The sequence below is a fragment of the Brachyistius frenatus genome, unplaced genomic scaffold, assembly GCF_029030835.1.
Source record: "Brachyistius frenatus isolate BFR_SWC_R1_liver_20210118 unplaced genomic scaffold, ASM2903083v1 Contig_40, whole genome shotgun sequence".
Lineage (NCBI taxonomy): Eukaryota > Metazoa > Chordata > Actinopteri > Embiotocidae > Brachyistius > Brachyistius frenatus.
This window is the reverse complement of record NW_027210639.1, coordinates 3,217,608-3,361,786: the sequence shown is the minus strand read 5'-3', so window position 1 is coordinate 3,361,786 and position 144,179 is coordinate 3,217,608. Positions and strand designations below refer to the sequence as shown.

The 144,179-nt window shown below is 42.7% G+C and overlaps 5 protein-coding genes across 6 annotated transcripts; 4 read left to right on the top strand and 1 right to left on the bottom strand.

Annotated features, from left to right (window-relative positions):
• The first annotated feature begins 58,892 nt into the window (after positions 1-58,892).
• Positions 58,893-59,500, top strand: LOC138622921 (hepcidin-like). Its single transcript, XM_069702071.1, has 3 exons — positions 58,893-59,037; positions 59,137-59,214; positions 59,379-59,500. Exons 1-3 carry the CDS (start codon positions 58,951-58,953, stop codon positions 59,472-59,474), a joined length of 261 nt encoding a protein of 86 aa, XP_069558172.1. The 5' UTR covers positions 58,893-58,950; the 3' UTR covers positions 59,475-59,500.
• Positions 59,501-62,681: 3,181 nt separating this feature from the next.
• LOC138622922 (hepcidin-like) lies at positions 62,682-63,255 on the top strand. Its single transcript, XM_069702072.1, has 3 exons — positions 62,682-62,826; positions 62,915-62,995; positions 63,160-63,255. Exons 1-3 carry the CDS (start codon positions 62,740-62,742, stop codon positions 63,253-63,255), a joined length of 264 nt encoding a protein of 87 aa, XP_069558173.1. The 5' UTR covers positions 62,682-62,739.
• A 2,627-nt stretch (positions 63,256-65,882) lies between these two features.
• On the top strand, positions 65,883-66,672 carry LOC138622920 (hepcidin-like). The gene is made up of 3 exons (XM_069702069.1): positions 65,883-66,027; positions 66,127-66,204; positions 66,369-66,672. The coding sequence occupies exons 1-3, from the start codon at positions 65,941-65,943 to the stop codon at positions 66,462-66,464; spliced, it is 261 nt and encodes an 86-aa protein (XP_069558170.1). The 5' UTR covers positions 65,883-65,940; the 3' UTR covers positions 66,465-66,672.
• Positions 66,673-68,782: 2,110 nt separating this feature from the next.
• LOC138622919 (hepcidin-like) lies at positions 68,783-69,364 on the top strand. Its single transcript, XM_069702068.1, has 3 exons — positions 68,783-68,927; positions 69,027-69,104; positions 69,269-69,364. The coding sequence occupies exons 1-3, from the start codon at positions 68,841-68,843 to the stop codon at positions 69,362-69,364; spliced, it is 261 nt and encodes an 86-aa protein (XP_069558169.1). The 5' UTR covers positions 68,783-68,840.
• An 11,838-nt stretch (positions 69,365-81,202) lies between these two features.
• rspo2 (R-spondin 2) lies at positions 81,203-141,408 on the bottom strand. Of its 2 annotated transcripts, none has more exons than XM_069702196.1 (7): positions 141,332-141,408; positions 140,217-140,406; positions 139,639-139,954; positions 115,808-115,996; positions 106,212-106,355; positions 105,742-105,930; positions 81,203-82,697 (listed from the first exon to the last, which is right to left on the bottom strand). In XM_069702196.1, exons 3-7 carry the CDS (start codon positions 139,736-139,738, stop codon positions 82,582-82,584), a joined length of 738 nt encoding a protein of 245 aa, XP_069558297.1. In that variant the 5' UTR covers positions 139,739-139,954; positions 140,217-140,406; positions 141,332-141,408; the 3' UTR covers positions 81,203-82,581. The 2 variants fall into 2 exon arrangements, with proteins under 2 accessions (XP_069558297.1, XP_069558296.1); XM_069702195.1 differs by lacking the exon at positions 141,332-141,408 and adding an exon at positions 140,501-140,692.
• Positions 141,409-144,179: the final 2,771 nt, after the last annotated feature.

Here is a 144,179-nt window from a genome sequence, read left to right as displayed (position 1 = left end):
GCATTTTGTTTGAATTTACAGATGGGCCCAGCTGTGTGTGTTTTGTGTGTTAAGTGTCGTGACTGCTTGTGTTGGCTGACATTAGTGGCCCTCTGGACCTGCTCCTGTCTAACTCTTCCCATGCCTGACTCTTGTCACTGTGAAGGGTTCCTTTAAGGACAGCCAGGCAAGACAACAAAATTATTTTTATAAGTTAGTTATTAACAATTGACCATAAAAGTACTTCCTTTAGTACATAGATAGACGACTGTGTGTGTGTGTGTGTGTGTGTGTGTGTGTGTGTGTGTGTGTGTGTGTGTGTGTGTGTGTGTGTGTGTGTGTGTGTGTGTGTGTGTGTGTGTGTGTGTGTGTAACAATGCAATTCAAAGTGCTTCACATAAAACCATTACAAGCATCAAAACATAAGGCAAAAGAAAAGGGCATTTAAAAACAATTATGGAATGTATGTGTGGAGGTAAGCAGAAATTGCTAAAGTATACCTTATGTGGAAACTACACAACATTTCATTAACAGTGATACAAATTTAAATATTTTAATCACTGAAAAAAATGTACCATATGAAAGAGCCAGTGTGGTCAGGTCATGATTGAAGGTCGTCTCATTAAACAACCTGCATGGATCTGTAGAATTACCTATTGCATGTTCCTCACTGGATAAACTGTTAGTTGTTGCACTAATAAGCAGCATTCAATGTCTCTGCAAGTAATGTCAGCGAACGGGAAGGGCGACGGTAACACATTCAGGGACTAATTCTGCATTTGCCCTCAAAAGTAACAAGAAAAAAACTGCTTGGGAAAATTAGAAAAACATGCAATGACATTTATAAAAAGATAAGCTAATGTTACCATGACATTAATGAGGAATACTCATCAAAAAGTAATTTAACTATCTATAGTTTCTGCTAGACTGAAACTAACCTTTATAACTGATGACTATACGTTAACAACTTTCATCAAAAGACTAAAATTAAATTTAAAAAAAAATGCCAAAGTAAACTTTGTCTGGATAGCTGTTTGAAAAGAATAGAGAAAAACAAAGGAACAGGCATCTTTTAATGAGCAAGACTGTGGAATTAAAGAATTAGTTTAACATTCTGGGAAACAGCCTTTTTCACTCTTTTGCCTTAAGTTAGATTTGAAGAATAAAACCACCCTCATATCTGTCTATTCAATATAAAGATGCAGCAGACAGCTGAAGGCGGGAAAACAGGGGAGAAGTAATAGAAGCAGAATAAAAATGACACCGTGTAGTTATAGAGAGGTGAGCAGGTGTGCCGGGCTATGTCTTGGTTGTTGACAGGCCACCAGCTGATGAAGCCTGGCTGGCTGTTTTCCCATAATTACAGTCGCTGGGCTAACGTTGGCTAACAGCTGCTAATGATAGCCTCATATTTGTTCAACAAACCCAAGAGTGGTAACAATCTTCTCTTCTGACTCTTAACATAGAAGTAAATGAGCATATTTTTCACTGCCAAACGTGTCCATAAAGACAGACATCTCTCATGCTACTTGTTTTTAAAGCTATGAAGCCAAGTTATTGTGTCAACACCAGGAAAGAGGAAAAGTCTTCTCTTATCAAATCAGGAAATGAGAAATGTATATTTGTGTGTTTTAGTTGCCAGCATGATGTGTATTTTTGCTTAGTAATTAACTGATCCTGTTGTGCCGCCACAGATTTACCAACCCTGCCTGCAGCTGGATAGTCAATCATAGACAATGATTCTCAATTCCTCAGCTGGAGGGAAGAATGGAAACCAAATACTCGGCTGTGGGTTAACTGTATCTGATGTAAAGGGGAAGGAGGTTGTGTTGCAGACTTTGGGCATATTTGATTATAAAATACTAAAGAAATAACTGTTTTTGGCTGAAACTAAACAAGCCAAATCTACAGCTACCATGGCCACATAAAGTACGGTTGAGGGTTTAAATCCCTCTTCAACGTCTACCTTGTGCCTGACATTTGGAATGTACAGATGCTCTCTTCTGGGATCCTTTTCAAATGTTTTACGGAGGTGTAAAACAAACCATAGGCCTGCAGCTGCTCATATGGTTACACACTGCAACAAAAAGAGCCCACAATGTCAAACACCAACTCTTCAGCCGCTCAAGGTTACACCGATGAATCTTTCAGCCACCAGCCGGGTTTCATAACTGGGTCTTGGGAGGATTGAGAGTTATGAGCAGCAGGGCTTTTGTCATGCTTGCGCTGGCTGAGCTGGAGTTATTTGCCTCTGTGCAGTTTGTAAGTCCAGCGCAGACTTATAGCAGGATCCTGCCAATCTACACAAGAGTTTATTAGTCGCTGGGCAGCCTGTAAATTGCTGAGGTTTATTTGTTAAGGCCTGCTAAGGGAATCGTCTCTCAACCTCCCGCTAACAGTCAAAGTTGTTTTTTGCTGCATCCATGACGAGTTCATCACTGCAGAGCATAACGGACGGATTACTTCTCCTGCTCGAAGCCTTCCTTCACTTTATTACCTTTTTCAGGAGAGTCAGAGAAATACATCAAAATGTGTGGAATCTGTCATGGAGTAGGAAGTTTAACCATGTTTAAGCAACCACGTGGAAACAAATACTACACCCACAGACCACTCTTTCTAAAAAATATATATAGAAATACATATGTTCGACAACTACATCATGTTTACGCCTTACAATGTAAAACCTTTAAGGTGCATTGACACCAAATATAGCAATACTAATTAGGGTTAATAAAATACATATTAAATATGACACTATTCAACCAACCATCCATTATCTATAGCCGCTTTATCCTGAACAGGGCCTGCTATTTGATGTAGGGAGGTTAGACTCTGGACAGGTCGCCTGTCAATCACAGTGCCAACACAAAACGAAAAACAGAACCTGAAAATGTATTCTGACATTTACACTCACAGGCAATTTAGAATCACCTCTGGGTGGTGGGAGGATGCCGGAGTACCTGGAGAAAACCCACGCAGGCGCAGGGAGAACCAACAGACTCCATGCAGAAAGGCCCTAGAAACACTGCTCACTACTGCACCACTGTGTTCGCCCTATTCAAATACTACAAATCAAAGTTTTTAGCTGTCACTGAGTAGCTGAAAATTCAAGTACATTTGTTCAATGTTGGAGGTCTATTCAAATTCAAATTGGTTATGACTAGATTGCGACACTTTTAACAGTCTAATATCACCGTCTCTGGTAAGTAAGTGCTGAGTCACAGTTACTGGTCAAAAAACAGTGATGCACTTTCAAAATCTTTCTGGCGGCTGTGAGCTTCATGAGCATTCCACGAGTGACCATGTCTAATAGCAAAAATGTGCATACCTGCTCAGAACGGCCATCACGCTGCCTGCAGACTTTTGGTTGATATTTCCTTGAAAACATTCCTGTCTTCCGACAAAGACAGGCGAAAGGTGATGGAAGTAGTTGTGGGAACACTGGAACACTTGCGGGAAGAAGTTCAAACTCTACGACTTTACACCTCTGCACACCTGAACAATCACTACATAAAATGGTTGTCGGACTGTCTGATACGAAAACTTCTGAAAAGTTTCCATCGCTGCTTCCATCATTTTTTGTCCACCTCGTAGCTTTCAACAGTGCAGTTGAAAATTCACCGCTGATCAAGGTAAACAATCGCTTGCATGCCTTGTTTTGCTGAAGCAGCTGTGTGGACACAAAGTGGCAAATGGTCAGCTCGCTAAAAGGGTCGAAACTCGTAATGCTACGATTCCAAAGACACCATTTTGCCAGTTTCTTTCTCTGTGACCTTTTATTATTCTGCACAAAACTGCGACACTGAAAATAATTTCTGACACTCTTCACCTGAGAGTGTTTCCTAACGTAGCCCTGCTGGCTCGCAGCCCCTCTGCTCCATCGACACCCAACTGGGATCCCTGCTGTGAACATCCAGACAAAACATTCCTTCTGTCTGAGGTCACCCAGCCACTCAAATCTCCGGCCCAATGTACCGGCTTAGAGCCCGGGGCAGCAGTCAGCGGGAGACCGGCCTCCCCGTCAAGAGAGGCGGTCTGTGATAAAATAGTTAAGTCAATGGACTGAATATGGCTGATCACAGCCTGTCAAAAAGGGAAACCATCTGAGAGACCATGCCGGTGTGATCTCAGCAGGATTTTTTTTTAAAAGTTTATCTCAATTATATAAATGTTTTAAATCGAATTATACAGTACTAGGTGTTGTACAAGACATAGAAGAGATTTTGGGGGGTTTCCATGTTGACAGAAAAAACATGCAGCTATTGAATTCTCCATATGGAGGCTTATTTTCCTACCATACCACTTTCTGCTAGACTAGTGAGCAATTCTGTGAACTGAGAAAGAGAGAAAACAAGTCATAGAGCAAATTACCCCCACAGGTTTCCTCCCCTGCCCCACCCTTCAAGACCAGAGACCAGATCCCGTGTGGGCCTTCAAGTGGTGTGAGGTCGTTCGCTAATAAAGTGCCGAATGACAGCAGAGAGGCGGAAACTGGAAGGTTATGCTCCGAGTCACATCCTATTTGCAGAAGGGAGGAAAAGAGGGCGTGATTTCAATGAAAAAAACTTTGGAGCAAAAATTGGGACCCCAAAAAGGTCCCCCACCCACGCTCTGACTCACTGGCTTCAAGTCTGATTCAGCTTGCTGGAGCCGGACCAACACTATCACCGGAGAGATGCTGTCATTTCAGCTTTATTTAGACTCAAACAGCAGCTACTGGGAGAGAGGAGGCTAATCCACGCTTTGATTAAATGATGATCTTGGAAACCGCACGTCGACCTCAAAGATATCCACTCTGAAACAGAACATAACCGTCATCTCTTTCAGCTACCGTTCCTGATGTCCTGGAAATCAGCTCAAAGCTTTTTAGCCCTCAGGGATTTCCTTAAAAGTCCATCCGTCTGGCTTTTTGATCGTCAGCCCTGTTGTTATGAGGACAATGATCCACTAGGGGCTGTGCTTACCCTGTCCAGTCCAAATAAAGTCAGCCAGCATTAGGAGAAGTGAGAGGAGTTAAGCAAACTAAATATTATGATCCTTTTGGTACTAGAACACACAGAGAAGAAGAATCATGAACTATTTATGAAAATAAAATATGAAATCATGTCTCATTCAAATCACTCAACTCTCAAGAGCACTGACAAATGTTACAGTGATTTATTAGATAATTCATTAATTGTGAATGGTACACTTAGTTTATTCATACTTCATAGATGTAAAACACTTATTTTCCCACGATACCCACTAAGCCTGGTTTCTCTACGGACAGGCAGAAACCTTCAGGGAGCCATAAGCTAGATGCTCATATTTTATTGTTTTTTTAATGCTCTCCAAAAAAAATTTGTTTTAAAATTAATGAGTATTTCGGCAGAAAATGTCAATATATTGCAAAGCAGTGTTATGCTTATGAGTGTCATGAGATGATACAGATCAGTGGTTCCCAACCTCTGGGTCGCAACCCAAAGGTGGGTCGCAGAGGTCATTTTGGGTGGGTTGTGGAAGTGTGCGTGAGAAAATGCCAAACATTTATTTTGAATACTACAAAGCATCTTGTGCTTTTAATTTGGAGGACATGCATGTTACGACGGTAACAACCAAAACCAACATTGTCACGAGTAGTTCGCAAACATTAGTGAACGGATTTAAGATTAGTTTTATTTAAATCAAGAAAGGTCTGTTTTTTTACTGAATTCAAGATAAGTTTGCCTTCTTTCTTATTTCATACAGTTCAGTTTAGATTCTTGAAACTTAATCAGCATCAGTTTAAACTTGAAAAGCATATTTACCTGTAGTTCTGCCTTTCATTACATTCAGTTTTCATCCTTTGTTTCTTTTTTGTTTCACTGTGGTTTTTGTTTACGTCATGTGCATGAAGGCCTTGTGTATTACTGCATTTGTTTTGTATTTAATACATTTTTGGGTTGCAACTTAATGACTAAAGAAGGATGTGGGTCACTGTGGATTCTGTAAGATTGTGATGATTAGTGTGTCATTTGACTAATTGATTATTAGAGAAAATAACTGGCAGATAATGATAATAATTCCCCGCTGCACACCTAGTAGTTTACTACCGAAGAAGACTTTTTCAAATCTTTCAATTATATATTTCACTCTAGTGTATACATACTGTGCCATATCATGTATATTTTTAACAGAATGAGTACAAAGTGGCTTGTATTGTGTGTTGTGTCTGGGTCTGGGTCTCAAGTCATTGAACGGGCAGAAACAGCAGTTCTATCACGTCTCCAGCAGGACTCCTGAGGCCCACCGTGACAACAGGCCGTCTCATCTTACACACGTCGCTTCATCGAAAACAAACTGCTGCCGAGCGTGAAATCAATGAACGTGAGAGGGAGACTACACAGCTCCTTTCCTTCATTCTCTGCTTTTTCTTCCTTTTGATTTCTGCTTACAACGTCTTACTTGTCTCGGTTTTATTTCAGCACTTTGCCTTACTGCTTCCTGTCTTCCTCCTCTCCCACACTCTCGGAGTGCCTCATCATCTTTTTCTGTCTCTGCTGTGCATGACAGGGAGTTTCTGCCTGAGGCGCCACTCTGGCTCCTGGCCGTACTGCTCTGCTCCCAGAACGGGTGGTGGGACTCGGCCCGCGTGTCTGACAGATTTACATCGATTCTTCCAGAGACCTTTCAGCCTTCCCAAAATTGACACCAATGTGTCTGTCTCTGTTTCACGACAGATACTAGCAGCCCACTGCCTGCTGCTGCAAGTCACAGGGAATCCATTACTTTGGACACTAACTACATTTCAGTTATCTTCATTCATTATGGGGAAAATGCAGAGTACTTCTGTCTCATGACTGGAGAAGGGAAAGCGTCCTACTGTCACTCAGTCGGTGAAATCCGTGTGGGGATGAAAGCTTAGCTGATCTGGTACAAACCAGAAAAACATCTGAACTACTGTTCAAATATTTGAATTAAAAATTGTTTGTCTATAAGAGCAACAGGCTGTGTGTTCTTAAATACATTGTTCATCAGACCTAAGGCCTGCAGCAGCTGCACTTGTTATATATTCTTGCTGTGTCACATGACGCACACTTGTAACACAAACCCCCAAAATAACATATTTTAGTTTCACAATTGTATCTGTCTGGTCTTACAACATTTGAAAGTCTACTCATGTGTGCTTGGAGAAAACAGGAAGCCAGCTGACTTCATCACTGAGAGTCTCTAATTGACCAATTAGGCTTGAGGACTGTAGGATAAGAAAAAAAATAGAAGCCTGTTATTGAGTCTTTATCAACATAATGCAGCAGGTGTGCATCTTTCAGAAATGAATGGGGCCCCATTTTTGAATATGGTATCCTGATCCTCCATGTTCTGACCCACTGCGTGCTCTGATTGCCCATCAGTAAATTACTCTGGTTTTGTCAGTAACACAAAATAAAAAAAATAAATAAACAACACAAAACTAGCCACTCATGCTGACCAGATAATTAATACATGAAAGTGTGGCAAGGCTGTTGGTTGCCTTAGTGAAACGGTGCTGTCATTAACATTACCCTGTCACAGACGTGAGGTAGCAGAGGAACAGCAACGTACAGGACAATGTTAACTCTACAAAGGATTTTAGGATTAGACTTTGTGGGTTGGGTTAAAATGAATCTGAATGAATCACACATTAGTTCCAATTTGATTTGGCACAGCTACTTGGAATACAGGACAACAATTCTGATTGTGTCTATAATAAGGATGGGTCATGATTTTCATAAACAAAAGGAAAATAGAATGTGACAACCGCTTTATCTAATTTCCCTTGTTTTTATCAGTGCCTGATAGTAATGAGTTATTACTTCCAGAAGGTGACAGGAATGCACTCAAAGCTGTTTGCAAAAGGAGCAGACAAAGAACAGGATGATAACATGCGTCGGTGAAATCCGTGTGGGGATGAAAGCTTAGCTGATCTGGTACAAACCAGAAAAACATCCAACGACAACTACAATAGTCAAAAAGTTCTGACTGCAACTACTTAAAAAAAATTAAATAACAATGAGGGGTAGTAAAAACTCTGCCAGGTAAAGCTGTTAAGCCCTCTGTGAACTATATATTATTAGAAACTCCCAGTGTGATACTGTATAGCTGGAAGTCAGTTTAGGAGAAGTTCATTATCATATGGGCTGTAGCATACCTTTAAGTCACGTCATGTCAACAAAGTGCATGTCCCATCATATCATGTTCAGGATCATCTCTCTTGGCCTTCAGCTGTGAATTTGTGGAGTGAATGTAAAGGCCAGAGATGAACAATGTCTACAGGAGGTCATGGCATTCCCCCGCATTTACCCACCGTAACCTTTATGGCTCTGTAACACATCAACTGTAGTCCTGCCTCCACTACGACAACAGCTGTAACAACTTTGTGAAGGATAAAATATTACACAGAGGGTTCATTCCACACAGAGGTATTTTCCAAACATTTCAAAAGTAACTTTGACCAGGCGTAAAGTTGCTCAAGAGCCACCGGGGCCCGACAGCAGAGTTCAGCTGAGTCAAAGTGCGGCTCCGGCATCACAGGAAGGTCAGAATTACCAGCAATTACAGCTCTGAGATAAGAAAACAAACAACAGGCAGTTTTTTTTCCCCAGAGTTTGACCTGTGGGCCAATGCAGAGCGGACCCACCCCTCAGAGACCCGGACACCCAACAGACACACCAAAGCACGAGAGAGGCCCCGTTTAATTTTACGGCAGCCTATCTATCCGAGAAGCCCATTTATCTATGAAACAAATCGTGCCTTTTATGTAACTCCAGTTTGTGTAACCCCTCTTTGGTGAAGAGTCGGGCTTGCCTTGTAGGGTAGTTTTTAACTAACTGCATCTTCTGTCAAAGCCGAAAAGAATGTGACGGTGGAAGGCATTCGGTGCTGCTAACAAGATTCATTCCCCCATCTTTGGTATCTTGGACCAAAGGAGATTAAGTGATCTGCTAACAGAGTAGAATGTAACAAGTTACTCCTTGTGGCATATTTGCAGTCCCGGAGGGACTGTGTGTGTGTGTGTGTGCGTGCGTGCGTGCGTGTGTGTGTGTGTGTGTGTGTGTGTGTGTGTGTGTGTGTGTGTGTGTGTGTGTGTGTGTGTGTGTGTGTGTGTGTGTGTGCTTGTGGAAAGACCAATACAGAACTTAAATGTTAGTGTGTGCGCACGTTGGGCCCATTCCTCCCGCTGTCAGCTGTGTGGGGTGACCTGCTGAGACATTCCTGGTCTGCGTGATGGCTGTCATACCGACCGGCTCCAGTTGCTCCGAATACCACTGACCAGCAATAAACTCTTTGCCTTTGAGTGTCAGGAAATGACAGAGCTGACAGAGAAATGGATGGACACACTCATGAATGCCTTGCTCACGCACATCATTACCTGGCAATACACATTACCAGGCGTCACATCATGGGTGAGAGGGTATTTCTATTATTAGTCACTACAAACGTAACATCCCTGAAGTCTCTTTGGTAATAAAGTGGAAATGTTTCCACTTGCTTCCAGAAGAATCTGGACAGTGTTCAGCGTGAATAAAATGACTCTGGCTATCAAAAAGTTCTTGTCTTCTCCCAACAGAGTGCTCCTTCACAGTGGACACAGACATTTCTATTAATTCCAGACACAGTGAAACAGATGGTACTTCAATTACTGTAAAACTATGTCAAATGGCAATTACACTGCCTGCTTTCACTTCATTTTGCCCTTATTTGTCTTCTTTCTATCAGTCAGTCTATGAAAATTGGTCAGTGTTTACAGTAACAAGGTGGATTCGGGGCCTTCTATCGGAAAAAAAAAAAAAAAAAAGTGTTACTGTAACTCTGGGTCACCATTTCCAAAATAAAAAGACACACAATAGTAATTAATTCAAGGTCAATCTGAAGACTTGAAGAGAGAAAAAAGTTGCTAAAACAGCTTCTGTTGAAGATCAAACATACCATTTCACCTCCTAATTCCAAAACTCTGCAGCAGCGCTGGCAGGTAAAATGTCAAATACCTGTCAAAGTGTGGTTAAAACAATCCAATAGTGTAATTTAGAAAGACACTTGGAAAAGAACTTGTCCAAACTCAATGCTAGAGGACAGACAATGGAAACATGTTGATAAGTGAGTTTAAAAGTGCCCATTGATAGTTTTACTGACATAGAGAGGATAGCCGTTTCTCCCTGCTTAAAGTTTTTTATAGGCCAATGACCCACTGGCACTAGCTTCCTATTTAGCATAAACACATATCAGTGGTATCAAAAGTTCAAGAACACATTTATTTTCTTTTTTTTAGCTGACCCGCATAGTATACAAGGTGCGATACAAAAGTTCTGAGACAGTTCCTGATGTGTGCGATCACAGCACACAAAGCAAAGGGAAGCAACAACTTTTGTGAGTAAGTATTCCAAGTTGCATCTCCTGATAAACATTCGTACCTGTGTTGCATGCATTTTTGTGACCACTGGTTGAGCTGAGAGCGCACATTAAATTTAGTGTCAAACTTGGGAAATTGACAACAGAGTCAAGCTTCATAAAGCCTACGGCAATGAACTAATGAACGGCGTGAGGTGTTTTGAGTGGCAGTCACGTTTCAAGAGGGGCAGAACATCACTGTCCAAAACTGAAGAGGTCAGAACCGGCAACCAAGAGCAGGCTGGTGTTTTTTTCAGGGAACTTTCAAAGAGTGGCGGGAGCAATGGGAGTAGTGTATCCCTCTAAAAGGGGACTACTTTGACAGGGATGGTGGCCAAATTTAAATCGGGTGCAGTTTTTAGATGTCTAAACCTTTTCATCACACTTGATATATCTGTCTCTCTCACAGACCTACACAATCGTATCCATGCCGACACACTCAGTACAGTTTTACAGAAGACTTCAGAGGGGAGGGCTGGGAAATGAAGGGGAGGGATTGTTCTCTTTGTTTTGGAGGGAGACTTTCGCATCTACAGAACGGTTGCAGAAATGGTATGCATGCACTGTGCTGAGCTGTAGTACGGCACTTCAGGATGTTTTTGTTTTCCCCATTAACTTTTTCATAGCTCATTGGAGCCTCGAAGCTACAATGCCAGATTAACACCGGACTTAATAAAGCATCAGAACCCTGCCATGCAGAAACAAAGAAGTGGACACACAGAAAGTCTTTGTGTCGACCCAGGTGTTACAACCTCAGGATTTTCCACACAAATGTGTTTTCCACTACCCTTTCTTCCCCCCTCTCAAACCACAAAACCATGTGTTTCAGCCCTTGCAAAAAAAAATCAGGGAGAAACTATAAACGCTGAAATACCACAGGGCTCCTCGTTTGTGTAAAAAGAGCAGCAGTAAGGCTGCTGTGCTGTCCAACCCTGGTAAGCCATGGACTGAGGGTGTATGAGCTGACAGCCGCCACTCAACATGCTGGTTAAGCAGATCTAATGCAGTCTGAAAGCAAACAAGATGTCAGATTAAATAGGATCATCAGTACAGTTAGAAGCAAACATCTTCTACAGGACTGCTGAGCAGAAACACATCCATCTGACTCAGCAGTGTCATACTCTCAGACAGGAGAAGGACTTTCAAAGGTGAACTCTGTTTAAATGAGTCATGACATACTAATCCAGTGTCATCATTTTAGGTGGTGCAGCTTGAAGAGAAAGGTATATCTACGTAAGTGGGTCTGAGTTTGAGTTTGTACAAAATGTGAGCAGTAAAAAAAATGGAATGTGATACGCTCGACACTTTCTACATCTTGGCTAAGTAGCAGAAAAAGAGGGGCCGCAGATGTAAAGATTTTCAAAGTAGGGCGTCTGAAGAAGCTGCAGCGGTTGCAGGACACCAAAAAGTGTTTATTTTTCACAAATTACCACCATACTGCTGTTGGACAGATACCAGAAACCTGACTTCACCCCGGTTATGTCAATCAAACCAGACACGCCCCCAAGCCTACTACTTTTTGAGGTCTAATATCTAATTAATTATGGAATAATTTTCAGAAGCACCACCAGAACACTGACCATAAGGGGGAATTTACTTATAGCTAAAGACACAACAACTCATGATGCCATAATGACATGAAAAAATATATGGACTTCTGACAATTTTTAAATGGGAGTCTATTGGAGCAAAAGTGTTTTTGGAGCCAGCCCCTAGCGGCACTCAGTGGTATTGCACTTAAGAGTACTTTGACATTGGCCTAATTGTTTAGACGTCCGTTGTTATCTTCAGTCTATGGTTAAGCACGAAGGTTTTATATAAAACAAACAAGTAACATTTCCAATTTACTATAACTTGACTATAGTTTTAGTCATCATTTTCTCATGTAATAATACTCACAAAAGTAAAGAAATACTATAATAGCAGTTCAACAAAAGAGGAAACAAAAGCAAAGAAGTTGAACATTATGTGCACAAAAATGGAGTTGGTGCCAGATGCAGCACAAAAAACTACATATCAAAGAAAAAAAGAGACAGTTTGTCAGAACAGTGATATTTTCAAGTTCCTACAAGGTCATTGTGGCTGCTTTCTCTCCTTCCTCTTCCAAGACAGAAAAGTGGTCAAATGTTCAGACTGTTTATTCTGAATGTTCAAGCCACTTTTTTGAAAGTAAAACTTTAAATGGACAGATCTACAATGTTAGTAATAAACCCTTATTGATTATCCTTTATAATCATCTTAATGCTCAGGTTTTTTCCTCATCTGACTTCTTTTTACATATTTTTTTGTGATCCAGTTCTCATCAATAGAGCCGAATGTGAAGATGTACTCGTAGGAGGGATTGCCGAAAGGGGTTACCATGGTAATTGATTATTTACGTCCAGCAGGCAAAAAACAACAAACAACGCCCGAAAACCAAGTGTCCCTGCAGCAGTCATTAATGTCAATCGACATGGAATAAGAATCGGGTGTACTGACATCTGACCTCTGTATACATTGTTTTATTAGTTTCAGTATGTATGTACTGAGCAGTGTACACCTCAGTATCTAACTTTCCTCACTTCCTCTTGTAAACATTCCTTCCTTTTATTCACCTCCGTTCCGTCTTCTCTTCCACGTTCCTCCACTCGCAAACTAAGTCATAAAACACCAGAGATTCGGGCATAAAAGAACGGCAGCTTCTGTTCTGCAAAATCGTTGCGTGTTTGACAGGAAGGCCGACAGATTGGGGGGGGAAACATCCCTCCAGAGCTTCTCTCTCTGCTGGGATTCCTTTAGGGCCTTTTAAGGGAGAGTCGTGCTTATCAAGCCCTGCCCCAGAGTAACCTCTGACCTGAGCTGTGTGTCATTGCTGATCTATCCCAGGCAGCAGGATGCTGACATACATAAAAAAATAATAATAAAATAACCAAAGAAGAAGAGGAACCACCCTCTGTCTTTTTGGTTACACAAATGTAGCAGTTCTCCCGGTGCAGCAGACTGGCTAAAGGGACTTTCTGACCCACATGCTACACAGAGACACACCCTACATGAGTTGAGTGTGGTACTTCATGTCAGTGTATCTGACAGAATTACGTTAACAGAAAAGTTCCATTACCTAGATTTTCCTTTTTGGTTTGCAGCTTTAGAGGCTCTGGAAGGGCACAAAGAAAAGTCCTAAAATATCATGAGTGTACACACACACACTACCAACGGTCTATTTTCCATGAGCATTTCACCTGGCACTGGCATCTGTGTATGGCTGACCTCAATATGAATTCAGCACCTTGTGTTTAGAGTAGTAACGGTCACAAAGGGTTCTGACCAAAGGACAGCTCACTGCAGAGGGAAAATGAAACAAAATACACACGTTTAAATGATTTTACTGGCAGTAAAGGCAATAAATAAAGACTGGTACTGTTGTGCACGAACGGCGCTCAGCACCATGATGTGCACAATGCAGAGGGAAGCAAAACTCCTCGTGAGAAAGTATTTCAAGTAACATCGTTTGATCAACATCAGCACCTGTGTTACACACATTTTTATGTCCTGAGCACTTGAACAGAGAGCACACGTCAAATTATGCGTCAAATTTTGGGGGAATAGAAAAAGGTAAGGGGGAGCTAAACGCAGCGAGTAGGAAAAGTAGGGAGCAATGATTGTGGGATCCAACTGCCATCATGCCACAGTTCTGGTGTATTTTCACCGAATGTGTTTTCCTCAAAACAGAACTCGGTGTTGACAGTCTGAACCTGGGAGATGAATTCACAATGCGATACCTCACGAATGTCAAAGAAAACCATCAGCATGTTCTTGTTGCACTCCTGACCTGATATGGCGTCCTCAATCTTGGAAAGTGACGTTCTGCCCATATTTAAATGTTAATGCCACTCAAACGCCTCGCCCAGTTCATTTCTTCATTGCTGTAGGCTTTCTGAAGCACTTTACAGGTCTCCATTGGCGATTTTGACCACATTTGATGTGCACTCTCAGTTCAATTCCAGAGTGTAATTGCAAATGTGCACATGCCAGTGGTCGCAAAAACATGTGTAACTCAGGTGCTGATGTTGATCAGGCAACATGACTTGGAACTTACTTACAAACGTTATAGCTTCCACCTGCTCTCTGCACAATACTGTGCTGCACTCCTTTCATGTGCAACAGTAGCAGTCTCTACTCTTTTTGATCGCCCCTCACAGCTGTCATCACAGTCATTTAAAAAAAAAAATTCCCCTCGGGGATTAATAAAGTAAATACCTACCTACCTACCTACCATTTAGTTTTCTCAAAATTGTGTCAGTAGTTGATTTTTAAATCGTGATGTAGCAGTGTAGATTAAGCGATGGCAATGTTGGGTTGTGGTTGGGTCTAAATGAACAAACATTAGTATAACAAGCAAATGTTTAGCATGCCATAAAATCAAACATAAAAGAGGCAGAGATAACACTCAGTACTCTTAAAGTGGAGAGAGTAGCAATCAAATGCTGTAAAGCCACAAGTCAGGTTGGATGTGAGATGGCGCTCACTTTTCTGTCATTTTTTTTACTGCTATTAATGTCCAACTGCTGTTTCATATTAGTGCTGTACAATCAAAGGAGTGCTGATAAATCTCATCATGACATGATGAGAAGCTTCTGTATAAACCACTGGGCGGTAAAGGCGTACCTATTTGCTTAATGAAAAGACCCTCCCATATCTGTTTGACAACACACTAAAACAGAAACCTGATAAGAAAGCAGCTCAAGAACACAACCTTGGCCTCACACAGCAACACAAAGTAAGTACATGCACATCTAGTTGTTGCAGGTTAAGTGCTTTTCTCAGGGCCACTCCAACACCAATTGTTCTCTTATCGTAACCTGTGGCAGCCGGCCAACATGAGACAAGGAATAGATTGGTGGTGGTGGTGGTGGAGGGGGGAGGGGGGTTCAGTAATGATGTCATCCACAACTCTGAAGATATCTGTCAGCGCTCAGGAAGTCGACACAACTTCTCTAATGGATAACATTTTTCACAGCAGCTACAGCACAGAAAACAAAAAGACCTCATTGGCATCAAGTTCGGACCGATCACAAGTCAGTGCGTGTGTGATGAGAACACCACGCCTATACTTTAAACAGACACACACCCAACAGTCATACACACACACACATACACACACACACACACGCTGAGTCGGCACTTGGCTTTTTAAAGAGTTCATTCATCATGAATGTGACAAACCACTTCCCAAACTACTTCTCACCTCACACAGTAACACGTCCTGGAAATAGAATCCACTGCAGTTATTCATAAAGATAGCTGAGCTGTATGTCTGTATCGGGCTTAAAGGTATGGTGAGGATAGAGACCTTCGTGTTCATTCATCATGACTCAAAGATTGATGATGACTTTCTATTCTTGTCACACACTATAATTTCTTCTACACACATCAAAGCTAGACTTGCCTTAATAATTCACAAAAGTTTGATTTTATTTCAGCCAAGAAGAAACTGGAATTTAAATTACCCTGACCAGACAATCAAGCCTTCCAAAAATAGGCCATTTAATTGGCTGACTGAACGTTGCTGCAGTTATATTTAGGGGTTATTTTAAGCCCCGCGGAGCACAGGACAGGGCCTCGCAGGACACACACTGGGGCAGAATATGGATGCTAGTCGTGGCTGCGCACTCTCAGCAGTCCACCCAGCAAGAACAGGGCAATCCCCCACTCAGGCGGCCCAGTGACATCGGCATCAGCTGCTAGCAACAAATTGCATTAGAGGACAGCGGGAAGACAGCCAGGCCTTTATCAAACAGGCGGCTGCAATTTAGAGCAGGCAGTGAGACAGCAGTGAGTAACTTTAAAAAGACCAGACCGACCGATTGACTATAATTGTATTGTAACCTGTTTGGAAAATATTCTTGATATGAAATGCAACATGATATTTATGTCCTAGTTTTTGTTGTTCTTTTAAGTCTCAAAGTGTTATTAGAATGAGGAAATTAGCACCACTTGAATACTTACTTCTACAATGTGGTGGATAAATGAGAGAGGAGTCGTAGCTTCTGGCCTTTACACTGCTTTTGTCAGCTATCAGACTAAACTTAGCAAAATAACCTACCACAAACATGTCAAGTGTTCAAAGCTTACTTATGAGACACAGTTCACCGATCCACTGGACACACTGACTACAACGGCAGCTCATTGTCTCCAGCAGCTGTTTCAGAGCTGGAAAATAATGTCGCAGGTTGCTGTGAACATTGCAACTAAGAACCTACACAAAGCTATACAAGACTCTCTAGCATGTTGTACGGAGGCCTGGATGCACATTGAGCTACAAACTGACATCTGCAGGCATAGCAGTGGCACAGATAACATCAGGGGTGTAGTGCTATATGTTTAAGTGGGGTTAAGTTGCGGCTTCATGGTTGTTTAATCACATCATCATACAGTGGAAAGTGTACATACAATAGTCAGTCATGTATATTTCATTTATTTATTATAAGACTGTAAATCGGCAATATAATCCTGCCATTTTCAACAGTTGTTTTAAGTTACTAATCTAAAGTGTGATTGTCCAGTTTCATTTTACAACATGTTCCTTCAAATGTTTCAGAATAAAAGCCTTGTTTAGAAGTTAAAAGTTCCAGTCTGCTGAAACGGTAGATGTCTTTGAATTTGAAATGGATACATGAAGTGTTGAGTATGGACAATAGCAATGTTAATAGCACAAACAATAGCAGATCAAAAAGAACTGCAAACATTTAATTTTCTCCCTTGGAGAAAAAATTCCATCACATATTTCCCTGCTTTGCCTAAACCTATGGCTACCATGGAAACCATTAGCAGATATAACGTTTCATATGTTCACCATCTTAGTTTGGTGTGTTAGCATGATAGACAAAGTAGTGTAAAGATGCCGCTGACGGGTCTGAAGGCTTCTCATTGCCCATTTTAAAAAGAGGGCACCACACACAGCGACACCACAGAAAGCAGGCAGACACACATCCACACCTGGAAGCTGTGCACCGAATCTAAAAGGCACCAGTGATTACATAGGCAAACTATTTATTTGCATGGAGGCATGTTGAAGAGACAGCTTTCTAACGTCCTGTAAAGGTTTTACAAAATATCAACTTGTAGTTGGTACCTGTGGAGAATCTGTAGCCATTCTCATGTTATGGCAGAAGGTATTAGAGAGTTAATTTAAAATAGATCAGTCCAGTTCTCTCACTGGGAAAAAGAAAATCCACCCCAGCAGGTCTTTTTGGTCCAGTATGTAGGTCTTGACATAAATCTGGAGGCTGGAAAAAGGGAAGTGGTTGGCCTCGGTCTGTGTTTCGAGATTAAACCGGGTCACGATGAGGAAAACATGGACAAGGACAGATATTTAGGACAGTGTGGTTGTATTCTGTGAGGATAAAGATGAGTATCTGAACAACACAGAGATATTAATACTGCTGGGTACCTTGGCAATGTTTACAAACCAAATACTTTCCATTATCAACAATCAGCAGGTTTATCCACACACACAACCTCTACAGCCAAACTGCAAGCACGGCGTAATGACAATTCCTTCAGAGTACCGGCACTAAGAAGGTTCATGCTTTAAATATTCTACAAAAAAAGGTAGCAAATATTATTTCCTGTAGCAAAAATATCTACAGGAAAGATGGGGGGGTGTGACACAGTCAGACGGCTCTCTGATTGGCCATGTCATCAGTGTGCCTTAATAAGGAGAGCAGGACCTCAGTGAAACCCAGACACTGTTGAGGAGGGAACCCAGAGGAACGTCTGGAACATAAACACCTGCCACAAAGCCACCTCCTGCTTCCCATTACCTCCTGGTGCAGTAGGAGCACTGCAGACACACAGATATCCTTGTATATGCATTCTGATGATGTTATCAAATGAATTGTTAAGACCAGTTGTTGCACGTTTTTTCTCACGTTCACTGTACTTTAGAATACATGTTAGAATTCCCGTCACTTTTTCAACAGCACTGAAGCCAAAAGCCCTAAAAACTCTGTTTGACTTGATAACTGTAATTTTGCGTCACACAGCAACCTGCCTTCATCCTGAGAATTTTCTACTAAATACCACCCACTGATACCCGATGAAAAGGCCAGTAGAAGTAGAACTGTCTGGCAACAAATGTCAAAAATGTGGTGATGATTTACAGAAGTCAAAAAAAGCCAAGCCGGACAGCATTATATAAAAAAAAGATATGGGATGTTTGCACAAATAGACCCACAGATGACGGAAAACATGCTGATACACAGAAAATGAGCGACAGTGATTCAGCACAATCAGAGATGCCAGATTCTCACAAGAGGGAGCACAAGAGGGAGAAAAAAAATAACAAACTGGGGCAATATTTATAGAAAAGCTCTTCCTCTTCCTGATGATCTGCTGGAACGGAACAGATGAAACATGCAGGGGGGGGAAACATGCAGCAGAAGGAGGGAAAAGTGGAGAAACACAGGAGTCCTGGGCAGGAGTGAGACCAAAACACAACTCTGAAATGAAAGCATCTGGAGGATGCTGCTGACATCCTCTGACGGGAACACTGTGAAAAGTGAAGGTGGCTGCGGAGAGGTGTTGTTGTGATAGATGACTCTTCTACGGATGTGGATTTTCCCTTCACCTGCCAAAACTAAACTTTACCCTTCACACACCTCCATCTTTCTCTGACTAACTTCCACGGGAGAGATTTCCAAAAAAAGGAAACTATGCAAGATAAACCAGAGAGGGCATGCCGGTTTGCACACTTGAGGAGATAAAAGGATAAAAAGAGATGAAGATTTGAGAAGAAAAGCTCCCTGTGGGGTATTAATGAATTTCACTGTTGGTCAGGAGCACCTGGCTGGATACGGGATAACAATCAGCAGAGCGCTCCGACTTAAACTACCCCGTGTAGGTCAGAGGTCAGCAGAGCGGGCTGATTGTTAGGGTCGCATATCAAAGTGAAGCCCTCCTGTAAATCCACTGGACTCTTTGGACACACACTCAGAGAGGCAGCGTGGAAGAATGACAGCCGACATGTGCGGCAATCAATAAAACACTCAGCAGTCCGGGGATGCAGCATGCACCACTGCTGCTCTGCTCCACTGACACACACACACACACACACACACACACACACACACACACACACACACACACACACACACACACACACACACACACACACACACACACACACACACACACACACACACACACACACACACACAGTCAAAAGCACAGCAAGGTGCATATGCAAACAGTCACGTGTTTGCACCTGCGGAGAGTCAACAATGCCAAAAATAGACAAATGAATTAGACCAACCACCCACAAACACATATGCAAAGACATATCGTCATCATCATCACCATCATGACATGTAATTCACACGGTAGCTGTCATCACTGTCCCACCTTTATACTTCTCTCTGACGTTTTCATAAGCCTGGACGAAGTCCTGCTCTTCGGCATTCGGAGGCAGGTAGGCAGGTTCGTACATGGCCATGCCGGCGTCCTCACCCTCTTCTTCTTTTTAAGGTCGGCTTTTCCCCCCCCTCTGTGAGTTTGGATGTGTGTGAGGCAGCCCGAGCTGTCCTCTGTCTGCTCTCTCAGCTGTGTGTGAACCCCTCCACAGCTCCCAACTTCATTCCACTGCCCAGCGCCACACCCCCACCTCCCCGCCATCCCACTTTTTATTCCATACCCTCCCATCGTCTGGCTCACAAATAGTAATATAAATGTCAGGCCCCTCCTCTTAAAGATACAGAGACTGGAGCAGCAGGCACACACTCGCAGTGTGCTGCTGCTTGCCAAGCACAAATACAGCAGCAAGGGAAGCAGAGCAGCAGCAGACGGCTCTCCGGTAATACTTCAATTGAATTAGACTGTAATGGACGGCAAACAGATTATATCAGATACACACATACAGTTTTCTTACTGCCAGGAAGGTTATGAATTCAGACCTCTAGTGTGTAGCACTTATTATGTTGATCTCTCTGAGAGCTCTGTCATTATGGTTTGTTTTTGTCATGGAAACATGTCTATTGCCTGTTTGTGTTTGTGGATCCTGCGCAGCTGTCATTAACACTTGCATGATGGTAGTTGATGATTTTTACTGGCCTATAGATGTATGATGACTTATGATGCATGTATTTTATGTGCACAAAAGATAGTGTTCAATATCTCCAGAAGGAAGCTGGTACGTGAGCTCAGAGGACAGAATTAGCTGGTCAGAGCTCTGGACTTTCTGTGTGTTCAGGCAGCTGGGAATTGGGAAAGTTCCCATTTTGGATCGTCCCACTTCCGAGATGAAAGCACTCACAAACAGGCAGTATGGCAGCCCCGAGAAAATGTGCTCTAGTTCTCCAGTCAGACGACAGAAACGTGACAAATAACATCATCGTTGTCCATATAAACCAATGCAAGCAGGAAATGGAGCTCAGGAGGTTAATATTTTATGTTCACTACATTTTTACGTGTTCTGTTCTGTTTACCCAGAGTTTTCATAATGTGAGTCAATAGATTAAGTTCCAGCATCTTTAAACCTGAATCAACATGAAGCAGTGCAGAGTTTCTGTCAAAATAAATGATAATAAAGACACTGCAGAACCTGAAGAAACCATCATATGCTGAGCTTCTCTATGTTATTATTTAGTCACATCTGAAAAGGAAGCAGCCAATCGCTACAGGACTTCATCTAACAACAAAGAAGACGTTTGCCCTGTTGGTGCTGTGGTAACACACTCCAGCTGGTTGCTGAAAGGGTCTCTGAGAAAGTTGATGCCTGCGGCGCAATGAATAGATTCAAAGGCAGCAGCAGATATAACCTTGACATCCACCTGGAACCGTTGAATATTCAACAACTGCCCTGACCGGCCGAGCCAGTGACAGTCCAGACAAAAATAAATCACGGTGGGGGACAAAAAAACCTGTCAGCTACTGATGCCAAGACTTCACTGGTCATTTTAATTAAATCTAGCTGTTTGGTTGTTGTGTCAATACATAATAAATTCACAATGTACTCTGATTAATATCAATACAGGTTGTGGCATTAAAGATGATTAATAGCAGTGATGGTGTGATAGGATCATGTCAGCTAACGGTGACATACTGTGCACAGAGAATGGATTAAGCTGCTGGAATCTCAGAACGATGTCTTGTTGAGCAGCTTTATGACAATACGGCTCATAAAAATGATGAGGAAAGTGAAGACGATATCGCCCCAGAACTAGGCTGGCAGGCATAGGAGTCGGTTGTAGCACAATAACAGAGATCTGAGGTAGGAAAAGGGAAAATCCCTGCAGCTAACCCTGACTATCAGTCAGTTCTTTGGCCAAGGCCGGACTGACATCAGCCAGGACACTTTCCTGGGAGGAAACCCGATAAGTCCTCTCCAAACTGCTGCTGCAGAAGTGTGTGTGTGTGTGTGTGTGTGTGTGTGTGTGTGTGTGTGTGTGTGTGTGTGTGTGTGTGTGTGTGTGTGTGTGTGTGTGTGTGTGTGTGTGTGTGTGTGTGTATCTTTACTCTGACTGTAACAGGAAATATTACACAGGAGACAGTTAATCACGTGCTGGGTGACATGTTTTCACTCATGTCGTCACACTATTTTGATTAGATACAATATTCTGTTAGTCATTTAGACAGCATTCTTGCACAAATTCATTATATTCGCAATCATTTTGTCCATTAAATAAGTATCTTGAAATGTAGAAACAGAAGTATTTCAGATTATATTATAGAAATTAAAAATCGACTCGACAGTTGAGTCACGGTGGCAGCAGGTCAAGGAAGTTATCCCAGACTGCCTTATCCACAGCAACACACCCGAACCACCAACAAAAAGAAGCAGTGGCGCTACGCTGAGCTCGCCCCGGATGTCAGAGCTCCTTTTTCTATCTCTAAGGCTGAGCCCGGCCGCCCTGCAAAGGATTTAACAAGCATATTTTGCATGTCCACCATCAACGACTTCCCAAAAAAGCCCAATAAAGAAAGTGCGAGTGACTGCCCTCACACACACACACACACACACACACACACACACACACACACACACACACACACACACACACACACACACACACACACGGAGTAACATGCAGTCAAAATCATCTCCTTCAAAAGCAGAACTAAACAGCTAAAGGTTTACGTATCCTGAGAAAGAAGAGGAGGCAGCAAGAACGATGACATCAGCATGTCGACTCTGGATTCCAACAGATAAAACTGACCAGAGTTGTAAATGGAAGCCAATGAATGAACTACTGAATACAGAAGAGCTAACATCAGTCACACAGTTTATTACATATAAAACCATGACAGGATTAAGTGTAATGTCCACTTTGCGTTTGACAGGGTTCACTAACGAGATGTGCTTGTCACAGATAAGAAGACAGACTCACATTTACCAAGTTAAAGCTGTGACATCAGGACTTTACTGCAGGGAAGTGAGTGGGAACTATAAGGAGGGTTTACAACTAAACCTTTAACACATCACCCACGTTTAACAGTCACTGACACCAGATCTCACAGCCTCCTTTTTACACACACGCACATAGTGGTGTCACTTGGAGGATACTTGAATGTCTCACTGTTGCTGGATCGTTCTAACTTTCTGAAACTGGCTTCGTAACATCGGTTTGTATCGTTAAACTGCAAGTTGAAACAGCTCATGATCTGAATGAAGGATTCAATGAAAGTCTGTGAACATATGTGTGTGTGTGTGTGTGTGTGTGTGTGTGTGTGTGTGTGTGTGTGTGTGTGTGTGTGTGTGTGTGTGTGTGTGTGTGTGGAGCCGAGGGTTTGTTTCCCAGATCTCACTCAACAATACTCAACAGGTGCACGCAGGGGCTGAAGACACGTATTCTTCGGCTTGCACACCCCAAGCTTTCCACATTAGAAGGTCTGAGTGTGGTTGCACGTTCCAATGTGTGAACCACTTAACACGCGTGTATGTGCACATCAGTATCATGTACACATAGTGTTTGTCTGTGCATTTGCACTTCATTCTGCCTTTAAAGGGTCCCAAGTGATGAATGGAAGTCAACAAATAAAGAAATGAAAGATGTCCTCTGTACCCTGTATGTAAAATACAGAATATATAAACCGGTAACAGGATAATATTGTAGTAATTTTGCCATGAAGTCTTGCTGCCGTCAATATGTAATGTACTACATAGATTTGTAAAGGTTGCAAAGTACAAATCCACTTATCTAAATCATATCGTATAAGTAAAAGACAAATATAAATTTCCACGGAGCACAAAGAAGCTGTAATTTCCGTGAGTAAGTAGTCCAAGTTTTGCTGTTTGATTCAAGTCAGCACCGGAGTTACACATGGTTTACTAAGCAGTCATCCAGGTGTGTCCGCAATTTCTTTATGAAACTGAAACTTCAGCAGAGAGCGCACATTAAAGTTTGTAACAAATTATTGGGGAACAGAGAGAAGTAGCAGGGAGCCAAATCTGGTAAGCAGGGGTGGTACGTAGCAACGAATCTGCTGCCTGAGCGAGGAGGTTGTGTGTACCAAATGTTTCCCCTCAGACGCCTCAGAACATCATCGTGGGATAGTGACAGTTCGACCTTGGGGGACAAATTCACGGAGAACGCAAAGATAACCCAGCTGGTTGCGCTCCTGACCTGATGCACCTCTCGGGTTTTGGGTGACGTTCTGCTCCTCGGAAATGCAAATGTCCCTAAAAACACCTCTCCAGGCTCATTGCTTTATTGCCGTGTAGCTTTCTGAAGCATTTCAAGGGTCTCTGCTTTCTAATTTTCAGGGTTTGACACAAAATGTTGTCCCCTGGACCACTGCTCACAAAAGCATGTGAAACTCAGGAGGTGATTTTGATCAAGAGATCAAAATGTCAGTACTTACTCAAGAAGGTTACAGCTTCTTTGTGCTCCATTGCGTGTCGTGGTCCTGCGCGCTGAGAACTTTCTGATCCACCCTTGTAAAGAGGCACATTTTTCAACACTGAGACCATATAGTGCATTCCCCAGTGGTTAAAGAAGCTCCCGAGTAAACAGCCTGCCTCTCTGTGTTTTCCAGGTGTGTTTCCTTTCGTTTGATATTCTAGTGAGGCCGACTCGCAAGACAGGCAAGGCTTTACCATTAACATTTTAATGTTTTTCACACCACTCGGTTCTGAGAATGAGATGCCAGTCACCACAAATCACACGCCATCATTTATACTCAAGGGGATTAAAAACAGCTCGACACTGATGGAAAAAAAAAACATGAAGGAAACAGAGAAAGCCCTCTTCACACACACACACACACACACACACACACACACACACACACACACACACACACACACACACACACACACACACACACACACACACACACACACACACACACACACACACACACACAGGAGTTTAATGCATGACCAACAGCTAGAATGATCGTAGAAGATGGCTCAAGCCTCAATAATATTGTGATTGCTGTTATTAAGGAGAATGAAACAGGACTGATCCTCTGTGAGAGTTTGATGAGTGGAAATGATTTTGTCAGGAGAGACGTGCTTTGAAAGTCAAAGAAATCTCACAGTGCTCGTTGCCTTCATTGTGTTTTCACTTGACACATTTCGAGCTATATATTTGCTTAACATCCCCAAAATTGTATTACCTTTGCATGCAAGTACAGAAATCCCTCCTCTAACGCACACGTATGGTGAAATACATGTTAAAAATGAAATGTGTACACGACCTCACTTCATGTTAAACAAGTATGGAGCGTCTTTTCTGCCTGAGATCGTTCATGCAATGTTCAGTGTTTCTGCCCATGACCTCGCCTCCTTCCTTTTCCAAACTCACACGACCTTTGTGAGCTGATCATCACCAGTCTTGATACATTTCTGTCAATTAGAGCCGAGGCGAGACCGAATCCAGTATGGTGCAATCAGGGTGCAATGTTACTGTAAAACTACGAGTGACAGACGGCCATAGAAACAGGCCTAGCTCCCTCTTCTGGATATCCACAACAGAAACAAATGTAATGCACAAACAGCAGTCACAGTACTCTGCTCTGGATCTTTCCAGTCCCACCATACATGTGTTATGGCTCATTCACAGAATTTGAAACTAGTGGTGATGGTCGGCATTCTTTCACTAACACCAGCGTGTAATGAGGAAGACCACAAAGGTCAGAGCTGTTGAAAAAAAAAAAAAAAAAAAAAAAGAGAAAATTGAGGATATAAAGCTGTTCAGTCGGAAAAGGCTCCCCCAAAGGGCATTCAACTTATTGTCTGGTGAAATAAGGCAGAGCTCCGTGACACCAAGCACACTGTGTAGTCACGGCTTTCTGGGACGGGTGTGGGAAATGAGACACATTTTCCAGAAGCAGAGATGACTCTCCAGGATGAACAAATAACCAGGCCTATTAATACAAAGTGCCCCCTGCTGGGCGAGTGGGTTATTACTGAGTGAGGGAGGGCCTTCAGAATGGAGATAGGTGTGTGATGAGATGACATTTCATGAGCTTTTGCACTGCCTCTCAAACTGCAGCCAACAATAGGTGCGTTTGTAAAGGAAACAGTCATATTTCTCCAACCTGAGTAATATGATTAGAAACACAAAGAGGCTTTCATAAGTGAAGCAGCTCAACAGTACAAAAAGTGCACAGAATAATATGATAAAATGTCAACGCATTTAGCTCTAATGCTTCTATTAAATCTGCTTTACTGGACTATTATGGAAGCTGCTTGAGGGCGAGAGTCTTGGTATGAATCTGTGGAGGAACTGTCATGGCTGCAATGATGTGGATTTATACCTTTAAAGGGTCATCTTGTATCTGGTCCTGCAATGTGCACTGACAACATAAAGAGCAGACTGTGGATGATGCAGATAATTCCCCATACAGTCCGTTATGTAGGCGTTACACAGGACTGCTGGGATATTTAGGGCTCTGTACATCAACACTGCTGTCCACAGTAAAGCTCTGCATTAGATCACAATGCCTGTGTGTGTGTGTGTGGGGGGGGGGGGTGTAATTTGTTACAACAGCATCTAAAATAGTTGATGGATTTGATTAACAAAAATCATCTGAAACTTGTTTTGTTTTTGTCATATTGTCATATATGACATATCGTCATATTTTCCATGCCTTCCCTTCACAACACAGGGACCAAATGGAGCTCAGGAGGTCAGTTTTATGTGCAAACTACATTTCTACGTGTTTACTGAACTCTCAGTTTACTGAACTCTCAAAATCCTCCCGCTTTCTTAGCACCATATTCCCAGTTAGACAGGTGTTCAGGTGTATTCTCACACTCTGAGATTGGAACTTTCCCACTTCACAGTTGCTCATGAGAGAACTACAATTGTCATTGATCGGGATACATTGCACTCTGGATGAAGGAGTTTTCATACTAAACATCATATATTTGGTTCTGTTGCACAGATTTGGATCAATTGTCCATCATGCGGGTGATAATATTAAAGCAGTGCGATCATTACCCTTTAAAAATACATCAAATTAACAATACAGCTATCTGAGCAACCACAGTTATTACGGTTACATGGTGATATTAATGCTGGTTTCTTTAACATGACTGTTTTTTCTACTCAATCCCATTTTAAACAGTAGCACAGCAAAGCTAGGTTATCATCTATCTTAATGAGTAAAAACATTATTAACTAAAAAATGTTGGCCTGCTTTAATTTATGCTAATTCATAAAACCAGGCAACTCAGCAAAAGTGCAGGAGGCTGTGTTAGAATCAATGATAAATCAATACATTGCACTGCCAATATTGATTGATGTGATGGTGGTTGTCAATTGAATCACCTCACTTGCATCACCTCCCTATGTGATTCCCTTTAAAAGATAAGGGAGTCAAACATAATTATGTAGGATAAGTACCAGAAGTCTAACATAGATTTTACAAAATCTACCGAAGACACCATTATGTGACTTTGAAAATGATATTTTCAATGAACTCAATAATATTACAGAATAACCTTTATCAACATACAGTAAACTTACCAAAGAACAACCTCATCGATTTCAGTTCACTTAAATTACTAAAAAACATTTTCTTTCCATAGAAAGCAGAAGATGCAGCCATTCCCAAATCTGAGTAAATTCAACTGTAACAACCTGAACGGGGTTACTATGACTACACCACAACAGATATGTAGGAAATAGTTGATATAAAATGACGAAGAGACTGATTCATTCTACAGTGTCCCGCCCGGCATCAGAGACGACCTTTGACCTCTTCATGTGTTCACGCACAGACATTAAAGCCATACCGTGGACAGTAAATAGTCTCTATAGTCTCTCTGACAGCTGACTGACTAGAGGACTTTCAACTCAATTTTTCCGCAGAAAATAACTCATGTCTCTGCTGAATACTGGTCTGTATTCAGCAGACATTGAGTTATTTGTAAATGAGACTTGTATAGTGTCTTGAGACAAACACATCCCAAAACAGAAGAGTTACTTACTAAAACATGTCATATTCCCAAAGGAGTTTCCTCGTTTCTTTTCTCAACATCCTCATGTCACTAAGTAATAAGATCTAGTAGTATTTAACTGAAGCCTCCACTTAACACCAGGTCAGGACAAGATCTCCATCTCATTCTTAAAGGCCTAATCCCACAGGTGATTAGAAGTGTCAAAGCTGCTCTCATGTGCAATTAGAAAGATAAAAGTATTTCAAAAGCTAATTTAAAGATCTGCAAAGTTGAGCGTACTTGAGACAGCTGATAAGAAACAGAAAAGACCAGCAGTCCCAATTAGCCAAAGTTCACCTGAGCTCCACAACTTTCTGTCAATATTGTCAGAAGGTTTTTTAACAACTTTATGTTCTTACCAATAAAGCTAAACTGCTGATGTTTGCAGATATGTTTACTGTGCAATACCACGTCTATGCTCGAATGTCCTCTGTCAGAAGATTAAACACTTTTATCGCTGCCTCTTTTGTGGTGGATTTGCATCTTCATTAACTGACAAATATTGTCCCATTTGGTTTATATTATACAGCCACAAGAAGCTAACAAGAATTATTTGCTAATTCCAAAGAATTAAAAAAAAAAAAAAAAAAAAAATCACATAAAACTCAGTTAATTATAACACAATTTCTGAGAAAAGCTGCCACAAAATTGCCATTTTTGATTGCAACAATCACCAAAAAAAAATAAAAAATCTAAAATCCTGGAGGGATTATAATGTATATCCTATACCTTTACGAAATTTTAGGGCAATCCACCCAAGAATATTTATGTTCGGAACAATGTGCCCAAATGGCCAACGCTGCCACCATGGTTCAAAAACTGAACTCTTTACTTAAAGAGTTGTTTCGAACACTAATGAGATATCAGCGTATTAGGAACACTGCAGAGCTCCTTCAGCCACACCGCAGGTCGTCACTGACAGGACGCGTGTTCACAGTCTACCTCTGACATCCCTCTGACACAAGTTCATCTATATATAGTCGGGGATTCTGCAGCAGGCAGTTAGTCAATCAGCAGGACCCACAACAGAATCTCAGCCTCGCCCACGGGTGCTGACACAGCCTGACCCGGCCTCCTGATGGACAGAGGAAGAGAAGTACAGGATGTGGACGCAGGACTATTTATTGTAGGTGCTAAAGTTATCCAAACTTCCTCCTGGCCAGGAGCTGCAGTATTCCAAAACAAACTCCATCAAAGACTTATTGTGCTGAAGGGGGCACGCTAAAAAATAGCACATTACAGCGTAGAAGGGGAACAATGTGGACCACATTTCTGTGCCACAATAAACATACAAATTAACATATTTTTATGACGTGTTTTTTTCTGCCTGTCTCACTCTGCCATCGCTTCATCCCTTCAGGGGAGATGTGGGGTTGACCTGACTTCCCACGCTGCCTGGTGAGTCAGTAATGGCAGCAGCACTTCAAAATCACCTCAGACACATTCTTTAAAATGTATGTAACATCATTTCTTTTGCATATCTGCCAACACTGATCCTAATATATGGCACAAGAGCATTTTGGCTGATTACTGCTGAGTTTGGCTCTACTGTGTTAGAAAATCATTAACGCAGACTGGGGTTAATAGATATGACACCATCATACGATTTGTATCACTCAGGAGTGCATTTAGATATGAAATCACTTTTACATGAAGTCTTCTCTGACTATGAACTGTATGAATGCATCTAACACTTGGCCTCAGGCAATCAACACATCCCTGTGATGGTACTGCTGAGCCGCAGTGTAAATAAATCATGTGTTTCCAGTATCCCTACAGATGATTGGACACGATCCCGGACTATTGTTCGAGCAAAAACAACCACACCTCACACTCTGGAAAACTCCTGTGTGTTGCCATGCTCCTCGGCTTCATGTATAATGCATACATCCTTTCCAGCTGAGAGAAAGCATTATCAGTCAGCAGGGAGAAAACCTTACATATGTAGAGTATGTAAAAAAAATAAAAATAAAAAGGCTGCTCAGTTTCCTGTTAACTTGTAGTGCCGCTTACAAGGTTAATTGTTCCTCAGCAGCCCGACATTTAAAACTGGTCGAGGCAGCTTGAAAATAAAGGAGGACTGCAACCAGAAGAGCGTCACATCCTCTCAGTATAATGATTGAAGCTGCCATCGGATACCAGTTCAGCACGAAGGAGCTTTCACATGTCAGTTTTACATGAATTCACAGAACTGACATTAATAATAAATCCACGTATTCTTTACTGCTACTGTATATGTACAAGTACTGAGATGAATTTGTGACTCTGGGAATTCAGTGGTCAATAAATGAAATGGAGCTCTGTGCTGTTTGAGATGATGTCATCTGCCATGCTCGACCAAGAGAGCAAACACGGACATGCCCACAAAGGACAATAGCCCTGACAGAGTTAATTCAACTCTTTTCAATTGCTTTTCATAAGCAAAAAAGTCAACTGGAGCCCGAACGACACTGGATTTTTGGGGCCAATGCTGATACTGATATTAGGGAGGAAAAGAATAAAGATATTCTTTGTGTATTTCCTGTATCTACAGTATGTTTCAACACACATATTTTCAATGATCACTCAAATGTGGTTATCAAACACTTAAGACACTTGTGACAAGGATATGCAAAGGAGGAAGAATATTTACAGTCCATCAGTGCACTGAAGCAGTAAACATTACAGGGATTTTTATAAATTACTATAAAAAAAACACACAAATAGAAAATCTTTTACTTTATGTCAAGCATTTTTTTTCGCATTATGTTCCATTTTTTTCATATCAGTAGATGTGCTTGTGGAGTCAAAGTAAATTAAATTGAGTCAAGTTCAATTGTTAAGAACTTTGAGATGCAGCTTTGCGTTGTTCACCAATAGCAGACTAACTTGACAATGCTAAACTTTTGCAGAATGGACGGTAGAAAACAGACATTTTCATAGTTTATAGTCATCTGAGTTTATCACGAGAGACTTTTTTAAATATGTCATCCATTTGGACAGATAATAAAGAATAAGTGGTAATAATACATCTTTTGGGTAAACTGTGTGGACTTATTTTCATTTTAGCAACCAAGCTAATGAGCTCAATATACTTAAAACACTCTATCGAGTGTGTGAGAGTAACACTGCAGTTGTTCGGCCGTCCTACCTGCGATGCGGATGACAGCCCTCTCTGCTGGATCCAGCACCTCGGCTGAGGCTGACTTGGAGCGTTTGACCCTCTGGTGTTTGGACAGGTTCCAGGGCAGGGTGTCTCCGGGACAGGGGGCGCTGCTCCGCTCCGCGTGCCTTTCCTCCAGCGGGGCTCGATCCCTGCGTCTGTCTTTACGGTTCGCCATCACCTGCTTCACAGAGAGATTAAAGGATTGAGTTTGAGATTGATGACATGAATGAGAGTGCACACCCACACCCACCCACACACACACACACACACACACACCCACACACACACACACACACACACACACACACACACACACACACACACACACACACACACACACACACACACACACACACACACACACACACACACACACACACACACACACAGACATAACCAGAGCAAAACCGCCACACAATGAGAACTGACATCATGAAGAGGTCTTTCAGGTTATGAAGATCAACACAATAATCCACAGCTACGATACACATGTCTATTAGTGGCGATTACTGACATGTAGTGTTATTTCTTTATGCTATAATATCATTTATAAAAGCAGCACATTAGACAAGGAGTAAATTGAAACTGAAAGTACTGAAGGGAGTAGTAGCTGTCATGCTTAGTCATGGACACCATACTGCTCTATAAACAGACACACACTCCACAACTTGAAATTATCCTGCCAGGTAAACAACAAACTGCTTAATCTGATTGCCAAAAACCAAAAAGAGAGAATACCACATTTCAGTAAACCTACCAGGATTTCTGTGCTGAGAGTGACCTCAGTCCTTTAATGTTTACCTGCCTCTGATATGTATGACAAGTTCAAACTGAAAATACTTCATATCAGTGTCATAAAATGCTGACTGCAGGGCCAGAAACACTTTGTACTGTGTGACATATTATCAGTTGTATGTGGAAATGCCTGCAGGGAGAGGCTACATTGGACTTTCACCCACATATCCAAAAGGGAAGCGATAAAGTTTCTAAAAAAGTACTTGTGAAATTGTTCAGTCATCTGTGCAGCAGCCATATGAACTCTAACAAAATCAATACCATGTCATAACGTTATGATTAACAAAAGGCACTTTTGGAAGGTAAGCATGACTGTCCGTTTCTACAAATGTTTAGGAGAGAGGAACTGCTTTACTTTGCTAACAATCACTCAGTCTAGGTTTCTTTTTGACTATTTACTTAGGCACTGACCTTTAATTTAAGGTTAAATATTGACCAGTAAAGTGCAGCACCAATTATAACCAGTGATGGACATGAACAAAAATGATCTGAGTAACTCTGTAAGTGGTGTAAAGTGCTGAGGGAAAGTACATTTTCTCTAATAGTGTCTGATTTGAACTGTATTTCAGGACCAAGGAGCTTGAACAGAAGATATGAATCCAAGTATCAGTAAACAGCTAATAACTCAAATCACCACGATGTGTTGAAATAATGAGGAAATAAAAGTGAAACCTACAATTTAAATATCTCAGGGTAATATACACGCTATGATAAGGATTACTGTCTTAAAGTACATGGTAGAGTGATGAACATGAGCTCAGTCAACACACAGAAGTTACTGTAATGAGTCATCAGCACTCATAAATACTGTCTGTGTATAAGCCAAATAACAATGAAGTGGTGTTTCCTGAAATGACAACTCCTATCACTTTCTCTGCCATCAAATCACTTCACTGTCTGTCAGCAGCAATATTTAAAGAGACCCATGGAACCATGCTTTACTCAACTACAACAACTTTGAATATTATATATATGTATATATAAATACATTTATATGGTAGTGACACCTGCTGGGAGAGATAAGCCTCCGTTCAAAGACCTGCAGCTCTGCGCGCTGTTACAGTAACTGACAGCAATACTGTGACATGCCTTAATGTTGTCACAGCTGACCTGAGTTCAATCCTTTGTTTATACTGTACATGTACATTTTTGGCTGTCCAGCTAGCATTGGATCACGATGTCATCACAGAACAGGCTACAGTAACCAGCTTCCCAGACATAAATAGGCTACAAATGACTAATGTATAGTTAATCAGAACACAGTAAATATTGTTTCTGGAGTTTCTTTTCATCCATAAATTATGTCAGATGTCAATCTTATTACTAGTAGTACTATAGGCCCTCACTCAACCCTCCACGTGATAAAATGCAGTCACAAATTGTTGTTGTTGTTGTTGTTGACATTATTGAACTGTGGAATTGTCTGTGTATGTGGAAACAGGAGCAATAATTGGCACAGGTTATTCTCTAAGTGGCACAATTCATTCAGGGCCACATTGAACGTAAACTATGCCTGGGTCTGAGGGGCACCTTAAGGACTCTAAGGATTTAAAAGTCCTGAATCTACCGACCTGGTGCACCTGCAACAAAATTAGCCCAAACGCAAAGATAGCTCCATAAACCAAGTTAACGCCACACTAATCTGGTGTCACTGGAAGTACCCGTTTTTCTACATGAGGTAACCCAACGCACACACCGGAGCAGTGAGATTATGCATTGTCTTACCTTACTGCGGAGCTGGACCGGTGCGTAAAAAGCCCGTCAAACGGCCATGAATGCCGGTGCTTCACTCTGTGTGCCGCAGGATGTCGCCAACCAAAACAAATCGAGTCGCCGGGAGTCCGCGTGTGTGACAGCGCACTGCATATGTGTGCGGTGCCGGGAAGAGTTGAGATAGCCACTCCTTTCAACGGGAGGCAGGGGGCTGCTGCTGGAGGAGGCTGGAGAGACGACCCGCCGCGCAGAATCCGCAGTCATCTGTGATGTGTCTCTCGCCCTGCTCGCTCCGTCTCATCCCGCATCCCTCCCTGCGTGGCGACACTTCTGAATTCAAAAGGTTGGTGACCATTCGCCAACTGACTCCCGCCAAATCAGCGCAATTACATTTTATAATCTCAGTTACAGTTTCTAAGGTCATGTACTGCAGTAAACAGATGAAGCAGGCGTCCTTCTCTTCCCCCCTCCTCCCACCCCCCAGTCCTCACCGCGGACCTGCTGCGGGGCTTCTGCACCGATCTCAAGCAATTACTGGCGGCTCTCAACTAGCAGGGTCTGGTGCTGCGGTGAAAAGCTGCATGACTCACTGTTCGATTAGTTCGCCTGCTTGTCCCGGGTTGAGCATTGTTGTGTCCGCAGGACAGCAGATCTTTATGAAGGGCTTCATGACGTTTTGAATGAATTGGCAGAAAGCAAGTTAGTTAATTAAACACACAGTATGCAGAAAGTGTTGACAGACATCACAGACATGGTTTTAGTCTATAAGTCTCCAGCAGACATTCTGCAGTCATTTATTAGACTGAGTTTTAGAAACCATGCAAACACAGTGTGACCTCATGCTGGGATCAACACACGTAAAGAGTAACTAATGTGTGAACACAACATGTAAGTCTGCTCAGCAAAAGACCCATAATACATTCTAAAATTCTGATCACAATAATCTCCTTAAGGACTCACCAGGAGGCCAGCATGTACTATGGGTACTGCTTAGTCTGCATTTATTCCTGCCTTATGCTGTGCTGAGTAATGATCACATTTAAGTGCTCACCCAATCAGATTCCTGGTTACATTTTTTTCGGTAAAAATATATATATTTTTTATAAAATCAAGGAGGTGCAAAGTTGGTCATGGAGTTTGAAATTATGATTACCTGTATCAGTGGTTCCTGAGGGTAATGTGTTTTCATGTGAGTGATGGATCACCTTCATGCTCCAAGCATCCTTCACAAAGCAGAACAAGAATAGTTAAACTGTGTACAACTCTAGTCCACTCTAAAGGCCATAACCTGTGATGGGGGTAATGGCAGAGATTGTTGTTTCATAAGCCCAAAAAAAAGTTGTTTTGTTTGAAACACTGTGTTTATCTGGCAAAAAAAAAAATCTGAATTAGTCAACTGATATACTATATACATTTACTAACTAGGTTTCCATCCAAACGTATGTTAGTTTTAACTAAATCTGCAGAAAATAAGAAAAAGAATGCAGAGCTACATCAACAGCAGCAGCTGGTGGCGTGAATATCAATGCAGAAAATGACATTTCTATCATGTTCTTGGTGCTGCTATTACATAAAGCTTTTAAGTCCCATGCTTCATGCGCATCATGATTCCTCTTTCTATTGCACTTTGTTGCAACCTTTCCATCTCAGCCAAGCATAAAAAAAAGAATTCTCACTATTTTCAGGTCTGTTTTTAATTCTCTGCAATTCCACTTTTTCTAAACACAAATTTAAATTACACATGAAACCCATGGGAGGACACACACAGACACATACATAAAACATGATCCCTATCACATATTAAGGCTGATTTCTACACCGTGGAAGCAAACTGTGAATCAGTCCAGTTAATGCAATGCTGCAACCACCAGACATCCTCAGCACCAACAGTATATCATAACAGCACACTGAAGTATGCAGCCTATTAGTGCAGCCTAATGAAAGAGGCACTGAAGAGTCTAGACACAGTCAAACTGCAGAGCAGAGGTCAGGTAGTACATCAGAGCTTGTTTCTATATTTCTACACAATCCAATGAATGAATGCCTGTTTTATAAAATGTGTCTAACCCAAAAGCATCCTGCTGTGATTAACTGTTCGATCTCTGAAAATCAAAGTGCTTTTATCAGTCAGCAACACTCATACTGAAGGGATGCAGTATTTCAAATGCTAAGAAAACTGTCAGACACTTTATTGCTTACATGAAGATTTCAGATGTAGCCATATGAAAATCATACATGAGAAATGGGTACGATTTTGAGCATCCTTAATTCCAGAATTTAAATGAAATGAAATCAAAGAAACAAATAGGGGGGAAAAAAATGGGATGAACAAAGCAGTCTGTCTTTTTCTGCTTTGTGTGACTGTTTACAGCGGCCTGGCCAGAGCTCGTATACGTACAGTCTGCCGTGTTCAAGGACCCGTGCTCTCAGGCAGCGTTGTCAGCGTGGCCGCTAACCTCCGCTCGCCAAGGAGAACTCAATTATCTTGTCAGTGACAAATGTCTCACTCTTCCCTCATAGCCAGATGTGCACTGCAGTGCATGTACCAGACGTTCAGCGAGGTGGAGAGGGCGTGGAGCTGTGGCCTTGAATAACACCAGACGAGGGACGCAACCGTTTGCTCCACCTTTAAAGTGCACTCACATGTGAGTGAACTTCTCTGTCACTCAACCCACCCTTTCATGAGGGCATGAACAGAAGCACCATTTCAAATTATCAGCACAGATTATGTACAAAAAAGATGATGATAATGATGATGATGATGATAATGAGAAGGTGTTGGCAGTTATTGAACAGCTATTTAACAAGTACTTTAACTAGTACACCTGAGTTATTAAAAGAACAGGTATCCAGTTGTCTTTAAAAGACCACCTTGACTTCCTCTCATCTCAAAGACTACAAAGCCCCTGAGCCACTTTCGTTGTTTCACAAAGAGGCCAACCTTGCCTGATGAGCTGAAGTTGGCGTGGTGCCAGTGTACCAGTTATTATGAATGAAATGATGGCCTACTTACTAATGCAGTACCTGCACCTGCTGGTGTCGGCTGTCTGGTTGGATTAGTAGAAATGTGGCCAGCTGACACTCTTTGGTGAGTTACAATGGTAGCATAAAAACAAAGGCAGGTTTGAGGCTCCATGACTTGTTGACAGCTGCTGTTGGGCTCCTCAGACGCAGCTGACCACATTGTCAGGAGCATTTTAACGACTACCATCAGTTGTTTTGGGGAGATTCAGTTTCAAACCTAGATTAAATCACCAGGACCCAATTTATTTGTTTTCAAGATAAAACAAAAACTGCAAATATTGAATTCAATGTAAAAAAAAATATATATATATATTTTTTTTTTAAAGTCTAAGAGGTCCTGCATATCTTAACACTTGAATTATTTCCTGTTTACTATTGTGTTTATTAAGAATTGAACAGTAAATCGCTTAACCTAAGGTTAGCTTGAAAAACTGTTTATAAAGGGTAAGAATTCCATTACACAGTTCATAAAAATTCTACCTTTGCCCATCTCCTGTGTTGGAGGACTTAATTAAATGTGTTAATGTTTTATATCATAAAAATAATTTAGCAAGCTATCATGTTCACTACTTGTAGGCACTGGTGCTAGACTCACATTTGATAGGGAAATTGTAAGGTTCTCAAAGTCAAAAAATAAGTCAGACTATTTTCATTGCATGAGCTGAAGTTGGTTGTTTATAACTCACAGTGCTAACACAACACTTTTCAGCAGTCCAGGACTTCCTCAGCCGACGCTGAGCCGCTCTGCTAACTTGGCCGTTACCACACAGGTCTCCTGGAACCTGGAAGAAACCAACAGCCTCAACAAGAGAGCGGGGTCTCTTTATATCAGTCAGCCTTATATATGAATATAATTCATTTGGAAATGAGCCATTGGGTTTAAAAGTTTATTATCAAAGCTGAATAAAACACTCAGTGAAAATATATATTTAACAATTTCAATAGCCATTCAATCTGAAAGATATCAGTTCTCCCCTCAAACTGAATGAGCACGATAGCTCTGCAAACTACCAACTACTGGTTTTCTTATTTTCGAAAGAAATTTAGGCTTTATGGCTTTAGATTAACGTGTACAACAGATTTACAGACAAAAGTTATATCTCATACTTTGTACATCCCATACCCAGTTCTTGAAGTAGAAAAAATAATTTCACTAGCAAGGACCTCCACCTCAATTGAGTATGAACAGAATTTATCGATTATGATATGATGGAATGCACTGCAGCCTGGGCAAGACATGGGGTTTGGGGAAAGCTCAGCTGAGAATCTACTGCGGCTCTCGGGCCTCGCAGACCCCCAAAAAAGCCTTCAGAGAAACCAGTGATGACGAAGCCATGCGCAGGTCCTAGAGCCGTGGCAGGTGTGGAGCTGTCAGGAGTCCAGTTTTTTCCTCCGTTTTGCCCCCGATCACCTCTCCTCCTGTGTCCCGTCTTTGTCTGTGGCCACGCCCCTCACCTCCCGTGGCCACGCCCCTCACAGGTCCCAGCAGATGCAGCCACTCACCCCCGATCACCACCTGCAGGTGTACTGCATCTCCCTGATCACCTCCCCAGACTATATGTAACCTGCCCCTGCACAACTCTGGTTGTCTGTTCATTTTTGTTTAGTCACCCGTCCGTCCTCCGTCTGCTTTCCGTCTGCTTTCCGTCAGCTCTCCATCAGTCCTGTTCCCGTTCCTCCGGCCTCTGTGCCTCCTGCGGATATTCCCCGTCAAAGTCACCAGTCGGTGGAGTTGCCCTCCCGGCTCGGAGGATTGTTGACGCCGTCCCTTCCGCTGGTCTGCCGGCTGCCCTGTCAGCCGTGTCCCCCTGGAGCTGTCGGTCGAGTTGCCCTCCCGACTGGACGCAAGTGGACACGATCGGTGCCACCTTTTGGTTTGTTGTTTTTGTTTTTTATAATAAAGACTGTACTTTGGAACTTATACCTCGAGTCTGTGAGCTTGCATTTGGGTCCTGGAAAAACACCCACCACATAACAGAATGAACCGACCAAGGAAGGACCCAGCAGCCACAGACTCGAATCCAAGATACATGACTTTATTTCAGTATTTTTCCAGTCAGGCCCACAAGTGCCTGCAGCGTGGCCTACGCGGCAGTAACGCTGCTCCTTCGTTCCCTGTCGCTGGACGGGTCGTCGACGTCCTGCCTCCAGCTCCTGCTGCCTTCGGATGGGTCGACGCCCCGCCTCCGGCTCCATCCTCCGGCGCGTTTGTCGCCCCGGCTCCGTCCTCCAGGGCGGTCGACGCCCCTCCTCCAGCTCCTGCTGCCTCCGGGTGGGTCGACGCCCCGCCCCCGGCTCCGTCCTCCGGCGCGGTCGTCGCCCCGCCTCCGGCTCCTGCTGCCTCTGGTGCGGTCGTCGCCACGCCTCCTGCTCCGTCCTCTGGTGCAGTCGTCGCCACGCCTCCTGCTCCGACCTCCAGCGCGGTCGTCGCCCCGCCTCCGGCTCCTGCTGCCTCCGACATGGTCGTCGCCCCGCCACAGGCCCCTGCTGCCTCAGGCGCGGTCGACGCCCCGCCTCCGTCCTCCAGGGTGGTCGACGCCCCTCCTCCAGCTCCTGCTGCCTCCGGAGCGGTCCTCCGGAGAGGTCCCCCGAGCTCGTCCCGCCCCGTGAGCGTCCTCCGGAGAGGTCCCCCGAACCTGTCCTGCCCCGTGGCCGTCCTCCGGAGCGGTCACCCCAGTCCGTCCTGCCCCGTGGCCGTCCTCCGGAGAGATCCCCTGAATCTGTCCTGCCCCGTGGCCATCCTCCGGAGAGATCCCCTGAACCTGTCCTGCCCCGTGGCCGTCCTCCAGAGCTGTCACCTGAACCTGTCCTGCCCCGTGGCCGTCCTCCAGAGCGGTCACCTGAACCTGTCCTGCCCCGTGGCCGTCCTCCGGAGCGGTCACCTGAACATGTCCTGCCATGGCAGGACATACCTCGAGTCTGTGAGCTTGCATTTGGGTCCTGGAAAAACACCCACCACATAACAGGAGCAGCTTGGAAGCCCATCTGAACATAACCATGACAAGGTGATCTGGGACTCCTCTGTCTAGGGAAGAGATGGCTGGAAGGAGTGGCCAGTAAAAGGGATCGGGAGAAAATCCAACGTGGCGAAAGTGGGAGCGCAAGCAGGAACGAGTGGAGATGTTGCTGCACTTCATGGTGAAGAAGGCGCGACGGGATCCGCAACTGCAGGTTATGCGTCCATATCTGCCAGGGGTCCAGATGCAATTGAACATAGGAACCATGTTGCCGATTAGGCATGTTTGCTTGTCGGAGTGGAGCTTGTAGTCCTTGCAGAGGTCGGATAAGCAGAGGTGACGACCGAGAACGAGTTGATGGGCGAGGGTTAACTCAGCTTTTCACAGGACATAGAAGAAGCAGCAAGAATGTTGGTTCCTGGGCACATGGAAAGCAATTTAAGCGAAGGGTGGTAATGCAGCAGTAGAAGAGATCGAAGGCGTGAAAAAGACGGAGAACACGTTCGACTCAGGCATGAAAAAGTGAGCAAGTGATGGCCACACGAGACATGAAGGTGAGGGAGTCTCCTCTTCTCTGCCATTGATGTCGACGACAGGGAGGTCGCCGGAATGGATCTCCTTGGTCCTTACTCCCATTAAAAAGGGAAGCGATGACCACCGGATGGTTCCATTGGCGGCAAAAAACGATGGAGGGAGTTTTGGATAAACTGTTTTGCTATGATGGCTATTTCGCAGAGAAAATCCACCACCATGAGGACCCCCAAAGATTGGCAGAAGGAACGGCATCCGTTCGGAGCCAAACCCCGGCCGAGTGTTACGGTCAATCACTGAGGAAGGTGACACCGTTCCAGTTTGCAAGGAGATGTTGCCATCCCTTCCCTGGATGAGCCGATGGGTCCAGAGCTGGGGACGTAGATGATACGAATGAGAGCGAGTGGCGGGAAGAAAAAGAAGAAATGCAGCAAGCATCCCGACAGCCACAATGAGAGCAGCAAATCATTGAAAGGGGACAGAAGAACCCGAAACCAACAATCTGGAGAAATGGAAGGACTGGCAAATCTGAAACTGGCCTGCTAGAGCCCAAATGAGATCTGTAGTTGGATGAAATGGGGGATGGCCAACTCTGGAACAGGTATCTCTGTGCCCGAATGGCCTCTGCGGACTGATGAGATGGGGGGGACAGACAAAGCAGAACGGAAACAGGCATCTCGGTGCCCAAACGGAACTCCGCAGTTTGATGAAACGGGGGACGGGCGAAACGGGAACGGGCCTCCCGGTGCCCGAACTGAGCGCTGCAGCCCGAAGAGAATGGGAGGGATGAATCTGAACAGACAGTTGACCTCACCCTCACCAACCTGTTGAACACAGCATGTTTACCCTCCTCCGAATTCCTGGACCTTTGGACAGGTTACAAGTCAACAGGTCCCCATCCTCTCCACATAGGAGCAAGACACCCTGCCTGAAAGAATTGTGGTCGCCTTTTGTCTCTATGCAGTTACTTTGTGTATCTTTCCATCATTTTGCATGCATTTGTGTTCATGTTGTCTCTCTTTTTGTTCTTTTTAGTCTATTTTAATCTATTCATTTTACAGTTGTATTTAATTTCATTATTTTGTGTCTTTTTAGTTGTTCTGCATGGGTTTTTGTTGATTTGGCATGTTTGTTTTAATTTATTTCACAGTTAAAATTCTCCTTCTATTTTATGGTCATTCTGCATTGTTTTGTGTTCATATTGGATCTTGCAGTGTTAATTTTTTTGTCTTTTTACAGTTGTTTTGTGTATCATTTCATCATTTTACATGCATTTGTGTGCATGTTGCGCCCCTTTTTGGTCAATTTTGTGTCTTTTTGGCAGTTATGATCTATTCTTTTTATTTTGTGTATTTTTGCAGTTGTTTTGCATGTGTTTGTGCTTTTTTTCAACAGATCAATTTCGTTGTTCCTTTTCTGCACATTTTGAGGCCAGACTGCAGCACTTTGTGGTCCTTTTGTGTCTCTTTGTAGCTGTTTTACTTTTCTTTGTGGTTTGTGTATTTATTGTCTAATAAGAAATGTCTGTCACGTCAGGCACAGGCCACCACCTGTTGCCGGTAATCCTTCAATGCCTAAACCAACTTCTTGCTGCTTCCTGATAAAGATCTGAAGGTTTTATGAGTCATGTGGGTCCACACTGAGTAGATTAGAGAAAACAAAGGAGACATCATCATCACTGTGACATTGTCTGTGACCTACACACATCCAACACACTCACCTGCAGCAGCCAGGAGTTCACCTGCAGCAGTCCAACACTGCCCTCTAGTGCAATTATAAAAAACAAATGCTCCAGTGTTAAAATTGGGATTGAGTTCAAGGCAGGTCATGGATTATTTCACCAATTCCTCGTGAGAACAGTTTTATTAAACCAATTGGAAGAAACTTTGTTTCATCCACAAAGCCTCAGACATAACATTCACCACATCAATAAAGATCATCTTATTCCACAAACATCCAACATTCTTCAGGCATCTACTTCCTTACCCAACGGAAATACCACCTTAGCCACCGTGAGCCTTTTTCTGTTTAAGGCATCATATGATTTTTATTTTTTATGTGTTTGTGAGATGGAAAGCGCATATTTTCAGAGAGTGATCACGCCAATAAAGCCAAAAAGTAATGACGGAAATCTGGAACTCGATGGCAAACGTTATGTTCAGCCTATATGATTTACATAAACAACAAATGGAAACACTGAAGACTTCTCCGCAATGAGTCACTTTTGGAGCACACTGCATCATGGGAGAGTTTGTGCCGGCAATAAGAGGGCAGCAGAGAGCTTTGAGATATGTTTGCTGTAAGGTAAGACTGTGTATCAACAATATTAAAGTGGATATATAATGTGATTATTACTAACCACCAGACACACTCGCACACACACAGTCACACCACACAGGCATGCAGGATGCAGAGCCGGCCAAAGGCACACAAACACACACAAACATGCATGACCCACTCACACACAGGACTGTACACACCCACGAGTCCATACACACATACACGAGTCGAGTGCGAAACCACATATACACACACAGGAGCACTCGCTCGCCATAAACCACATTCATACACACACGCACACTCCTGCAGCGCATACCTCCCCACTACTGGTCCAGACCCAGACACCGCATGCCAGTGCACCTCGCTCCCTGACCACAGGCCGCAGGAGTAGAAGAAGAAACAGATGGGTACCAGCTGTTTGGATGAGAGCCCCGGGTACACAGCTACTGTATTGCACCACACACACACACACATGCATGAACACTTGAACTCATTCCAGTTGTTTAACTGCAGCCCTGCCTATACAGTTTCTAGTATTTACTCACACAGCATTTACAAGTAATGCATTGTTCGTGCTCTATTAAACAATTCGAAACCTTCCAGTGTTGGCATTAAACAGTCTTTCTGATACATCCAACGTGGTGTGTTTATGTCAATTATAATGACGTTTCAAATTACTACGTATTTACTGATGTTTAAATGCAACACAGTCCCTTTAGACAGGCTATAGTTTGATATTATTTTAGTTCTTTACCCTGGCAAGCACACTTAATACAAGGAATAAGACAGAGGAAAAAAGAACAGACAAAGCTTTGTGTGTGTGTGTATATATATATATATATAAATCAAGCAGAAACAAGAATGAAATCCAAAAAGTCAAGGTTATAATATTAAGAAAAAAAACACAAAAAACAAAAGGGTTTTAAGATGGTTTTGAGTATGGTCACAGATTTTTTTTTTGATACGAGTGCATCACATTTTAAATGAAAGAATAACTATGAGGTTAAAGTGCTGACTTTGAATTTGTTCATGTCCATATTAAACAGTGTAGGAATGATACACAGTATAATGGAGAATGCCTTGTGTTTCGCTTGCTCAAGAAAAGACCCTTAAAACAAGCAGAGAAACTACAGACTTCAGGCAATCTGTATTTGCAACCAAATATTGAAGCTGCGTTGATTAGTATTTCTTTTCTTTATATAATATAAGAGGTGTTGCTTGTACATAGAATCCCAGAGAGAATTATGACCCAACTTTGCTGTTCTCCTCCTTTATGTAGCATTTTAGCCTCTTTCAGCTCTTTGTTTTTACATCGTGCCCTGCAGCGTTTGTGTTTTGGTTCATTCTCATTGCCAAAAACAACAAATCAAGAATAACTGCTGGTTATATGTCTCCACCAACCAGTCAAGCTGCAGTTTACATCCATTATTTGTGATATACGGATATTTGAATAAAATTGATTTGACTTTGTTAAGTTCTGTTGTTCTTGTTCTGCTTTCTGTCTAATGATTTTTGTCATAGCCATGAGAGTGGACAACCCTTCAAAAATGGATGTTGCTGCAAAGAAACTACAAATTCATGGTTCACACACATCTTCATCCTGACAGCACAGATGATCTATACAATCACCACAGTTTCAAGATTAGTATGGCCGATTAAATTTCCAACCAAATGTGACATTTAATCACAATCTCCCTGTTCCTGAGTTACGCTGTTGAATAATGACCAAAAAGGTGATGTTTACAAACATTATGATGTCACAGTAAAGTTGACAGTCGACCTTTTGGATATTAGACATTTGTGTGAAATTTTGTCAAAATGAGTGTAATTTTTTTTAGTTGTGAGCACAAACGTGTATCACAACGTTTGTGTCACAGTGACCTCTGACCTTCGATCAACAAATTATCATCAATTCATCCTTGAGTCCAAGTGGACCTTTGTGCCAGATGTAATGAAACTCCCTCAAGGCGTTCCTGCTATATCGCGTTCTCAAGAACGGGATGGACATGAGATCACAGGGACCTTAACCTTTGACCTTTGACCACCAAATTATTAACAGTTCATCCTAGTTTTAAAGCATAAAACGTCTGATGGACCCATCTGCTCAACACCGAACAATAAACAAATAAAATCAGTGACAAACCGGTAAACGTAGTCATGCATTTAGCTGCGAAAGAATCAGATATTTCTCTCAGGAGGAGACCAAAACAGAGCAAAAAGGAGAGTTAATATTTAGACTTACACTTATCAGGTGCACAGATACACAAATCCAAATAAATGTTAATGTTGCAAAAAAAAACTGCTTTAAACATGAGGACTTCATTTGTTAATGCTAATTGTCGTAATTACAAATGGTCCACTAACATTTATGGCACTTTAAAATCCAAGTTATTGTTTCATTTCAATTCTTATGCATCGGTGGACAGAGATGACCAAAACGTGTGTGTGAGGATATGAAATAAATGTATCTTTACAAGTGTGTTTTCTCAGAAACTGCGACCACTGTTCCCTAAATAGATGTCAAGTTAGCTGTCCACAACGATGGCAGCGGATGCTGTTGATCATTCTCGACTCTCCTTTTTCTTTCTTTCCTTCCTTCTTTCTTTGTGTTTCCTCCATGAACCCAGCAATTTCTGATCCAACCTCAACTATCAACTTTCTTCCTATGAGTCAACTTGAGGTGGTGACTCCTTCAGCTCATTACAACATGACTTACCCAAACCAAAACTCTCCTACTGCCTGAGATGCATGTTTCCTCTCTCTGAATGGCATTAGTTACAGCCAGCGGTCGTTCTCTCTTATTACTCTGACTTTCAACACAATCTGTCCCATTAAGTACAAATACAGCATTGTGTGAAGTACAGTAAAGTCAGGGTTTATTTCATCAGTGTTTGAGGCTGGTGTGACAGTCCTGCTACTACAAATGTCACGTTTCTACAGAAGGCCATCTGCACGGCTTACCGGGATCCTGGAGCAACACTCTCTGGTCCTATACCAGTCGTTGCACACTGTGCAGGAAAAAAATGACAAATGGAAATGGTATTGTGTGTATGGTTGACCACGGTCGTCCTGTGATTTCCAGCTTCAGCGCTGATGTGGTCTGGCCAGTGTGGGTTTAGAGGGCAGACCGGATCAACAGTAGGCTGGTTGGGGATCATTTTCCCTCTTGAAGCCAACAGGATGCCTTTAATGAACCGCAGCGTGTTTGAACTGTCGCATCTCGCCATCCGAGCAGTCCAGGCCTCATCGCTGCCGTGCATGACATAAAAGAAACATGCTAAAAACTGAAGATGTATCAAATCCAGACAAAAGACCACAAATCAAATGTTGGCTATAACGGAGGGGAATGTCTTTGGGTAATGTAGAGGTTCCAAGAAACAGTTCTTGTTGTTTCCAGGCAAATGCTTTAAGCTCCCTGTCGTCTTCATGTCACGTCTGATGCAACTTCAGTCATATCACAGCCAATGTTTTAGTGAAGACTGAAGCTGCTGGTTGCTTCTCTGCTCTCCCCTCAACCCAACCGGTCGAGGCAGATGACCGCCCACCTCTGAGCCTGGTTCTCTTGGAGGTTTCTTCATGTTAAAAAGGAGTTTTTCCTTCCTTCTGTTGGAGTTTTTTCTCCCTTAAAGAGGAGTTTTTCCCTCCTAGCCTACGTGGGAATTGTTGAATTGATGGGTTTATCTGTATAATGCTGTAAAATTCTGTTGTAAGGACTTTAATGTGTGAAATAACCTGTGTTGTGATTATATAAATCACAATTGAATTGAATTAAATTCATATCTGAGGGCTTTAAGGAAACACCGTTGTTTACCACAGGTTCCAGTCTGCTTGGACTGACCCTGCTTGATGAATAGCTGCTGCTGAATGAGTTTACCTGTTGCGTCCACAAGATGGTGTCGCTCGTGTATCACATAACTGACAGACCTGCGGCACCTCTCGTTGTGGCAGCAGCAAAGGAGAAAACAGGCTCACATAATTTTCAGATAACTGCAACCTGTGATTAAGGTTCAGTAACTGCGAGTGTTGATATGCTGCATATTGTTTCAATTACTCCAAACTGTTGTTCCAGGCCGTGCCATCGGAAAAAATGCTCAAAATACTCCATGTTTGATCTTGTGGGCTCTTGTGAAACTGGAAATGAATGGTGATTAACTATAATGATGATCATCGTGGTGAAAGGTTTTGTGCCACAGGTTATTTGACTATGTGAGCCGGTCTATGTAGAGTAGGTCTATAGACGAGAGACCTTAAAGATCATTACTATTCATAAGGAATATGGCACATAGAAGAGTCACGTTCTGTTTGATCAAAGAAACAGAGAGAACTTACAGTCAGCAAATAAACATGTCATATTTAATCATAAATATATGATGAAAGAAAAGTATAACTAGATTTTTTTTTTCCTTACGATAATGCTGGTCAGTTAGAAACACATGAACTACCTACTGTAGGTCCAGCTCCATCTTTTTTGTTGTAGTGGGAGGCTTTGTAGTGTTGAATGAGAAAGAAGGTTATGGTTATGATTAAAGTAGGCACTAAAGCAAAGGTGGTAATTGGGATCATAAACACTCACTTTTCCATTTACCCCTCTAATGAAGCGTTCCTGTTTATTCCGAGCACCCGCTTCATCAGAAGAAATAGCATCCACACCGAGCCGGCCCGTTTAGCACCCTTCACATCTGTTTATATTATTTTGGTGGCACGATGAAGGATGTCAGCAAATAGTTTGTGGGCGTGCAGCACAATCAGGCAGAGAATACTTGTGTGCAAAGATATCTTGTTTTTGAGGGTCGATACTGTACCAGTATCACTGTGCTGAGGCGGCTGCCCAAAAAAAAAAAAGGGATTAGAATTAGATAGAGATAAAGATATGATTCTGTGACAAAACCTTGAGACGGGCTCCACAATCCATGTCTTTTGTGGATCGAGGCTGGAACAGATTGTGACAGTGTGTGCTGCTGGAAACTCAGCTGGCCTGATCATACTCACAAGCCTGTGTTAAACCACCTGTTTAAGCCCACCGTGATGCCACCCATTGGTTTGTGCCGTTCTGAAACCTTAAAACAAATCTGTGACTGTCATTTTGGTATTTTAGAGGGAGGGGTGTTTCTGACTCGTAGATCTGATCGAGAACCAAAGGGCACTATTCCCACCCACTTATACCACAAACCTGACCACACCCCAGGCCTGTCAATCAAACCAAGCACCTCCAAATAGACCACAAGAACACAGGTCAGGAGTGACTCTAGCTAATGACATCATAATGACTTGTGGAAAGAAATGTATTGACGTTTTGGAACCAGCCCCCAGTGGTCCTCAGTGCTATTGCACTAAGAACTAATTTTGTTTAGTTAATTCTTAGCTGAACAGTAATTTATGTATTTTAGTGCAATTAACCTTGAAAATGGTCTTTTCTACTTGTGTCTTTATGAAAGCACGTAACACAGGAGCTCTGAGCTGTCAGAGAGTCCAGACACAGGCTTGTTTTACGGCCGATCCAGAGCTCTGCCAGGCTCTCTGCACACCCTGGTGGTGGCTGCTGTAGTGCAGGGAGCCTGACGGTAGAGATACAAAATGAAGCCAAAGCAACTGATGGCTCATAATCGTAACTTTTAAAGGGGGACAAATTCACTGTGGCTTTTCTCATCAGGGCAGAGGTGTTTTTCATCAGTCATAGGAGGTTGTATTAGGACATTAAACTCGGACATGTGTGGATCAGGTGTCAGGTGGTTATGTTTGGTGTGTGTTTTCAATGAATCGTGTCCTTCTGCAGTATCAGAGGACCCAAGATGCATCAAAGCTACTCATCAACTGTGGGTGTATTTTCACTGGTTTGACAGATATTTTATTCTGACTGGAAGTGTTTAACTAAATATTACGCCTGCCCTCTGGCTGTTCAGATTAGGGTCACTTTAACATTCTTCTTCTTCCCTTTAAAAAAGCAACATGTATCTATTAGGCCATCTGCATTTCCAGTGCAACCCCACTTTTTAAACATAATTCCAGTCAACTTCACCCGATGCGAGGAACGTTAATTTATCATAATTCTTTGAAGATCGGATCTGGAGGAAGCTCACTCAGCCAGCGTGTTCCCTTTGCCTTTCCAAGTCCAAATGCCGTGTGGCATGTTTGACATAGCGAATGAAAGGAATAACGCAGGCTGTCAGGTAGGAGAGAGCCAGGCTGCAAGGCCACAGCAATCAGGAAAACTTGGTCCGGCACAAGGCATGACTTCAATAAAATACCTCCAGTCCTACTTTTAAAAGCATTAGTCCAGGACAAATTAAAAAGTAGAGTGCAATTAAAAGAAATCACTGTGTAAATGTTAGCATGTGGAAGTTTTTCTTTTTCTTTTCCTTTTCCCCTTTCTCCCCTTCCTCCTAGCTGAACAAAGAATGCCCCAGAGGCAGAGCTGCGCAGCTGCTGAATATTACTACATACATGTGTTTTAAATAAGACCCCATTATAATCAAAATCATAAAAAAAAGGTAATGTGGCTCTCTTAAACAATTTAAATTTAAGTTAACCAGTGTAGAGTTGCAGCCTGTGAGCATTTTGCTCCTAATTGAATGAATCTTTAGAAGAAACCGATTAAACAACCATCAAAGAAGCCATTATTGGAAACAAATATATTGCTATAGAAAGTATTTAAAGAGCTAGAACAATTAATTGAAGGCTAATTGCTTGTTGTATTTCCCTACACATTTTGTATTTGCCCTTTTGATCAAATGATGCATCCAGGAAAATGCTTCCAAGACTGAAAAGACGAGTTTACAAATCATATTCAACGACACAATCAGAACACTGACACTGCAGGTTGTTTTTTTCCAATGTGTTTGAAACAATTATGGACTCTGTAGCGGTGAAACACAACATCACAATGTTCTGCATAACTCTTGTGGTCCTGCAATAGATTTCTCTGGTCACCCTCCACAGCCTACTAAGAAATGTTTGACATTGGCAGGAGTGAACGCACTTTGTGCACATTTTACTTCACTGTATTTATTGAGTAGGTGTGGCGGGGGGTGATATTGGAGAACCCAGGTGCCACCACGTCGTTTGTGCCAAATATTTTCCCTGAGAAGCCTCAGAACGTCACATTAGAACTCGGTGTTGACAGTTTGACCGTGGAGGATGAACGACAAACAAAGCCAGCAGCATGCTCTTGGTTGCGATCCTGACCTGATGCACTTCTTCAGTCTGGGACAGTGGCGTTTTCCTCCTCTTGAAAATAGAGTGTCACTCTGAACATCTCGCCCAGCCCCGTTGCTTCATTGTCATTAGCTTTCTGAAGCATTTCAAGGGCCTCTGTTGACAATTTCCTGAGTTTGACACAACATTTTATGTGTGCGTTCCGTTCTCCCCTGGTGAAATTGCAAATGCACACATACCAGTGGTCACAAAAATACCTGTAACTCAGGTGTTGATGTTGATCAAGTGAAGTAACTTAGACATTGATGCACACATTACACATTGATGCATCAGTATTAATGATGTTATTCTGTGATATGTAAAAATACATCAAAACAAGTACTTCAATTACATTTTGATGATTTTACTTTTGCCTTTAGATTTTAGAAGGATTTTTAATGCAGCACTTTAACTTTCAATGGAGTATCTTTTCATTCCGGTATTTGTACTGTTACTTAAGTAAAGGGTCCAAATACTTCCCAACACTGAAGATTGCACACAGTTGGCTGAGTGTAAAATACACCTACCAGATGACTTTTTTGGACTGTCCACAGTAGTCAGCATGCTCATACTAAGTGGATTTGAAATGAATTCATTGTAAAGAAACCAGAGGACCAAATTGCAGATACATTTTGTGGGGCATGCTGGTCTGCAGAAGTCTGCTTTGCTCAACCCTTCAGTTAAAAGTCACTGAGGGTGTCGCCTCACACCAGGACAGATGAGTTTCCATGGGAGGAACGAAGAAGTCTGGCCAAATCCACTTTTCCCCCTTATTAAAATGGATATTTCCGAGCTGTCAGGGGGTGAAGTCTGGGTTTGCAGAGACTCGTCCTGACTTCTCGCTGACATCAGGCTTCCTTTCCCCAAACGTTCAGTATCTCCTGTGGCTCTCCCTCCCACTACGCAGCATAGCGGTGTTCCCTATGGGTCCTGAGCCAACACAGCTCTGGCAAGCTGTTCACTTTTCACTTAGCGGCACACACTCATTTACTGAGACTCGACACTGTTTTGGGTCCGCGGTGCAATTCCCAGGTTCCAGCTGAGAAAATATATCATTAGCCCCTCATCGTGTAATGCTTGCCACGTTACGTTATAAAAGCTGGGTGTAAAGCGACATGGATAAAACAGGAGCAATTTCCAGTGTGCTTCATTTCGACCGCCCGCTTCGAATAAGTGGTGGGCGTCAAAAATTTGAAAAGGGGACAAGATGCGGTGTTGAAAAGGCCATTTTGCTTACTAAATGCTCCTGGGTGGCTGGAAGACTAAGCATTTCCATTGCAAATGTCTCCAATAACGTGTTACAGCCATATGAGTGCAGATCTTTACGAGCCTTCCTTGAAAGTTATGTGGATTAATTAACTTTCCAGGCAAATTAAGATTCCATGCTAATTGTAGTCTAGGTAATTTTAATGAGATCTGCACAGAAGATGGGTAATTCACAAATAAATTATCTGCTGTAAGGCTCGATAAAGAATAAAAAGAAGTTACTACTCAGAGGCCAAGTCAACTCTCACCGAGAGCGACCGATGTGCTGCTCTGTCATTAAGCGCTGAGAGTGCATGAAGACCCTTTTTTTGGCACGAGACCACAGTTCTCTGGGTTTTTCAGTTCACAAACATTTTTACAGGCGTGACAGGCTGCGACCGAGCAGGCCGCAACAGACAGCTCTGTCACCTCAAAACAACCACCCTGCAGCGCCACACGAAACAGCTAAATATATCACCCTCCAGGAAGCACCAAAAGAAACCGTTGAGTCTGACCGGCGAGCTCGTGGCTTAATTAACAAACACGCGACACATAAATTAGAGACCAGCGGAAGCTCTTAAACTGGATGCTTTGTAGGCATCACCAACGCACACAAGCTCTCATATCATATCACTCATCGATGCCATATTATACACCCGGTTATCTTGACTCACGTCGTCCATCTACTTAGTGCTCCTACCTATCCAGACTACTGAGAAACCCTTCCCTCTATTCTCTTAATAACAAGTGCACGAGTCATTCATGTGGCAGCAATTTTGGGTTCGGCCGACACCCAGTGGCGAATGTGCCTGACCCCCTTTCTGCCCCCTCCAGCCTCCCTCTCCCCCCTAACACCCTCTGGAAAGCCACATCTATCACCAGAGCTTTCAGGGCCCTGACTGGGAGCCTGATCTCATTAAGGCCGGGCAGAGCTGTGTGTGTCTGCAAAGTCAAAGTACTACAGGTTACGAAATGTTGTACCAGAGGCCTATTTGGGACCTAACTTGTAGTAATGAGCATGGCAAGCTCCTGTACTGTATTAAACACTTAAAGGAGTTTCAGAAGCTCTGTAATCCCATTTAAAAAGCCTCACTGAGCAATTTTTATGGACGTTTCTAACAAGCATCAGTGCTCCGTTGCAGATTTATTGAAAAGCATCCATGTTACTTAGCAGATAATGAAACCAAATCAAACGAGCAAGACATCGCAGTGGTATTTTTTTTTTATATATATATCTTTAATAATGGTTAGTGGAAACGGATAAAAAAAAAAAAGCTGAAATTTAATAGATGAGTTTATTATATCCTCATCTTAGGAAACAGAGAAGCAGCTGAACTTTTTCTACAGTAGCAGAACGCAGGTTTTGTTGGTGACAGGGCTCCTGTTAAATCATTTCATTGCCGCAGAAAAGCAGTGGCCTTTGACTCCGTGCAGAAGACATCATCACAATAAAACCCATTGCAATAAGCCCCCCTTTGTTTCTAATACATCAAAGTGAAAACCTTTTTTTGGACTTATTACAATGGTTTGGGATTTTCTTCCTGTGTTATACACACTTTGGCAAATTTCCCAGTATTGTGTCAAAATGTCCCACCACTCATGACTGTGGGACTGACTGTCTGGCATAGAGAAGTAAGGAAGAAGAGAAAAGCACAATGGAGGTAAACCAGGAATATGGGCATTCCATTTTTGCCCTGTTGTAAATACTCAAAACATCTCGTCTGATGTAAGACTCACAAACTGCAGCTCGGGGACAGTTGTGAGTGTTAACAAAATGTTAAATGCTCTAACTGCAGCAACCTGCTAATCTGAAGTCCATGGCCACCCAAAATACTGTGTTTGCCTGGTGCAGTTCATAGATTATTGTATTTACACAGAGAAAGGAAAACAAAGTATTGATTGTTGTTGGGGTAAGTTTTGCACTGTGGACCATAGCAGCCCCATTTTGATGTGAGACTGGGCTGCAGAGGAGTAAATTAAAGCAAAGATTCCGTATACGCATGCTATGTCCCAGAGCTGTTCCGGGAAAAGAAAAAAAGTTCACATTAACTTGATGTTTTAGGACAAACATTTTGTCCAACAAACAAAAACTGATAGTTTCCCATTGGTCGGGAGTTTCCCAGGGTCACAGGGGTGATGGGAACAGGGAGTGTTGCAAGCTGGTTCCTGACAGCAGGTAGAGTCAGTGCTGTGAGCGATGAGGCAACAAGTCCAAAGGAGGATAAATACCAGCACCTCCTGCTCACTCATCCTACCGGATAACCTGTTGTTTGGAAATAAATCTTCTTCGGTCCACTCTCACCACATACCGTGACATAATCAGCCCTAGCTGCAGTCAAGTACCCATCACCCCAGTCAGTATATATTCTCTCAGTCTCCACTCCCTGGTTGTCAGTCCGTGACATTAATGCTACAAGGTTCCACCAAGTCAAAAGTGTTAGGCCATCCTCGATTTGTCAAAGCACAGTAAACAAATACCACGTCCTTCGTGTTAACACCGTTAGATAAAAAAGAGCCGAGTATCAATAACTGTATTTCAAGCAGGTGAGCACAGATACTGTATTCCAAATGGCATACTTGTGCACTAATACTCACGATATTGAGTGCATAAATGCGTTCACACTGTCAAGTACAGAGACATGTAGTGCACTACAAGTACCAGGATGATGCACTTATATGGTCCAAAAAAGCAGTGACACTGAACACTTTTCACCCTAAACTGTTGCCGCACCACCAACCTGCACTACACAAGAGTCACAATATGTAAGAGCACTATTTGTCAGTGTACTACAGGAGGTATGTGATTTGGAACACAGCAAGAGTCACTGGGTGGAACTCTAAGTTGATGGTTGATCCAAAATGTAGGGGATGGCTAAATTAAAACAGAACAAGGTTGGTACTTTAACATTTATTACCAATTTTTGTTTTTGTATCATTATGGCCTGAGCACCAATGGTGCAAAAGCCCTATTGTTATTCAAGCGATTATTATTATTCCCCGTAAACAACTGCATTTTTGGCGGCTTTATCATTCTCAAAAACTCATGAAAGTTGTTACACACGTCTCTCCTGGCGAAAAATTTCATACTTTAGTGGAGTCGCAAGTGGGCGTGGCCAAATGGCTTGCCCCCGGCGGCTACATTTACCTACATACACGAAATTCGGTGGACATGTGTATCACACCTAGACGTACAAAAAAGTTACAATACACCATTACGTCAACTCAACAGGAAGTCCAACATTTTTTATTTAGTTACCATTTTTGGTGACTCACACGTATTGTACTTTAACAAATTCCTCCTACGGATTTTGTCGGATCGACTTAAAAGTTGGTCAGTGTACTCTTAACATGTTTGGAAATAAAAGTTATCAAGAGAATTTGTTTTTGTCGATGGGTGTGCCTGTGGCATGGTGGCCAGTTTGAGCAGTCTCGCCATGAAACTACAAATTGCTGTAAATCGTATGTACATGGACTGACTGTCTCCAAACATTACATGTATGATAACAGTCCAGCCCTGAACACATCTGCATGGTAATATTTTCTTATAGTCATAGTGCCCCTTGCTGACAACAGGAAATGACACTTTTCATACTTTCACATGCTACATTGAGCTGGTTGATCACATGAACCTAAAGTCGGGTCAGAATAGCCTTAACATGTGGTTGATGATATATATATTGAGATTTTCGTTCGACTTTGTCAAAGGGCGTCGCCATGGCGAGGCGGCAAAGTTTGATGTTTCGGTGTGACACAGGAAATTGATCTTTAAGGTCAAAGCATGCTTGAAACCTCATGAAAAGTGGCACATACATCTGGCGTGGTGAGACCATACATCTGATTTGCGTGTGGGCATGGCCAAATGGCTCGCTAGCGCCCCCTAAACTGCAGCCCCCCGCACCTACTTTAACCTACACGTACCAAATTTGTTGGACGTGTATAACACAGAGATGTACAAAAAAGTATTTTGGCATCATGACCTCAACTAAACAGGAAGTCTGCCATTTAGAATTTTGTTACTATTTTTGGCTATTCGCATGTGTTGTATTTTAACAAACTCCTCCTACAGATTTTGTCAGACCAACTTGCAATTTTCTCTGTCCTATCTTAACACATGGGAGATGAAAAGTTATTAAAATAATTTGTTTTTGTTGATTGATGTGGCATGCCGTCGCCATGAACCTACAACTGACTGTAACTTTTATGTACATATTCCAATCTTTCTCAAACATGACATCTTTGATAACAGTTCCTCCCTTAAGACACCTGTATGGTAATATTCGCTCAGTCATAGCGTCCCTTGCTGGCAACAAGAAATTAAAAAAAAAATTAAAACTGCAAGCGGGGATATGCGGTGCCTCAGATCCTGCATGTTGGAGAGCCAGGGGCCCGACCCGCCGGATCCCCAACGTGCAGCATGCGAGGGCCCGCATATCACTGCTTGCAGTTTTAATTCACAGGCTTGTTTTACTGGCAACTTGAGATCATTTATGGAAGTACCCGTTACAGCTTTTTTAAGTTTAACTTTTAAATTCAGCAATTCTGTCCATTACCTTAATACTGTTATCGAGTCTGTCTCTGGCCTGCATAAAAGACATTTAGCTGCGAATCTTTCTTGGGGAAACTCTTAAATTGAGATATCAACCAGAAACACCAAATGTGTTATGTTGATCTAATGCAGACTGCATATGAAAGGGCACGTTGCATCCAGGTATGAAAAGGGACATGAGTGCGGAAATGCCTTAAACTGCAATACCACTGAGGGCCCACTGGATGAGACAGAAAAAGATTAGTGTTAAGGGGTTACACAATGGAGGACTCAAGAGCAGACACAGAAGCCGAGATAGTGATTAATATCTGTTTTATTGAACATCATGAAGTGGTGGAGTTGTTGGCTTCTGGGGTGGATGATTAATGCAGGACTTCAGACGAGTGTCTACTTGTGATCTCCGAGGACCGACACAGGACTTCAGGTGAGCCAAAGCTGCATCTCCTTTCCAACTGGAATGGTATCATCTTCTTCTACGATGACCAACTTTCCAACCCAGAAGAGATTCAGCTTTCAACCAACGCTGCTCCTTCCGCCAGCTTTGGCGGGCCACTGGGGTCGAAGATGGTTTTCAGCTAAATGGCCCATGGAATTCCGTAAATTCCTCCAAGGCTTCCTCCAATCATCTTCAGCCATCCACGAAATGTATCCAGTCATCATTGCCACTCTCCTGTGGGGGCACAGATGGCCAAAAAGGTCTATTCTCATTCATTCAGACAATATCGCTGTAGTTGACATCATTAACAAAGGCAGAACAAATTCACCCACGATCATTCCCTTCATGCCCCATTTCACGTGGCTGTCGGTCACTCATCAATTCATTCTCCAAACCGAACATGTTGCCAGTCATCGTAATGCTACCGCTGACCCTGTGTCCTGCTTCTCTTTCCAGACTTTCAGAACCTTGGCTCCAGATGCAGAGAAGGATCCAACCCCGGTACCACCATTTTTAGAAACGATATTCCTCATCTAAAACCAACCATCGCAGAACTCATCACTTTATCTCAATGTGACCAGGTTATAATACACAGGGGCCAGAATAAACTGGAACTTGAGACTGATGTAGACAAAGATGTGAGCTTCATTACATTATAAAAAAATAAAATGTATCTCCAGTTGACTGTATAATCTGGGGAATAATGAAAGGGTTGAAATAACTACGTTTAATACAAAAATCAAATAAACCATAAATTAACAACCAAAGAAATAAAGAATGTGGGTCAAAACTGCACTGACAGGGAGGCTGGTGGCAAATGAGATGTACAATAAATAAACACCACTGCAAACAAATTAATTTGAGCTAAACCAAACAATTTAACAGCACTACAAAATGCCAAAACTTAAACTCAAACAAGACATGCATAAGGACTGCCACCATTTTGTTCTCCCTGGCAGCCAAACCAAAGCCTCACTGGAAAGAAATGAAACAGAAAAAACAGCCCAAATAATTTTGTATTAAAACAAACTAAAACCTAACAAATGGTGGAAAAAAAGAACAGTGGCTGGCTTCTCAGAAGTATCTGGTAAAAGAACTAAAGAAACAAACAAAAATTAATATACAAAAGAAACTTTACAACCACATTTTACAAACAAAAGCAAATACCGTCCAGGCCTGAAACAAAGCCCTTCCCCTCAGTTGGAAGCATGCAGGTGCCTGGAGAATATTTATATAAAAAAGCCGCGTTAATATGTTAAAAAGAACAATTGATTAACACATCTTTTATTTTGTCTAAAGAGCTAAAAGACACAGTTCATCTTTATATTTGTTCACTAGTAAAACCATGTTTTGTTTTTCAACAAATCGTGGTTTGGCTCAGCTGTAGGAGGGGCTGATTGGGGGAGTGGCTCAGGGAACGGTGCCTGGGAGAAGCCTAATTGGCCTCAGCTGAAACTGATCCCTGATTGTCCCTCTCTGGTTTGATAAAAGGGAGTAGCAGGACACCAGACAGGAGAAAGCACACGGAGTAGCAGGGTGGCTGTGAGACAGATCAGTACACAGAACGTGTGTATGTATGTAGTGTATGGTTGTGGTGGAAATAAACACCTTGGAGACAAGAATTCATCTGACTATTGTCGTTCGTGCTGGGAGAAACCACCCGCGGTAGGAAGACGCATGCCACAGCCACCCTCCGCTCTAATCACTTTTCCGCCCACCTCACTTGCACCCTGAAATCCATGTTTCTACACGCATACTTCGGCTTCTTGTGATGCTCAGAATTCACATCTTCAGCCAAGTTCGACCCTAGCCACCACCCTTGCGTGTCTGACCTTTATCCTATCTCTGAGGATTGCTTGGCCTATTCACTCTAATGGAGTAAATCAAGTCCTGATCACTGCTCCTTCTCCGGCCACCCGTTCCGCATCGGGGCAGCCACTACTGCGTCAAGCAGAGGAGTCCCAGACCACCTAATCAAGGTCATGGGCCGCTGGTCCTCCCAAGACTACCAGCTTTACACTCGCCACAGCCTCAAAGACCTGCGTAACGGGCAGGCATCCCCGAGCGCTTTTTTGGGGGATCTGTGAGGCCCGAGAGCCACAGTGGATCCTCAACTAAGCCTTCCCCAAACCGCTAACTCGCACCTTGGTGCCGTCTCCCTCAACCATTCCTCATCGTTCAAAATAATCAATACAAACTCGTAATCGGCATTTGAGGTCGTGGTCCTTACTCGTGAACTGTTTAAATGCTACAGTGACATCACTATGCATACAGACTACAGCATGACCACTTAAATCAATAATGATGGGCATACAGTTAGAAAAAGGTAATAAAAGGTAGAAAATTGATAAGTGTGTAGTTAGGACTGATACAATAAGAAGCCATTTGAATTCTTGAGAACTTTTCTTTGTAAATACTTTCTAAAAATGTTTGTGCAAAACAAAATATTCTGTCTTCACCTGCTGACCTGTGTGTTTGTGTCACAGTTTCACAACTTACTGTTTCTTCATAGAAACAGGAAGCATCACCTTGTTTTCCAGTAATACCACTACTTATTACCAACACTACAATGACATGAAGCTGTTGAGTTGGTTACTTGCTTGTCTGAGTAGTTAAAGTCTCGCTGTTATGACATCAGCCAGTCAGAATCACAAAAATGTGTCTTGTGTGTATTCTCCTGTTTTATCCATGGTAAAAAATATTAGGAATTTAATTTAAAAGATCACTTTTGTTGCTATACAACAGAAAACATGACAAAAAGTCAAAGGTGTTACTATCAGACAAAGGCTCATTAGCAGGTAGATGCGAGTTTAAATATTAGTTGATGTGAATGTTGCAAGCTCGTTCCTGGTAGCAGGTTAGACTGTTAAAATGACTCATGAGGTGAGTGGACAAAATTACAGTAAATATTAGCACTTTGCACACTCAAACAACACAGAGGTGAAGAAAAGTTGCTACTTTACTCTTCAAAGCACTGAACGCCTCCTCAAGATGAAGACATATATGCGTTGATTCATCGCTCACAGCACTGATTCTACCCGCTGTCAGGAACCATTTTGCCACACTCCCTGTTCCCACCATCCCTGTGTGACCCTGAGAAACTCCCGAGCAATGGGAAATTCTCAGTTTTTGTTTGTCAGGAAACAAAGATCAGGAGAAATCTCGTTGGCCAGTGATGAGGCAACAGTGGTCCAAAGGAGGATAAATACCAGCACCTCCTGCTCACTCCACCATCAGACAGGAGAAGTCAAAGGAGCTGACGACAGTCATCAAGATCAGGAGAAATCTCGTTGGTTCAACATGAAGACCTTCAGCGTTGCAGTTGCAGTGGCCGTCGTGCTCACATTTATTTGTATCCAGGAGAGCTCTGCTGTCCCACTCACTGAAGTAAGAACTGGACTTCAGCTCACTTCATTAGCTTATTAGCGACAAATGCTTTGTTTACATGTTAAAATGTTGTTCTTCCTGTAAACAATTCATCAACAGGAGCAAGAGCTGGAGGTACCAGTGAGCATCTTTGATGCAGCTGCAGCAGCTGAAGAGACATCAGTGGACTCCTGGAAGGTCGGTAACTTGAACTGAACACCTTCAACTGATTCAACTAGAAGTGGATGTGTTTTGTCTCCAAAGTGTCCTGATGCTTCCTCCACATAAGTAGAGAGAAGAAACAGAGTGAGTGATAATGCTGCAGATGAACACTGAGCTCTTGTCTCTTGTCTTTCTCACAGACGCTGTATAGCAGCAGACAGAAGCGCAGCGCCAAGTGTCGCTTCTGCTGCGGCTGCTGCGGCATAAGCGGCTGCGGAGTTTGCTGCCCGTTCTGAAGACTCCTGCATGAGATTCTCACAACAACTACTTGTCTTATTTGTTTGTTACATTCTTTGTTCTACAACTTAAATCTGTTTGAACCTTTTTTAAGATTCTGACAGTTTCTCAACTCATACAGGTGATCAGTGATGTGACTACATCATCCTAATGACTCTAAACATCTCATACTACACTGTGGTCTTACAATAAACTTTGATGTCACTATATTGCAACGTTTAAAAGTGTTTTCATCATGAATTTAAAAAGTCTTTTCCACAGAAGACATCCTGACATGTAAACACAAGAAAATAAATGATGGCTGAATTCCATTTAGCTGCTTCGGTTATAGGATGACCTGCAGAGTGTGATGTGACATAGCCTGAGAGGGATTCTGTTAACAAGACCATGTAGAGACAGTTGGGCGCAGATAACTGTGTCAATTACAACAAGAATGGCATTGAAATTTCATAGGCACACACACGAAAGATTTGCATTTCTACACATGGTTTAAATTTGTGAAACTACAGTTGTTATGATCCTCTAGCTCATTGAGAGGAGGGAAGCAACATCAAACCATTTTAATTGATAAAACACAGTTACTTATTAATTAAACGGAGCTCAATAGTTTGCAAAAAAAAATAGAAGAAAATTAAATTGTGGTTGCAAACTTTACAAATGTACTTAAAAAGGTTTACATTTCTTCACAGGTTTTCAACTTGTGAAACTACAGTATTTTAAAATGTTTCCCAGTTAATGAAACAACAATATGTTATGTATGGTGGAAGAATTACAAAGATTAAAAATAAAACCAAGTAGTTAATCCAACCTCATAATATTGATAAGACATATCATGAGTATCTACAGTTTCTTATCAGGTGACTCATAGTTCAGAAAAACACTTTAATCTCGCAATGGAAGCACATTTAATTTTTATGATTCTTTTTCTTTGAAATATAATAAAAGTTAAACTTTAACTATACAAACAAGGAAGTAACCAACCTAACAGCTCCAGATTAATTAGTAACAGTACAATATTGTAAAAATTTGTGGTCTTACCGGAAGGCGATGCTTCCTGTTTACATGAAGATAAATATGGGTAGATTCCATCAGAAGCTATTCATGGTTTTAACTTTCAGCACTGCTGACAGACCTGAAAGGTTTTCAGTAAATGACAGAGAATGAAGACAGAATATCACTTATCGCAAGAGATTTGTTTAGATAATGCTTGCAAAGATATGTTATCAAAAAAATTCAAATTATCTCTGTTTGTATAACTGTTTAATTGTGTATAATTTTGGAAATGTATTCCCTTCATCTTTGGTTTATGTGTTTGATCATAAACTGATGTGTTGTTGTTTTTACAGTAATAGGTCAGTATAAATGATGAAGTAACAAAAATCAAATGATACATAATGGTTATTCAAGGTTCCTTTGCCAGTTCTGGTCATAATAGTAGGTCTACCTTTTTCATTTGCACATATGTCATACTATTTAAAACGAACCAGTGCATGTGATGTGGATCCATTACCAGTAGATCATATTTTGTATTTCAGAACATCAGCTCCAGTCAACAGCCCAGTGTCACATTCAGATGTGTCACAGCTACGTTGGTTCACAGCTGCAAAACATATTAGTTTCACAGTAACAGATAACACATTGTAAGGTGCCAATGTTTGTCTTGCCTTATTCATTCATATTGTCCTGCATATACATCCGGTGACTGTTCAAAAAAGCCATCTGGCCTTTTAGAGATAATGATAAGGTGCCTTAGGTTTAGGTACCAAAACAGCTGGGATAGGTTTGGGAAAAGACCACGGTTTGGGTTAAACTAAGTACTTTACTTATAACCCTGCTTCCAAAGATGGTTGGACATTGTGTAAAATCTATAAAAACACAGAATGTGATTATTTGCAAGTCAGGGCTGTTGCAAGACAGATTTAATGGAAAAAAAAAAGCCAAAGACAACATTCAATTTTGAAACTGAGAAATTGTATTATTTTTTTGAAAATAGGCCGCTTTTGAATTTGATGCCAGCAACACGCTTCAAAAAAGTTGGGACAGGGGCATGTTTACTACTGTTACATCACTTCTTTTTACGACACTCTGTAAAGGTTTGGGAACTGTGGACCAGTTGCTGGAGTTTTGAAATTGAAATGTTGTCCTATTTTTGCCTGATATAGCATTTCAGCTTCTCAACAGTTCAGGGTCTATCTTATTGCATTTTATTTACAGGATGTGCTAGTGTTTTAAATGTGTGACAGGTCTGGACTGCAGGCAGGCCAGTTTAGCTTTCAGACTCTTCTGATACACTGCAATGGAAAAGTTGTCTGGATGGCAGCATATGCTTCTCCAAAACCTGAATATATTGTTCAGCAATTATGTTTTTTTGCCAGATGTGAAAGCTACCAATGCCATTTGAACTAATATACCCCCATACAATCACAGATGCTGACTTTTGAACTGTGATTTTTTTTTTTTTTTTTTTTTTTTTTTTAACTCTGATAACAAGCTGGATGGTCCCTCTCCTCTTTAGCCCTGAAGACACGGCATCAATGATATCTGAAAATAATTTAATAAAAGACCACAGGACAGCTTTCCACTTCACCTCAGTCCATCTTAAAGGAGCTTAAAGGGCCTGGAGAAGGTGTTGGTGTTTCTGGATCATGTTTATATGTGGTTTCTTCCTCACATGGTAGAGTTTTAACCAGCTTTTGCAATGTAGATGATAAAAACCCCGAATCATTTGCAATTTTACATCATTCTTAAATTGTGTACTATTTGCCCATGCAGTCTTTTACAAAGTGTTAAACCCTTCCCCATCTTGACTGCTGTGAGACTCTGTCTCTCCGGGATCGCACCATTTTTTCGCACTTACTGTGAAATTAATTTGTTTTGTACTGTGGACCAATGTAGCTTCTACTCATTTTAATGTAACTGTGCTGCTGCAGAGAAATAAAAAGTACATATTATAAGCATGGTGTGTGATAGTCCTATACTTCAAAGCAACCCAAACAAAAAAAAACCTCATGATGATGAGGACAAAAGCTGTGGGTAATAAACAAAACAATGATCATTTCCCAGGGTCACGCAATGATGATGGGAACAGGGAGTGATGCACGCCTGTTCCTGATAGCAGGTAGATTAAGTGCTGTAAATCATGAGGCAACAGTGGTCCAAAGGAGGATAAATACCAGCACCTCCTGCTCACTCCACCATCAGACAGGAGAAGTCAAAGGAGCTGACGACAGTCATCAAGATCAGGAGAAATCTCGTTGGTTCAACATGAAGACCTTCAGCGTTGCAGTTGCAGTGGCCGTCGTGCTCACATTTATTTGTATCCAGGAGAGCTCTGCTGTCCCACTCACTGAAGTAAGAACTGGACTTCAGCTCACTTCATTAGCTTATTAGCGACAAATGCTTTGTTTACATGTTAAAACGTGGTTTTACAATTCATCAGCAGGAGCAGGGGGTGGAGGTACCAGTGGCGTTCATTGATTCATCTGCAGCAACTGAAGGGACATCAGTGGACTCCTGGAAGGTCGGTAACTTGAACTGAACACCTTCAACTGATTCAACTAGAAGTGGATGTGTTTTGTCTCCAAAGTGTCCTGATGCTTCCTCCACATAAGTAGAGAGAAGAAACAGAGTGAGTGATAATGCTGCAGATGAACACTGAGCTCTTGTCTCTTGTCTTTCTCACAGACGCTGTCTAACACCAGAGAGACGAAAGGCATCAAGTGTCGCTTCTGCTGCGGCTGCTGCAAAATGAACGGCTGCGGAGTTTGCTGTCGGTTCTGAAGACTCCTGCATGAGATTCTCACAACATCCACTACATTTTTTTATATTTTTTGTTCTACCACTAAGAACTGTTTTTTGTCTGTAAAAATCTGACAATGTTTCTTAATTTGGTCACGCTGTAAGCATAGTGTGCTCAGTGATGTGACATCATCCAGAGATTGGGCTAAAAATCTGCTACAAGTTTCTTGCAATAAACTTTAATGCTACTATATTACGATGCGTAAAAGTGCTTTCATTACAAATATAAACAACTCTTTTTGACATAACACAGTCTGACATGTTACAAAACCCGCATTTTTTTTTACTGGTCATTGCACTGGGTACGAGGAAATTAAAGAAAACAATCCAAGTTAATGAAACACAAGGAAAATTGAAAATTGTACATATATAATGCTGCTGTAGCGAAAAAAAAATGTCCCCTTGTGGGATTAATAAAGTATCTATCTATCTATCTATCTATCTATCTATCTATCTATCTATCTATCTATCTAGGAGTACAGTTGTTAAATTATATGTATTGGACTACATAAAAGTATGTACATGGAAGGTGCAACAATCAGTTTGCAAAAAGGAAATATATACATGTGGATATGTTAATGGTGGACAGGTGGACACAATAAAATGAACGAGGGCTGCATTCCATTTAGCTGCTTCAGTTTCACGATGACCTGCAGTGGCTGAAATGACTGAGAACAATTCTGTGAACATGACCATGCAGAGACAGTTGAGCATTGTTTTAAATAAGGCAAACATTTGTGTGAGCAAGAAATAAATATAAATCTGGGTTAAATCCGATAAAAACAAGATTACATTTTACTTGGAGTTTTAATGTGTGAAACTATTTCCAACCAGACCTCATTGGGAGGAGTGGAGCAACATAAATCCAGGTGTAATTGATGAACGAACATTATTTATTCATTAAAAGGAGCACAATAGTTTGCACATAAACAAATGAGGTGAAGTAAAGCGGTAAAAACAGGTGCAGCTCAAATGAAAACACAAATATAACCTACGAGTCTCTAAAAAAGGAGTTTTTTCCAAACTTGTATTAAAAACCTTTCTGAAAATAAAGCCTGATTAAAAACCCAACTAAAACTTCAGAACCAAAAATACAGAGTCATCACTTCCTGTTTCTAGAGTTTTAGATAAAGTAGGCTCTGAGGTGTGAGCAATTACTTTTCCTGGACTTGCCGCCCTGCCCCCAGGTAGTTTAACGAGTACCTCGCACAGTTTACAGAGAACAAAGTTGAATGAACGAACTAACATTTTCAACAATAACTGAGTGGTTCTTTTGGGCTTTCTTCCACCTGAACAGAAAGTTGGTCAGGCCTTTGAACATTCATGCTGCCTTCAAATAGGGTCGTATTTACCGTGTACACGAGAAGAGTACATATGAACGGTCCCCTCTTGTGGTCTTCACAACATCAGAACTCAAAACGTTCTATAAGCCTCGAGTTCACGAGTTGTGACGTGTTTGCTGACGTTTACAGAAATGGAAAAGGCCAGGGAAGTTAATATTCTATTGGATGTTAAGCTAAATATTGTAATTTTAGTCACGTATAATTTTTCATTGTAACTTAGATAATAGTTTACGTCTTAGAAAAATGTTGATCTCCCAACGGCCTCATCTTTTCCCTCAGTGTCTTTGCGTTTCCTTCCTTAAGACATCTCCCCATTATCTTGCTAAATTTTTAACCTCTTTGGCATCTAGATGCTGTCCATGTTGTCGTTACCGAGCAACGGTGTTTCTATGACTTAACCACTTGAACCCCAAACAAAGGGTGCACAAGATTTCCCATGTTGTAACCACGAGCTCACAAGTCCCATTTGAACGTAGCAATAGTCCCCGGCTGTCCTCTCTCAGCTCATGTACAGAACAGGTGAAACAAATCAATCCATCAATCTGTCAATCAATGAATCAACCAACCAATCCATCCATCCATCCATCCATCCATCAATCAATCAACCACTCAATCCGTCCGTCTATCCATCTATCCATCAATCAAAAAATCTATCTCCAATCACAGGTTATAGATGCTGCAACTGGTTATTCAAACACAAAACCAAACAATGTTTTAGAACATGAAACTGAACCACAGTAATCTCAGACTATTTTTAGTTTACGTAAAAACAAAATGTTTAGTTTGGTTAGATTTACAAAAGATTACAATGCAGTTGAATCCAACTGAACTACTGGTAAGATTGTGAGAAAATATCTCCTGATATTCACTGTCAGTGTTGTTATGTGACTCATGGTTCAAACAAACACTCAAATCTTCTTGCTTTCAGTGATATAACAACAGTTAGACTTTAACTTTACAAATAAGAAAGGAACTAAGCCAACAGCTGCAGGTCATTAAGTAATAGTGTAATATTGTACTAATACTAATTTTACTGAAGGACGAAAGAAAAAAGTTCATTTTGAGTTGAAGTTTCAGGCCAACAAACAAAAACTGAGCGTTTCCCATTGGTCGGGAGTTTCCCAGGGTCACAGGGATGATGGGAACAGGGAGTGTTGCAAGCTGGTTCCTGACAGCAGGTAGAGTCAGTGCTGTGAGCGATGAGGCAACAGTGGTCCAAAGGAGGATAAATACCAGCACCTCCTGCTCACTCCACCATCAGACAGGAGAAGTCAAAGGAGCTGACGACAGTCATCAAGATCAGGAGAAATCTCGTTGGTTCAACATGAAGACCTTCAGCGTTGCAGTTGCAGTGGCCGTCGTGCTCACATTTATTTGTATCCAGGAGAGCTCTGCTGTCCCACTCACTGAAGTAAGAACTGGACTTCAGCTCACTTCATTAGCTTATTAGCGACAAATGCTCTGTTTACATGTTAAAATGTTGTTCTTCCTGTAAACAATTCATCAACAGGAGCAAGAGCTGGAGGTACCAGTGAGCATCTTTGATGCAGCTGCAGCAGCTGAAGAGACATCAGTGGACTCCTGGAAGGTCGGTAACTTGAACTGAACACCTTCAACTGATTCAACTAGAAGTGGATGTGTTTTGTCTCCAAAGTGTCCTGATGCTTCCTCCACATAAGTAGAGAGAAGAAACAGAGTGAGTGATAATGCTGCAGATGAACACTGAGCTCTTGTCTCTTGTCTTTCTCACAGACGCTGTATAGCAGCAGACAGAAGCGCAGCGCCAAGTGTCGCTTCTGCTGCGGCTGCTGCGGCATAAGCGGCTGCGGAGTTTGCTGCCCGTTCTGAAGACTCCTGCATGAGATTCTCACAACAACTACTTCTTATTTGTTTGTTACACTCTTTGTTCTACAACTTAAATCTGTTTGAACCTTTTTTAAGATTCTGACAGTTTCTCAACTCATACAGGTGATCAGTGATGTGACTACATCATCCTAATGACTCTAAACATCTCATACTACACTGTGGTCTTACAATAAACTTTGATGTCACTATATTGCAACGTGTAAAAGTTTTTTCACCACAAATCTAAACAAGTCTTTTCCACAGAAGACATCCTGACATGTTGCAGTAGGAAAAGTACAGGTGGACACAATAAAATGAACGAGGGCTGCATTCCATTTAGCTGCTTCAGTTTCACGATGACCTGCAGTGGCTGAAATGACTGAGAACAATTCTGTGAACATGACCATGCAGAGACAGTTGAGCATTGTTTTAAATGAGGCAAACATTTGTGTGAGCAAGAAATAAAAATAAATCTGGGTTAAATCCGATAAAAACAAGATTACATTTTACTTGGAGTTTTAATGTGTGAAACTATTTCCAACCAGACCTCATTGGGAGGAGTGGAGCAACATAAATCCAGGTGTAATTGATGAACGAACATTATTTATTCATTAAAAGGAGCACAATAGTTTGCACATAAACAAATGAGGTGAAGTAAAGCGGTAAAAACAGGTGCAGCTCAAATGAAAACACAAATATAACCTACGAGTCTCTAAAAAAGGAGTTTTTTCCAAACTTGTATTAAAAACCTTTCTGAAAATAAAGCCTGATTAAAAACCCAACTAAAACTTCAGAACCAAAAATACAGAGTCATCACTTGCTGTTTCTAGAGTTTTAGATAAAGTAGGCTCCGAGGTGTGAGCAATTACTTTTCCTGGACTTGCCGCCCTGCCCCCAGGTAGTTTAACGAGTACCTCGCACAGTTTACAGAGAACAAAGTTGAATGAACGAACTAACATTTTCAACAATAACTGAGTGGTTCTTTTGGGCTTTCTTCCACCTGAACAGAAAGTTGGTCAGGCCTTTGAACATTCATGCTGCCTTCAAATAGGGTCGTATTTACCGTGTACACGAGAAGAGTACATATGAACGGTCCCCTCTTGTGGTCTTCACAACATCAGAACTCAAAACGTTCTATAAGCCTCGAGTTCACGAGTTGTGACGTGTTTGCTGACGTTTACAGAAATGGAAAAGGCCAGGGAAGTTAATATTCTATTGGATGTTAAGCTAAATATTGTAATTTTAGTCACGTATAATTTTTCATTGTAACTTAGATAATAGTTTACGTCTTAGAAAAATGTTGATCTCCCAACGGCCTCATCTTTTCCCTCAGTGTCTTTGCGTTTCCTTCCTTAAGACATCTCCCCATTATCTTGCTAAATTTTTAACCTCTTTGGCATCTAGATGCTGTCCATGTTGTCGTTACCTAGCAACGGTGTTTCTATGACTTAACCACTTGAACCCCAAACAAAGGCTGCACACGATTTCCCATGTTGTAACCACGAGCTCACAAGTCCCATTTGAACGTAGCAATAGTCCCCGGCTGTCCTCTCTCAGCTCATGTACAGAACAGGTGAAACAAATCAATCCATCAATCTGTCAATCAATGAATCAACCAACCAATCCATCCATCCATCCATCCATCCATCAATCAATCAACCACTCAATCCGTCCGTCTATCCATCAATCCGTCAATCAAAAAAATCTATCTCCAATCACAGGTTATAGATGCTGCAACTGGTTATTCAAACACAAAACCAAACAATGTTTTAGAACATGAAACTGAACCACAGTAATCTCAGACTATTTTTAGTTTACGTAAAAACAAAATGTTTAGTTTGGTTAGATTTACAAAAGATTACAATGCAGTTGAATCCAACTGAACTACTGGTAAGATTGTGAGAAAATATCTCCTGATATTCACTGTCAGTGTTGTTATGTGACTCATGGTTCAAACAAACACTCAAATCTTCTTGCTTTCAGTGATATAACAACAGTTAGACTTTAACTTTACAAATAAGAAAGGAACTAAGCCAACAGCTGCAGGTCATTAAGTAATAGTGTAATATTGTACTAATACTAATTTTACTGAAGGACGAAAGAAAAAAGTTCATTTTGAGTTGAAGTTTCAGGCCAACAAACAAAAACTGAGCGTTTCCCATTGGTCGGGAGTTTCCCAGGGTCACAGGGATGATGGGAACAGGGAGTGTTGCAAGCTGGTTCCTGACAGCAGGTAGAGTCAGTGCTGTGAGCGATGAGGCAACAGTGGTCCAAAGGAGGATAAATACCAGCACCTCCTGCTCACTCCACCATCAGACAGGAGAAGTCAAAGGAGCTGACGACAGTCATCAAGATCAGGAGAAATCTCGTTGGTTCAACATGAAGACCTTCAGCGTTGCAGTTGCAGTGGCCGTCGTGCTCACATTTATTTGTATCCAGGAGAGCTCTGCTGTCCCACTCACTGAAGTAAGAACTGGACTTCAGCTCACTTCATTAGCTTATTAGCGACAAATGCTCTGTTTACATGTTAAAATGTTGTTCTTCCTGTAAACAATTCATCAACAGGAGCAAGAGCTGGAGGTACCAGTGAGCATCTTTGATGCAGCTGCAGCAGCTGAAGAGACATCAGTGGACTCCTGGAAGGTCGGTAACTTGAACTGAACACCTTCAACTGATTCAACTAGAAGTGGATGTGTTTTGTCTCCAAAGTGTCCTGATGCTTCCTCCACATAAGTAGAGAGAAGAAACAGAGTGAGTGATAATGCTGCAGATGAACACTGAGCTCTTGTCTCTTGTCTTTCTCACAGACGCTGTATAGCAGCAGACAGAAGCGCAGCGCCAAGTGTCGCTTCTGCTGCGGCTGCTGCGGCATAAGCGGCTGCGGAGTTTGCTGCCCGTTCTGAAGATCTTATTGAACTGTGTCATGCTTCAGTTTAATGTGATTGTATCGTCCACGTGTATTACCAAATATTTGCATGTACTGCGTTGTATTATCAATACATTTTTATATTACCATATTATAACGTGTAAAAGTGACATTTCTGATAAGAATTTGAATATTTGTCAAACAGTAACTTCCAAAATCATCTCAACATTTTCTTCAACGCAGTATTCAGTAGTGAAACAATGTCTGAACATTACATGAAAACAACAGTGTGCCCTGCTTTTGTGCACAAGAAGGGCACAAGAGGTTAAAACTCGAACATGTTTGTAGTGAAACATCGTCATCAAGTAATAGTTTTAACTAAAAATAATCAACAACTATAAATGAATTAGAGAATAACATTTGAAACATTATTGACATGTCACAAGTGATGCTCTCAGTTTCAGCACTAAATGTGAAATCATGTCTTCTGTACAATTATTCAGAGACCCGTTAAAAATGTATTCGAGAAAATAAACCAGTTGTCGGAAAACTGTCCTTTAACCACGCCACTAGATTAACTCAGTCTGATCAGTGACAGCGTCCAGAAGACGAGGGAGTGAGATAAACGGAGGTGTTGTTTGTGCACTCCGTGAAGGGTGAAGTCCTCGTCCAGCCGGTTGTAAGTGTCTGAAACCACAGGCTCTCCTGTCGAGGTCAATCACACCAGACACAAGAGAAAACAAGAGTACTTTTGAAACAGCTGGCAGTGAAATAAAGCATTGATGTGGTGGTTCTGGTGCCGGACTGTGACTAGACACAGGGTCCAACTTCAAATGCATCCCCTGGTAGTCTTCATCAAATCAATCAAGCAAATGTAGCTGACTATAAGGAAGGTAACTAGGCTAACAGCTGCAGCTAGTCGTTTTAAAGGCCTGTGTTGATGAGCTGGCAGGAGAAATTAGTCACAGTGTCTGTCCAGGCCCTTTTTTCCCCCACGTTTAGTTTATAAAGAACAGACTTTTGGATTCGTCATCATCATTGACGAGCACGCTAACCACAGAACAAGCTAATCCCAGTAGACTTCTACCAGACTACTGACAATGAGATATATGTCGATATAAAACAAGCTCAGATGTCAGCTGAGTCTGCTTCTTTCTTTCTTTTCTCTTTTTTAAGACTATATTCTTGTGTAGATAACTAACGGCAGGTCGGACACAAAACAATAAAACCAGTTGTGGTGTCAAAACAGTGTTTCCCTTGCAACTGTAACTTTTAGTTTGCTGACAAATAAATGCTACGCAGGAAGATTGAAGTATTTATGGATATTCATCATGACTGGATATCAAAACAGAAGGTGCTGAAGGTGATGTTTCTCTCCATTGTAACAATTTGAAACAAGTCCCGTAGTGACAGTGGTTATCAGTACACGAGTAAGAGAGGGATTTTGGTTATTTCACAAGATATTTGGTAACATTAAAAACTGAAATTTCCCCAGACTTTTTCAAGTTTATGCAAACAAAGGTCTTAGATAACTTTTACCATTGCTGATTCTGCAATAACGGCTTTTTTGTGGGTGTTTTGTACGTTAGGTTCTTCATTATGTTTAGCTGGAAGATGCATGGAGGTATAGATAGGTTTAAATAGTAAACTGTGTGATAAAACTTTCGTGAGGACATCATGATATAGAATACCATTAACTTTTAGTGGTTTCTTCATCCAGATTGGCACTATAGGATTGACCCGGCTTTCTCACTGGCAGGTCCACAATTTTGGAACAGCCTCCTCCTCTAGATCAGGACATCACCTTCACTACCAGGAATCAAATCTCAAATGAAAACGTGTATGTTTTCTAGCGTTTCCAGATTAGGCATACTTAAATTTCAACCTTTCTTTTTTTTTTTTTTCTTCGTGCTCATGTAAATCCTCATGTGTTTTTCTGGATTATCAATACTTTTAATCTCTTTCTTTTCTTTTTTTTTTATAATTTACTAATTACGTCTTTAATGGCTCAAATGTGTCAAGTCTTTTTTTGATGTTCAGCTTTTTAGGCAATTCTTGTTGTATCTAAAATGTGTTATATCAATAAAATTGATTTGACATTAGGGTCAAGTGTAATTGATCAAATCATAATTCATGACCTGATATATTGTGCCACTGATTCCTATTGATTTTCTAGATTTAAGATGATGCAATTCAGTTAACTTCATAATACAGAAAGTGAACCCATTCTGTCTCACACTTTGCCATGAGAAGGTTTTTTTTACGTCTATGCCATAAAAAACATACTGAACACATACATTTCTTAAACTGTTGCTAGCAGTATTAGCAGCATATCAATACACAGCACACTGTATATTGTGAAACTTGGGAAGCAACCTTTTCATGTAATGAACTGCATTTTCTATCTGCAGAAAGATCATTTAAAATTGAATAGATAAATTGAGTTTATTGAACATGTTTGTTCAATAAACTCAATTTATCTATTCAATTTTAAATGTTGTGCCCAACAATTCAAAACACACCACATCCCATTCATCAAGAAATTTCCAATTATTACAGTATTCCCAGCATCATCCGGGGAGTGATGAAAGGCCGGTCCTAGAAGCAAATAAGGGATGAGGCAACATTGATCCAAGTGAGTATAAATACCAGAATGCTTTACACACCCAGCCATCACACATCCAAAAGAAGAACTAGAGGAGGCGATGACCAATGAAAATCCAGCCTCAGCACAAGAAGAGACGTCAGTGGAAACATTGATGGTATGTTAATTTAAATGTTAATGGTTGTGTTTTTCCTGTAAACTGCCATGATGCTTTCGATAGGAGAGTAACAGAACAGAAGTTGACTCATGTTTTTTGTCTTCCACACAGACGCCATATAACATCAGGCAGACAGGCTCTACTGGCCCCATTAGATGCCGGCAATGCTGCGGCTTCTGCGGCTTTGTGTGTCTGCTCGGATATGAGAACCTACAGCTACAGTTGTCTTAAATTAACAATCTGATGTCACTAGATTTGGTCATGCTGTAGTTACTAGGTGCTCAGTGATATGGCGGCATCATCAACACATTATCACCAGTGGTGTAATGTAACATTCACTCAAGTACTGCAGTAAATATTTGAGGTAATTGTACTTTACTTGAGTAGATTCATTTAATACAATATTATATTTCTACCCCACAACATTTCAGAGTGGAATTTTGTACTTTTACTCTTACATTTTTACTTTTAGTTACAAGTTACTTGTAGGATTACAGATTTGCATGCCCTTTCTGTTCATTGAAAACCATGTATCTCCAAATTTGGTGATTGTAAATTTTACTTTTTAAGCGAAATAATCTACTTTAAAACACCCTTTGATTCGCTGGAAAATGTTTTGTTTTTCTGAGCTTGTTGACATTTTAGAGAGACATTGTTCATACAGAACAGAAACGATACAAACATACGATGATATTATGGAATACGATGCATTTCTGTAGATGAGACTAACCAACAGTACACAAAGCATATAAAGTAAGCACCTTATGTAACTACAGCACTAAAATGTGCATTGATTCAACAGTGATATTAATCCAAAAGCATTACATAAAACTTTTATTTTTGATACTTTAAAAGAATAAACTTCACAATTTTCGAAATTCTGACTGCTTTTAAATAACAGTATTCACCTTTAGTTTAAATACCTTGAGTACATTTCACATTAAAAAAAAAAAACATACTTTGGATACTTAAGTCCAGTAAATATGGGATAATGTATGACTTTTACACAAGTAATTTTCTACTTGGTGACTTTAACCTCTACCAAAGTCATTTTCCTCCAAGATATCTGTACTTTTACTTAAGTGTGGCTTTCAGGTACTTTAAACAGCTCTGATTATCACAGGTTTGTTAAGGTCATTAAAATATTCTATCACTAAAAAGAATGCTGGATAAAACAGTTATTTCTGTGTGTGTGCATATGACAAATTTATACAATGATCAGAAGGAGAGAGTGCAGGGGCCTCTGAAACTTATCTGTCATCATATAGGCTCACACATACATGTGTGTTTAGGAAGTTATATCCTCCATTGGCCTCTAACAAACAACACTCACAGAGGCAACTTCACTTTCCAAAGGGTGGTCTGCTGTCCAAGTGTGAACCAAGCTCAGCTCTGCGGTGGTTCACTTGTTATCCAGTATAGTCCGGGGAGGAATGGCGTCCGGCCATGGTGGTGTGCACGTGATTGTGTTACTTTGGGCACGGCTGGATCGCGCCTCACAATTATAATGACCACAAAGGTCAAATAAACGGTCTGGTGTTAAACCGGTGCAGAAATGATTAGGGAACACACAGACTCACAATCCGTGATAGAGTACTGAATAGTGAAACAGCATACAGAGAGGTCAACATATTGCAAGTGACAGGCAGAACAATGGCCAACTTGTGGTTGCTGCTTAAGCCTGTGTGATTACGATGTAATTACCCCCATACACACAGAAGTGCATATACACGCAGAAACACACATTTGCTTGCCGTCACCCATACACAGACTACCAGTCTGGAGCCTGGCGGACTCCTGCTCTGATCCCACCCTCATGCAGCCTTGCAGGGGGCTGAGCGGCATGCCAGGCCTGCCTCTCGTCCAGACGGATGCCCGTTGTACGCCCCCATACCAACAGAGCTGCTGCCAAACCACACAAGGAGATAGTAAATGAGTGCAGAAGGTTCTGTTTAGCTTCCACACACACACACAACACACAACACACACACACACACACACACAACACACACACACACACCATGTGTTTTTTTTTTTTTTTTATCTGGCTCACACACATACAAAACACAATTCAGGCAGGCAGCAATTAGGGGCCTGTTCATCGGTGAACTGCAGTATACTAGCTCTATAAATCTTCAAGCTGGTGGTTTTAAGAACAAACTGAAGTTGTTGGGTAGTATGGTGAGGAGTTTACAAGATGTTGCTGCTGTTGGTCGTTTGATTAGTAGACACTCTTTGAGTGGATGGCATTCAACAGGAACAATAAAAAAAAAGAGTCCCAGATCTTCACTGAGACAAACAGATTTGAACTTAACTTTATACTGTACCTACAGTAGATACAGCATTGCTTCAAACTGAATGCCAAAGTCACAATGCTAAAATGCTTACAATGCCCATGCTTGCATGCTGCTGTTTACCAGGTATTGTGATGTACATGTACACCATATTTTTGATTTTTATTTATTTTTTATTTTTTTATTTTATACACTTTATTAATCCCCGAGGGGAAATTACTTATAAATTATAAACTGAGCAAATGAGTATTAAACACAAAGTACAGCTGAGGCTGATAGGAATGTCATTCATTTAGAAGGTATTCAGCTATAAACCACCGTACTTGTTAAGGTTCAAGGAATAGGGTACCCAATTGCACGACAACAAACAAGAGGGTTCATGAAAACCAAAAGGCTTTAATTACTGATTGAATATATCTCAATTCAAGTCCCACAAACAGAACCAAACTCCAGCAGGCTGTCCAAAAAGACAGAGATAATCCAAAAGGGACTAAAGAGGGAAAACATATCTAAAAGAGCTGAAACATAAAGCACAAAGAACTCACTGGGTATTTTAAGGCATGGGAACATGGCAGGCAAACTGTAATAACGAACTGACAAATAGGAAAGAAGAGCGCACAGAATAAATAGATCAGGGAGGGAAGGACAACGAGGGACAGCTGAAACAAATCAGGGCGGGGCAGACAATCAAACAGAGGAGCAGGAAGTAAAACAAGACAAACACAGGAAGTGAGTCTTTTCAAAATAAAACAGGAAACACCAAATCCAGACTTAAATAAAAACTACCAGATAGAAAAGTCGAAATCATGACAGAACTGGAATTATCAAAAAAATGGACCTGAAGATGGTGTTACCTGATGTGTCAGGAGATAACAAAGTCTCCTGCCATTATTCAAGTCCATATGTCCAATAGTTCTCAATACATGTCAATCAAAACCACAGATGTCAAGTACAAAATGCTGATGAGTCAAGGGTCATACATCATCTGGGAACCACAAATGTACAACGTTTTGCACTAAGTGAACCTTTTGTATCTGCTGGTGGAGCCACAGGTAAAGTCAAGGAATCACCAAAGTCTGTGTGCTTCAAGCTCTGTGGACTATGAATGTGTGGACAAAAAAACGCATCAACTCAACAGTTAGTTGTTGAGATATTCCAGTTTGGACCAAAAGCAGTGACCAACCAACAGATCAAACTGATATTGCCATCTGGATCCACACCTGCACAGCTACAAACAAATTATACAATTGGACTTTGGTTGTCAAAATAAAAAAAAAAAACATTTTATAGACTCATTTCTCTGCAGTGAATTACGACTTTCTAACCCTACCTAATATAACTTTCTATTATTGTTCCCCTTGATTGGTTCCAGAGGGCACTATTACATTCAATATTTTCAGTAATATCTCATTTAACTGCAATTGTTTCAGTCTCTTAACCGACAGATTAGTCATCACTTTCTACAGTTAATCACTTAAACCAGCAACAGCGGAGAGCAGAGTGTGAACCAGAGGCTCCACCGCAGGTCACACTCCACAGCAAAGGCTGTGAGCCATTCACACACACACACACACACACACACACACACACACACACACACACACACACACACACACACACACACACACACACACACACACACACACACACACACACACACACACACACACACACACACACACAATCAAGGCTGGGAACCACTGCCATGAGGTCAAGACCTCCCCTATAGCTGAGTTGATTAAACACGTTTCTACAACCCACACACTGCCCAATAAATTCTGCTGCTCTGAGGATGATGACTGCGTCGCTCTCACTGGGAGCATCGCTGGCTCCAGTCTTCCCGGAGAGCCCAGCCCAGCCAGCGAGAGTTCGGTACAACACCCCGCTGCAGCGGCTCCACTTCCACCTACTCTCCACGGCTCCAGGGAGCAATCAAACTGGCTTCTTGTCAGGAGGATAACGACTGTTTGTACATGTGTATATGTATGAATGAATATTTCTTCCACAGACCCTCCAAGTGGAGGCAAAGGTTGCTTGTGAAGCATGCTGCTGCATAATCCGGCCCTGAATGAAGGCAGGGTGGGGGATAAACATTCCTGGACAATGAAACCCTCCTTTACCCCCTGCTGTATTCATACCCACTTAAAATCTGCTTACCCACAATGCAACACTTGGCTCAAGTGAATAGCCCCCCTGGAACCAGCGCAGTGCCACTGCAGAACAACATATCCTCACTCATAGAAGCCACAAGTGTCAGCTACGGCTCAGAAACAGCCCTTCTGGGCCCTTACTGAGCACGTTATATCCAATTCAACTGGTCTTAATGTGCTTTAATAAGACCTGTTTTCGATTAATTCTCCCTTGAAACCGGTAGTAACACAGCTACTAGGCAGTGGGCACATATAAAAATTGAATGAATGGAGCCGGGCTGCCAGAGAGTCAGGAGGGGGAAAATAGGAATCCTTGTGGATTTGTCCTCACCAGCTGGCTCCTGAGCCCAATATAATGGTTATGCCCATGGCTTGGGGAGCACCAGTGAGAGGAAATGTTTGCCCAGTCTGTTATGTGTTTAAGGTGCGCAGTGTGATTCAGTTCAGGTCATAAAGCCCTTGCGTGTCACATCCTGAGTGGAAGGACAGAGCTGCCTTGCCTATATTCCACTCAAGCGAACAGGGACAATGGCTTTGTGTTGCGTTTGGATCCTGATGTAAAAGAAAAAGCCAGATATTCCAGAGCACGTTAAATAAGTAAAAAAAAAAAAAAAAAAAAAAGTTACAGCACCCAGAGGAAAAACCAAACCAGGTTGGTATAGAAATGCCTGTCTGTTCCATGTAATGGATAGTGATAAAAAAAAAATAAAAAAAAAAAATTCTCACAACCCCCCACTGCACCTGCTGCAATGAAAACGAACTGAAACACTACTGCAGCGAGTGACTCATAAATATTCCCCCATTTGTCATACAGGAATTTAAACTATAATATATATGTATATACATGGCAAATACAGCGTGGGGATATTAATGTGCAAGGTGAGCATTAAGACCATGAATCTGCACTTCCTGTCCTGCAGGTGAAGCGCGTGTGAACGGGCTGCACGACTGTGATCATCAGCCTCACCAGTTAACTGCTCGTCCAGCTCCCAATCTTTTTTTACAATTTCCCGTTTCGAATGTTTCTGCAGCAAAGCAAATGACTGTCACAGACAATTAGCTTTTATTGAAGGACGTATTTATTTTAGGGATTAACTTGTTACCTAGCAACTCCAAACGAAGCCAAACCCTGCATCGGGAGTTGACTTTGGATTGCATTGTTGCAATTAGGAGCGAGTTTAGTAATAAAAGTCACCCATTTAGCGGGCTTGTACACACCATAATGTCTATCATATGGCAAACTTGTTCAAAATATTAAGACACGCATGTCCTTTGACACCACTATGTTCCTCGTCGTTGCTGTTTCTGTCCGTGCCAAACACCATGGCTAACCCACATGAAGATTAATGATTCCAGATTTCCCTCAACTCAAAGGGCAAGCGATGGCTCATTATACAGTTATTAAAAACAGCAAATTATTGCAATATTTATTATGCCGGGCAATCTTATTTGCCCCACCGATGTCATAACTTCCACTTCTGCCGTCTGCCATTGGAACGAATGTGTCACACATGCCTCGACTGCACTCGCAGTCGGCTCCAGTGTGTGAATGGAGAGCAGAGGTCCTCTTATCCTCTTACTGTCTCGTGAGGTACACACAGGGTGTACAATAGATGCACTTAAGCGCCATATACCAACCTGCTTTAGAAGCACAGATTGCGATCACTGATCTATACAGCTTCAAGCCCACTGGGTCATTTCCTGTCAGTGGTTTCACTTGTTATGTCTTTGAAGCAGGCTTTAATAATAGGACCCAACAGAACTAATGAAAACGCTCTCTGTCAGATTAAAAGGGAGCTTCAGCCTTAGCCACCTCACCGCATTCAGCACAAACATTAAAACACACACACACACACAGAGGCAGGCGTACACACAGTTTACAGAAGTGGTTTACACAGGGAGGACCATTCCCTCTGATGTGTGGATGACTGTTAACCCTCTTAACAACACTGAGAATACCATCAGTGTCCTGTTTCTCACAGTCGCAGGAAAAACACAACAAGCGGACCGATGTGGAAGGGGCGAGGTGAGGGGAAATAAAGAGGCCCGTTCTTCCTCAACGTGCGATGCGATTCTTTGTACTCCGTTCTTTTTTCCATTGTAGACGCTGCAATGTGCGCTTTAGTGGTGGTCTTGAGCTTAATGAATCCACTTCAGTGCAGTTCCTCTCCGTAAGCCTCTAGGTTTAATCCCCCAGTCTGGAGCAGTGATAGTCTGGCCCAGGGGATGACATCTGTGAATCGTTCATTAACTTGTAACCAGCAGCAGATGTCTTTAAAAACAACATGCTACATCTATGCCTTATTTCATCCGCTGCGAGAGTCATTGTTGCTTCGCTTCATTCGCTGGTGGGTTGGACTGGTCGTTTATTGACCTCACTTGTGCCATGTTAAAGATCATTTGAAAAGAATGTGCCGTTTTATGACACCAATGTAAATTAATATCGGGGTCCAACACGTTTTTTTAGTCTTTAGTACTTATTTGTTCATCAAAAAAAAGAAACGTTTTTTCAGAGTCAATTTATTTCACTTGTGTATTAATTTTTTTAATTAGCCCCTTTTATATTTGATCTCAATATTAAATAATTTCCCTATTTTTCCCAACTAACATTAAAACTAAAAAGGTGATAGCAATGCCGATGCTGTTTAAAACTTAAGGGTGATGTGATGTGAAGCACATTGGTCCCTGGTTTGACTGATGGCTGGTTGGATCATTTGCTGCATGTCAGTTTCCTCTTCTCTTCTCATGTTTGCTGTCTCTCTTGCTCTGACAAACACCCCTAAAATATATCTTACTTTTTTTTTTTTTTCAATATCCGTTGCTTCTAAGTGGATAAAAACAAACTAACAAAACAAAACAAGTTATTTGGGGATTTTATCTTCCATTTGCAGCAGCAACACTGCGCAAACTTTTGTCGCATTTCAGCCAGCAAGCTAATGCAATTTGAATCAGCAAGCTAACGCAAATTTAACCATCAACCAGGAACTAGTTACATGTAAAAAAAAAAAACCTTATAATTTAATTATAGTTATTATTCAAAATGTTGGTGATTACAAAGAGTTTCAAAATATACTATTGTCATTACAAATCTTACTGAATGTAATATTCATTCTGCTGCTTCGCATCTCTGCACCTTTTCTGCACATTTAGACAGATTCTACTTATTTGGCCGTATGCACTCAAATTTTGAGCCTTGGTTTTAATTTGTTCTCTAGTTTGAATTTGCACCACCTCTGAATGTCGACTTGGTTTGAGGTTAACGGAATTTCTTTTTTTTCATTGCAGTCAGTTGTGAACTACACATTTGTGATTTGTTTTGGTAGCTGTGCTTTAAAATCAAAACGTTCCCATTTTAATTCAAGTTATATCAAAGATCTTTTAATAAAAGGTTGACAGTAACGTGTTGAATTCTGAAGGGAGGTTTAAATTGATCTTTTAAGACTGTTCAGCTCTATTGCCAAGTTTAAAGGAAAGTAATGAAATGTAATAAGTTACATTGCTTCGATGAAGTATTTGAAGGAGTTACATTACTTATTAATTATTATTATTATTACAAGAGAACGAGTAATGTGTAGCATTTTACATTTAAAACTGACCTTCCCAACACTGTTGTTGAGATTAGGCAGATGTGTTTGATCTTTTTTTTTTCCTTCATACCGCCATAATGTGTTGCCAGCTAAACTACTTTAGCTACTTCTATAAAGTACATGGAATATTAACATATACATGTGGGCTACTGGCTGGCGTAGCTTGGTGACTTGTCTGATAACCTTTTACTGTTTCGTCTGCCTTGTGGCTCCACAGGCCTCATGTCCCTCGGTGGAAGTGTTAAGCTGTGAAAACGAATCGCCTCCTCCATAAAATATGCCGCGCCACTTCGAACACCTGTGAAAGATGTTCAGGCTCCTTAAAGTGCTGTGTGTTGGGCCTCAGGAGGGACATGGATCACACAAAGAGGGGGGGTACTTCAACTGCGACAGCCTCCCTATGGAAATATCACGTGTGATTTCGGGGAGGGGGTAAACCAGAGAAGGAAGACCGTGGTCTGTTTCTCCCGGGATGATATATATATATATGCGACTCCGTGCGATTCATCTGCTACTGTGCATCCATAAACTGTCTGGCAGATTTGAGACAGTGATTATACAGTGTGGATCTTGGACTAAATTAGCCATGACCTGCCCTAAAACATGTCCTCCGTGCCCATGTTCCAGATAGATTTAGCACAGAGAAAACTTTTACATTTATTTGATGTTTTGAAGATCCGAAGAGTGAATAAGTGTGATGTGCATCACATAAGGAGGTGATCGATTGTGTGTTGCGCGATGAAAGACGAGCGCTGCAGCCAAACACAAGTTGTTGGGGCATTACAGTGTGACGGTGGAGACGGTTGAGCCACCAACGACACGGGCTGGTTTTGTAGCGATCACGAGGACACGTCATAGTGAATTACAAACCCTTAATAGGGCAGTCATGCTGTTAAGGCCCAACCGAGCGTATCCTATCCTTTGGCCGGGAGTAGCACTTGTGTCATGCAGCACGACGTGATGGATTTCGCAAATGTTTTTCAAATCACATAATTGTGCTCTGAAGTGAGACCAGGAAACGACAGCTTCAGAGTTCAGCCACATATGTTGTAGCCACAGACAATAATCAAAAGGCTTCATCATACAGTCACATGAAATGTATTTTAATAAAACACAATGTACACATATGCAGTCCTATGACCATACATTTGCTGGATCCTAATTAATAAACCTAGAATATGTCAAAGCATAGTTTCATTAGTCTTTTTTTTTTTTCTTCCTTAAAACATCAAAATCAGTAGATGAGGTCAAATGAATGTAATACAACACTTGCGTGACAGACAAAAACCCTTTTCCACGTGTTAAAGATATGCACTGTTATAAGGAACTCAAAGAATATTTCAGCATATAAGAGTAACAGTATGAGGCAAAAAATTCTCACTGAACAAAAAAAAAGTACAAAACAGAATTAATAAATAAATCAAATATATACCATATAAATGAAATAGCTATGTGGTGGCTATGTTTATTATTTGTTTTTAATCATTTGAATCTGTAGCTTGTATTACAACCTTTTTTTTGTAATCTCTAAAACATTTAGAACGGTGAACGAGTCAATACTGAAAATACAGTAATAAGCTTTCATAATTAGATCAACTATGTACACGAGTCTGCCATGCTAGTCGAACAACTAAATTTCTTCTTCTTTTTTTTTATCCACACTATACAGTTAGAGCATAAAGCGGTTTGAACGTAAACAGTTTGTGCTGAGAATAAAATACTTTGCAACTATGCATGGTAATTTCTTTAATATTACTCTCAAAAATGTACATAACATAAAGGCCACACATGGGAACACTCCGTCTCCATTCAGAGGGAAGGTGAGGGTAGCTTTGACATAAATATAGGAACAAAAAAACAGTCTCTCTCAGTTCAAGATGCCATTTTCTTGTCCATCAGCATCCTTTTGCTTCAGCCGAACCTCCTTTGCGTCTTCGTCCTCCAGCATACTTTTCATCCTTCCCCGAGCAGTATAGCTTGCCAACTCCCTCACCACCTCACCTAACCACCACCCTCCTCGATCCGGCTCTCCCGCCTCCACGGTACCTCTGCTTGCCCATCCGTCCTCCATCACCCTGGACGGTTAATGACATTGTTAATGACGGGAAATGAGTTCAGTAATGTCAACTGTAAAGGTCCACGAGGCAGGGCAAGGGGAGGGGCTGGGGGTGGGGGGAGTAGAGTCACCTGGCTGGTCACTGCAGCAGGGGGTTGAAGCAGTGGGAGGCAATGACGCATGTGTTTGGCGTGTCGGTGCCGACGTCGCGCGGCATATATTTTTGGGAGTGACGGAATTTGCGAGCCACGGCTGTGTCCCGGTGGGCGGGGCGGAGGTGGGGGAGGGGCCGGGAGGCAGATGGGGAGGTGGTGGGGTCTCGTGAAAGTCGTCAGTCAGAATATGGGTGCAGCAGCGGCTAGCAGCTTCGCGTTGGTTCTTTGTTCAATGGGTAGTTTTCAGTCCTCACTGGCTGGAGCGCGCAGAGGCCAAGTGGTCGCTGTGCTGGTTCTGGGCCCGAAACCGCAGCCTCTGCTTGTTCTTCTTCTTTGGTTCTTTGGATCGGTGCTTCCCTGAACCACCTGGGTGTAAAAAGAAAGAAATGGTTAACTCTTTCAATTGTCGCCACCCTTGTCAAATTCTCAAACGACTGTCATGTTGTCGGACTGCCTCTTGTCAACGTCAGAGCCCGACTGATGCTGGATTTATGGGGCCGATATCAATATTAGGAGGTACAAAAAATTATGATAACAATATATGAAAGGCTGAAATGGAATTATGAAGCACCTGTGAGAAAGATGTGCAATAGAGGCAGGGTATTTAACTTTTTTTTGCCTATAATGAAAAAAGTGCACTGAAACAGTAGAATTTACTTGGATAAGTAAAAAAGACAAAACAAAAAGAACAATGTATAAATCACCCCAAGCATCTTTACTGCATTATGATTTGTAAAACAGCTTACACACCAATACAATATATACGTGAGTGTACTGGAGCTCCAAACCTTCAAGGTCATCTAAACGTTAGTTACTTTGTGGAAACTTTGTTCATTGTAAATCAGTTTTTGTAGCATGCACAACTAAAACCAAAATGCACTCAAACCTTGTGGAGCCCCTGCTCTTATTACTAATATAGTTTGTATCTCTGGATTTTTCCAGATTCTGGGGCTATGTGGCAAATTGGGTTTGAGGAAATGTATGTGTTCGGGGGCCCAATGGGGGCCCACAGCTCACGTTTTAACCCCATGGTCCCAAACAGGCTGATTGTGGTCCTGCTTGTGATCAAACAATTCATTCTCTACAAGTATACTTATGACTATAATAACTGCAGTTATACTTGTAATATTAAGGATTGCTTTTCAGATTGATGACCTGTGAGCTCCACTTCTCCTGATTTTATTGTACAGCATCAGTATGGAAACACTGGAGCTGCTTATTTTGGGCTGGAGAAGTCAGGATGTAGACGCGAGCATGTCTTTTCTTAAACTGTCCAAGAGTTAGGCAAACTTGATTAAGGTGAGAATTTAGCATGTAACTACTGGCTTCTTTAAATGATCAAAGTGTGCTTTGATTATTGACGGCTCATGAGGATTTCAGAGAGACACTGATGACTAACATCTTATGCAAGTCTTCATTATGTAAAAAGTGAACTTTACATGAGGGAACATCACATTTCAGGTCTTAACTTGCTCCAACCTTCAGGACTGAACCTTAGTTTAAACAAATGTCTGTTAAGCCCAACACTTTTCACTGTCACTGCGATGGAGAGGGGAGATAAGTATGGGAAGTTGCATAACACTCTTTCCAAGTTGGAAAGGTCCCCCAGCCCAAGGTTAATCCATCCCAGGTTTCACTGGGGTGGGCAAAGCATGCTGGGAGCTGACTTCCTGCTCTCGTGGAAGCTTGTGTGGTGGAGGCTGCGCACCCTCGGCTCCCTGTGACAGAGAAAACTTTGGCTACCGAACCACAAGGCAACAATCTGGCTGCCAAGGCCACAAATAAGATAACGAGGTGTGTGTGTGAGATGTATGTGTGCGAGGGGGGAGCGAGTGTGAGGGAATTTAAGGGAAAAGAAAATGTAATAGGGGGAAAAGTGGAGTAAGGCTTTGGATGATGAGACACTATCTGGACCCTGATCTAGAACAGCAAGAAACAAGCCACGCTACGGTTCGCTGAGGGGGGAAGTGCAGGAAGGCCATGCAGAAAAACAAGTCTCCAACGCAGCCTTATTCTGTGTCTTTATTTCTGCACTTGTTTGAGCTTTTTCTCTCACAAAAAAAAAAAAAAAAAAGGTAACGGTGTGTAAAATGTGGCATTATCTCTAATTGCCTTCTCATATGCGCTGGCGTTGCGGTGGCCCTTTAACCACCCTTACAAAAGACCTATTTCCCATTCTCAGGGCTGCACTGTGAGGTACGTTTGAAAATATTCACTCGTTTAAGCTGACACGCATGAGAAAGCAAGATATTGCTCTACTAATAGGGTCTCACAATGAATAATACAGATGCATGCAAACATCAAACCATCTCGGAGCTATTTCCTGCAATTAATCTAATCTTGTTATTTTGAGTTGGACTGCCAATCTGAGCTGCGGCCATAAAGTTTCTCGCACACAGCTCTGAGTTGAAATCACCCTTTGAAAACAACTTCTCACATCTCTTCCATCACGCTCTCATGCCCTTCAATTGAAATATATTTGACTTTGTACACTTGCTTCGCTGATGCCACTTCAGATTTTGTGCGTGACTTCCTGTACAATAATGTTTGTTAAAGTAAATCTGGAGCTCAAAGGCATTTGGCCTATAGGTTCATTTTCCTAATTGCTCTTTAAAGAGGTAATTTTCATTCAAAACAGTGTTGCTAGGTGCCTGATAAACACGGCTTTCAGTGCAATCGATTCAAGATGAATTACGTTTGACGGCAGTAAAGTACATGGTGTAGCATTAAACTCCCACTGTAACGGGCAAAGCCCTCATGGGCCATTCCTTGGACGCAAGGCTGCATTTAAACTGAAAAGGCACGCATTTACAGCAATTGCTTGAAACACAAATAAATATGTGAGAGTTCAAGTTAAAAACTAGTTTTCCTGGCTGGTTCAGGACTGGGCAGGAGATCTGTGATCCACTACACACAACACACTGCAGAAAGAGGTCCAGCAGCTGCACAGACTGAGCTTCGACAAAATATACACACATTTCATAGGTTCTCGGATTAGTCCTTTTAAAGTGAGAAGGCAACTTGTTAAAGCTTTGTGACTAAACTTGGGCCAATCATATTACTTCCTTCCTCCTCTTTTCCAGGCTTCTCTTCCTTCCTTTATTTTACTGTAACACAAAGAAAAAGGTGAACCGGGATAAACCCCTGCTGCTCTGTTGCTCTACAAAGGAAAACTGCACAAACTACAATCACAACATTTGCTCAGAATTGAGTTCATATCTGAATCAGACATCTTTACTTTTTTGTTTTACTGGTTAAATATATAAATACCAATGCATAATGTAGGATTTCATTGAAAACAAAGCTTGTGATTTGCAGTAAGGACAAAACTGAACCAAAAACAAAGTCAAACTGTAATAACTGCATCTCTGGAGTCCAGACACTTATTGGTCTCAACTGACACGAAGAGACACAACAACCTGGAGCTATTTCAAGTGAAAGCTTACTAGTGAGACGGTCTTGGATAAAGCTACGACTTAATTCACTCATTTGTTCTCCGCTAGCTGCTGTCAGTAAATTAAAAAATATCTATTTTGATTAACTTTATTCACTAAACAATACAATAAAACAAGCCTAGCAGTTCTCACAGCTGACATTAGAGCTTTCATTCTTGGATCATTATTAGCTGTTTTTTCAATGTGGTTAAGCTTAATTAAGACAAATATGTCAATGTATTAAATTCAAATTAACTGATGATATTAATTACAACGTGAATAATACAAGTAGACAGATGGACAGACACCTTCATAGATACATTGTTCCAAATAAAGTATGTATATTAGAGTATGCATATTTAAGATATTTAAGTTTATTTTATAAATTAGTAAGAACTGACAAGAAAAGTTTGTTGCTTAATGTGTCATTTTTCAGGCACTTAAATGTCTGTATATTTCGGTCATACAGGTTCAGCAGAAACTATTCTTTTGAGTAATCAGTTTTCCAGTCAGCATGAAAACATCAAAAGTCCGTTATTCAGTGCCTCCATTGTTACAGTTCTTTTAATTTGGAGGGCTGCCTTGTCTCAAAAGACTTTTTCCTGCTCCTTCATTGGCCTATAGCTGCAGCATGTTGATGAGAGCTGTCGAGACAGAGGACGAGTAAAATCATCATCCAACGAAAAAGTCATGTGGGTCTTTAGAGCAGAAACCAAAAACACTCCACAAGCTAATGTCTGCTTTCCAGTCTTTTAAACTGCGGCCATATAATCAACAAATGCTTTACTGTAGTGACATATTTACTCTCGCTGTGCAGACTCTTTCCCATCCTGGAAGATTTCTTTTGTTTATGGACGAGTACTGACTTTTATGAGCCTCCAGTTTCCCTGCAGAAACTGATTTCTTCCAATCCTATCCCTCCACATCAGCATCATCAACACAAGCCTCAGCTCAAACTAACTGACGACCACTTCATAAACTCACCTCAACTGCAGTTTAGGACCATATTTCATAACTCAATCTCAACGCTGACAGCTAGAGGGCAACCAATCCCCACATAAGCCCCTTCCCCCTGTGCCTGATACAGTCCTGGTGAGATGGTTTATCATATCTACCCATTTAGCCTTTCCTTGGGGCACTATGCACTTTTTGACACTGAGCTTTCATCAGCTCATATTTACGAGTGATGTAATCACTTAAGATGATTACCAGGGTTCACAGAGGAAACAGTTTAATTTGCCTCAATTGCTTTCAAAACCAAGAACAAATGCATAAATCTTACAGCATGTAAATATAATTTGGTCTTGGAAGACACAGGAGGTTTCAAATCATTTTTTGTCTTTGTTTTTGCGCCGTAACTGGCACAAATACAGATCGCATCTAAAGAGCACAGCCCTTATGAGGAAATTAGAGTCCCTCTTTGTGCTTTTCTTTCTGTTCTGGCTGCATTTACTATCACTACAGCAAACCACAAGTTCACCAATGTTTGGTTTTCCTTCGTAGATACAATCTTCAGTCTGCCAGCTTGACGTTTGAAATGAAAAGGAAATCAAACAAACAAAGAAATCTTAAAAGCAAATCAAAATGTTTTGTATTTGGGAATCAGAAGCAGAGCCTGTGGTGGGATGGTTGTTTACTGCTGTCACAAATGACCTTTGTGGATTTCTTTTATACATTCATGGTTGTGTGTGTGTGTGTGTGTGTGTGTGTGTGTGTGTGTGTGTGTGTGTGTGTGTGTGTGTGTGTGTGTGTGTGTGTGTGTGTGTGTGTGTGTGTGTGTGTGTGTGTGTGTGTGTGTCTGTGTGTAGATGATATAGATGCCCTTTAAGCCTGTGAGTCAGTGTTTGTGAGCTTCTATATCACCTGCATGAGCTTGAGAAACACTTAGTGTCATTTCCAATCTTTTCAGCTGCCAAACCAGTGAGCAAAGAAATATTAAACTCCTCTGCACGCACTGTGGTGGACGCTCCTCAATAACCTCTCAAAGCCAGTCGGGATCCGCTGCTTTTTTCCTTTTTCTTCCCTCTTTCCCGTCTCCGCATCCCCGCATTGCTATTTGAGGCCCTCAGCGAGACGACTGCATGGTAAAGATCCAGCTCAGAGTTAAGCGCTATTAGATGTATCATATTATTAAGCTCGTACTCCAGAATAATATCTCCTCTGCGGAATGGCAATATGACTACTTGTCCAAGTGATGCACTGAAAGATAATCAGTCAAATCCATATCCAGGGGGAAGGAAGCCAAAGCCAAAGCTTCCCTCATCTGTGTCAAAGTTAATATCTTTGTTTTGGAAAAGGGGGACCAAAGTCAGGAATATGTAGACATTTACATGAGAGAAAACCTGCAACCGTGTCGAATTCCTTTTGAAATCAGGCTTGTATTTATTTTTTGTCATCGTACAGAGTTTCTGAAATTAGTGCACATAAGACAGGAAACAGTATCTTGCCTTCGCTGGCCCTCAGGCTACCGTGCGGGGTATCTCTCCGTTACCCTGTAATCACAGAGGCCACGACCTACTAAAAAAAAAAAGAGCAATGCACTGAGCGGGCCAAGGCCAAGTGATTTCATCCACTCACGGCTCCGGCGGCAGTGCTGGAATCGCAGGCCTAATCTTATCTCCATTGCTTTGCGGTTTGAGAAAAATCGATGGCTGACCTAGAGAAGGCATTAAGACGTACGGTAAATGGGATCCTCTGCTGCTGAAAACTCGGCCCCTGCTCTCCTGTTACCCCATCCCTCCACTCGACGCAGACAGTCAATTAATAACTTTCGTGGGACACGGAGGAGGGACGGCGGGGATGGGGGGAGGGGGGGGGGGGGCAGAAGAAGAATGAAGAAGAGAAGAAGAAAAAAATCCAAACAATTTTGAGGAAGATTCGAGTGGACTTAAGGAAGGTAAAGCCGGAATTTTTGGCGGCTCGTCTTTTTCATAAACAGGCCAAAGCGGAGGCCATTATTTGTGAGGGAAGGAGAGAACTACTGGCGCCAGTGAGATTTGATTTCAGTGGCAGAAATTGGATTAGCAGCCATTAAGGGCCTCCTCACACATACATTTATAATGCTGTGAAGGGGAAAGGATCTGAAGCCAGCCAGCGCTCTCTTTACTCACACACCGACAACTCCTCTGTCTGGGAAAAAGGTTACGGACGCTGACACTGCCCTATATTGCTGCTGAACTTAGTTTGCAGTTGATTTATAGGTGGGACACAGCGACATGACCTCAAGTGACCCATAGTTCATTAAGGCGAAGCCCAGCGGTAAGCCAAACTTTTAATGGCGCTTTGTGCTGTTGTCTGGGGAAATGGTATAGAAGGGCGATTTGACATTTGGGGCGAAAGAAGATGAAAATATGGGGGGGGGGGGAGATGTGTGACAATTTCAGACCTGGATGGATAAAAATCTGCAGCATTTAGGAGGAAACTATTGTGGCATAGACAGATGTCAGATGTAGGAAGAAAAAAAGAAATCAGCCTTTTGAAAGAGAGGACAATCGTTTACAAGAAACTCATCTCGCAAGCCAACTGACAAGAGGCTCTCTGCACAGCGTCACTTAGCCCAAACAGGGTTACCGTGGATCACACTCTTTCATTCAACTCCTTCACTCTGTCCTTCCCTTTTCTCCCATGCTCTGCTTACTATCACCGCGCTGCTGGGGCGAGAATGATTTAAAACATACGCATTCCAATTTAAAAAGCTAATGTTGGGATTAGGTGGCTCATTATTTTCTCATCTATGACCCGGTGGAGGATCTGCGCGGAGATTTAAAAGAGCAGGTTAGCTCACTGCTCGGCTCTTTGATGCCTCGTTTCGCTGACAGTAAGTTAAAGAGAAAACCCAACTTGGAGATTAACGTCTCTAAGCGGAGAAGTCCCGGCAAAACATGCATGACTGACACGGTGATTAATACGCCCGATGGTCAATGCAGACAGCGTGTTTTTTTTCCCCCTCCGGAGAAGGTCGATCCCACCAGCGAGAAGCAGCCGCAACCTGCCAGCGGAGCCGATGATGACCCTGAGCGTCCAAGTTTTTCTCCATCGGTCGACTCAGAGTTCAAAGTCATGCTCCGTTGCTTTGCACAATATGGTAACTGCTCCTTTGTGCTGTTTGGGTTACCACCTCTGGCTCGAGCTCTCAGAGGTGGATTATCACGAAGAAACCTTCCACGACAGATGTGAAATTAGGCCAACTTCCAAAAAACTCACGAGTGAAGATATTCCTTCTGCTGCACCTTCGCTGAAAAGCTTCGGCAGTGTTTCAGAAATATTGGAAAGTTCAGAATTCTTCTTCGAAAACTAAAAAAAGTCAAAAGATTCCTCGGGTCAGATTTCCAAAAAGATAACTTGGGGTATTATTTCTAGGTATTTGGATGAACTATCTGCTGGCATGCCAACATTACACTATAAACCGAAGCTAAGGGTGGTATGTAACATTTATATATAATATTTCAAATATCTACTAAATATCACAAAACAAATGTGATTGGGGAAATATGTCATTATTGTGACAGGCCAAGGTACAAGCCCCTAAAACCTTTCTTGATTGGATAATTACAGAAATTGTTAAATGTATGTAGAGTATCTATGTGTACTATTTAGCCTCTATAATAAAGTTTTGAATCCAAAAGTGCTTTTTTTTCTATATTTATACTCATTTAAGTTGAAGTAAATAACCTCTAAGTTTAGGGTATTTTGTTCCTTTTAGATGAAGAGCTCTGTAGTAACAATATGAAGCTTAATAGCAGGACTAGAGTTTTTGCTGACTGTGGTGGTAACCGCTGTGTGAGGTATAAACACCTAATTCAACCTCATGCCATAAAACACTGAGAGTTGGATAAATTGGAAAAGGTTAAGAATTTTCGTTTTTAGCATCAGTTGTAAACCTACATGTAATTAAACATGTAATTAACTAACCTGACATAATATAGCCAACAATTCCTTGTTCAATATTGCTATTAAATGCAATAGTGAACAAGAAATGATGAAAGTGTTAATATGCACTCTTCGCATATCTTCCGCATGAAACAGCCTCCAACTCGACAAAACCTAAGAATATGGGCATCTGAATGGTGGCATGAGGGACAACTTTGAAAAATACCAGGGATGCATTTCTTTGGGGTTTTTTTGCACCTCCCTTACAGGCATTTGATTCCATGACACTACATATGAAAAACAGTAATTACATTACCATAATGTGTTACTAATATATGCGTTACTGCCTAGCACTGGTGTCTCAAATTGCTGAAATTGTTAGAAGTTTGCATTCAGAATCTGTATTTTAAGGTGCGGTTGATAGCTTTCAATGCTAACTAGCCATCTATAGATGCTAAATAAAGATTTTTTTTTTTTTTTTTTTTAAACCTCTGTGAACAAACTTGATGCTATTTTCTTACTTTGCTATTGGCCCAAAACAAAAACAGGCATAGGAAAGAAAAGTGCAGTAAGTTGTCATGCACCTTTCTTGCACTTCAAAATATAACTCTCTCCCCTAAACGGCACTGAACAGATACCTCTTCTGAAGACGACTTGACAGAGAAACAGAGGCTAGATTTCCTCATCCCCAGTGGTAAAGTGGTTCAGTCATTATTTCTAATCGTCTGGTGGGGGTTCGAGACACAGAAAAGAAGAAATTAGGGCTGAGGAGTTCAATCACATGACGTAATATGGTTTCTGGTCTATGACATCCTGCCAACTGTTACGGTTTTCCCACTTCCACTTGCAGCTGCCAAAATGTAAAGAGTTGTACTTTAGCTTTAAAGCAGAAGTCTGTCCGCACCCTGTCGCCCCCTGCGGCTATGAGAGGTAATCTGAATGGAGGCCTGCTGCTTATGACTCAACTCTGCAAGACTCGGAAAATGTGCCAGTTAGTGAGGTATGATACTCGCTCTTCATTTTTCAGTTTTGAATTAAGGCGTATAACTGATCATTATCGACTTTTTTATTTTTTTTATTCTTTTTCCAGTAAATGGAGCCTCGCTGTATTGCAGCGGCTTTACAAGGCCCGTGGTGTCATGAGGGTAACGTCAGCAGCGAGGCAGTGAACAGGCATCACGACCGGCCCGCTGAGTCTGATGCGCCTTAAAACCGCAGGACTCGGAGAAGTGAGCAGCCCCCTTCTGCGGTCTCCTATCTCCAGACTGACTCATCGACACATCTGGGCCTAAGTATATGGGGGCTCTCCTGCCCCACGGGCACTTGGGTAAATGAAGGATAATTAGCTTTAGTTAACTTTAATGAATGGCTTAATGTTGTGCTCATTTCTGATGAGAAAAATATAAAGCTCAGCACTTATCAAAGGGAGGCCCGGGGCTGATGCGCCCGGAGGCTCGCTGCTGGCCTGGCTCTGTTTGTTTTTGTATTTGTTGTGTTCACGGGGGCGAGGTGGGGTGTGCTGAAGATAGCTGCAGCGTATGAGGGAGCGGTTTGACGTGTGACCACGGATCCAACGATCAGGAAACCTGCTGGGGTACACAGTAGCAAATTCATCATCCGAGCTGGTAAGTTACTACAGATGTGAACTCTGTTTGTCTTTACTCAAAGATAGACAGAGCCATAGCACTTTAATTTCCATGTCTTCTGTATCAAGATGAGATCTCTATAAAGCCTTTGATCCATCTTATAATTCCCACATGCTGTGACATAAAGCAGGAAATGTCCTACAGAGTTATGATAGTCATCCATCGTAGTTTCCAATAAGTGTATTGCACTGAGCTGATGAAATTAATCATTTTCAACAGACACCAGATCCAGCGTGGATTTATTTGTTCTATTCGATCCTTGATAACAAGCTTCGCTTTAGCTCGTGCGATATAACTGTCATTTACATTTACATGTCGGCACCCTGACTCACTGCCACTTGCCGCAGTAGCTCCATATAGTTCATTATCTTTGCTGTGCCGTTAAGGGGTAAAAGCTAATAAAAAGTAGACTTGGCAGTTCAGTCCTGTACTTTTATACACTCTACCTTTCTCTTTTTTACAGCAAATCAGGCTTGGCATCAACTGACCAATAGAATGCAACACGCTCACTCCAGAGGACCTCACCAATCTTCCTCTCTCTGCATAAACCAGCACCTCACCGGGATTAACTGTGCAATTTTAAAAGCACCCTCACAATGGACAATGGATCAAGGCAGGAGAAGGACAGCCCTCTATGGAGGTGAACTCTTCCAACAGCTATAAACAAATATTTGGAACATTTATTATTTGTCTGAGGAGGGGAATCTGCATCTCCAGGATCTGTTGAGTATAATGTTTGTCTGGGCCTCCAGTGATAGGGTGGGTGGGGGTCAACCCCCAATGGAGAGCCCAGGCCTGGGGATTTACCTGGCTCAGCCACCTCCCATGAGCCTCTAAGCCTTGACCATGAATCCCTCTGCATAACATCATCCCAGTCCACTTTATGGAATGGAAAAGAGATGGTTGTTACCACAGCCAAGAGGGGGCAAGCAATAAGGTGTGCTAAGAGTAGGAGGCTTTGTGGACCCTTATGGGGCTCTAAGGTGGGAGAAGGAAGCCTGGGTGTGGGTTTCTATGCAGTGCTGGTCTACACACACCGACACAAGTAGTGCGTCTCTGCTCAAACCATAGACTGTGTAGTGTATAAAAATGGATGTAGGCTCCGGTTCTGAAAAGTGACGGCAATGCAGAAGTGCCTTAAAGTTCAATGCCACTGAGGGCCACTAGGGGCTGGCTCTAAAATCCTCCGGCTCCAATAGACTTCAATTCAAAAACCATCAACTTCTCTCATGAAATACAAAGTCAATAACTTGGTTTCAGGTTTCATTTACTTCTTCCGATCAATGTTCTGGTGGTTATCCTGAAATTAATTCCTTCATTAATTAGATATTAGGCCACAAGGAGAGTTATGTTTAGGGGTGTGCCTGGCTGCACTTATGTTGCCGGTATAGCTGGCCGTGGTTCTGAGCCAGATCCACCCCAGTTCATCCAAATATGGTCAATTACGCCTCTCAAAAAAAACAAGATGGTGACAGCCAAAATGCCCCATTGGAGGATTCAAAACAGCAGTTCACCAGCCATTGGGTGTGTTGCTGCCTGGCTTAAACATAATATGCAAACAATAGCAGTGTCACCTGGCTACCGTACATTTCTACAGCACTATTTCCAAACACAGGATAGGTGATTGCCTTAAAACAATGTTTTAAAAATAGTCCAGTTCATGACTAGTACACACTAGAAGTATCCGCCCAATGTGTAAACAAAAGATGTGTTCCTGGATGCGATGGTATAACATCAGCAGCTCTGTTCTGCTCTCTTAAGAAGGAGCAACCCCAACCAGACTCGATATCTGAGGTAGCTTTCCAAAAACTTCCTTTGCTTTGATATAATGAAAAACTGCTTTCATGAACATGTGATCTTACATTTTTCCTTATCGTCCTTATAACACCGGCATTCGCAACTGTACATGGCAACACAAGAACGACATCCTTCCCTTGTTTCCTTGTCATCTTCTGCTGAGTTAAGATAACATTAGCTCAATTAGCAAGCCAGCTACAGCTGCTAAAACCTGCCAATGAAAAGCCTTCTTTTGGGTACCTCGCTCTGATACCATGAACCAATTCTTTCAGAAATTCCAAAGACGGTAAATCTGCCACCATCTCTCGGGTAAACTTTACACACAGGCAATTGTACAACAACGGAACTCGACCTCTCCATTTTGTTCGTACGTGAGTGTTTTCGAGCGTGACTTCACGTGCTCTTCACTCTCTAATTCCTCCTGGTCTGCGTCCTTCCTGGTCTCTGTGGGTCTGTGAGGGAATGGGGGAGGATGTAGGAGGAAATTGTCCTGCATGATTCCCTCTTTATATCTCATTTCTGCACAAGTCCTTTTATCCCCCCTTCTCTCTACCGCGAAACTCCGGGAGGAAATCCCTCGCATGTTTGGACATGGAGCACAACTGTCCCAAAACAGGACCGACCCTAACAAGCAGGGAGCCAAGCTAAGTCAGACGGGCTTAGACACTAAAACAGAGACGGGGGCCATCAGGATCATGCGGCAATCCCTGTGCAATGGCCAGCGATGAGGGGAATCAAGCCTGTCCGGCGCTTTCTGTTTTCTTTGATTGTTCTACTAACTCGCAAAGGGTGCTGCTGTCCAGTCGCCTCTGATGATCCAACAGACTGCACATATTTTTTGATAAAAATAGTTCAGCGGAAGAAAGGGGAGGGGGCGCGTGCGTTTGATGTGAACGCAGAGCTCCTGTTGCACAGGCAGAGAGGTAAAGCCAATTCAGGAAGGGCTTGATCCTCTCTAAGGCCTGTGCTGCATCAAACACTTGTCAAGCAGCAGGCAGACAGACAGCTGAGTGGCTCTGACAGATCTGATCACAGACCCGGGCAATAGGAGTCACCGCCCGCTCAGCTCCTCTACCCAGGCACCACTCATGTACTCTTGTCAATAATCCTCCCTTCGACTCACGAGAACACAAGCAGAGGGTTTCGAGGCACATGGCAGACATTTTCTTGTTGTTTTTAGCTTTGTATGATTACAGTGCAATTTCAACGGTCATTTCAGGGTCTCACCTCGCCAGGGAGAGGTTTGTGTACTCCAGAAGGCAGCAGCATCTGTCGGAGATACAGCAGAGGGAAGGAGAAAGGAATCAAATCAAAGGGAGACTTAAGCTCCCGCTAATCCAAAAGAACTGTCTCAAGGCCTGCCGGGATCACGGTCCTGAACCTCGCCACCCAGCGGGACGGAGCGTTTATGTTTGAAGGGATTTGATATGGTACCTGGAATGAGTTGAGTTTCATGACACCGATCACTCAATCACGTCTTGAGATTTTCCTCGGAGAGCCGTCATGTTCTGGGCTCTGAACAGGCCTTATGAGGGGGATTTCTCGCATGACAGAACAATCAAAATCTTAACATGAATCTTGAAATTCTTAAAGGTCGAAGCAAATGCTAATTAGGAGTGTCCCAAGTTAGGAGGGTGTCACCTACCCTAGATAATGCTAAGATGTAGCATTGTAGTTACTGTTATTTTCAATTGTATCACTTATAAATTAACACAATTACATTGATTATTTCACAATTTACATTTGTATTGAATTCTTCTCAACACATTTGAGCACAATCAGCTACAGGGAATGGATTTTGCAGAAATAACCAATCACACTCAGAGCAGCGTATTTCTCTGCTTTTATATATTTTCTGCACCGGGAAAAATATTTGAACGCGCTACCTGACCTGAGAACCGGTGGACATCGTGAAGCGGACAGATATGTTGTCATTGTGGTGGAGGAACTTTTGTGCATGGCGGAGTTGCTCAATGTCTGCTAGTGCAAATAGGTAAATGTTTGCTGACACTGTACCCACTTGAACTTTACTGAGGCAATAATATTTCAGTCCCGTGCTAACAGCGAGGTTTTCCCCAAGTGGCCTAAAATCAATGAATGCAAGGTCAAGTTCTTAAATACTCTGCCTGTCACCTGCTTTTCTTCCAACTCAAAGTTGCGTACGGAAGCTGCCGCTTGTGTTTTATGCAGTGAGAAGACATGTTTATGGTCACTAACATGTGTTAATGTTATAATATTGTAAAGTCTTGCTGTCAGGACTTTAATGTGTTAAGTGCCATGAAATAACCTACGTTGTGATTTGGCGTTATATAAATAAAGTTGAATTGAATTGAATTAATGTATTTGCTCCTTTAAGCTGACATTGTTAACCGGTGACATCATCCTAGTGTTTTGCTTTTTTCTTGTGTTGATGAGAGTGCAGCACTCGACAGCCCTGGTACGTTGGCCCTGGCCTCTACTTACCACTGTAATGGCTGTGCTTTTAGTCCCCCCCCACTGTATTTGTTACTGTTAGTTCACACACACATAGACTCCGAGACGTACACGCAGCCGACGGCCAAGCAGGTCCATACTTGCCTATTTGTTGTGTCTGCGTGTCTACACACGGGGTCCACGCTCATGGGCATGAGTGGGTCAGAAGCCACCGCCTCTCTCTGAATCAGCAGCTGTAATTAAAAGCTGTGATGTCTCTATAAAGACGCCCGCCAGAGATGGAGAAATAGAGGGGAAGACGGGTGGAAAGGGGAGGAGAGGAGTAGTGGAGAGGAAGAGGGAGAGGAGAGGAGAGGAGAGGAGAGGAGAGGAGAGGAGAGGAGAGGAGAGGAGAGGAGAGGAGAGGAGAGGAGAGGAGAGGAGAGGAGAGGAGAGGAGAGGAGAGGAGAGGAGAGGAGAGGAGAGGAGAGGAAGAGGAAGAGGAAGAGGAGAGGGGCTGCCGGTGGCTGAGCCACTGCAACAACTGCGCACCAGATGTTTTCGGGCTCCCCCGTTCGGCTCCTCGCCTTCCTTCTCTTCTCCTCCAGCCAGACCACTGGAGAGAGAGGAGTGCAGTGCACGCAGCGCTGCCTCGAACAATGTGCGCCACGCGAACACATCATCCTCTGTGGCATGCACATTGTTCCCCCAGCCAAGCACTGTGATATGTGATACACGAGCGAGAGCGTGTCATTCGAGTGCGAGACAGGAAGAGAATGGAAACAGGGACGAGGAAAAGAGTAGATAATGTGGTGACTTGTTCTGCCTGTGAGGTCTGTTTAACTGTTTGTCGGTGTCTATTTCATGTTTCTCACACTCTGGGCTGCGCGAACGTCTGTGCGTGTGTGAATGCATCCTCATCTGTCTGGTGTGTTGTGGATGTGGAGATGAAAGCGTTCGCGGGCCCACAGGAGAGTTGGCAGCAGCGGTGGACTCGAGGTCTGGCAGACAGAGAGAAGAGGCGCAGGGATGCAGCGCGATCAGACAGATCCCGCTCTGACCAGCTCAGGTTATCTAAATATGAAGTGAGAGGGGCCTGCTTCGAAGCAGGGTCAGCCAGACACAAATACTTGATGTTCTCAGAAAAAAGACTTAAAATAACAGACACCGTTTAATGTTTTCCTCCAATTTTACACCTGTCAGACTGGAAGAGCCCCTGAAATCATAGGTGTAGGATAGTGCTTCTTCTCTCCAAGAGAGGAAATACAATGTTCAGTTTTCTTGATCCAGTTGAAATTCACTTATATTTTATAAGTGTTCGAAGGTCTATCTCTAGAGATAGCCAATAATAACAAATGGAATGATCAACGTTGTCATAGTAACATTTAGGGTGTATTGATTAATCCAAAGATACCTCAATGCGTCGTTTCGATTCGCTAACGTTTGCCCTTTTCGAAGTTACTATAATGCACGTTAATACAAACTCAACACTTCCTGTATCTGTTTCAAATTAAAAGTCCTCTAACGTTTCAGGAGACGGAAACCCTTTATTTCTTAAAAAGGTGTTTTTTTACGAAAGATTTGCAGGAACGTGTTGTGATAAAACTGTACAATCACACTTTAGATAAGTAATTCAGAACAACCTTTGGAAATAGTGTGATTAGCCTATATTGTGAACTTTATTAGACTTAAGCAATTCAAATATCTTCAACAAATAGCACTACACCTACCTACACCTGAAGGTGCATCTAGACAGTAATGACTCACTCTAAATAGTAAATTTTGTGAGCAGGGTGAGCAGGCTTCATTCCCAGTTTTACAGATTCTTGACACTATTCTGGGAAAAACCTTTATCCCCTCATTTTGTTGTTTCCTATTGTCAGCTATCTGAAATTAAAAAAAAAAATAAGGACCACCATTGGTCAGGGGCAAACTTACGTCATTATCCCAATTGGACATCTTTGGCTGGTAGTTGTCAAATATTTCATAAAAGGCCAAATAGAGCCTGATTTTATGAGTCAAATCCTACTTTAAAGATCTCATCACAAGCTGTTGCCATCCATCCTTGTAAAGATACAGACTGTGTCTCAACTGCCGTAAAAAATCGCAGTGCGTACCGGCACCGGCTGCCCATCAAGAGAGCGTTCGCCAAAGGTCTGCTTTACGGCCCGGACCGTGTCACGGCCAATATCAGTTCATAATATACTGCACAGTGGGGGGAAATAGCTCCCATTTGCGGGGCATGAGAGCATGAAAACATTCCACTTCTATACACTATCTCCCCTTCCTCCTCTGCCGCCTTCCTCCCCCTCCAGTTTGCTACCACTTTGTTTGTTTGTGTCCGTCTGTTTTTGATGGGGCTGTTGATGTCGGCCCATATGCCTCATTTCCTCTGCCAGAGGACGATAACGGAAGCCTCGGAAGCCTCGTTAGGAGCGCGGCGTCCCTCGGCTGTGAAAAAGTCACACTCTGAAATCTGCGTGCAAGCAATGATTGATTTGGGTTATGACTTCAATCAAATGCAGATTGTGGTCACAGATGACTACAACTACAGACATCTTCTTCAACAGCCAGGCGTATTCGAGGAAGATTTGCGTAATAGCTAGTTCGTATTAATTGGAATAACACCAATTTGCAGGAAGGCGAGACAAATAAACAAGAGGATGTCTGAATTTAACGTGTGTACGTGAGTCTACAAAAGGCAGTTCAGCAAAACCACAACTCAGCTGGGCCAAAGAGTGTGAAAAAAAAAAATCCCTTGACTCGCACCCCTCCTCTTTCTTCCTGCTTGGAAAAGACCAGATGACAATAATGTGGAGTATGAAGCCCCAGCGAGCACCGCTGACCCCTCCTCTTCCACCTCCCTTCTTCCATCCCACCACCCCCTGGTCTTTGAAAGGCCTCCACATGTTTATGGCTCATGCCTGTGGTATGACGATGGATTCTCCATATAAAAGCCAGCAGGATCGTGGGGTGTTTCAAATATTGCTCTCTGAAGACAGTTGCTGACAAAATGACAGCAGCCATATTTATTTTGGTCAGAGAGCAGGGGCACTTAGTGGGAAGTTAATCAGAGACACCCCCTTACCCTTACCCTTGCACCACCTCCTCCTCCTCCTCCTCCCCCTGGGTTCGAGCATCCCCCCCGCCCCCCCTTCGAATCAGGAATGTACCCAGAGCAGAGAATTCTCAGAGACTACTGGTAATGACTTTTTCCTGCAATGGAAGATTTAACACCGCTAAACTGCACAAGAGGCAGAAAAATTAACCCACATATGGTTGGAGAAATCAGCATAAAGCAAGTGTTGATTGCCTGTCCAGACAAGAGCTGAGATAATCAGTTTTAGGGAGATGTGAAACATGAGCTCAGAGAAAACAGCAGATATTTTCAAACATGGGATAGGAGAAGCAGAAGTTGTGTTAATTTGTGAGTGTGACCACAGAGCGATGGCCATAACTGCCATTGGCACTGCTGCTAAAGACCTGGCCAAAGCAATGACAGGTTGATGTGTCTATCCTCTTCACCCATACTCGTATTCACTCCAGTATGGTGCAACGCTTCCAAAATACTACCCTCAGTCATCCCGGCTCTACAGTCATGTGTCCAGCACATGGAAACTGTCATCATATTTGTTTGCGACTGAGTTTTTTTTTTAATCTTTAAAACCAGATTTTGGCAGAAACTGAGTAGATTAATGAATGCTGTAAGTTTGTGCGGCGGGTGGTGGTGGCAGGTGGGCGTTGTCCCACTCAGTTACCGACCCCGGGCCCCGTGTCAGGAGCCAAAACCATCAATGCCGCCCAAAAGGAGGCAGAGTGCTTCTGAGGCCTCCTCACCAGCGACTGTGTCAGCCCCTATGGAGCGGCCTTATTAAATGAAGATTAAGCCGTGGCTCCACCAGTCACAACAGGCTGCAGTGAGGGGCACAAATAATCATTGACAGGGTGGCTGCCAATTAGTGTTCTCCTTCTGTCCTGGGAAAACACTCCTCACTCCGCTCCCGCTGGCGGGAAGAACTGATCCGGATTGTCTGTGATATTACCTGGGCCAGAGATCGCCATTAATCACCACCTGCCATTCCACCGTGGCAGAAATCAGAGCAGGACTTTTCATCTGTGCACCAGCCCTCCCATCCAAAAGTTCTGACTTCCTACAGAGCACACACGGCGAACATTAATTGGAATAATGAGATAAGTACATGAAGGGACAGAAGTGCAAATCTCTGTTCTCAAGTGCTTTGGGTAGAGTTCAGAGTGGTGGCTCGAGCGGAGCCCGGTTGTTGTTTGGCTTGGACAAACTGCACCGTGAGCTATTCTGCTGAGACAAGAAGAACACGCTCCATCAATTATGCTGAAGTTGAGAGCATGTGCCTGCTTTAGCAAAAAGCTGGCCCGATGGTAGAAGGCTACATCTGACAAAAACACAACCAGAAATGTGTTTGGATGTCGGGTTTCCAAGTCAAACACAGGCCAGACTCAGATGTGATCATGCTGAGTGCGTAACTAAAATGCTCAGAAGTGAGTGGCATCTTTCCCCAGAGCTTAAACCCCTTTGGCTCGACGAGTATAAACACCAAAATTGTGTGTCACACACTCGTACGCTTGCATGCACTCGCCATAATGCCTCGCTCATACGCGAGGACTGCCAGAAACCGGATTGTTTGGTGTTGCAAGTGGTGTGCGCTACAGAGAAAGCGGTTGAGCGTCCTCCAGAGCAGATTTGAGGCAATCACCGTTGCTGTGTGCATCGTTTTAAAGGAGCAGAAACTTCACAGCAGATGGTTCGCAGACGGTGCGGACTAGGAGGTCCATGGCACTGTGGCTTCACCGCAGAATCAGACTGGCTTCAGACAGAACCTGGCAGAAATCTCACCAGTCAACCAAATCCTCCCGGAGTCTGGTCGATCCGGGGCGGATCCGGGTTTATTCTGGTCCCGTGCATCAGACTGTAGGTGCTCGTGCCCCTGCCTTCCTGTCACGTCCAATGACCTCAAATACAGAGAAAGACCATGCAGGCCTTCAGATGTCACACTGCAGAGGAGTGATGAGGTGGTAGACTGAGTCTCGGTGGGTTTATCCTCTTCTAACACCCCTGCCACAGAATGCGTAACAAAACTTTCAAAGTTCAAATTGATGGCAGCGGGAACGGACCGAGCAGCATGAGTAGGAGAAGTAGTTATCACAGTTACAGTATAAACACAAACTGCACAGGGAAGTTATGACAGACGGTATTAGTGGTGGCTGGACCCGAGCACTGGAATGACTGATGGGATGAAGGGCTTGGCCTCGGCTGAGCCCTACAGCAGAAAGAGTTTCTCTGGTTACACACACGGCAGATCAATACTCCCACAAAGGTCTGTATCGCTCCCAAGTACAGGTACATAATCCAACGGCCAAAGATAATGATTATATCTTATTCTTCCTCTCTTTCTGCTTTCCCTCTTTTCCTTTCCATGAGGTCAGCAGAGTGTCTGCGAGTCCTCATGCGGTCATAGAAACATTTTGAGAGTAAATTGAACTGCAGTGTTCTGGGACGGCCGGGTCTTAAATGTGTTTCGGTTATCAGGTCCAAAACTTGCTAAGCTATAAATTTTTACTGTTCCATAACTTCATATTGTAAAACTTCTGTTCTTGTTTGGGTTGACGTTGGGCTCGGCCGTCCCCTTCACTACAAACAGCCCGTGAAAAAAAGTCTTCTTCTGCCTGCACAGCTAGCTACCATTAAGACTTTTGTGCTGTCTGAGAATCTGAAAGCCGATTTGTAGAAACCGTTGGATATTAGCCCGAGTCGCAACGGTGTGTTTGTGTTGGACCTTACTCCCTCTTAACTCCCAAATCAGGGATTACATTGAGAGAGGGAGTTTCGAAGGCTTTAACACTTTAAGTTGTTTACACAACATCTAATGTCACTGACATGGCAGAAGCAGCCGTTGTTCAAAGATTACTGTAGAGTGGGTGGGCGAAAGTGAAGTAAACCCACAGATGGACTCAGGAAACTTGTCACACACATCTGTTTGTAAACCAGTGAATCTGATGACAGGGCCTGCTGGGAAATCTCTGAAGGGAATTCCATGAAGGCACCAATACTGCAGTCATCAGTCTCTCCACCTATCCTCTGATGGGAGGCATCAGCTCACAACACAGAGAGAACACAGTCTATCACTGCTGACAGTGCCTGAGCAGCTATTAATAAAGTCTCTTTATTGTTTGTAGCCTGTTCAGAGCACTGCTCCGGGATGCAGAGGATAGAGGAGCTAGAGATAGAGATCGAGATAGAGATAGAGGAGCATTCCACCGTCTAAGGGGTACAAAGCAAACGCCAGGCACACGAACCAGCCAAGGAGCCGCAAGGCGAGACGTCCATGTTCCTCTAGAGATCGTCTAATTCTGTCTCCAAATTGGAAGGAAATGTTGTGCTGGATTTCAAGAGCTCAATAGAAATGATAAACAAATACGGTTTTCCCATCACTTAAATTTGCAGACAGGCAAGTATATATCGGTTCAATGTGGCTTTAGGTGATGAAATACATTTTTGTATACCTGTCTTACTGAGTACATACAATGCATGTCGTTTAGAGTGCAGCAATACTCCCAAGAGAATATTCCCTGAACAACTTATGCAACCCAGCCCGTGAAAACAAACCAGACTCTTGATTTATTTGTGCCAGACTTCAAAAGTTTGCTTAAAATTAGCTCGACAGTTGGATGGAATTGACGCTTTTTGACGGCGTGCCACCACATACTTTGCGTGCACATGCGCTCCTTCAAAATCTTTTCCCCGCCATTTTCGAGACAGAGTGTGTTATCAGGACACTGCTGCTCTGGCAAACAAGCAGCGGAGAACAGCAAATGAATCCCAGCAGTGCGAACGATATATGGTGTTTACACGGATCGGCAACGTGCACGGAACACATCAGACACGGTTTACACAACTCGTCATGTTTGCTGTGAAAACGCCTCGCCTTTTGACATTATCTGGGCTTTACTTTCTCTGCTTGTGTATGTTTCACAGAGGGATTACATCGTTGCAGACACCGAGGGAGGAGAAGGAGGTCGCTCGCGTTGTCCTTGTGTACCACGGCTGAGCTGGGAGACAGGGATCTGTCAATGACGTCTAGTGTAATTTAAATACGTAGATATGTAGTAATGCAAGCCAGGGTGATCAGATAAGCATGCCATAAATAGTGTATAGATACTTTCAGCTTCCTCTTATTTCCCGTCTCCATTTAATCCACAGCATCTTTACAGTCTGTGGTTATATAATCCTATGCTTATCCTTAACATTGGTGTTTGGTGTCCAGTGAGAAGAGCAGATAAAAATGTTCATTTTGTGACCGTCTTTGGTTCCCAGTGACGATAAACACTGTGTGTATTCATATTTTCCTCTTAATATAAGATCCATACATTGAGGTTGCGGTTTTCTTGGTTCAGTTTAAAGAGAAAATTGATTGAACTGCATTGCTACACCTGTTATTTTTAAGTACCACTCGAGACCTATCGCTCGCAAAGTCCTTGAAATTTTTATAAATTTACAAGTTACTTTATAGTAGACTGTACTGCAGACCTTCCATGAACCTCTTGATCTTCTTCCACCGGCTCCCACCACTTCCTCATCACCTGCGTTTCAGAGGGTGGCCTCTCCCTCCCTTCTCCATCCCGATTTATCATCACTCTTGGGAAGTGATTATTTTATAATGTCAGTCAGTCGAGCTCCTCAGCGACGGTGTCGGACCTGCGCAGTGTTTCTCCTCCCGTTCGGCTTCGGCGGCTTACATTTTTACGTCGTATTTATTTGAACTGCAGAGTGTTGTGTTTCACTGGCTTTTGCCAAGTAGGACTTTTTCACTAGTGGTGGGGAATTAACAACACGTGCCCAAAGTCTGAAATTTTTTCTTTTATTAAACGGGCCACCGCAGCAACTTCACGAGCCCGGAGAGTCCTAAGATGCACACACAGTGACACGTTTACACACGGTTTATAACCACCAGAGATGTAACTCAGTTGCTGGATAAGGAACTGTACTGAGAGGTTTACAATGACCACATCACCAGGGAACAGTAGCTTTAAGTAAGACGGACACAGGGAGTCTGCCGTTGGTTTCTAAAGGACTGATGAAAAATGCTCCTGCTATTCACTCAGTTTGTAATGAACAACAACTTCCCATCAGTGACTTCATGGTGGAGATAATTGACGGCAGTAACCATGCGCAACAATGCCAAATCTTAATTAAAGAAGGTCATAAAGTTCCTCGGAAAAGGTCAAGCAGGCACAGCGGAGTCGTGAAGAGGTTTGTGGGGGTTGGGTAGAATTTCCCCCGACAAACAGTGTGCCATGGAATCACAGTTTCCAACCCAGACAGCAGCGAGGGCCTTAGAAGTGCTGAAATATGAGAAACTATCAGGGTTTATTTCAAGTTTATTTACTCTTTCACCACTCCACTAAGTGACCCACCAATTCAGCAGTCCAGGCCAAAAATGGAGAAAAGTCCTCGAGGTTAGAATATTTTCTTCCTTTTGTTAAACAATGTTTTTCTTTTTTTGACAGACTGAATGATATCTGCCATTCTAATTGCTTCCTTATTTGGTGAATTAAATATTTACACTTGGCCTATCCTAATCCAAAGTTTATGAGAGACGTAAAAGTACATTAAGGGAAAAGACATTTATTTTAAAAGCACTGCTAACTGAGGCCATCACCCCAAATGGTGTGTTTGGACCGTCTGAGAGAAATGGTTTACTCTTCGAAAAAAAAATATTTCCTTTAGCTGTATTCGCACTCAGAGAAATTCCAGATTTGACTTCTCATTTAATGGCCTGACATACACGCTGCGTGAACCGCAAATATCTCTCAAGCTGACGGGGAAGGAAACAGAGACGGCCATTGAGGAAACCTGCAGTTCGCACTTTGAAGAATTCCACTGAGGAAGCGAGGGGAGATGGGAGAGAGAGTGGTGGGGAAATATAGCTGAGAAAAAGAGCTGGCTTCGAACAAGGCCGCCATGGAAAAATACTGATATTTCATGCAAGGAAACACCACTGTGCACCTCAAAAAAACACAGACGGTGAAAAAACAAGGCTGAGGTACAAAGGTTACATGAGACAGGTGGAACCCTGAGAGAGGGAAAGAGGGAGTTCTCCTTTGGGATACGTGGGCTGTTTTCTTTAAAGTAGTGTAAACTTTAAAGTGAACGTGGACTGACTGACAGATGGTCCTTCTCACACACCTCAACATACAGCTGCATAACATCCTTACCTCTCCTGCAGTGCCTCATGGCCATTTTGCACATCCTGGACTCGGCGATGGTGGGACAGGGTATTGTGTCCTTGGGCGGTTTCTTTACAATGTGCCGCGTCCGGGTCTCCAGACCCCACTTATAGCCACAGGTTTTGTTTCTCCTGGTGCAGGCTCCCCACTCGCTCCACTGACCCACCTCACAGCCTTCTGCAGAGACACACAGCAGCAGAGATGTGCAGTAAGACCCCAGGTCAAGCTTTAATGCAGGTCAAAGGAGCTTTACTGAGATGCTATAACTTCTGTGTGTGTGTGGTCCCAGTTGAACTGCTTGTTTTTGAGGTCCAACAAAAGCAACCCAACCGAGAAGTTATGGAATAGTGTTTACAGGTAAAGAAAGGTGTATGAGACAAAGTGGTTAACACACTGTTTGTTTGCATGCTTGTTTGTTTGTTTGTTTGTTTGTTTGTTTGTTTGTTTGTTTCACATACCTCCACACTCCATGGTTTCTTCCAGCGGGGCAAAGCCCTCGGGGCACTTGTCAAAGCAGCGCCCTTTGTGGAGGTAAAAACCCGTCTTGCATTTGGTGCAGAAGTCTTTACTGAAGCAGGACTCGCAGTTCTCTATCCTGCACCCTGGAGGAAGAAGCAGAGAGAGAGGAGAATCATCAAGGTCTGAGTAACCCTCTCATCTGGAGTTGATCGAGAGCTAAGGAGGTTTGGGGAAGGGATTATACGGTCGCTCCCACAAAAAAAAAAAAATCCCAAAAACAAAGCCGACGGTGCCCTGTGAATCATTCCTCTCTGGGGCTCAGGTATATTTCAGAAAACTTGTTTTGCCTGACATTGATTTGTCTTTTATTTTTCATCTTCCTGTTCATGTTCGGAGAGAGCAATTCAACAGTGTCAAAACACAATAACAGAAACGTTGACCTGTTTCAAAACTCTGAACCGACATCCTACAACCTGGACACAAACACACAAGCTCACGTGTTTTCAACTAATGGCGTGCGGCAACAGGAAGAATACATCCTATTAGAGCTCTGCATACTGTCCTTAATATGCTATCTTATCACTTCACGCTGCTCCAATCTGGGTCTGTTTCCATAACTGAGATTATTGGGAGGTCAGGTTCTCGTTAAAATGTGAATGACAGGCTCATGATCACAGCTCGCCAGCTGTGAGGGTCTGTTAGGTTTTGGCTACGATATGAAAAGGGGGTAGGTGGGTTTGTAAGGGAAACACTGGGGCGGGGCGGTCAACAACATTTTGTACTGCCCTGCCAAATAAATGCTGAATGCTTTAGTCAGCAAATACAACAACGCACTTATCCTCCCACGCCACACCCTGCTGCTGCGCATCAAGCACTTTGCCGCGCTTGCAAAAGAAAAGCACGGCAATGTGTCATCAAGTTCTCTGCAAATAGCACGTCAGGCAGGGCCAAATTACAACAACCACACCAACGGGGCGACGCACAGGCCCACATGATTAGAAGGCGCCTCCCAGAGCTGTCTAATTTATGTCGCTCCTCAGAAACTCTATGTGGCCCCGTTGCCCAATAAGTTCCAAGTGTCAGGGAACCACAATCTATCATGTGCAGCCACTGTCTCCCTCCACTCGCAGGGGGCTTCCCAGGTAAAGTGTAATCTGCTCCTCTGACTGCGTCTCGCATGGCGACGCAACCATGCATTAGCGCGTGCGCTTTTCTTGGCGTGTCAACTGCGTCGCTGTGATTTTCCACATGAGAGCAACGGAGGCTGAGGGCTGCTCTTTTATCTGTGACCCTTGCAGGGCCCGGGGAAGGGAAGGTTCTCACAATCACACCCCTTAATTACACCATCTCCAGCTAACCATCAGGCCTCCTCCTCGACATTCCTCCAAAACGAGGGGGTCCCTCCCCGCTTTACTTTGAACCCTAAAGTATGGCCTCTGCCCACTCACTCTGGTCTCACGCTTTCCCGACCAGTCTAAACAAACCATGGACACACATATGCACAAACACACACATACCAATAAGATATGGCTGGAGATAGAGCGACTCCATAATAAAGCTCCACATTCTGAAAAATGTAGGTACAGCGGTCATAAATCACTGATCCCATTTCCTGTGTTCTCACATCATTTCTGTGTTATCAATCCAATCATCGACGTATCGTCTAGCTCCAATTCTCAATTTTGGATTTCTGGAGTCACTCAGCTCTGTAGAGATTTTGGTTTGAAGTCTACAAGTGCCTTCTGCTGTCCCTTTTTAAGCCAACGGCCTCTTGTTCGTTTCTGTCTGGATAAAACGAGATCAGTAAAGGCTTGGGTTTGATAAAAAAAAAAAAAACAAGCCCGATGCAAGGAGCGAGCAAATAAATCACAAGGCTAATTGGAAAGCACAGAGCTGTCTTTTACCCTTCACACTTCCCAGGCCTGTCATCACCTGAGAGACTTTTAGCTCCCAAACAAAAAATAAAATAAAAGAGCAAGAGGGGGAACAAGAACATCTGGCAGTGCTCTCAAGCACCGGGGTTGTTGTGCAATCCTCGGTTATTGACAGTAAATATGACCAACACAGATGTGCACAATATAGTATCCTTGCAGCGGCGGTAGCACTTGACAAGGCTTTGATTAAAACATCACTCTTGGTTTCAGTTTCACATGTAGTCGGGCAATGGCGCAAATGCCGGGAAATCTTGTTTTCTAAATAGAAGATAAGTATTAATGTCACTCCGCGAGATGGATGAGGTGGATGACACATCAATGCAGCTCCATGGGAGTTAGAATGCAGGAGGGTCAGAGGTCATTAGAGAGCGAGGTGGGTAGGACGGGGTCACCATGACAGACATCCATCCCTCGGTCCAGCTATCAGCCAAAAGGCTATCTAGGACAACGTGGGCTATCTGGGACACGGGAGGAGCTCCTCCACTGACCACTGGCCAAGTCAGCAGTTAGGCGGCTTGTCCGGCAGCTCCAGAAACAGATACAGGGGAGCGAGTTCATTCTCCCTGCAGGATTAACCTCTGGACCACCTTTAAAGTCTTCATCTAGGTGCCTCAGAGAGACTAATGAGAAATAATGAGGTCATCAGATCCCACTGAAGGCCCGGTGTTCCTGGGACTTAAACGTATTATCATCATTATCTCCCAGCCTGCTTCTGGCTGTGGGTTATATCATGAAGACAGGGGGAAAAGCCTCAATACTTCAGCTCTGAGAAGAACTGCACACGCTGTCGGTGAAGTGGCCGAGAGTCGTCATTGCTGCACCAGTTCCACCGTTGCCCGTATCGCTGTTACACCGTTTGATTCTGCACTTGAATTTTATGCGGTTCTCATGTCAAGTGGATTGGAAGTCGAGAGATGAGTCACCAAGTGTCGCTTGTGATCTAATAGCACATGCTTGGCAGAAGCGGGTCCCTCAGCTGTGGTCTGGATGAGGAACCCGCTGATTTTTATCACGGACACTCAAAACCTCATGTCAGCTTCAGTCAACTGCTGTTCCCTCCACAGGCTGACAGCGCCATGTGTAATCACTCCATGTATTGACATGAATACTCACTGTGTATAGAAAAGGGTGCTAAATCATTTTTTTGAAGACTCATGAGTCTTTAATGTTTCGGGGCCTTGCACATTATCGGAGGTGGAGGTGGGTTGTTACACCACTCCTCAGTCTACCAGGAGCCTCCTCCACAAAGCTAACCAGACTCAATGCTGCACAGCAGGAGTGTCCATGTCGTAAAAGGGCCTGGCAGGGTGAGAGGGAAAACAAGCCCTAGTTTTCCATTCTTTGCCTCCAAGCTACGTCGAACAGCCCTGACCTACTCCCTAGGCTCCCGGTTTGGCTGACATCGAAGCTCTGGCTTGCTTGCTGCCACCCAGCCATGTCGTGCGGGGCTGCGGATGGCAGGAGTTCATGGCAAAGGCCAGAGCTGCCATGTTCTTCCCCCGACTCTGTCCATGCTGTTTTTTCCACATGGGTGCTCATCCGCACACTGGTGTGGAGCTTGGTGAAGCGGAGGTGGTGTTCCTGTCAATCAGCATCTCCCAGAGAGAGATCAGGGATGACAGATGTGTCAGCGGTCCTCGGAGCTTCTTCACTCCAGGAAACACAGTCTGTGATACACCGCGCTGGGCTCCTTGTATCAGCTCAGCCAGCTCCAGCAGGCACACACAAACAGATCAGGCCTCAGACAGTGGTCAAGCACAGACAGCCCTTCCACTCACACTATAGTATGCACAATTAAGCAGTGTTTTGAGAAAAAAAAACAAATTAAACTCTGGGTCTGGCCTTAACATCCTGGGAGTAGGGCTTGGTTTGGTGGGTCCATTGTATTGTCTGGCAAATCTGAAAGTGCGGTTAGCAAAGCTGTGATGATTAAATGTCCCTTGGTAAAGCTCAAAGGCCAAAAGCAACTGGTCTTTTTGTTGGTTAGACTGTGCAATGGAAATACCCACAAGCTCAAAATTAGAGCGAGAAAGGGAGAGCTTGACGGAGAGAGAGCTGAGGGGGACAGAGCTGCCAGTGCTGCCAACTCAAGGTTGCAAAACCCATGTTGGTTCCTTTACACACCCTTCGCACCAATTTGGTCAAGGCCTAATGATGCTTGGCTCCAATCCACGTCCAAACCAACAAATTCCCATGATGTACTTTAAAATTAAATGATCTTGGAGAGGATACATCCAATCAGTTTCCACTTTAAGCCCTAATTAGATGTGACAAAGAAATGCAACAATGGGATTTCGTAACAGGTTTCCTAAGTCCAAGAAATAAAGCCATCGCAATCATGATTACAATTTAGAAAAATTACCTCCGGCAGAGGAGTCTCTTGTGGCATATTAGGCTGGCACTGAATGAGCTGTAACATTTAGACCGCACTTCCAGGATATTTGCAATATCAGGCCTCGATCAGAGTGGTTGTTGGTTGGCAGCAAACACAGCTGAGGTCTATAAAGCCGTTGCAGTGGGGTAAGGCAACTGGGTTGGCAGCTAGAATATGTGTTTGCATGTGTAGCAGTGGGGGGTCCTTAATACACCCTGAGGGAGGAAGTCTTGAACGCAGCCCTGTTCTCATGCTGACCCTCTCAACACTTTGTCTCTTATAGAAGACAGCTCTGATAGTCGCCTTTCAGCTCATAATTCTTTCAGCCCGAGAGCTCGCTTGTGATACAGAATGACAGAAAATGCTTTGGCTTGGGAATGTATGTTAAAACCGAAGTATTATGAAATGTGGCGAGAGCATGACTGCATAGCATTCACGCAGATTTGACCGTACATAAAGCAGCACACTGTGTGACCGTTGCAACAAATCTTCCCTACGGAGCAGTGGGCTGACACCCACAGACACTGGTGGGGGGCCTCTTCTGGGCAGCTGATAAGAACCCCTGTGGATAACACTGGAGTTACTGCATATGGTTTATGGCTCATATCAACCCGTCCATTAGCTGCTGAAAGGAGTTCGAGCAAAGCAGAGGCCCAGCAACATAATATATGGTCATACATAAAGATATTATTCAACTAAAAGACATTGCAAATGAACCAGCTACCATCTCTGTAAATGGTAGTTAACACTGTGGCTCCCATGTCTCGGGCCTCTTTGGAATCCAGCTGAAGTGTAGCTGCAAATGGGCTTTCAGTTAAGTTATGTTGTGGAAAGTATAGCTCCCATTGTTTCTGGCTATAATTATGGTGTTCTTTTCTCTGCCGTGAAAGGGAAACCCCCCAAGAAAGTGAGCCTTAAATTTAAAATTCATTACGTTAGAGGCAGTTTCTCGAGGCGTCCTGAGAAATGAGTGGGTATGTACGGTGAAGCCAAGTGCCAACGCAACGTGACTTCACTCCTTGGTCCGTGAATTGTGGTTTTAAAGCCTCAAATCTGGCATTGCGGCCGCAATCATTCAGATTTGTTGGAGCCAGATGTGACCATATTTGGATGTGCTGGGGAGAAGCGTCAGGTGGATTGGACTGAAAACCTGAGGACACAAAGCCCCCCCATATACCGGAAACCTGACTGCACCCTAGGCATGTCAATGAAACCAGGTACGCCTCCAAACATGTCTCTAAGGCCGATTACTTAATTTTTTTGTTTTTGTTATCACAAGCAGTTAATTTTGCTAACGACCCAGTATAGATTTGGACAAAATGTGTTGACTTTGTATTTCATGCTATCAGTTGAACATTTTTGAATGGGATTCCATTGGAGTCAGAGGTTTTCTGGAGACAGCCCCTAGTGGTCCTCAGTGGTATTGTAGTTTAAGGCACTTACACATTGGCTTCACTTTTCAGACTCTGATCTCATGTCGTTTTATATACAGTCTATGGGTATATACATTAAGATGCCAAATTTGTGTATACTGGGATGGTCCTTTATAGAGTGTTAGAAATACTACATTAAGTGGTTCCCCTTGATGTGTCATCAATGGATGTCAATTTATTTCTGAATTTGCAAACTGCATTAATGGTAACGATTTCATAATACTACTGTTAGGTTGGATTTTAGCAGGGCAACAATTATTAAATTAGGGGCAGCCTTGTCACTTAATTTAAACAATTCTCTACTGCATTTGAAATCAGTTAAAAGACATGCAGGTCAGCCGAACTAAGATGTCTACAGTAAGCTGTCCATGTTGAACCTGTACTCGAAAATTCCTCAAATAACAGTCACAGTCGTGAATTTTTAGAGTTATGACCAGGGGCTTGACTCATAATAGCAGATAAATTGTACCTGAAACCCAAATTTATAGTCTGAATTGCAACATTTTTCTACTAATATAAACAATATACAATATACAGGAACATTTAACATTATGGTACCAGCCTTAGACTCCTTATCAGTCCAACTATGGTTGTTTGTATGGCTTTCCTCACTTTACATAGCATCATATTGTCAGCTCAGAGTAAAAAGTGTATTCATTCCTTCTCTCCACCCATAGTGCTCTATCTCACATGCCTGTGGATCCTCCAGAGCCGTGTCAGAAAAACTGAAAGTGAGGTTTCAGTGTGAGTGTATAAGCCTCTTGCTTGTGTAGCTCACGTTTTCTTTTACCCAGGCAGTCCACAAAAAAGAAAAAAAATTCTTGAATGAGATAAGATCACACAGACAAAAACTGGTGTAATAATAAGCAGCTGGTCCCTAAGTGATTTCAGAGGCTGTGTTTAAAAAGCTCATGATAACAGAGACATAATGCCACGTTCCAGGCCCCTCTGGAAACCAAGAGCACACGGCAGCCCTGACCACAGCCGTGGAGAACCCCTCACCATCATTTGTCCCCTGTGCCTTTGAGCCATTGCATACCAGTTGCCTCCATCGGTTCGCAAATATGAACTTCCAACCCGATTAAAATTTCCCTTTACGAAGGTTGGACATGAACTGTTTAGTGAAAATGACACGCAGAGCCCAGTTGAGAATGAGGGTCAAATAGGAAACTGGATTAGAGAGCCATGACTGAAGCAGCGATCACTTCAAAGTAGGTCTCACTCTGAGATCTGATGCTACGTGACAATACAAGATGTTGTTCTATGAGCACTTTGTATGGAGAGGGATTCAGATTAACTTGCCACACATCAGGATCAGTTAAATTCAGATTTCATCCAGCATGGGGATACAGCGGTTAGGATAGCAGGGTTAAAGTAAAAAAATTAAAAAAATAAAAACCTTTCCTCTTTTTACCAGAGAACAAGATGTCTTTCTCTTCCAATTTTCTCTGAGTTACGAAAATCGGTTGAAATGACTGTGGAGCCTGTAGGACTTTGCCTCTAATGTGGCGAGATTTGATGAACTTGCATGTGTGGGTGTACATGAGCATACGCAGAACGAGTGTGTTGTTTGGGGGAATCAGATCAATACCAGCAGTTTGCTACAAGAGACTCTTAATGTTCAAAACTGCAGTGGACTTGAATTTTCTGCAAACGTCTGTGATCTCATTAGGCTAGATCAATGATACCCAAACTGTGGTGCCTTCACCTGGTGCTTCTCAAGGGTCCTGCTGAAAGCCCAAACAATTACACTCCAACAGAAACTGTCATTTAATTTCAATTTATTACAGACAAAAGTTATGATAACAACACATCATGTTACAATGATGTAAAAATGAGTTGTTAATCATTTAAATATTTTAGAAATCAATTTTGTTTATGCCACATAAGGTAAATGTTAATTAGCACAGCCTGATTTGGATTCCTCAGTTGTTGATTTTCGTGTCGGAATAAGTGGAATATTAAAATGGCTACAAGGAGTCAAAAGGCAAGTGGCAGTACTGGACCTGACAGGTCAGTAAGGGTGGGCAATATAGCCCCTAAAATAATATCACAAAAACTTAGGGTGTCTTTGCGACAATGAAATTCATAATAATTTGATAAAGTACTGAAAAATAGATTCCTGTTTTAGCCAGGACAGTTAGCATGATCAGCAGCAGAGCTTTTAATTGCTTCCTCGCCAGTGTAAACAGATTCAGGCAGGGTATGTTTGAAAATAATAGTTTGGAAACATTTTCTGAAGTTTGGGGTTGATGTGTGTCCATTAATAAATGCATTTTGGGCTTTTGTTGAACTTTTATTTCATTTACAGTAACTTAACAAGTAATTGTTGAGTTGTTCACTTTGTGTGTGTGGGTGGGTGGGAGGGGGGGCTTGAAAATGCACTATATGTAAATGAAGCATCTTTGACTGATTGACTGACTAACTGACTGACTGTTTGACTGATTGATTTCTGGGCACTGGAGTTACATTTTTCTATATAGGCCAAATAGGGTAGCAACATACAAAGTTGGCTGGTGTAGCTTTAACGTGCATTTCATTTTCATTACGAAATGGACCAAGCGGATGTATTTTCATCTGGGTCGGCAGTGATTGGGTAAGCAGAATGAAGGTCTTTCTACTTCCTGCGGTTGCTACATGTTTATACTTTTGGGCCTGGAGGTCCGGACATGCTCCTCTGGGGCTTCATTTTAGTGCGTCTGTCAGTAGTTTGGCTCGAGGAACCAAATGGGTTCAAGTTCCTCTCTGTTTTCATATGAAACTCTCAGCCAACACCTCAGGCTCCATGTAAACCTATAAAGGCGCTTTGTCTCTCATAGCATATTCCATGTTAAAATAAGGTTATGAGAGCAAGGTGCAACATCAGCAGGAGAAGGAGACATTTCATTAATTGGATTGCAGTGTTACTCTCTTAACGAGAATCATGAGAACGTTTTGATTTTTTTACTGTTATTGTTTGGAGTTTTTTTATGAAAAACATTTCACAGTGTGTGAGACCAAAGGTGTCGTCTGCCTCAACTAAACACCGCAGTCCACAAGAAAATACATCAAACAGGGTTTTATCACCGAAACAGTAAATGAAAGTGAGCCAAGTTTAGAATCTGATCATATTTTCCTTCCTCGTGAAGACACCATTCATCTAAAGGGTTAAACGCAGCTCTCACTGCTTTGTTTTTCCTTCTCAAACTTCAATCAATGTGCAGTTGTAAGTGGAGGATCTGGACACTTCAATTGTGGCCGGCTTTCTGTTCAAAGGCAAAAAACAGCTTAAGCTGCCAAGAAATTACACTGTCTAGTGAAAGTTCCAATTCACAAGCCCCTGCAGACAGTCGACAAAACAAGCTCTTTCCCCGATTCTAATATATAATCATCTTTGTAGTAGATATTGAATGTCATATCCGAAAGGCCTGTTTTTTTACATGTTGCTCCTAATGTGACACTGGAGTTGGTTTGGCTGAATGGTCAGTGCATCTTGGTTGCATTTGCACCTGGATTTCATCCTTTCAGACGTCCTCATGACTACAGGATGTTTAGTAAGGCAGGTGTAACAGCAGTGTTACAGAGAAATCAGAAACAGTGCTCATCCTAGCTGGAGTTCACTGTTAAATCCCGAGGGAGACATTGTTAAGATGAGGCTTCGCTACTTACATCCACCTGTGTGAACACGAGCCGTTCAAATTGTGAGGTATGTGTGTCTCCTCTGGATAATTGACAATAAATCAACTGCTGTGGGAAAAGTGTAAAGTCGAGGGTGAGTGTGTGTGCGGCTGGAGAATATAGTGCGGTGGGGGAGTTGGAGGCGTAAAAGTGGAGGGTGAGGGAGGCTGGGTGAGTTGAGCTAGAGAGGATCTTACTGGAGCACATGTTGAGTTCGGGGCTGCGCATGCCATAGTATCCGGCCGGACAGTCGTGAAGACACTCCCCGTACTGCCTCATCCTCTCCCTCCGCAGAAACAGGAAGAGTTTGGGCTGGCAGTTTACGCAGCCGTTATCCCTGGAGCACACCGAGCAGCCTTTACAGATGGGGTACGCTCCATAGCTAGCTGCAGGACAAGGACAGAAGAAAAAAGGCAATTCATGAAATGGTATTAAATGGACAATGCATGAAAGTACTTCAGTCAAAAAGCCAATTGGATGGTCAAGCAGAAGGTGAATCCTTCTTTCCACATGCACCTTACTGGCAGCGAGAGTTGCAACCCTGTTTTTTTTTTTATTTTCAGTATTCAATCAGTTTAATTAATTACTTTATTAGTGACCTTTCAGTGAGCAAGCAATGGGATGACCATCAAATGTAGCCTTGTTTCATTGTGAGCTCAGTGCTGCTGTGAGCTTTTGCTAAAGCCGCATTGGAAGATGGGTCCACCGTGGGGGTTTATTCTGCACTCGTAACAGAAAAGCAGAATTATTTTCCATCATTGTATCATCACTCATCTACGGATGACCCTGACTTCACCCAATGACAACGACAGGGTAAACTAGAGGCAAGAGACTCAACTGTGGGAGGCCTGACCAGTAGAATACAACCCAAGTACAAGAAGAAAACCCAAACAGCCATAATAGACATATTTGCTATGAATTAAAGAATATCCTGCTGATATGTCCAATTCAACAATTTGTCATTCATCTAAACTCTGGTTCTCCCCTCGACATTCGAATGCTGATTGGTTATGAATGTGAATATTGCATTAATTCTGGTCAGAGCTGGCCTCCTAAACGATTGTGTTGAGGCGGCTGATGGAAGCCCCCAGAACCGCTGTGGCTCTGGTTTCGGCTCGAGTTGCCTGTGCAAAACAAAGGAGCCAGTAAAAAATACAGTCCATTCCTTGAGAAGTGACTTTCTATGTAAACTCCTTAGCGTCCCGTTTACAGGAAAATGTCCTTGGGCGAATCCAAACGAAAGACACTTCAGTTGATCTTAGCCAAGTCTTAAATATCACAAGCAGGGACCGGGTAACGGTGGTGCTGGTACTAGGCGACCTACCGCAACGCTTAATAAAACACTGTGCAGCAAGCTGGACAAAGCCTGATAGACAGAGCAGAACATGGCTGCGTTACAGGCCGTAGATCCGCCGATTAGATTTCTCTGAACAGATTCACCCAGACGAAGTGAGCGCTAAGTGGGCCCAGTGCAAACATCAGTTTATAATCATGTGAAAATCAGTCAGCGGATGTCAGTGGCTGCCTTGGACTCATCTTTTTATTCTTTTTTTCTTTTTCTTTTGTTGGAGCGCTGGGAAACGGTCTTCAGAGAGATACGCCGGCTCTGCCAAACTGCACTCATTCTCCTGAAGCTGGAGTCGATGGAAGTAAGATTAAGTGCTAATCAGAATGTGTCTCTGATGGTCTTTAGGGAGGAGGTTTACAGCGACACCCCATCGATCACAGCAGCGCCGGGATCTGCGCTCCAAGTCTATTCATCACACAGATTGGTGATGGTTAACCTCCAGTCGGCACTCGCTCAGTATGACATGAAGGAGGATTGAAAACCCCAAGTTATAACTAGTTGTGACTCCCCCAATTCTCAGATGGAAAATAGTGCCTTATGTTCAACTGTCAACGCAGTTTCTAAGATATTATTATTTCTTATTTCAGTTGTTCCAATGCAGGCTGTCTCTCAATCAAATAAAGTATCCTCAGAGTCAGTAGGTTCTACCTGGCAGACACGGGTGCCACTTAACTAGTTCCTAAAACAACAGGCTACATGTTCTACCCTGGTTCCGCCTGCCCATTGCTCACAGCTTCAGTTTTTGCTGTAATTATAGTCTGGAAACCTTGTCCGTATTAAGGTTTACTCAGTCACCCTGAAGGTGGTGGCGCCACTGACAGTTTTGGACAGTTGTAGCAACTCTAGCAAATATCGAGGGATTGAAGCCAGAGCAAGAATGTGCCTAGACTTTAAAAAAATAATTAAAAAAAAAAAAAGTCCACAATGAATGCTCATTTATCGACATGGCATTGCACTCTGCTTTCATAGGGGGAGGGTCTCTGTTGTTTTAGAGCTTGGTGAGTTTCGGCGCACAACATACATCATATGATGGTCAGTGCCGATTGGTTAATAGCTGCTCCAATAGTTTTTAAATTGACATGAAGTCTATATCCATCTGGATGCCACAACTGTAAACAATCCCGTATAAGGTGCGGCCAGACTTTCTATTTGAATTTGGATCTAAAAAGCCTGTAAATGGACAGGCTCTTTCTGACCTAATATTGTTTTTAAATTGTCTACCTCACAAAAACTTCTAAAATGTGCACGCATTTAAGTCTAGATATTTTGGGCATATGTTTTAATACTTATATCTATATAATTTGAATTTTGACATTATAAGAGACATAAAAAGTAGTAAATTTCACATTTAATTTTTTTTTTGTTGCAGCTGTATTAAAACAGCTTCTATTTCCCGTCAGGTAACACCACGGTCAGAACGTCTGACAAATATCTTACATTTAATCCTACAGTCAATCCTTCCATTCGGTTCAAATAAACTACAGCATTAGACCAAACCTCAATACTTCACCATATATTTCTGTAGAATACATAATCTGGATGTGTTTACAGCAAACTGACATTCACATTAACTTGGTCACATTTACTCCCGCCGTCTTCGCCAAACTTGAACACAGCACTGACAGAAAGGGAAAGGCAACTTGGCAAAAGTCAAGAACTGTGAGGCTGGAAAGCTTATTTCTTTTGAGTGGGCTCAAGTCTGTGACTATTAACAGTGTGCTAATAATACTATCGTAACAAGAACAAAAGAAAAATATTATCTGGGCTTGTGGTCATCTTAGATCATTGGCCGGTCAATCATCAAGGAAATTACAGTCAGAAATGGTTTCATGAGCCTGGCTCAAAGATCTGGGTCGCTCTTTGTTGTCAAACATTTGTTTTGCTGGTTGCTAATCTCACAATACACGATGACTGGGGATAACACAACCGCACACCGTTTGAATGCAGCCTGTTCCACATCCTGGAATTACAGTACGAGCAGGGGGGAAAGAAGAGAAAGGAAAGCTGTGCACGGTGGAGAGAAACTCTTTTGGTGCTGATCTTGGGAGATTAGCTTGTGTGTGTGTGTGTCTGTGGAAAGGTTTGGAGGTTCAGGCCACAGGTATGCCAGGAAAGAGGCCACAATTCACAGCGTCTGGAGCAGAGCTGTCCAACTCACGTCCCACACTACCGGCATAATGTCTCGCGCACTTTACATCAATCTGTCGACTGCCAGCAGGTTTCAGCCATTCTTAAAGAAAACACTAATTTGTATGAATCAGATTCTGTTTCAGTAGAAGAAGAACTGAATCAAACTGAAATGAGTTGAAGTCTCCCTATATCATCGCAACTTAACCGACTTTGGCAGGAATGGTACGCTGGGGAATGTGTTGTGAGTTGTGGATGTAGTCTTTGTTTTGCACATTGCGTTTTGTTTCTTTTCTCAGACAGCATGGACTGGGCTTGAGTTGGACCACTCAAGCCCAGTCCATCCGAACACTAACCGTGTGTTTTAACACATGTTCAATGACCCTCCAAGGCTTCTTCCCCCCCCCCCCCCCACAAATCATGTCATGCCTCGACTCTTCTAGTGTTTCTCCTGTCAATCACGTTGAAACCGAAGTGACCCAGACATACAGTATAGAAAAGCCGCAGAGAAAGTGGTCATTGTGAGAATGTGGAGACCAGGTTTAACATGTACTGCATTTATTTGGAGACTAGAGAGGAGCGCACACCATTAGGAGAGCCACTCCTCGGCACATGATAAACTGATGTCGTTTACGGTTTCAACCACAGAGTGCACATTACGTGAAACAAAACAAATCCGCAGTTCCCACTTCTGACAGTAAAGTGAGGATCCCTCTGGGCCCAAAGTATTGTACTTACAAAAGCCAGACTCCCTACGAACATCACTGTAGAAGCCTCCACGAGGACGTTTTAACACAAAGACTTAATAAGTGCCTCAATGTGTCATGTCTACAAGGCAGTGGGCTGGTATAAAGCTGCTGTCTCATACACGAACCACATGAAGGACCCTTCACATATCCTCTTCCCCAGCTATCAACAATACGCTGCCATACAGCTGCACTCAGACTATACCAAGTGGAGGGAAATACTTTTTGTTCATTTGCATTTACAAAGGGTAATTTACATGTGTTTTGAAGAATAGTTTTGTAAAGCTGGAGACCACTGTTATGTCTGTGTAAATATTAACAGCAGCCAGTTATCGTAGCAACAGAGACAAAAACAGAAGGGAAACAGCTCGTCTGCCTCACAAACAAACATTAGTCGAATTGTAATATATTGGTTTTCTGTAGAAAATCTAAATCTAAAATATATATATGTTGATTAGTGAGTTTTAGAGGTGCTAGTAGGCAAATGTTGTTGCCATTGGACAATGCCAGGGTAGCTGTGCTCCCATGCCCCTGAATATAGCTAACTAGCCGCTCGCTGTAGCTACAGCACAGGAGCAAGACTGGCATCAATCTCATCATCTCAATCTTTGCAAGACCGCAAATAAACATAGGTGTTGTGCTGCCGTAGTGCACTTGTTTAAAACATTCGCAGTTCTTTTGACCTACTCCCATTTGCCCAATTAAAGTTACTTCATTACGCTGTTAATACAAACTCAACACTTCCTGTGTCTGTTTCAAATTAAAAGCCCTCTGGCATTTCCGTAGACAGAAACAAGACTTATATTTTGAAACCTTTTGCATTGACTAATATCAGACAATTACGCTTTCATTTAATCCAGCACAATTGTGGAAAAAAATGAGGATTTTATTACTAATTTAAAGTGATGGAAATACACATTATTGACTACTGTATGTAAACTTGCCGCTGTATAAACAATGTTTGCAAAACCTTCAAAATAAGCCACAACTTGACCATGGGCACTAGACTACACCCATGTGAATAAATGTACTTCCCAAAATGCCAAACTAATGCTTTGAAACAAATCCAACAAAATGTATTGTCTTTGAAACGGCAGTATTTCATTTGATAAAATTAAAAAAAAAAAAAATAATGTACAAGGCTATGATATCAACATTATACAATGTCTATACTCAATATTTACTGATAAATATCCATGCTGTTCACGTAACATTTTGGTCTTTCATTCATGCTAAGAAATCAGTCAACATGAGTGATGACGGCACGTTTGGAGCGCAGCAGCTTTCATTCTCCGGCCGTTGACTTGCAGGGAGGTTCGCTCTGAATGCAGCTCGTGAGCAATTAGGGCTGCAGTGAGATCAAGCAAAAACCCAAGCTCTGTCTCAGGTACGTTTTTATGAGTCCTGCGCTCAGGGCTGCCAAAACCCTCAGCATATACACGGGGTTCCACCCACGGCCGCTAACTTCCTGCCTTCCACTCACCTACTGTTACCCATGAAATCATTCACATTGACCCATTCCAACTCTCCGCAACCCGAAACCCTAACAAGGCAAATTGCACATAATTTTTATGTTTCTTTTAGAGCCCTGAATTTGACATTCTTACGTAGGCTTTCAGTGATGTGGGTCTTTTACAGGCCGACTTCGATAAAAAACACTTTGGAGTCGTCGCTGCTGAAAACCGATTCTTTATAACTGTTTTCAGGCCTTTGAATTTGACAAATGTTATTGTGCAGTAACAAAAATAACAGACTATAACCAGACTATACCTTATTTCAAATAAACATTTCAACAAATCCTCATAGTTTTAGTACCATCCCCTTATTTCTACTGTTTTCTGTGTATGTCACTGTCAGATGTAAGATATTTTGTGGTCTGCCGTGCATGAAGAATCATTCCTCTCTCTCTCTCACTTCTGAGCTGCTTGCCTCAATCACAAGATTTGTTTCTCCATGACCAAACACCATCATCACCTTTCTAACCTACCACAACTGGTAAAAGGATTACTGCTTGTTTTCCCCCCACGGAGACCCCAACGAGGGCGCAATCTGTCACTCCACAAAAAGCAAATTACCCACATTAGTAGTTGATGATATTGAGCACAGAGGTCTACAAAAGGGACTCGTTGGGTAGTTGTTTTGATTAGACTTTAGTTTAGCTTGTCATCTGTCATTTTAACCCGACACTAAAACTAAAACAAGATCCTGGGACAGCAGAGTGTGCCCTGATTAACTGCTGAGGTGATCTGGAAACACAGCAGACTTGTGTCAATATCATAACGCAGCAGTGAATTCCAAGCGCAGCAAATGGAAGACAGGAGCTTATATTAAAAGACAACTGTTTCTATTCTCACAGTTCTCCTCCATTTCTCCGAGGGCCCCTGGTATGCAAATCTAATAATACAGACTGTGAATGCAACTATCCAGCAGGCACACTGTCCATTGTTTGGGAAAGACACTTACAGTACAAGCACATTTGACAAAGTTTGGTATCATCAAGTAACACGACAAAAACAACAACAAAAAAGTCCTTCACTACGTCTATATTATCCATAAATGTCATCTGGTAAAGAGGCAGCGATGGAAAACCTCAGCTTTTGGAGCAGCTGCAGGTCAAGAAGATTTGCGCTCTCATGTGGAAAGCATCACATTCACCAGCAGAATTATACGCTTTCCTCGTGGCACTGAGACAATTATTGTTTATTGTCCACCTCACTTGTTCCCCTTAAATGATGGTATAAGCTTACTGCTGCTCCACTTAGGAGGAAAAAGAGAAAGCTTGGAGAGAGAAGAGGGCATGTACGGGACAGAGCAGCGCTGCAGCCTCGGATCGAACCGTAAGGAGCAAAAACAGCCGCTTTCTGGATCCCTTCAAACCACTTAACCATTCAGGCTTACGCTCCGTAGCGGTAACAGTGTCAGCGCTCGCACCCAGAGTTCACCCGCCGTTGTAACGCCTCAACATCGTTCAAGCTCGTTAAAAGCTGGTAACATGGAAAATGACATCAAACCGCCCGCTTTTCAGGTCCGTGACTTTATTTGTCATGGATCTGGAAGTCGCACTTTGCTCAAAAAATTGCAGAGAAGAAACAGAAGGGGTTGTGGGAGGGGGCATCGGGCCTGCGCGCTGAGGGCACATTTCTGTTCCAATTTAGCAGAAAATATGTTGGACTTATCTCTGACTCTTTTCCAGCTGGAAATAGTCAGGTTTTAGGATCTGTGCCCCCCCCCCCAGTTTACTTTTACAGATCATACTGTAAGCACATGTTTATAATTTAGGACAGTCCTGCTGCTTATAATGATTTTGCAGCATGAGACTGAGCAAACACATTTGCTGTCAGACATATTAGCTCAGCCAAAGTGTTCCTGCGACAGATCCACCGTGCGAGGCGGGCAGCACGGAGATTTGAACCCTCAACTTGAAAGGCTGGTGGTTAATGTAGTGGTGAATGGGTAAAACAGGCACCCATGGTTCAAACAGGCAACTGGAAAATGGAAACACTTAAGCAACACTTTTTAGTGCACCATAAAAACAGAAAGTCCAGCTAATTTGATTTGGTGTGACTCAATAGGTTGAGCCACAGTCCCATTCAGGTGAGAAAAACTAAACCTGACTCACTGGATGACCAAAGAACAGAAAGTAAATGTAATTAAAGGAAGGGCTCATGCAGTCACTTCACTCTCATTTGTTTTCCTTCTGAGGGTTAAAAAAAGAAGATTGAGACCTCTTACATTGGTTGGGTAAACATGTACGGGAGGGCTAACATCCTGGCGTCTCCAGCGGTTACTTGGCAACTGTTCCCAGCCGAGACATAAGCTTATTCCCAATGATAAAATGGTAAACTATCTATTTTACCAAGTTTATATCGATTAAACACAATAAGACTAAATATAACATGTTAATTGGTGAGCCTCAGGTATATGTTTACCAAAAAGACTTGAGCGTGGTACCAATCTTATCAAATAAATACCAACACAAAAATGTGTAAGTCTCTCAAAATATCAAGCTACTCTTTCGAAGCCAGAAGTGAAGCCACAAGTGACAGTTATGAGCTAATTCCAGATGCTAAAATACTGTTGGGCCAAAATGCTGAGCGACTTAAACAGCACAGGTGGACAAAAGTCAGACAATCTTACAATAAGGTTTGTTAGATAGCAAAATGAACCGGACATGTGCTAATATTAGCTAATATTCTACCTGGGTTATACCCACATTATATGTCCTAAAGATTCAGCCCGTGTAGTCCGACTTGAGTTCGCGACCCACGTTTTGAAAAGGGTAGATTTCCATATGAATTTCACCACTCGGGTTGCTAACAACCAGGACATAACAAATCATCTCACTGGTTGCACGTTGTGATGCAGGTGCCACAGGCAGGCTGCCGTTGCTGAAAGACGTGCAATATATCGGTAATGAACAACCAATGAATCAACATAGAGATCTGAGTTTGAAGTGTGGGGACTCATCAAGAGGCAGATAACACGGCCGGTGAGGGACTGTGTTGTGTATTACAATTAGAGAGATCTCTGTTGACCAGAAAAGCAAATCTAACACAAACTCAAAGCTCTCAACAAACATTACACCAAGATCTGGTGTTGGGAAATAATTAATATCGCTATGATCCTTGTTAAGCATCTCTCCCTGGTTCTGACCCAAGTCCTGAACTACCAAGACCAGGGACTCACCCGTGGTTTGAACTGACAAAAGAAGAGTTGGACATTGGTTAAATAACTCTGGTGCGACCCTGGTCGTTGGTATGAAAGTGGTGTAACACAGCGACCATTAAGTAACATAGAGCAAAGTGTGCTGAAATTTAAAAAAAATGGTACGTTTTATTGCTTATGATTTCAACTTTTCATCTGGAAGGGGAAGAATGTGTCATATTTTTTTACTCTCAAAAGGTTTATGATCACAGTTTAAGTGGACAATTTCAATGGTTCGGGTTGAAGATGTCGCTGAGTCGCTTAGCCAACATTAAATCAATGTCTATGCCATCCGATTACCAAAAAAAAAAACTGAATTTATTCTAGCATCGTAGCTAAAGAAACTGTATACATCATCTCTACAGAAAGTGTCGTGAGTACATTGAGCTTTGATAATCTTGTCTCTGCCCCTGCAGCCCATCAAATAGAGACGTTGACAGTGTTTCCCAGTGAATCTGGAAACACTCTGCAGCTTTCGGCCATCTGTCCAGCTGAACTCGGCGTGGCTCTCACCCCTGCACTCTATCCAAGTCAATATGAAGATCCCAGGTTAATTCACTTCCTTATTAATATCTCTATGATGGATAATGATTTAAGTCCCGAGTCCCGGGTCAAACCCCACATCTGGATTCCCTGATGTGAAAGAGACCTCGTAATTCCTGTTTGGAAAAATTTGAAATAAAAGGTGACCCAGCTAACCTGCTCTCACAGTGTGTGCCGCAGTGTTTTAACACTCTCTGCCACACTGATGGACACTTAAACCCTTGACCCATAAAAGCCATGTGACTGCCATGGAAAGCTCCATGGTCATAGAGGAAGGGGGGAAAATAAACGAGGAATGACCTTGATGTGGTGGTCAAGTAACAGCATCGCCTCTTCACTGTGGGTTGCGGTCCCATAAAATGTTTTACAGTTCAGCCGAGCCTTGGAAACAACAGAATATCTGTACGCACTGAGGGTCAATATTGTTTAAACAATGCACTGAAACAAGGCAAACCTCTAATCAGGTTAAACTTTTGTTGCAGCGCAGGAAAAATCCCATCCTATAAGACTTTTGACAAGTTAAAAAATAGCTGTCAGGGATGCTACATTTATGAGTCAGTTTTATTTTTGGTGGTGTATTTTATGTATTTATAGCACAGCTTTAAAGTGGTTACAATAAACAGGAGTGTAAACTGCAGCACTTCGTCACAACATAATGCATGAAACATGCCAAACTTAATGTGTAGCGTCACCGGTCTGCCTCTACAGTTACAAGACTAAAACCAAAATATCTTCTCTCTCATTGTTTAAGAAGAAAAAATCAACCTGAAACTTCCTGCTGAAACTTCCGCAGGTCATCACTCAGCATCTGCCATTCAATTTGTCGGTGGCGATACCCGCTTTATACACCACGGTTGGTCAGCGCAGGTGCAAAAGGATTTCATGTCGCTCAAGGGTGGAAGCGCTACGGGAGTCGATCGATGACTCACGAGGATGGACTTTACCGCTCTCTGGATGGGCACTCGGAGAAGAGCATGTCGTGTATGTTTCTTTCCAGTTCTTCTCTTCCATCTTTATTTGCCCTTTAAGAGAAAAAAGGCATCTCAGGAACTCGTACAGTACTGACAGTGCTGGTCCATGAATGTATGGTCTAACATCTGCAGGAAACTGTCGGGTTCTTGAGCAACCAAGCACTTGGACGTTGCAGATTTTGCCAGCATTGATATTATTGTCTACAGAAGTCAGACGATGGAATGTGGACATTTGTAGGATTTCTGAAGATCGGACTGGAGAAATTATGGCTCTCTTTGTAAATATGTGCCAAAAACGCATTGGCTTTAGCTGCAAAACTGTTTTTATCTGTGAGAGTGCGTGTGATGCACGCCACATTTGGAAAGGATTAGTTCAACTGTCCAGGAGGTGTTTGCAAAATACGGTAGGTTTTTAAAGAAAGTGGAATATTTGGAGGAATGCACGATTCCAATGGGAATAAAAAGAATGAAAGTACACGCAAGGGATGGAGCTTGAGCCTGAAAATAAACAAAAGAAGATATAGGTTTCTGCAAAACGCAGTTTGAGCTTATCGTGAAAGCCATGCGTCTTATACATTCTACTTTCTGAAGAAGAAGAAACAAGTTTTCTGCACAAAAAAGGCATCAAAATGAAGCATTCTTAAGCATTTATCATAACACAAAAAGCATTAAATTAGAATAGTTTGGGAGCACAAAGACAGAAACGAGTTCCAAAATAAATGAAACCATTTGGAATTTGAATATTTCAATATTTACACTCCCTCAAATTTACACAAGCTGTGGGAGAAATGTGTTTTCCCTCAGAATAGAGGGAAGAAATGGCTAAGAGGAAAAAGCTGGGTGGAGGAAAAGGTGGAGTGGCTCGGATTAGCCCACATGTTGGTAATTTATCACACATAAACCTCACACCTAATTTTCACACCTGTAGCTCAACATGCAGGGAGTCTAGTAATTCACTCACTCACACACACACACACACACACACACACTCAAACGCGCTGCTGAGCGAGACATGGCCGTGGGTTTTTTCCCTCGGCGTGGGAGAGGACCAAGGACATCACAGGAGAGGATCAGTCAAGTCGGCGGGCATGCTTGGCATATTTGCACCCCATGTAGCTCTGCTCAGTCTCTCCCGCCCAATCCGTGTTCGCTCTCCCCTCCCCATTTGTCATCACCTTGACTAAACTCATCCCCACGTCCCGCTCTAAAAAAGTCCAAAAAAAAACAAGTAGACTTGCTCGTGGATTCATTATACTCGCCCGAAAGCGCAATATATCCGGGGATCCAGATGGGAGACGGGACTCTTCATCTACTGAGGTGTTGCGCAAAAACAGATTGTAAAGTAAAAGAGCTGAAGTTTCGTCAGTAATTGAAAATTCTGGGAAAAGAAACCAAATCTTTCACTCAAGTAAAAGTAGCTGCAAGGATTGTTCAACTGGTAAAAAAAAATTTAAAAAAAAAAATCTGAAACAAACGTAAAAGTCCACTGACTTTCTTTGGAGAATTTACTAGCAGGTAGTTTTCTTCTGAGTAGCAAACTCCGTCCACCAACAACTACATCCACTGATGAAGACTTTATTAGCTGAGTAACCTGACCGATGATCATGCATCGTAATTTGTTCATGCTATATTTAATGCAAAACGTAACTTCTGGTCTCACTAAGGTAAAACTTTTCCAACAGAGATTAATAAAGTAAAGTAATTATAACCCCTTAAATTGTAGTAGATCTCAGTAATGCAGCTGACAATAGTGGACGAAGTATTCAGATCCAACTGTCTAAGTACATTTCTATACCAGCGGGTGCTTGAATGTACATCTATAAATCCTATTTTAATTTGTAATTATTGTGTAAAGTAAATATAATTGTTAAATGAATGAAAATGTAAACTTTCAAGTGAAATTGAGTGAAGTGAAAGTTGAAAGGAGCAGGAAATGGAAATACTTGAGGAAAATGCCAGCAGCTAAAAACTGGTTGACTGAATGTATTTTACCCATTACATTCAACCACTGGCTGCCAATCACTAGAACTCACATGACTCAGCCAGGTACTAAAAGCTTTGCTTTGGATATTTGCCATTTGCAGCGTACAGTGTCTTGCGATCCTTCTGACATATGGACTTGTTTGGAACAAACACAATAGCAGGTAGCTAAAGAGTGCTCCCTAAACAAACTCCAATTTCACACAGCGGGTTTGAAAAGAAGCATACAGCATTTAAAATGAAGATAAAACAATAAACAAAAAAGGAAAACAAGAATTTGATACCATTTTTTTTTAAGTAGTTCCTTTCTCTGACTCACTTCATCTCGACGTGAACGTCTGTGGTAAAGTTCTACCTCATTAACCCTTTAACAGGATACAACCTCACACCCCTTCCTCACCCGCTGAGGCCAACAGGGAGATCTGAGGTGATCGCCAGGGTCAAAAGTGGAGCACACCACGGGGAACAGATGGCAAAAACCTGGTCTCACTTTCAGTCGTGGTGCCTGACACGGAAAAAAACTCCAAAACATCAAAGACTTATTTTTTCCCCCCAAACAATTGGGCTGGATCGAATATTGACATCAGGTCCTTCATGGGAAAATACCACCTTGCTTGTTTTATTGCCTAACTGAATTCTGAAGAAGAGGCCACAGTATTATTTCATCATTTTGCTGGTTAGAGGGTTGAATCTTGGAATAATACGAGTATTTTTTATTTTTTCTGCCGCTACCAGCGGCCAATATGCTGCAAAGTTGTCTTTTAATGTGACCATGTCAGGCGCACACACACACACACACACACACACACACACACACACACACACACACACACACACACACACACACACACACACACACACACACACACACACACACACACACACAAACCAGACTTTCAAGAGAAGTTCATCTGAGGTATCTTCGCTGGCCTGTGATATACAGTCTGTTTAGACGTCTCCAGCCACCTCCTCTGGTAGCAGGTGCCCTGGTCACATCTGGCCTCGTGTTCTCAAAACCAACCACAAAACTGCCCCCAAATGGCTTGGCACTGCCCGCGCTTCTTAACAGAACCGGCTTGTGTTGGCTGTAAAAGGTCGCACTCAGCCCTCCGGAGCAAACGTTTCTTTTCTACAGTTCCCTTTGAGAGGAACTTGGAATATACACTTTCCTAAAGTATGAAGGATGAGTGTATTCCGCAGGCAAAAATAGAGCGCATACGTACATCGAAATGAGCAACGACTGCAGTGCAACGCTGATCCTCTTTCAACACAAGTACTGCATGTCCTCATCAGCGTGGAAACTCAATCTGCTGCCTCTCACAAACGACAGCGAGGCGTTAGGTGTTGCAACACAAAGAACTTTTCAGAAGACTTGCATCCAAAATCTCTGGGTGGCATGAGGTCGTCAAAGCGTATCATTACATGGAGGCAGCGGAGTACGATGCATGGGGGCTGTACCTGTCTTGTGCCTGCACGCCACACTGTTTACTGCTACAAATGAGCAGCAAATCGGCTTGTCATGCGTTGGCAGCTGTTACAACAATCCTCCAAGGTGTTGAATGTGCCAATAACTCAACCGCAGGAGTTGTCTGCTCGTGTCTAAACAGTCAGAAAAAAATGTCTCACACGCAACCTCATATCCTCCAAAAATAACCCTGAAGGTAGTAAGATCTTTTTAGGAATATACCGCTCTAGCCGCTCATATGCATATGCATGTACGCTTGAACTCGTTGCTGATGCTAACCAGCCCCATACTGTCCATTACACTTCACTCGTGTTCATTACCGCACCAAGGCAGTACCATCCCGAAAGCCATTAGCTGGTAAACATATAAACTACATGTGACCCCTGTCTACAGATACACATTAGTCATGGCTCCTGCTGGTGACAGCTGTTTACACAGCTAAGGCCGCTGCTCCTGAGACCTGGCCCCAGTCCAAATAAAATAATATCCAGTTAAGGAAAAGTCAGCCAAGATGTAACACAAGTGCATAACAAGAAGGGGAAAAAAGAGCGCAGGAATCTGAGAAATGTTAATGGACTTCTTGTTCTTTTAAAGCTTTATAGTTTTCTGGCGAGCATTTGTCTGTACCACAGTCTTGTTTCATTGTCTGGATGCTAAAACAAGATTAGTGAGAAACCCTAATGGAAAAAAGAAAAGTCAAAGGCAGTTGCCACAATTGATGCGTTCTTTGACAAAGCGCAACATAAAAATGTGCTGCGTTGAAATCAAGTTTATCCCCGCAATTAGACTTTCACCCTTTTTCTGTTTACAGTGTGTGTGTGTGTGTGTGTGTGTGTGTGTGTGTGTGTGTGTGTGTGTGTGTGTGTGTGTGTGTGTGTGTGTGCGTGCGTGCGTGTGCGCGTGCGCGCGCGCGTGTGTGTGTGTGTGTGTGTGTGTGTATTTGTGTCCAAAGTGTGCATGACGGATAGCCAGAGAAAAGCACAAAAACATACATTGGCTTCACACAGCTCAGACGACAACAACAACAAGACAAACAACAACTAAAAAGACCACAACCACAATACAACACGACGTGCACTGCAAAAGTCAAGAGGGCTGAGCCTGCTTTGATGGAGAAAATTCTTGGTAAAAGATGATAAATTGCCTCTCATTTAGTGACAGGTGAATAGAAATTATTATCCAACGTGCTAAAGAAGAAAACTGTGGTTCAGCAACCCACCACACTTGACTTTCATCATATACAGTGTAGTATTATTATTGTAATAGCCAACAGCACTGTCAAACCCATCGCACCAAAATCTTTCCTACTGTGGGTGGTGAGTTGGGTTCTGGTGACTGAAAGTAATGAATGGCATCATTTTCACAGGAAACAGTATCAATGACCCCACTTCTCTACATGGGACCATCTGCATTTGTTGAACCTTTGCTCATTTATTCAGGTTTTTCCTTTCATTTGTAACCCATATGTATTTCACTTAAGTAACCAAACTGGAACCAAACAAAAAGGCTGCTTGTCAGAGACCATCCAGTCTGAGTGTACTCAGCATACTGTATAAAAAAAACTCATTTCTGTGGCTGGATTTGTGGACCTTTAGTCCAGCAATGCAATTCAAATTGCACGAATCAATACTTTTTAGATGAACAACGTTGGATCGTTTGACCACGTGTAATGTGAAAAGGTGTTGTTTGGTGTTGAACCCGAACTGAATCACCTTAATATGAAGTGGAAGCGCTGAAAGCCGCACTTCCTTGAATGGCCACTTGAGGCTGGCTCTAAAAGAGAATCAATTGTAAATTTCCCCACTGTGGGACTAATAAAGGATTATTTTATTTTCGCATTATTTTATTTTATCCCCACTGACCCGTATGTTAAAATGCCCAACTTTGCAGCAGAAATAAACATGTTTACAGCCTAGTACAGAAAACGGTTTTGGTCTTCCGAGGCTCAGTCATATACTGCCAAGATGGCAACTACCACTGGGATCTGAGCTTCAAAACCACTCTTAAGGAAACCTATGGGAGACATCACGAAGGCTATGTTTATTTTTTACACACCATCTATGAGTTCTCCTCAGCTGTAGTGGGCTTTTTAGTGTCCCTGGGGCTAATTAGCTAGCCTGGAGCTGGCAGACCAAAATTCACTGCACAATGTAACGGGTCTGTCGATGCTCCATTGAGAATCATTTCCAGTCATTGCATCCTACGAGGCGTAGACCTCAGATTCATTTTGGAACCACTGGAGCAGCCTTTAACCAACTGACATTGACCACGATATGTGCCTAAACTCTTCCAAGCTGGACATCAACTTCATCACTCTGGTCGCTGATTGGTCTGTCCTTCAGAGTGGCTGACCAAACATTAATTCAGAGGCGAAGACAGAAGCTTTTAAATGCTACCTACCCAGTACCAAAAAACATTAGTGACTGTTAGTTGGCAAGCAAGTCAAGTGAGCATTAGCATTAGCAGCTAAAATGCCATCTATTTACCCTGGTGGTTGGTGGAGACCAGACAACAGACAAAAATATTGGACTTACATTTGTTACATGTACAGAAATACAACTCCAACTGATTGGTAATGCCACTCTGTAGCTCCTGGATGTGTTAATGAGCAACTGTTAGCGAATCAGCTTTATAAGGAAATAATATATTGTCTTTACAGCTTGTTGAGCTACTCCCAAAAGTAGAGCAGGGGGACAATCTTATTGCTTTTCTCTGATAACAGACAGATGCATGTATTATTTAATCACTCCTCTATCATACATCCTGTCTTCCTATCACTTTCCTCCTCTTTGCTCCTTCTATTCTGACCACATAAATCTACAGGGGATGACCCTCTAAGACCTCTTTATATCTGACATGCAGGCTACCTTGCCCTCACTGTATCTCCCCTCTCACCCCTTCTCCTCCTCCTCCTCCTCCTCCTCCTCCTCCTCCCTCGCCTCTCTGCCTTCCCCTCTCTCCACAGAGGGAGTCAGAGAGACAATGAGCTAAGCATCAAGGCCCAGTAATGACTCCCAGCCTGGTTCCTGATTAAAAACACACCGGGTGCTTCTGCACTCCGCAGGCAGCCATGAGGCCTTTCCCTCCTCACACCACAAGGCCCTGAGAGCTGGGACATAGAAGCAGAGGCCAACCCCAACACAGCTCCATGGCCAAGAAAAGAAAACCCCCCAAAAATAATGTAAGCCCTTCACACTGTATCATTCAAAGCTCTTGTCCCAACTAGTCCAAGCCTAATTCCAGAGACAAGCCTTCATTTAATCTAAGGGTGCCCAAATACCAATACCAACCTCAGCCAAAACCATAACAAAGCCATTACAGAGGCTGCTTACAGTCCGTGGCAAAGATACATGAAGGGTGGAGCTGAAATATCCTGTCACATTTTTGGACGTATTCTAAAGCGTGCTGTCTTTAACACCTTACGATCATTGGGACAAACCACTTGCAGTAACAGAATGAGAAAGGCACATTTTATCAACATGTACCTGAGCTTATCGATGCAACAGATTTGCAGCATCTCCACAGATGGACACAGTCAGAAGGCGGCAGCGGGGGCTGCGGCACCTTTACCTGTACCTCTCCATGTCCACACTCGGGCCGCCAAATTACAGGCGAGCTCCGCACAGAAACGCTTTATTGCATCTGACCAGCTCACTTCCTCTCCATACCAAAGGCATTGCATGCTGAGCCTTATTTTGATGTGGCGTGTAAGCATAATTAGAGGTCCCATAAAGGCAGGGAGAGGGGGAAAAAAGGAGTCTTGTCCATCTGTCGAGTGTTAAGGGGCGGGCACGTGGGTAGCGATCAGAGCCCCATGCCTCCCTCTTGTTAAAGCCATTCAAACACTGATGCTAACAGCACCAAACGAGAGTCAACACAGTGTGTGTGTGTGTGTGTGTGTGTGTGTGTGTGTGTGTGTGTGTGTGTGTGTGTGTGTGTGTGTGTGTGTGTGTGTGTGTGTGTGTGTGTGTGTGTGTGTGTGTGTGTGTGTGTGTGTGTGTGTGTGTGTGTGTGTGTGTGTGTGTGTGTGTGTTTGTTTCTGCACACATTGGTGTATTTTGTCAAGGGGCCTCCTTGAGTTTCAGATTTCCAGTCTTTGCAGATCGATGCAAAGTAGGTACTAGTCAACACGCACACAGAGGAACACACCGACATGGCCAACAAGAGCAGAGTGCGGCGTTTTCTGGAAACACCAGACATTGAGCATCTTTCCGAGGACTCTTGGACCGCCAAATCCGAGCGGATCGTCTGCACATTCAGGGGAGCAAGAAAATGCGATTCTCAGCCTGTAAAATAAAATCATCGACTAAACCGAATGCTTAAAAACATCGTTGCCATTACGATTGAAAAAAAATGTACCCATTTATGTTATAAAAATATAACTTGGTTAAATTGGCTCATTTGCTCTTCGACACCACTCTCATATCTGTATGCTGAGTATGAAGATGAAGCTACAGCCAGCAGCCTGTTAGCGTAGCACAAAAAAAAAGAAGAAGAAACAAACCTAGGAACATACAAAAAACAGCTTTTACTTTTTTTTGTACACGTTAAACAAATGACATACGTGTTGGTGAGCTTTGTGGATGGAGCCGAGCCGAGCCGTTTTCTGTCTTTATGCCGATCTGAGCCGCAGGCTTCATATTTACTGAACAGCAAACACCAAAGAATGGTTTCTATTTTCTATTCCCATGTCATTTTGCAAGTGCCCTCATGATTTGAAGTGTTAATTGTAATTTGTATGTCAATTGTCTAGCACTTGACAAGAAAGGGAATGAGTATTGTTTCTTAAAATGTCCAACTATTTCAGTAAAGGGGAAATAGCTCATTTTAACAATTCCCATGATTCGATTCATTGAGGAAAAAACACAATGGATGCCTATTGTTTTCAGGTCATTACCTCTAAACAGCTCTTCACTGGGTTCTTTTAGAGGTGTGTATTAGTAATGTGAGAGGTAAGTAGTCTGGAAGTGCGTTTGGGTTTAAGCCTGAGGGGCTCCATCTCCGGCTCTGGGCAGCTCTCCTACCTGTGAAGCCCTCGTATGAGTCATTTTTTCAAAAAATGCTTCTTTTGTGTTGTTGTTTTATGTGTGGCACTTGGAAATGATTCCCCAACATTAGAATCTTTATGGCCCAATAAACAACCAAATTGGCTGGTCATATTTAGTAGCTTTATAAAGGAAACGTATTAAGGTGTAATTGCTGCGGGGGAGTGGGCATAGGTGAGGGTTGCAAAATTGCCCTCACACTCTGGAGGGACACGGCAGTTTTTGTCTGCTGCTCTGAGAGTTTCCGATCAGCACGAGGAAATGTGGAGCGTATTAGAAGGTTTGATTTAATAAGTTCATTTTATTTCACATTTCCGAAAAAATGAACTTTTACAGCGTGGTAAAAGCGAAGCCTGAAATAAAAACATCTGTTTGGCATTTAGCTTTGCCAGCTATGGGATCTTCTGATGACAACGACTGAGGGTGGAAGAGAAGATCCATTTGTGTATTCCCCCACCCAACCCTTTCATCGAATAAAAGAGAAAGGAAAGACCAAGTCTGCGCGCAATAAATGTGTTCTCACTGTGATGTGATACATATCATACATAATCCTGCAACACCCAGGGAGTTGATAGATGAGTACCTCTCCCACCTCTTTGTCTCACTCCCCCTACATAACAACGTTGGGTAAAAGATTGTTCAGGTCATTAAATTCATTCAGATTGATTAAATCTCTCAGTGGATTTCTTTTTTTTTTTCTCAGGTAAAAACACCGAAAAAGTGAAACAGATCATCCCACTTTGAGACTTGGTACCTCGAAAGAATCTCTCTCTGTGTTCCTCTCCAGAAGAAAGTTCATGCCACTGCACGTTTTTGTTTTTTTCCCCTTCTTGCCGGGGTTTTCGGCAGTGTAGCGTGGCACGAGCGCACTGAGGACCCTTTCAGCGGCTTCACCTGATACCGCTGCGACTCGGAGCAGAGGAGCTGCAGTACAGGCCGGAATCGACATGCAGGTCAAACAAGGAGCTAGTCTTTCGACAGAGTTCGGAGGCCGGGTCAGACTAATGTGATTTATCAATACGGCTACATAAGTGAATCATTGTGCTTAATGGCCATGATAATCCCCGAGACAGATCACGGACATGATTGGTTGAAAAGTTGGGGGTTGGGTGAGGGGAGTGGAGACATTGTTGTGGACTTGATGTCTTGATCATGAGGAACATGCACCTGCAGGGTGTCCATGTATCTCCCCGTATTCTTTTTCTTTCTCACACACACACACACTCGAGCGCACACATCCACACACAGATTTACACGTATCGAAGCTTGGCTGATGGGGCCTGGGAGAGAAAAGACAGAGCTCTGTTCCTTGACGCCGGAGCTCGGGCTCAGGTCAAGACTCAGCTCGCTGTAATCCCTCTCAGGTGATGCTGTTCACATTCAGCCATTTCCAGCTGATCTGCTTAAATATGCCTTCCTCATCCCCCTTTAAAAAAAGAATTTTTTTTTTAAAAACTCCCCCTCCCTCCTCTCCTCAACCAGCACAAGCTCCGAGGGTGGTGAGAAGCAGGGAGGGGTGACTGCTATTCCTACATCAGATCAGATGGCCGTTTAGCATTTAAGCGGCCAATCGGGTGCCTGACATGAATAAAATAAACACCCTTATGGAATGAGAAGAGAGGAGTCGGGATGCAGGGCTAACATCACCTGGATTCGAGTGGCATCTTGTGGGAAGGCCTTGTTAACAGACGTGGCATCTGCAGGGCTTTTTCACTTTTTCCAAAGGCGAGAGTGGCAAGGCTGGTTTAAAAGCAGCTTCTTGGAGCGTTCCCTCTCGTCCTCCTTTAGCCACTTAATCAACGTATTATATTGCTCTGAGGTACCGGGTTCCAACATTAACACTTACACCCACAAACCTGGGACTTTGTGTGAGCTTTCAGCACACAGAGGCCGGATTTCCAGGACTGAAAATGTTTGAATGGCTTAACTGCATCTAAAGATGCTATACTTTTACAATTCATGCAGCCAAAAAATGGATATGGCTAATGAAATATTTTTAAATGATCTTCTTTTTTTTTTGTTATATTAAAAAACTAAAAGTCAATTTACAAGATCCAAATATCTGACGGTATGAAGTTTCTGCACAGTCCTGTTCGTATTTAACCGCAGGTAACGACTATATTATGTGGATTTTTGGCACAAACACACCACACACACACTTTTTGTTTCTGACTTTTACCAGCAGTAAAAATTGTCGTGCATCTCTGACCTCACTCCGTCCTGCCACACTGCACAGGTTTCACATAATGACTTTTGTCCTTCAAAAAACATCTTGGATCTCAGTGGAGGAACAGATTACACAGCTGAATATGATCTGAAACATGCTGCTGCCTGCTGGGAATTCAAATTTGGGATTTTCGGAGTAGACGTTGAAGGGTTAACAGTATCACATGGCAACTTTTCACCACTCTCGCCTGCTATTACCTATTCATTACCTGTTTAAACGGCTTAGGGCCCCACTGTGTATCTCTGTTCCTTCAGGCAGCACTGGTACTCCAGCCTGATTTTATGTAGTCAGCAGGTGGCATCATTAGCCAGAGAATAAAAATGAAAAGCAATACCCTTGTGTCTCGCTATGATATCATAGCAGGCCTCATTGGCATCATTTTCCTGTTTCTAGTGGGCAGGATAGGGTGTAAGGAGGTGTAAATTTAATATGTTTTGTCATCTGTTTTACATAAAAAGAAAATGTATATGTACAATTACCACAGCCAAATGGGAGGTTGGGTCACGCCATGCAGTGTGTGAGCAAGACAAGATCAGCCCAGAAACCACACAAAGATCCCAATCGTAACTGTGCCGGAGCCGTATGCGACGCTTGTTTTACGCCTTGACATATCCTAATTATGATGCCATCTCTATCCCTTACACCTCGCTCAGTCTGTGCGGCCTCAAGTGCACAGTATATCATCGGCGGAACTTCATTTTTTTCCATGCATGTAAAACTGAAAAACAGCATTTGTTAAATTATGCAGGATGTGTTTCGTTACGCATAAAGCAGTCACGCCTGGGGGGCGCAGTGTGGCCAAATTGAGTTTCGAACGTGTCTGGGTCTCAACACTCCTGAACGGTTTGGATAGCTCCCCGTGCATGCCAGACAGGCTGTATATAAAGCTGTCACAGGAACCTTGAGGGCTAGAAAAATATTCAAGCATTTCTGGGCCTATTGGACAATGATCTCTTACACATGCTTCTTTCAATATAACCGTGATAAATAAAGGAAGGAAGCAAATACCAAAAACTTGGCCGACTGCCACCACTTGCTAGAATGGCACTTTTGGCCCAAAGTGCTGAAACCCGCCCCCCTCCCCTCACAAACACACACATACACTTTCAACAGTATTATAAAGGCAAAACCTGTACATATTTGCATGGGATTAGTTTGACAAGTGTAACATCCTCTCTGAGAGCTGGCTGTAACAATGTGTAGCTTATAACACCCAGCCTAAAGCTGTTCTTGAGGTCAAATGTGTAAGTTAACCTCTTGATCTCATTTCTACTGGTTAACCCACCACCGCCACCCCCTCTTCCCTCTCTTTCTCTCTCTCTCTCTCTCACGCACGCACGCACACACACGCACACACACACACACACACACACACACACACACACACACACACACACACACACACACACACACACACACACACACACACACACACACAAACAAACAAACAAACACACACACCATATAGATAAAGAGGCACCTAAAGACAAATATGCAGACTGGATTTGCTGCTGGACCATCCAGCATACCATGCAAGATATAAGCAGCTCTTTAAGGAAAAGAAAAAAAGGTATGATCATACAAAGAAAATGACATTCCATTTCCTCCGTGCTATCTAAGATCACATAGTGCACAAAGAAAGAAACACACAGAGGAGCTGAAAAACCTGTGTGTGCCAGTACCCCGCAGTGATTGCCTGATTATTTGCAGATGGGCAGTGGAGGGCTTGCAGAGTGTGGAGGTTCCCCCTGGCACGCAGCGCATATGATTAAATCTGTGATTGCCTTACAATTTACAAGATCCCCCTCTCCCTTGACTTTAAATGAGCTTTTCTACAGTACTACCAATCGATGCGGGGACCGTCAGCGCTGTACGTAACCCGTGTGCAATTCGGACCAAATCTCCTCTCATGCTCCCGAGGATCTCGGCGATCTGTTATGTCACGGGTCTGAGGGGGGCTCTGCGGGGGACACTTTCCTAATCCGACTGTCTCCTCATTCATTCAGAGTATAGAGTAGTATTTACAAAGGGGCTGATCCCCTCCTCAACTCCTGCGCCTCCGCTGAGCGATTGTCATGCGGGTTTCCTACCAACTGTTCAAAGTGGTGATGAGATCAATTAAAACCAGCTTAGGGGGCTGGAGTGGAGATGTGCAATTCATAAGTCTGGGGATGGGGATTCCGTATCTATTCATTAAATAACCCCCCTCCACTCCTATAAGCCGCCGCTCTCTATAGACCGACCCACACCAGCAGCTTTTTTTTTTTTTTTTAGCAGTTTCACATGTAAATAATATATAGGGCGCTCTTTTGTTGGGCCCATAACTACGGGAAGTGGCGTTAATAGCCCGTCTGACAGCGTGCTTTAAATACAAGTAGCCAATTCACGGACGCAACATGTTTTAAAACTAATTTTGGACAGACACGCGCTCGGCCAATTTTGCGCACATTTTACGCACAAGTTACCGGTTCCCAAATCGTTACATAATGTGGAAAATCTTCTTTTATGAGGTTAAAAAATTACATCAGATGCAGAAAAAGTGATTTGTGGCTTAGATAACACGTTTTTCTCTCACCGCGAATTTCTGGAAAGTTCCTGAATTCTACTCCAATCTGTTTTGGATCGGCAACTTTCACCTGCGAGTTTTTAAATAAGATCCAAATTTGATGTTATTTTTGTGACTTCTCCGTCTGCTTTGTGCGCACCCTACTCTAATGTATACACAGAAGTAGGAGGGAGACGGACTTCCACAGAATGTGAGTAACCTTCTTTATGACTGCTGCTGTTGCCTCCCGTGACACACACAAACTCTTAAAGAATCTGTTAAAGTCACTCCCTGGATGCTGCTCTAATCCTGTGCCCGTGTTATTACCTCTTTTGTTTCTCCTCCAGCGGTGCGACGGCGACTGACAGTTGCTGTACTCCATACAGTTCAATACGATCAGGGCAAATGAGAAGAGTCGAAACTGCATCTGGACGGCGGGCTGTTGCTCGGACTCCAGTAAAAACGTGCCAGCTGGGTTTGGGGTGAATTCTATGACTTTGTAATGTCCTCCTCCAGTTTCTTTAGTCGATCCTCAAATGTGTCAAACATCAGACGAGATGCGACATGGTATCACGTCGCCGACCGGGATCATTTTATGGAGCGCGCTGATCCTCCAGTCAGTAAAAGTGTCCGATTTGGTGCGCTGCGGGGAGAATGACAAAGGAGGTTACTGCGATAACAGTGTAACGAAATCAACACCTTCTTAAACAATGATGCGTGGACATGATAGAGAACCAATAAATAAATTGTTCTTCAGTGTGTTAATGTCTTGGAACAATCGCAGATGCAAATGCAATGCGTGCTGTTCAAACGCTCCCCTTCCCAAAAAAACAAAAAAACAAAAAAAGCGCAACTGTGCGTAATAGTCGCCAAAACGCTCCGTGAGATAACGTGGTGTTGGATACCTTGCAAAAGATTCAGCGTAACTCCGCTCCGGTCCACGTTTAGGTTCCCTCTGAGTGCAAGTGCGGCTCGGGAACATGCAGCATCCCTCTCTGACAGAAACTTGTGTCTCCAGAAGAGAACAGAGGTCCGAGGAGGAGGAAAAAGGTGGTAGCGGTGAAGGGGTGGGGGGGGGATTTCCTTTCCTCCTCTCTGTGAAAAAAAAAAGCTTAGATTCCGTTTACCTGCGTTTCTTCACTCAAGCTTGTCCTGGTCGTGTCCTGCAGCGGAGCAGAAACAAACTCACATGTGTTGCTTGCTTTAAAGCGGAAAACGAGGACCGGTGGGTGAGTCTGCGTTTTGTGCGCTGCTGAGGTTGAGCGGTGGACTGACTCCCAACTGGTCCTGATGCTTGCCGCCTTTTCCCTCATATAGCGCGCTGTCGCTGTCACGTGTGGGGACTTCGAGTTTTGTGTTTCTTCTTATTTAAGATGTTGAAGATGACATTTGGTACGTAGTCCCCCCCCCTCCCCCCCACCCCCCCATTCTCTCCCCCCAAGCGCGCACTCAACCACACTGGCCGATACGAGATTGCCTCTGGGTCCTAGTGAGCGTAAAAGACTGGGAACATATAAGGGGGGGGAAAAGTTCTGGTAACCTTTTTTTTTAAATTATATATATATATATATATGAGATATTGAACTGCAGCTTATCTGAGAAACAGGTTTAGTCTTTGAATATTAGAATTTGAATTATTTGTCAATATCAAAAGCGATTCCACCATTTCGTTCTTTATGCAGGTCTTAATATGAAAAGTTCCGTGACCCCTCTCAACTGGAGATCAAACGTGAACCGAGACATAACTACACGTTCACACTATACTATCTGGGTTCAGCTTTCTTCCACTAAGGAACGCCCTATTGAATAATTACAGGTTCGCCCCCTAAAATAGCAATTATCGGCATAATGCGTCTAATGACATGGGGTCCGAGTCAACCATCTCCTCACGCCTGTTTTATTGGCCCAGCTCCCACAGACCCCGCCCCTCCCTGAAATTAATGATAATCACTGGAGAGGCTGTAATTGTGGTACATGAATAAATCATTCAATAATTGCTGGGTATTTTCCATACACTGACCCGTGTGACCTCATCAGGGGAGACACAGAAGCGGGTCAGCGCCTCCTTCAGTCTTACCCTGGGATGGGGTGGGGAAAATGGGGGTTGGGGGCTGGCACCCATCCACTCCTCTGTGACATTCAAACGCTGGCTGCTCGTCAACTCTGCAGATGAGCGCAGGGGATAATTACAGATCAGAGATGAGACGTGACAGAAGTGAAGTTACAATGACAGAGGGAAGCAGGTAAAAGACTCAACGTGATGTGTAAATGTGGCCAAATTCAAACTACTGGACACCCGGAGGGCGGCATTTCCGGTGATGGTTTGTCACCTCCTGGAATCCGAGCTGTGAATGCTCTACCCTCTTCAGCCACTAGGTGTGGCACTTAATCTTTTATTTATTCCAGGAAATTATTTTCATGTGGGAGCCTTGTAGTTCTCGTCAGTGATTCTACAAGTGGGAATACAGAGCTTTTCAGAAGTCAATATATAATGACAAATGTCTTCATTAACAAATGGAGCAGCTTCCTGTGAAAAAGGATTTTTTTTTTCTTTAAAAACGGTTTGCACCAACAAGAGATCACAAGCCTTCAAACTTGGCATGACAAAATCTCATTTACACGCTGGTTTCACACTTTAAACAACAAAGGAATCACTAAATTTAAAAAAAAAAAAAAAAAAAAAAAAAAAAAAAAAAAAAGCCAGAGGCAGTAAAAACACACATCTTCAGCTACTCAAACACACAAGTGGGAGTTTCCATTTCATCACCGGAACTGAAAAAAATATATGAGGGGGGGGGGGGGGCAAAAAGAAGACGGAAAAAAAAAAAAAAGAACAACCTATAGTGACCTTTGTCCTGCCTTTGTTTATTTATTTATCCAGGGAGCAGTGAGACACTGTGGTCAGGAGGGCTGTTAGCCGCAGGCTGTGCCACTGGTTTGGATTCCTCTCTAAAACAACATGCGAGAGAGCACGGTTAAGGTGAATGTGATAATTTAGGCCTCTGGCACTTTTATTTTCATGATGTGTCATGGAGAAGTGGGCCGGTAAACCAATCACTTTACTCTCTCCATCCCTCTCCCTCCTGCTCGATGCAGTGAACAGGAGTGGAGGTGACGTCAGCATTCGGATGGTCTGGCTCCGAGCCCTCACTGCCATAACAGCAATGAGGGGAGCTGCTCTTACACTCCGCTCATCACAGATCCCAGGCTAGATGGTCTTTGTCGTGGGTTTTGTCACGGTTTAAAAAAAGGAAAAGGAAACAAATGGGGGGAGAAAAAAAAAAAGCCACTACACCGTGGTCATCTAAAAGTCAAAATATCCTAAATGTCAAGGCCACGATGAGAGTGAGGCGAACTGAGAAAGTTCGAGCCATATTTAGCAACTTTTCCAAGTTTGCGGCTCCAAATGGAAAAGAGGGAAACTTCCAATATCCAGAAATAATCTAACATGACATTCACAAACAAAGCTGTAATGTTACAGTCCACATGTACAAACGGGATTTTATAGTCACCATCAATCTCCCCTCGAGGTCCAACCGGGAGCTGCTCTTCAGCTTTAAGTGAGAAATGAAAAGTGCGAACATCTACAGTTCATCTGCTGATGAAGATGAAACAATCACAAGTTTCAGAACAGCCACTAACATAGAGCTTCAGGTGAGACTGTTTTGTTAAACTAGTAAATCCAAGATCAGATTGAACTCTGACCCTCAACCATAAATCTAATAATAAATCAGAATTTATCAAGGGGCATCTATAATCTATATATGAAGGTTTGAAAGGAAGTTGTTTGCTTCTTTATAGAAAACTGCGTTAAAATGTATCAACAAATCCAGTAAAACTTCTCAGAGCAGGCAGCCTGTCGGGGATCAGGGTTATCAGAGGTGATGAGATATACGCAGTTTTAAATAAACCACAACTCCTACATGAACTGTTTTGCATGAGATGAATTTGTTTTCAACTGTGTTCTTCTCCGGGTGCAGCTGGACGAACTGTGATGTCATGGATTTTGCTGCACTAATCACAATTTAGCTGCATTTTAATTACATTATTGAATGGTTCTGATCAAACCAAAGAAGAAAATTTGCTTTTGGTTAGTAACTACGACAAAGCAGTTTACAGTTTTTCTTGAATGTCGACGTTTAAAAAAATGTAAGAACTGTTTTATTCCAAACAACCCCATGAACATAAACATGCATTTAGCAAGAACTCTTTGCCGTTACCACCTACAGTCGGCAGCCCAAAATGACTTAACTGTGTATAAAAATGGATGTAGACTCTCGAGTCTAAAAAAAGTAAAGCCAAGGCAAAAATGGCTTAAAGTGTAATACCACTGAGAGCCACTAGGGGGAGGCTCCAAAAAAAACCGTCTTTCTCTATACTCCCATTTAACTTCTCATGAAATAGTCAGTACATTTTCTACAGAAGCCATTTGCCATGTCATTTGCTGAATTCACTCCTTCCGATTAGTTTTCAGGCGGTCGGACTTAAAATAAATCCATTATTAATTTGATTTTAGGCTTTAAACCTAATAAACGTCTGGTGTTGTGTTTGGTTTGATTGATATGCCTGTGGTGAAGTCAGGTTTCCCGTACAGGTGGGCGGTCTTCATGTCCTCGGGTTGTCAGTCAGATCCACCCCTCACTCCTTCTCAGCTCGTCCAAATATGGTCACTCCTGGTCCAAAATGCTCAAGTCAGAGCTTCAAAGTGGCAGTTCACCAACAAAGGAGAGCAGCATACAATTCAAAAACCAAACAAAAATGGATGGCTGAACGACTGTGTACTAACCAGACGCATAAATCCACCTGCTTGTGAAACAACACTTACTGGGTGGAAGCAGTATGGTCTTGCGTCATCTCTTCTTAAGACA

Coding starts and splice junctions, on each gene's coding strand:
- LOC138622921 (XM_069702071.1), top strand. CDS start 58,951: ATGAAGACCTTCAGCGTTGCAGTTGCAGTGGCCGTCGTGCTCACATTT. Junction 59,038..59,136: donor CTGCTGTCCCACTCACTGAA/GTAAGAACTGGA, acceptor ATTCATCAACAG/GAGCAAGAGCTGGAGGTACC. Junction 59,215..59,378: donor CATCAGTGGACTCCTGGAAG/GTCGGTAACTTG, acceptor TCTTTCTCACAG/ACGCTGTATAGCAGCAGACA.
- LOC138622922 (XM_069702072.1), top strand. CDS start 62,740: ATGAAGACCTTCAGCGTTGCAGTTGCAGTGGCCGTCGTGCTCACATTT. Junction 62,827..62,914: donor CTGCTGTCCCACTCACTGAA/GTAAGAACTGGA, acceptor ACAATTCATCAG/CAGGAGCAGGGGGTGGAGGT. Junction 62,996..63,159: donor CATCAGTGGACTCCTGGAAG/GTCGGTAACTTG, acceptor TCTTTCTCACAG/ACGCTGTCTAACACCAGAGA.
- LOC138622920 (XM_069702069.1), top strand. CDS start 65,941: ATGAAGACCTTCAGCGTTGCAGTTGCAGTGGCCGTCGTGCTCACATTT. Junction 66,028..66,126: donor CTGCTGTCCCACTCACTGAA/GTAAGAACTGGA, acceptor ATTCATCAACAG/GAGCAAGAGCTGGAGGTACC. Junction 66,205..66,368: donor CATCAGTGGACTCCTGGAAG/GTCGGTAACTTG, acceptor TCTTTCTCACAG/ACGCTGTATAGCAGCAGACA.
- LOC138622919 (XM_069702068.1), top strand. CDS start 68,841: ATGAAGACCTTCAGCGTTGCAGTTGCAGTGGCCGTCGTGCTCACATTT. Junction 68,928..69,026: donor CTGCTGTCCCACTCACTGAA/GTAAGAACTGGA, acceptor ATTCATCAACAG/GAGCAAGAGCTGGAGGTACC. Junction 69,105..69,268: donor CATCAGTGGACTCCTGGAAG/GTCGGTAACTTG, acceptor TCTTTCTCACAG/ACGCTGTATAGCAGCAGACA.
- rspo2 (XM_069702196.1), bottom strand. CDS start 139,738: ATGCAGTTTCGACTCTTCTCATTTGCCCTGATCGTATTGAACTGTATG. Junction 115,997..139,638: donor CTGGAGGAGAAACAAAAGAG/GTAATAACACGG, acceptor CTTGTCCTGCAG/CTAGCTATGGAGCGTACCCC. Junction 106,356..115,807: donor CGAACTCAACATGTGCTCCA/GTAAGATCCTCT, acceptor TTCTTCCTCCAG/GGTGCAGGATAGAGAACTGC.